Raw genomic sequence first — 142,966 nt, forward strand, 5'->3', positions numbered from 1 at the left:
AGTTCCAGGTGCTTTCTGCAGCCCTTGCTCGTCCTCTTGCTTTGGGAGGCTGAGGCAGGAAGATTATTCAAGACTAATCTGTTTCCAAAACACAAAACAACAAAAAGTCTGGACTTATATGGGAAATGGCCTCTGGGCATGCCCATGGTGGGGGGTGGGGGTGGGGGGTATCTTATGCTCACTGAGGTGAGTAGTGTGGGGAAAAAAAAAAACCCTCAAGTGGGGAGGCATCCCCAGGCAGGCTTTCCACGCAGCCGGCGGAGAGTCCCACATTCCCGAACAGCCGTGGGCTGGCAGCTGCAGTTCAAGGTTCCAAAGGCTAGGAACCTGGTGGCGGCACAGGAAGGCCCAGGCTACACGTGGAGTCCGGTTTTCCAAAGCTTTTATTGTTCATGACATGGTAAGTGGGTGTAGATGGTGTGTGCTCCCCCCCAAAAGCCAGGCTCCCCTGGCTTTTATAGGGAGGGGAAAAGGGGGAGGGAATAACTTAATTAGCTACGTCCCCCGGCCTTTAGATAACTCATTAATATTTTAATCTCTGGAGGTGGAGACCTGCTAATCATGCCCTCTACCTGTGTGACTGAAGGGCGCAGGTTGAATGGAGTTACCTCTTCCAAGGCCTGAAAGAGTGGTTCCATTCCATAGCTATAATCTCCTGGATTATACAAACGGAGAAAGGAAATTGAGCTTCCTTCCAAATCCATTTCTAAATTTTTTCATTTATAGGAGGAAAGACCTCTAGTTTCCTTGATAATATATGGTAACCAATATGGGGCTCCCCACATTTCTAGTAACATATGGTCATGAAGAGACCCTAAAGATGTTCCTGAGAACAGAACAAGTGACCACAGCCAACCGTAGATCATTCTCTATACAAAACATAACACATGAAGACAGACTGTATCGTGGTTTGTCTGAGAACTAACAAAAACATACTAACTTAGCTGCCCGTATACAGACCCCACCGGGAAGGGACCTCACGCTATGATTCTAGCCACTCCGACTAGCTATCAAAGTGCCTCATGGTGAACTCTGCTTTCATTACTTTGAGTCCAGCTTTTGGAGGCCTGAGAAAAAAATCCTGACAAGGAGCCCACTAAGGCAGCTGTCGGAAAATGCTCTTGTGAGCATATAGAGGAATTTTAATGGCTTTGATTTAAATTTTTAAAAATGTTCTTTGTTCTGGCTTTTCCTGGTTCTCTTTCTACCTAATACATAACACTAAGCTTTTGTTAAACTCCAACCACCAAAGAGCTGAAGGTCATCCTCTGCTGTATGCTGTTTATAGGACCAGACCAGACTAGGATACATGAGACTTGTCTTTCAGTACACACACACACACACACACACACACACACACACACACACACGAAATTATAATAACTATATTAGTAGAGGTATACATAACAAACATTTTAAAAGTATGGGAGGGTCTTGGAAAGATGGCTGTCTGAAAAGCACTCACCATGCACATCAGTCTGGTGCTGCCACACAAATCTGTGACTCCCTCACTGAGGTATGGGTGGACAGGCAGATTCCTAGAGTTCTCTGTCCAGCCAGGCTACCTGATCAGTAAACTTCAGGTTCAAGAAGAGAACTTGTATCAAAAACTAGAGTGATCAGGGAGCCTGCAGGGGTCTGACCTAGGTCTTCTGCATATATACTATGGTTGTGTAGCTTGGTGTTCTTATGGGACTCCTAGCACTGGGAGCAGGGATTGTCTCTGACTCTTTTATCTGCTTTTGGACCCTTTTCTTCCTATTGGGTTACCTCATCCAGCTGTGATATGAGGGTCTGTGCCTACTCTTATTGTAACTCCTTATGCTATGTTCGGTTGATATCCTGGGAGGCCTGCTCTTTTCTGAAGGGAAGTGGAGAAGGAGTGGATCTAGGGGAGAGGGGAAGTGGAAGGAGGGACTGAGAGGAGAGCAGGGAGGGGACACTGTGGTCAGGATGCAATATATGAGAGAAGAATAAGTACAAAGTGACAGAGGAAGGTATCTCTGTCAAGCTTTGATGTCAACCTTTGGCCTACACAGATACACACACCACACACCCCATGCAAAAGACTTGGGATGACACTAAGTTAGGGATGTGGTCACCGTTGGTGAGGAGAGTAAGAAAGTGGGGGTGAGGAAGCAGATAGCTAGATCTAGAAACTGATATAGAAACTGTTTAAGAGAAAGATCTGCAGCAAGGCCCATGCATTAGCACATTGAGTCTGCGTGGTGGCCCATGATCTCCAGGTATATTATTTTATGTATATGCAAAATAGTTCATAATTTAAAATACAACTTATAACAGTGCCCTCCACCTTGCTTCTTCTATGTGTTCTCTCTGGGCACCTGTGGGTCACCTTTTCTTCCTGTCTCACTGCCTCCCCTCCCTTCTCTTCAGCTGTCCATTGTCAATGTGTCTGTGCTGGCTAAGTGTCACAGATTCTTGCCTCTGGGAGGAGCCTCTATGAGAGGCAGTGGTGTGCAGCTTGGGATACACAGCAAGATCGGACGCCTGTCTCCTCATCTGTAGGCTTGTGGTAAGTATTAAACAAGGCAAGTTATTCACTGTTAATTCCTTGATATTCACAGTTTCAGTGTGTTTACCTTGATTCAAGTGAGTCCCCACAGTAGTGCAGCCTTGGTGACTATTTGCTCATCTGCTGTTGTTTGCTGGGTTATTTCTATCTACAGCCTTAGAGGCCATTTAATAGTCCCATGAAGTTAACTTAGTTTTGTTTCCTTACCACGCTGTATTAATCCACCCCACTGGCAGTGCATGCTCATCATCCTTCTTCCTGGACACCCTGTGCTCCTTTCCTGAGACTCTGTGGAGCCTCTTCAAATATCCCTCATTGGTGTATAGCCTCTTCCTCTGTAGAAGCCTCACCACATGCTATCTCTTTCTCGGGGAACTTTTCTTAAACTACTGAAGGAAACAACACTTTATGTTTTGTTTTGTTTTGTTTTGTTTTGTTTTACTTATTCACTTTACATTCCACTCACCTCCCGAATCCAAGCCACTCCCTCCCAAAATCCTTCCCCCAATCTCCCCTACCCTCTCCTCTGAGTGGGTGGGAACTCCCCTGGGTATCCCCCCACTGTGGCACATCAAGTCTTCCAGGCTAGGTGCATCCCCTCCCACTGAGATCAGACAAGGCAACCCAACTAGAACATATCCCACATACAGGCAGCAGCTTTTGAGATAGCCTCCTTCCCCCAATCAGCTCCAGTTGTTCAAGACCCAAATGAAGACCAAGCTGCACATCTGCTACATATGATCGGGAGGCCTAGGTCCAGCCCACGTATGCTCTTTGGTTGGTGGTTCAGTCTCTGAGAGTTCCAAGGGTCCAGGTTAGTTGATTCTGTTGGTCTTCCTGTGGAGTTCCTATCCCCTTTGGGGCATGCAATCTTCCTATTCTTCCATAAGAAGCCCCAGGTTCCATCTACTGTTTGGCTGTGGGTATCTGCATCTGTCTGTGTCAGCTGCTGGTTGAAGCCTCACAGAGGACAGCCATGCTAGACTCCTGTCTGCAAGCATAACAGAAAGTCATTAATAGTGTCAGTGATTGGTGCTTGCCCATGGGATGGGTCTCAAGTTGGGCCAGTTATTGCTTGGCCATCCCTTGTCCCTGCATTTCTTGCAGACAGGATAAATTTGGGGTTGCAAGTTTTGTGGGTAGTTTGGTGTTCCTATCACTCCACTGGGGTTCCTGCCTGGCTACAGGAGGTGGCCTCTTCCAGTCCCATATCCTTAATGCTGTGAGTCACATCTAAGGTCACCTCCATTGATTCTTGGATGCCTCCCTTATCCCAGGTGATATCCCTCTGTGATATCCTGGAGATGCCCCCTACTTCCCTACCCCTGGCAATTGCAGATTTCTAGTCAATAGCCAAAACAATCCTGAAAATAAAAGAATCACCATCCCTGACCTCAAGCTGTACTACAGAACAATAGTGGAAAAAAAAACTGTGTGGTATTAGTACAGAAACAGACATGTTGATCCATCAAATCAAATCAAAGACTCAGAAATAATCCCACACACCTATGATTTTTGATAAAGAAGCCAAAACCGCACAATGGAAAAGAGAAAGCATCTTCAACAAACAGTGCTGGTTTAATTGAATATCTGCATGGAGAAAATTGCAAATTGGTCCATATTTATCACCCTGCACAAAACTCAAGTCCAAGTGGATCAAGGACCTCAACATAAACCAGATACACTGAAACTAATAGAAGAGAAAGTGGGAAAGAGCCTTGAACACACTGGTACAAGAGACAATTCCTGAACAGAAAGAACACCAATGGCTCAGGCACTTTTTTTTTTTTTTTTTTTTTTTTTTTAATCACTCCACTCTGAGCCCCTGAACTCACTCACCTCTTCTTCATGAGCTGTAAACTTTTGAAGTCTTTTGAGTTTTAGCCCCCAGCACAAAGTCTGGCTCTTGTCAGATGCTTGCAGCTGCTTTACAGGTCTGATACAAGGCCCGTGCCACTGCAGTCTGTCCAGTGGCTCAGAGGAGCAAACAGTACTATTGATCATTGTTTCAATGAGTGGCTGGGGCCAGAGGTGAGTGTCTTGCAGAAGCTGTGGCTCAAGGCAAAGATGAATTCACAGGTGAATTCAGAATGTCAGGGATGTAAATATGGGAAAAAAGACCAGAAACCAAAAAACAAACAACCAAAATAAAAAACACCATGCAACAGCAACTGGGCTCTACTCCTGCTGGTTTCTGCTTCCTGGCTGCTGCCCACTGGCAGGCTTCTATGTTCTTGGAGAATCAACTGCTTCTGGAAGAACATAAACCCAGAGAAAGACATGATGCCAGGAGTTCATCTCCCACACTCATACAGCATTCCCAGAAAAAAAAAAAAAAAAAGAAAAGACAGTCCTGGGGAGCCAAAGACTCATCTCCCTTCCTCTGTGCCCCCCAGGCTTTTTCTGTCCTATTTCATTCAGTCACCAGTGAGCCAGACCACTGGGCACTAAGGCTGAAAGCAATGCTATTATCTCAGACTGCATAAGAATGCTTCCCCACAGAAAGGGACAAAGTCGAGTCCAGCCAGGAGAGTTGTATCTGTAAACAACAGTGGTGCATGAGGAAGCAAGAAGCATGTTAGAAGCTCTTGAAGCATGTTAGAAGCTCTTGAAAGGTCAACCTGGAGTTTAGCCCAGCTCAGAACAGTGGCGTGAGCACAGTCTTCATGGGGCTCTTTAGCCTGGGCTAAGGGACTTCCAGAAGTGATCCATTCCTTCACCCTGGCAAAGCAGGAGTAAGACACTGTCTCTCCACACAACATCTGTCATACTTTGTAACTACTGTCCCAATAGCATGTCACTTGGGGTATAAACACAAGTCAATGTTTGGGTTGTTTTCTTCTTTTGAGACACATTTTTTTTCTATGTTGCCCAGGCTGACCACAAACTCAGGCTCAAGCAGTCCTCCGGAGAGGAAAACTCAGCTTGATCTTTTCCAGACTGTAAATTGGTAAAGAGTGTTTTTCTGCCTCGCTTGCCCTCATTAAAAACCCTCAGAACATAAATCACAACTTAGGACCAATAATTTGCCTGTAATTTACAGGCTTTCAAGTGAGTAGTGAAGTTTGGTTTAAATGAGATTATTCCTATCTCAATTTAAAATCCACTGACACAATTAGTATTTCCCCCATGTCTCCCCTAACTACTTAATTATCTCAAGTGTTTCCAGTTTACATCTTTTAAGCTTGCCGTCAGATGTCTAACAAACATGCAACAGTAAAAACATTTCACTTCAATTAAGACTAAAGAGGGCTGGAAAGGATAGAGCAGAAAAGAAAAGCAGAATTGCTATGTCATAATTAGAAAGTAGTGGGGGATTCACATGTGTGCGCATTTACTTCCCCTGTGCTGAGAGGGAATGATGCTCACAAATCCAGGTTACGATTCCAGGGGCTGGAAACTATTGCGCCCTCAGCCACTACCATTGTAAAACACACAGCTTGCCTCATAAGACAAAAGAAAATGAATACCGCACACAGAAGGAACCAGACAAAGTGTGTGAGCTAGGATACACTCCCATGACTTGAAGGGACAGGGTCGTCCAGGTGACTTTAAGGTTTTTCTTCCAGCTTAAAACAGGTGGCGTTTTTGTCTCTGGAAAACTCTGCCATCCTTCTTGTGATCAATAAAGGTACCTGGCATGCATGTCAACTTTAAATCTTTCAAATCCTTCTCACTCCAGTTTTGCCCTAGAGTAGAGTGGACAGCTGGTATTAAACACACACACACACACACACACACACAGAGAGAGAGAGAGAGAGAGAGAGAGAGAGAGAGAGAGAGAGAGAGAGACCTCTAAATCCAGCTCCTGATTACAGGGAGGGCTGACAGGTGACAATGAGAGAGGCAAGAGGGAACTCTAGGCTGAGATGCAGAAGCACACGAAGCTATATTGTGCATGGTGTACTTAGCTCTGATGGTGTCTCAGTGTGGTGGCATGGGGACTACAATGGAACTTGGCAATAACTGAGTCATCGAGGGAAGTTTAATTGTGGCTATGTCACTGGGATCTGGCCACCAACTCATTTACAAAACACCATTCATACATGGAATGCACCTGATTCTGTCTGAAGAAAGATGGATGAAGCACGGTCCCTGCCCTCAAAGGGTTCTGTGGACTTCAGTTTCAACAACAAAAGAATGAGGGAGTCAAAGCAGATGATCCCTAAGAGCCCTCCCCAAAACTTCAGGATGTTTCATGCATTAGGACTTGAAGCATAAAATAGTTACTCTTATAGCACTGTGACCAAAATACTTGACAGAAATGCCTTAAGGGAGGAAGGACTTCTGTGGGCTCACTGTTCCAGTGAGCTCGGCTCATGTTCATGTGTCTACAGAGTAGTAAGCAGAGAGTGGTCCAATCTAGGGGGCAGGCTATTAACCTTCCATGGCCCACCTCTGGTGATGTACTTCTACCACGTAGGCCTCACCCACTAAAGGCTTAACAAGTCCCCCCCCCCCAAAATAGTATTACCAGCTGATGAACATGAACGTGTGAGGACATTCCACTTCAAAGCACAACAACCAACAATCCTGAGAGATACTAGTCCTGGTGATAACACCTGTGTTGCAAGTGAACAAAGTGAGACACAGAAGAGTCAGCATCTTGTTCAAGATCACAGAGCTAATGAGGAATACAGCCATTGATCCAGTCACCTAGAAAGGCTATATGAAGGCCTGTAGAGATGGCTCAATGGTTAAAAGCAACTGACACACAAGCCTGAGTTTGATCTCTGGATGTGGTGGTGCCATCTGTAATCCTTAACACTCCTGTGTTAAATGGGAAAACAGGAGAATCAGTGGGAGCTTGCAGAAACAAAGGTGGTCTTGTATCAGATGGAAGGAGAGAACCAGCCCCTCTGGCCTCCATAAGTGTACACACACACACCCCATACACACATCTCACACATACAACAACAACAATAGTAAATTAAAATTATTTTCAAAAAGAAAGACCACCTTATTCCCACCATATGTTCTTTCTCTACTAATTCCCTGTCTCCAAAAAAGTAGTCAGTAGAGATAGAAAACAGTTTATTTGATAACTGCAGGTCTGAAACACAAAAATTCAACAGTCGTAAAACAAAACTCATGTGCAACTGGTCCATAGCAATCATCTGTAAGATGAAAGACATTAAAAGATCTGTCAAAACCAACAGCAGGATTAAGTCAGAAAAATCAACAGTGATGACCACAGGGACACAGGCTGAACAACTGAAATATCTTAGAAAATGATGTGTGCAAAAAAAGCCATGTTTGGAAAACTTTTATAAAATTATACCATATACACTTGTGTACATGTTCTCTCTCTCTCTCTCTCTCTCTCTCTCTCTCTCTCTCTACTCTCTCTACTCTCTCTTCTCTCTCTTCTCTCTTTATCTCTTTCCCTCTCTCTCTCTTTCACCTCTAGCAGATTTGGTGCAGGCACAGAGATGTCACACTCTGACCCACCTTGCTTTTTACCCTGACTGGTGCAGAGGCCATCATGTCCACTCTTACAGAGATCTACAATGGAATCAAGGTACCTACCCTGCCTTTGGACAGAACAATGTGAGGGCAGCATGGAAACCACTGATTCAATGCAGATGGTTTCTAATGCCCCACAGAAATGGCTACCAGCACACAGCCCAACATCAAAACAGCAAGTGGCATGAGCCTAGGGACAAACATTTATTGAGCACCCACTGGATGCTCTGATGGATAACTAATCAGTACTAGCTCATCCACTCCTCACAACTGACCTGTCAGACAGGAAATACCCAGTGATGCACACAGAAGTGATCTGTACAGGAGCACATGGCTAGCTCATGGCAGAGCAAGGGCAGGAATTCAACCTAAGCTCATGTCTCTAGCTGTGTACAATCCAGCATGCCGCCTTCAAGACATATTCCAGCCCCGGTGGTTATCATCCATATAATCTTAAATGATTTTAATTCCTCTGGTCCTTAGCTTCTTAGGACCTGCTTGTCTCCTGAGATTAGGTGAGGATCAAAGAAGAAAACCATGAACACTTTGCTTTGTTTCAAGGCCCTGCACAAGACAATTATAACAAGATGTGTGTGTGTGTGGGGGGGGGGGGGTGTCCTGGACCTACTGCTCTGGATTTCTTCACTTAATTCTCACAACAGTCTGTCAGGTTGGAATGACGTCTCCCTGTGGAGAGGAAGAAGTGAGACTCAGATGGAATAACTTCCAGCGAGTGGAAGGAAGGTCATGTGAAGCCTGGCTTACGTATGCCCGAGCCCATTGCTTCCCACTGCCTTCTGTTGTGTCATTGTTTTCCTCCCTCAGAGCCAAAGGGCATAGACAGAGTAGTGCCACCTGAGGTGTCACCACCATGGGCAGGCAGGCATGCCCTGCAGTTGAGCTGGGATCACTTTGATTGTGTATCTATTGTTTGCCTTTGTCCACTGAGAGCATTTACTGCTTGTCCACAGTGGGCCACTCCTGAGACAGGTTTTCAATTCCAGGGACAGCATGCTCCTCTGGGAACTCAAAGGCTCACAGTATCTTGAAAGCTAAGTCTGTATGCATGAACATTTACTCGTGCTGTAAGGACTTACTGATCCCATTCTCTTGGTTTTGCAGTAGACTCTGAGGACACAAAGATGGCCAAATGACGGTGATGTCAGGCTCCAGAGTGAATAGGTACTCACAGCAGAGGCACCTGACCCTGTATGGCTGAGAGTGTAAATGATCAGAAAAACCACCCAGAGGAGGGATAACTGAGAACCACCACACCATCTGCACCATCTGAGTTTGCATATGTTGTCTCTACCCCACAGTAAGAATCCTACTGAGTGGATATTATTTTACTGATTTAAATAACTTGTATCAGAAGGCAGATTCTGACCTGAAACTCTCGCCAAGGTTCTCTGACTTCAAAGACTTTATAATATGTATGTTGCCTCTGAATACAATAAACTCCAGCTACATTGGGATGAAAAGAAACAGTCATTATATTAGGTTTTGTCACTTTGACCAGATACCTGAGGCTTCAGTCCAGGGTAAGCTAGTCTGGCTGCACTAGGCATCACGTGGGGCATGTGACAGAGCAAAGGTGCTCTCTACAATGGCAGAGAAGGCGGAGGAGGGGACTAGGAGCCAGATTCTCTCTCTACAGGCTAACACCAGACTCACCTCCTTGAACTAGGAAGGTCTCAAAGCCTTCCTAGTAACATCATCTGGGGACCAAACCTTCACTATTTTGCAGGGCCATTCAAGATGCAAACTAGAGAGATGGCTGGTGTCTACTTCCCAGCACCCACATGGTGGCTCACAACCTTCTGTAACTTTAATTCCAGGGGATACAACACCCTCTTCTGGTGTCAAAAGGACAGCAGGTGTACAAGTGGTGCACAGTCAAACACGCAATCTAAACACCCATACACACAAAACAAAACAAAATTTAAAGATCTAAGCTGTAACTGCCATGAATGAATACAGCAGGAGAAGGTGTGTCTTGGCCACGCACCATGGAGGAGGCACAGCTTGAGTGAGGCTCCACAGGGAGAGCCACATGCCTACCACAGGCTTTTCTTACTCTAGTAAGTTTCCTGGGTTGTGCTCAAGGAAGACTATCGTCTAGGGACGCAGCTCTTTCCTGGTGGCTCAGGCATGAAACAACGGTTTGGTTGGGAGGTAGGGTGAAGATAAGTCACTGGGTTGTAGGAACGAGAAACCTGGTCATACTGGTTTAAGCAAAGCCAGCAAACCTGGTAAGCATGGAGGTATGTAACAGTTTGTGGGACCTATGAGGTAGAATGTGCTGTGCACCCCCACCCCCAGGAGAGATGGCTATAGGTGAGGTGTGAACAGTGACCAGGGCCAGCCCCTCTTCCCTAACTGCTTCTCTACAAATACCCACGTTGGCCTGCAGTCTGGCTTTCACTGTCTCTCTGCAGCAGACAAAAGCATCTCCAAAAAGAAGACTTTTTTTTTTTTTTTTAAACTGGGGAGAGAGAGTGCCCAAATACTTCCTTAGATCCCAGTTCTCTGATCCGTCATTTCTAAAATGCCTGGAAAGGAGAATCTGACTTGTTCATCCCTGAGGACCACGCTGTGTTCGGAGAGTCTATTCTCAGTGAGGCAAATACTCAAGGGTGCAGACTTCAGAGGCCCCATGAACTGTTCTGCAAAGGTGGGTGGCCATTGGTTGTTCTGGTGAGCCGGGGCTGGGAGTGCTCCCTTGTTCCTTTCTCCCTCTGCTGCCCTTTAGATGATACACACTGGCATCTACATTTCATTCTTCTGTGGGGTTATTCAATCCATAAATAAAGACTTCATCTCTGAAGCTCTGCCTTGTGACTCTAGACCTTAAAGAGGGGGAGGAGAGATGCTGCAGCAGTTAGAACATTGACTGCTCTTTGAGAGGACCTGGATTCAATTCCCAGCACCCACATGATGTTTACAACCATCTGTAGCTACAGTTCCTGGGGTCCAACACCCTCCTCTGGACTCTGTGGGCACCAGGCCTCCACAGACAAAACCACCCATACACATAAAACACATTAAAGAGAAAAGTGAATGTGTGTGTGGGAGAGAGCTTACCAGCCTTGGTGGCAGAAGCGGCAGAGGACGTGGCATCCTCTCCAGAGGCTGCTGGCACCAAGAAGACTCCACCCAGATAAACAGGTCTTGCCCTCCAGCTGAAGAAATGGCAGGCTTACAGAGAGCATGCTGTAAAGCAGCCAGACAGGCTGAATAGTAAGCCCTAGAGACCCAATGGAAAGGCCAGGAGGAACACTAGGGTAGTCTCAGCAGCTCTCAGAAGGATCTATTCTGACCTAAGCCAGCTAGACAAATAGGGAGCTGTGGAAAGGGACACTCCCAGGAGCCTCAGAACTGCGCCTGAACAGCAGCAGGAAGAAAGGGGCCTGGAAAATCTGAGACTGAAGGAGAAATCGAGGGACAGGGCTCTGGTTCCTGATTAGCTCAGGGGCATCACAGAGGAAACAGTGACAGCTGATTTGATGTCACTCTCTCTGTCTCTGCCCCACCCTCCCCACTACCCGGGGTTCATGGGCCTCCATTAACTGGAAGGAACAACCACCAGGAGGCAAGCACATTAAGATGAAAAGGAGAGCTTTAAACCGGGAGGCAGAGCGCTGGGGGCCTGGAGTGGGATGAGAAGGTCCTCCCCACCCCACTCCCGATGGCAGAGCACAGCTGGGCCAATCGTCGAAAGGACAGTGTCTCCAGAGCCATGACCCTTCTTAGTTTTTAATGGTGGGTGTCCTCTGGCCTGGGATTGGGGAAAATGTGGAACTTCTCTGTGGGCTTTCAACCTCACTCTTCTCCAGTAGGGTCTTGGTCTCCCATGTTCTTTTAGCCAACTAGAGGTCACAGCCTGTTTCAGCTAAGGGGAGGCCCAGTAAATGTGGGGGTGGGGCTGGTGGTAGGAAAGGCTGTCGTTTGATGGGATTCAGCTGCCAAGACTGTCGTCTCCTTAAGCAGCAGATAATTTCATTTAATGAATTTGGACAGTTCATGGGATCTACCCACACAGTACCTCTCAGCTTCTGAAATACTTCCAAAATAGCCCCCAGCCACTGTGCAAGAGCCAAAATGGGGAAAAAAAAAAAAAAAAAGACTTAGTCTTTGCCCTTTCACATAAGTCTATGTAAGCCTTTCCAAGGAAATTTTCAAACAAATCAACAACAACAACCAAAAAAAGCCAGTTGCTTTTTTTCCTTTCCCATTAAGGATTCTGGCAAACAAAGATGTCACAAGCACACACCAGTTTGAAAGACCCAGGCTGTAGAAAAATGCACCCATTTATTAAAGATACAATCCACACACTTCTTCCTACACTGATGTATACACTGATATTCCTACACTGTTTATATACACCACCTGAGCTAGCCTCCTTAGGGGCACCAAAAAGCTACTCCTACATCTACAAAACTCCACAGACCCAGTCCCACCCTCTTGGCAGACAGCCACACTGGGAAGGAGACAAGTGCTACCGCCATGTGATCATATACATGCGGTTGCATACAGTCATACAACACACACAGAGTTCCAGACAGTGCCCTTCTCGGTCTTTCTCATACACATAATCCCATACGGTGGCATGCACACAGCCTAATAGAGCCACTCATTTGTATACATGCAGTCTCACAGGGTAGCCCAGTCTCACAGCCATGCAGAGATGTGCACATGCACACTACGAGTGCACACAGTGCCACAGCGCCACACTGCACCTTTTCATCCCCTGGACCTGCTCTCAAGGCCTCCACAGAGAACTCCCTCCTCCACAGGCCTCCGATATGCCCTGCGTTGCAGCCAGATGTTCCGTGGGCAGACCCCTCTATGGGCTGACAGGCGGTGATTACTGTTGCCAGCCCCACATTAGGAGAGAATTGAATGGGAGAGGCCCCCACCCGCCTCAGACTCCCTACAATAGCGCCTTTGTGAGGTACTTTGCTGCCTTTCTTTCCTCTTCCTCACCAACCTACGTCAGGAGCAGCTCTGCCTGTGGAGAGAAGAAAGACAGACAAAAGGAGGAGTGCTGACTGATCCACCCCATCCTGGGGTGGAAGGAGGGAGGACTCTACTTGGGAGAGAAGGCTGTGTTCCTGTCCCCCTTCCTCCCTGGATAATCATCCAGAGGGCTGCCTGAGGTAAACTCCCCCACTGAAGCCAAGGCTTTTATCCATCAGCCAGCCTTATGTGCCTGTGAGTTGAACATGGAGATGAGCCCTGGGAAGGGACATCATGCAGAGACCAGCAGGTTCCCAGAGATGGAATCCAAAGCCTATTGTTCCTCCAGTCCTTCTTGGTTTGCCCCCTGCAGTCTGCTGCACAAGGTTAGGATATTAGACCAGCAGGGGTTAAGTTTCCAGGACTCCAGCTTCCAGGACTGGGGTAGGAGGGTGGGCAGCTGAGGGTGGAGAGAAGGAAAGTAGGGATGTGTTGGGGAGCTGGTGAGACCAACATCTGGGATGGTCACTGCCCCTCCTCCCTGCCCAAACCGCAGACGCTGTGGCAGCAGGAAAATCGGAGCGGCTCAGACCAAGGATTGTGCAATCCAGACCCAGGAAGAACCAGTGCTGGAGGTGGGAATGGGGACTTGGGCTCAGAGACAGAGGTGAGACTAGACACACATGTATACTGCTCACTGGGTTTCTACACAAGACTTCAAAGCCAGTAAGATCCACTTTCTGGTTCAAAGTCCACCAAGAGCTGGAATGAGAAGCCCTGGCTCTCGGCTCCAGTGTCCAGCAGTCAGAGGCTGTGCCGCTGCATGTTCTTGGCGGCTGCTGTAGAGCACAGTGGGGGTGGAGGGGGAGGCCTTTTGTCCAACCTCCTACAGTGCCCCACAGTAAAATGTGTAACTGGAGAAGTTCCCAAGGGAGCTAAGGGAGGCCAGCCAAGCCCTAACGTGGCTAAGGAGCAGAGACTGAGGCAGGAGGGAGAAAGCAGAGCCATGAGAACTCTGATCTGAGGGCTACCCCAAACACACGAGAGAGGAATGGTGGGTTTTCCGTTTAATGCAAAACGTTGCCATACAAAGTGGTGTGGGGAAAGTCCCATTCTCCCCTACATTGGAGGGAGGGTGGCGTTGTCTCTGAGTTCTCTCCCTTGGGTCATACTGAGGGCAAGAATACTGTTGCCCATTGTCTGGGGTTGGTTGACCCTATCCAAAGGATAGGGCTCTGAGTTTGGAAGGAAACTTTGTGGACACAGGGCAGGAGAGAAGATTTAGGGTGTTTGCTGTTTAGTTCTGAAAATCTACTCAAGATCTGCATAAAGCAGAGGGGCTATGAGAATTTGGTTATTGTTTAAAAATCAGGGTATGTGAGCCACTGTCACTGGCTCCATTTTGAAGAACGAACTGCAGGAGATCTCATAGGAATATCAATGTCTAGACATAAGAATCAAAAGCACAAGACTAGCTGCTTAAACTTCCTCCTCCTTCTTCTTCATCTCCAGTTTGTAGACAATCTGGTAGCCATCATCCCAGGCATACAGCTGGCGCTCACGGGGGTTATATCGAAGGCTGGCATGGGCACCATATCGGCGCGGAAAATAGGAGAGTGCCGCCCTTTCAGGGGCGAGAGTACCACTGGCATCAAATGAACACTGGATGCGTGCCCTGCTGGCAGGGCGGGTGTTATAGACAACGTACAGGGTCCCACAGATGACAAACGCAGCCTCTGCATTCTCTCTGGGACATGGTGTGTCCCACTGCTGCTCTGTGTCAAGTGTCTGCGGGTCTAACTTGGCTAGACACAAATGCCTGTCATCTTCCCGAGTGGCATAGACAGCCCAGAGGCCCTCCTCATCAGCTGCCAGGTCAATATATGTGTCTACTGTCAGCCCGTAGGGGGGTATCAGTCTTTCTGCAGGGAACACTGAGCTGTCCACCACTGTTCGGTTTGCCAAGTGAAATTTGATCAGCTGCAGAGTATCCTCCAATTCACCGCCCCCTCCAGGTCCTCCAGGAGGCCTGCGAGCATAATAAAGGAAGCCACCATACACCAGCTGCCCTGTGCCTACCCAGGGGAAGGGCACCCGAATTCGGGAAGCTTTCCGGGCAGCCATGGCAAGGGTGAAGTCACGCAGCCTTGGGAAGACAAAAGCTGTGTCGTTCTGTGTGCCATCTAACACATAGATCTTCTCTGCCGGCCCCAGCGGATCCTTGGTCCATAGGCCAGCTGAGCCACCAAATCGCTTCAGGATCTTCATTGACCTCACCTGAGAGACTGTGTAGCTACAGTCTGGTGGGGAAGAGAAGCACGGGGAAAGGGAATAGAGGTCAAGAGTTAGATATGTATATCAGGAGCTTCCCCCAGGGTGGGCCATCTGGAGAACAGAGAGACATTTTTCTGTGCTGTGTCCACTCACGGAGAATTGAAAGATGGAGTACCAATAAGGGATGGGTCTCTAGAAACTCTCAGTGGATTTGTCATTAGGGATTTCCTCAAAACATATTCTGCAAGATAGAGCTATGGTGGCTTGGGACAAGAAGGAAGGCAGGAAAAGGGGGTTCTGACATGCTTTGGACCCTGTGAGATCACTTACCTGTCACCATATCGTATTTCTCATTTCTTCGGCCCTTGCCTTTGGCTCCAGTTCCTCCAGTCACCTCATCCTGCTCTACACAGGGCAAAGCTGGGTTCTGCGTCTCCAGATAGTCTACCTCCCGTTCAAGACGGTCCACTCTCCCTGAGATGATGTCTGCCTCAGTTCTGAGTGTTTCCCGCTCCTTCTCTGCCACCTCCAGGAGAGGCAGCATCTTGTTTTTGAAGTCCCGAAGCTCAGCAGCATGCCGACTACTCTGATCCTGGCATTGGGCCAGCCGCTCCTGAAGGGATGGGGAGTCAGGGGGAGGGCAGGCTGCAGGGTTATAGCTCCTAGGCAAGCAGAGGCCCAACTGGGGAGTTGGGACCACTAAAGGGACAAGCTCAGCTATGCTCCCACAGCAAAGGAGACTAGTCAATGGTACCATCCCATCCAAAGAAGCTGGCTTAATTCACCTGAATAAGAGTCCTTCAGCCTGTGTTCTCAGTGATCTGAGCCTCCGGGAAATTGGGATGCTATAGACTTCAAACTGTTCAAAAGGGAGCAGACGTGGGGTGCGGGGAAGAAATGGACAGGAAGTTGCAGGCAAATTGCCTGGGAAACTTGAACAGTATAGCCTGATAATTCTTAAATGCAGCTCGATTCTGACTCCCATTCCCCCTGTCCCCTTATTCCATCTAATCCTGAGGGAAATGTGTTGCATTTATTTGCTGGGCAATTGTTTTATGTTGGGGAAATAAGAGTCTGTAATTAGAACTTCTTACACAGCCCGATCTTGTCACTCCCAAACCCCTTACAGCTAGTTGCACCCATAGATGTGGAATCACCCCAAAGAGAAACAAGTCCCTCACCTCTAAGGCAGCTAGTCGGCGTTCCATGTACTCCACAAGGTGGTGCTGCTGTCCCTGAAGGGGTCCCGTCCATGACAAGAAGAAGAAGAGGAGCAGAGGAGCACTGGGCCCCATGGCAGCTTTAAGTGGAGCCAGAGTATGAGTGTGCATTCGGCCTCTTTCCCTCCAGCCCGTTAGCTTTGGGGGCGGGGAGGGGGCGGTGCCTCCTCTTTCCCATCTCTGGTGTCTCTCACTACTCTGGAATGCTTTCAGTCTCTTTACAACCCCCACCCCCTCCTTCCCGCCTGGATTGATCAAACACAGATGGCCCCTTTGTACAGTCGCCAGAAGCCTTAACTACCAGCAGCTTAGACTTGTGAGCTCCTCAGGAAGGGGAAGAGATGGCAATCTGAAGGCAGAGACCTTCTGGAAAAGGAGCAAGATGCAGGAAGCTGAGACCCCAGGAAAACTCTACAAACTCCATTAGTTTTAGGAGAGGGCTCCCAGTGCTGACTTAGTAAGAAAGCGACACCCTTCATTAACCCATCCCTTCTCCAGCCATAACAAAATGGATTTTCTGCCTTGTTCAGTGAAGCTAGAAACACAGGAGATGAGGTTTGAGAGGATGGGGGTTGGGGGCAAAGGGAAGTCTAATTTCTATAGCTCATTGGCGCCACCTTGTGCTAAGTATCTGGCGCCATCTTCCATGGCAAAGAAATCAGGCTAGGACTTCACCATGTGGAAAAGCTCTACCCAAGCAAGTCAAATAGGTTGAATTTGCAGGCTTTTATTTAAAATACAGGGTTCCCTATAGAGTACCAAATCTCTGATCTAACCCAAGGAAAGGAATATAAAACTCAACAAAACCAGAGGTTGTTGAGAAGTGGAGGTGGTTTTTAAGCTAGCTGACTTAAATTAGGACCTGAGAGCTCCTTAACATGACTTTCCAGGTATTCCCTTGTCAACACAGGAGGGTGCAGCAAGGACATACTAATTTACATTCATGGATTTAGGGGAGAAACCTAAAAAATATATGTAAGACATAGTCTAAACCAAAACAAATATATTCTGACCTTCCTATCACTAGGAGAGAACAGACTATGCATCATCTTTCTTGGTTATTGTTCAGGAGGGTATTTCTAAATATCTCTCATTTCTTTAAAATTTTATGATTTCTTTTTTATTTTTTATACTTTTATATGTTTGAATACAGGTTATCTGCATGTGATACAGGTACCCATGGAGACCAGAAGAGTGCATCAGACCTTCCAGAGCTGAGCTAAAGGGGATTGTGAGCTGCCTGGTTGGTTGTTGAGCACTGAGCTCCTCTGCTCTCTCCAGCCCGTGTTTCTCTTTTCTACCCAGCTAAAGCTACAGGAGCGCTAGGCAGGAACATGTATCAAGAGAAGTCAAATAAACAGCATTTACGCAGGGACCTGCGTAAATCTAGACAGATTCCTGTTTCTTTTCAGGAGAAAATTTTGTTCACTTTGGAATCAAGAGAAATTTGATCAGAGGTTATCCTTGTTTTTAAAGATTTCATTATGTGTCTCTGTGTAGGTATGCATACACATACCCTCATAGGCCAGAACCCTGCAGCTGGAGTTATAAACCACTTGTGAGACTGGGTGCCGGGAATGGAACCCAGAGCCTCCATAAAAGCAACAAGTGCCTTACCACAGAGCCATCTCTAAAGAGGTGATAGCTCTAACAGGGCCAAAGGAGACAAATAAAAACATTTTTCTGTAAGTTTCATTTTCACTGTGCTCATTTGAATGTTTGGTGTCACATGCTAGGAAATGAAGTTAATTAGTTTGTCTCAAAAGCCATCTGCCTTTTCAAGGGGCCAGAGTGAGGAGTCCAGCACCCTCAGAAATACTTCACTCTTGGGAAATACTTCCCACAAAGCTGTATTCATTTCCATTATGGAGACATGTACAAAGAGGTTCTAATGCAACAGTGTTCTACTCATGTTTAAACAGAATGTTTAATCACTTCAAAGAGGCCATTTATTGGTCCCCTTTATGCCCTAACACAGAATTAAAAACAGCCATAGTCAGAAAATTTACCCATTTTATTGATGCATTGCAATTGCTCTACTTTTTACCATATTATGTAGAAAATACTGAAAATACAAGCTACTTTGTAAAACCAAAGACAACAACGAATCCAAAGATAAACTATGTATTACACAATGGACCCTTTTCCCATAGTTAGTATTAAACTTTAAATAGCTATTTCTTTTGTTAAAATGATTATTTTACATACTTCCTAAGTACACCTGCATTACAAACAGATCAGTAATTCTCAGAACTACTTGTTTCTAGAAGCTTGTTTTAAAAGGAAGCACACAACCAGAAAAGGGAGAAAAAAAAGTTTAAACCACACACAGTAACTAGCATATCAAATACATTTAATAAAGTAGGAATTCCATTGCAATATCAAGGATTCAAAGCAGAAATACTAACATTACATATAATGTACATAGAATGTACTGCTACATATAGTGAGATTATTTTTCAAGCTGAATTGAAACCACACATTATATAAAGTTTAGCAACAAACAACCATGGAAACATGGAGACATGCTGCACCATCCATCAGTTTAAAAAAAAAAAAAAAAAGTCAAAATACAAAGCAGGCTTGGCCATTCCTGTCACCGAGAAGCGATATCATTTCCTATCCTAAAACAAACCATCAACTAGTGGATTTCTGCATAACCATGCAGAATAAAACACACACTACTGTGCTGGCCTGGCTAAGCCCCTTTAGTGGAGAATGATGGATGAGCAACCACAAAAGCAGGCTCTGAATGGCCAGAATTGTTTAAAATGGGGTTCATATTCCTGGGGTTGGCATTTCAGCGGGACATGACAAGGATAACCATCTCCTAGTTGCAACTGGGAACTCTGGAGTGACTAGGTGTCCTGGTGTGCCTATGCAACCCTTCCCACTTCCTCTCTCAACTGGAAGGGAGAAACTGGAAATGCAAGTTCTAAGAGAGGGTTTAAAGCCTTCAGCTGTGCCAAGGTCAGGCAATGCGGACCTAGGTCAGCCGCTTACTAGGTACACAGGGCTTCCCTCCATGCCATCAGGGCAAGCAGTCAATGTTAAGCCCCGGGATGGAATAAATGTAAAACCACGTCTGGCACATACACATTCAGCAGACACAGGTGGGTTATTTAGGAACATCTGAAATGTCAGTTTGCAGAGTGACAGCCTCAAAGTCTGTAAAGTCACACTGCTAGCCACGTCTCAGGTAACCATGCGAGCTCCTAGGCATCCTCTTTTTCCCATAAATTTGAGACTCCCACCTTCAATAACTGCTCATTGGATGAGGTTATGGGGCAGGGGCAGGGTTGGTTTGTTTCTTCCCTGCATCTCATTCCTACAAAAACAATAAATCTTGTCCCTTGTAGAGAAAAGGTAAGGTAAAAAAAAAAAAAGAAGAAGAAGAAGAAGAAGTTTGACTAGAAGCTAGAACTGTATTTAAATACGAAAAAAACAGAATGCTTGAAGGAAAGGAGACATAAAAATCACACAGATTGACTTAAACTGTATAACACTAGTGACAAATTACACGGATGCATGGTTATCTTAACCAAGACTGCTGAACGCACAGCTTAATATAATGATTAAAGAAAAGACAACATACACCATGTTCCTGGCAGGCTACACTGACTACCTGCCCCGCCCTGGAAACCCTTACTCCCCATGATGAAGAAACTCCAAGTCCGTTGACAGCTCCTCGGGTGTTTCGCCTGGTTCAGAGCTTACTTGACCAGGCTCCATGAAATCTCCCACTCCATCCTGCACCTCCCTAACACCATCTCTATACAGAACCAATCCTAGAATTACCGCTCAAATATAATTTTCAATTCAGGTGGGCCACATCTGTAGCTTAGGGTTAACCTTCTCCCCACAAATGTTTCATGGGCAAGAATGTCCCCATTCCTAGTACCTTCAACTTGACCCAAATCCATGGAGGAGTTGAATACTAGGACAATTTCACAGCTTGAAGGGCCCCAAGAACAACATGTTGTTACAAAGAAACCTCGGGAATCTTGGTGATTCAAGAGGCTTTGCTTTCACTGATTAAGAAACCTTTCTCTGAGCTTCTTGTCACCAGTAGTTCTATAAAACCCTTCTCATAGTATGGGGACATTTAATTAAGCAATACAACAGGCTCTTTGGTATAAACACATCTGTTACATGCTAAAAAAAAAAAAAAAAAAAAAAAAGCAAAGTTTACCAGTAAGGACAATGCACAGAAAGGACTGTCACGTGGAAAAGAGGAAGAGGAACTCCCACCCTAAGTGACTGCACACACCTTCAAATATGTGTATGTAGCACTGCTTCCTGAACTCTCACAGAAGCCAGGCAGCAAGGCACAGTGAGAGCCACACTGGGGAGCGCTTCTGTGAGAACTGAGTTGAAGATCCAAAATGGAACCAGACAGAGGCGGCAGTAGAGGGGGAAAGCTGCAGCTTTGAGTTTCCACTGTCGGAAGGGAGACTGAGAACGATGCATTTACACAACACAGCTACTAAACCTGTTCTGTTAAATCCCAGCGAACAGCTTGGGTCCACTGGGGCTTGCTGGTCATCCTAAGGCAAGCTCACTGTAAACTCTATTAACCACTACATTATCATATAAGGCACTACAATAAGGGGAGAGAGGAGAGGAAGGAAAAGACACACACTGGACAACTCCTCACCAGACACACCTGTGCAAAACAATCCCAAGGGTCTCCTCTCTTTGCAGGCAATGCCCCTGCTCACTCAGCACTACAGTAATATGCTCTAATAGAATTGCAATTAGTTCACATACATTCCAACAAGTATCAGTTCATTTTGGTTTAAATACAATGGAGACATAGTCTATCTCCGGGGTAACACTGGAGGATCAGATACACACTAAATACACAATTCAAGTGTAATCACTACACATTTGATTACAAATAACATTTGGGGTTAGAGGAAAAATTGTTATATTTCTTCTAATCAATATGTACATATTTAATTATGCAAAATATTAAAACACCACCATTACAAAACTTCTAAAATATTTTTAAATTCAGTAATAAACTTTTAAAATATTTTCTGCAGTTCCTACATGCACTTATTATATAAGTCTTAGTAAGAGAGCATTCAATCTGCTGTTGGCATACAAAGGAAGCTACTTTAAAGTATAAAAGCTACACACAACTTATCTGGTTTTAGTTTCTTTAGCTTTCCCCTCAAAGAAGTCACATGAAACAGAAGGGAGAGATGAGGAAAACACAGAAGTGTAGTATTGAAAATTCATAGAAATTTTAGGCAATGTTCATCAGTGCCAGTATCTCATCCTAGAGAGAGATTTTACATACTATTGTATGCAAAAAACCACCATACACTTACACTGGCTTTTCTAGTAGAATTTAAGTTAACCCAGAGAGAGAAGGAGGACTTGAAAACAATGATCTAGGAAAGACTCCATGGTGCTTCATTTAGAATGAGCCCTGGGCAGTCCTCACAGGCGACCAGCGGCGGCGGCGTCTTTTTAGTGCTGCTCATTAGGAACACAGCAGCAACTGCACAGGTCTCGGTGCTCAGCTAGTTTTACATAACGTAAAATCATAACGACTGCCCAATAAGGATAGCACGACACGAACAATAAAGCACTGTAAGTTTCCATGTGCCATAAGCAAAGATCAGCTCTCGAGGAAAAGATGCCTGATAGCAGAGTACAGCCTGTGTAAGCTGCTTTCACAATAAAAGAAAGGCAAGGAAGTCTTGCTTTTTAGTTTTTTAAACAAACAAAAAGTAATGACTCTTTCTCATCTGTTACAAGACTTCAAATCCTTTATCAGCATTTTCCCTCGAAAAGAGCTTTACTTGTTTTTTTAAAAACATTTATAGAAACAAGTCAAAGAGACCAAATGTATGACAGAGGGTAACTTCAGAACGATCTTTCTTCCTTGGTAACTGCAGAAGATGGGCTTCTGAGCTCTTTCAATGTCCAAAAATGCTGTCACAAGAATAAAGAATTTAAAAATAGGGCAGACTTGGGAGACTACAACAATGCAGTCAACACTGTGAGCTGTTCCCCAGAGAAAAGCCTTCTGCTTCAGTGGGCCCCTGCAGAACGAGCTGCTGGCTAGGAACTTTCAAGAGGAGATAATGGAGCCGCTCTCCAGAGCCCATCAAGAACTCAGGGCTAGTAGCAGGCAGCCATAGAGCCTCCCCCGTGCTCATCAACTACAAGTAAGAATACTGACTGATCTTGGTAGGACTCAGTGGGTATCCAGTGTAAATTGTTGAGCCTCGGGAAGACCCAATGTAGGACTGAGTGGCAAACTGGTGTTGGTACTGAGCAGGGGCCACACTGGCAGAAGTGAGGAGGCTAGGCCCAACACTGACAGGAACCTGATGCACCAGAGTGCTAGGGTGGGTGGTATAAGCTGCAGCATGCCTTGAGGAGCCCTGGGGGGAGAAAAGATGAGCAATGGAACTGGTGGAACCCAATGCAGCAGCAGAAGTGGGGGCAGCGTACGTATACAGGTGAGGCTGGCCTGGCAGGTGAGCAGGGGCTGGGGCCAAGTGTGGGTGACCCGTCGAGTGCAGTGGGCTGCCATGCTGGAAGGCGTAGGGGGCTTGGGAGAGCGGGGCCACAAATGCCTGCTGTCTGCGGGGAGCAGGGTTGCTGCTTCTTTCCTGCGAGGTTGAAGCTGACGATGACTGCTGGTTCTGGAAGGAGGAAGAAGGGAATGAGGAATCTTGAGGTCATTCTGGTTCATGGCGCCAAAGGCCTTGAGTTTCTCACATGTACTGTTTTTGGACTGCCTTGGCACAGAATCTCCCAGTCAGGCAATGGAAGCTAATTGAGCCAACTACGCCTCTGTCTCTTGGAAGAACAGGTCCTAACTTAGCTCAAGAAAGCAACAGTTTGCTCATAAGTATAAAAGTATACGGGAGGAGTGGAGCATCTTCCACACCTACAGGTTAGTAACTTAACTCAGCCTGCCCTGGAATCAGTGGTTTTTTGCTGACTGACTTTTCTTCTGTTTTCTTTTGCTCTCCTCTAAGCATGCCTCAGCTCTCTTAAGTGTGAAACCTCAAGGATGTGCATTAACTCAGCTTCCATTTGCACCTGCATGTGTTCTCCACTCTCTCCCATACAGCTAAACCCTCACTCTAACACTCACTTCTGACAGACAGCACACAAGCCCCAGAGTTTTAGCTGAGAAAGTAGGGAACAGAAATGGAATAAAGTACCCCTCACTATCCCATCAGAGGATCACATGGCAGGGCAGGGTATGTCCCAAACTCTAGGCGCCATCAGGATTAGAACCAGCCAATTTAAGTAAGTGGCTTTCTCTGCCTTGACTCGGGTAAACAGGGTAAGGTTTAAGTTACTTATGACCTGAGGATAAAGGAAGAAAATCTGGTTCAATGCATGTATGGTGGTGCAGTACACCCCCTATACACTCACTGATAGAATGAAGAGACATAGCACATGCATGAACGACGTCGGCCACAGAACACCAGATGTTTGACACAAAAGGAGCTTCATTTGGCTTTATTCAGCAGTCCAGCCAGAAGCGGGGTTCTCCAAAGAGTAACAACAGGGAAGAACTCAAACAGAAGGTAGCAGCCCATAGCGCTTACCTGGCTAAGGTTGAGTGGCTGCACTGCGCTGGCTCCCCCTCGTTGAGCTCGATACCCTGTGGGAGTGATACAGCATCCTGATGACTGCCCACTCACTGAGGCCACTGGCTTGGTCTTACTGCTAAGGAGACCTAAAAAGGAGCCAAGGTTTAGAAGCACTGACTTAACCTTAGAGCATCACATTAGTCCACACTGTCTGTCATTTGCAAGAGTTGGTCTCAGTATATTTTACTTCCTCAGTGACATTTGTCCAGAACAACAAAAACTGCTTTATCCATCTCTTTTCTGTGTTGCCACAAACCCCACAGAGATCCTTAAATAGCAACCTAAAACTATCTGATGTCTTGTTACATATAAGGAAACACTAGCAGTACAGAGGACACACTCCGTGCCCCCAGTGAGCCTGTAGTTTTATGCTAGATGAGATTAAATAATCTCATGACAATGAGAAGCTGAGATATTGGTGATTCTCAGAATATTTAAAGGTCCAAAGGGTTTAAAATGAAGGCAAACTTCTATCCTTTGGGGTATGTACTATCTTCACATTCTAAGAAATTAAAGGATGGTAGAATATAAAAGCTGTTTCTCAGTAGGAAAACTGGAATGTGGGATATTTTAAGGATAAATATTATTAAGGCATAAATCTTAATAATTATATTCAGAAACCTGGCATCAGGATGTTCTACCTTGTCTTCAAGGCAGCGAACTATTTCTATGGAGGAGAAGCACACTGACTTAACACAAGTGTTCTTAAATTAGAACCCTTTTATGGCCTATATGCAGTAAGTAGCACAACCTATAATAAAACCCTACTTAAGTGTAAGACACAGATGGCTATTCTAACACCAAAAGCCATCCCTCTCTCCCTTTGCAATAAAGTTGCCGATGGGAAGGCAGCTGCCAACAAGACTGCCTTTCCTGGGTCTCTCTACATCTGGAGGTTAAGAAAGATTTTATCTCCTCCAAACTTCTGACAGGATGCTAAGAATTCCAAGGTTCTGGTCCTTAACTCCATGCAAGCCTAACAACCAGAGTACTTGCAATGGGAGTGATCTAAGTAAAAGTAAGCTTCTGCTATGAGATTTGGACTTGTTACTGTGCTAGTACTGCTCAACTAATAACATACAACTACACGAAGGACCCTGAGCTCACTCCAACAACAAAGTGGATAACAGTAACTAGGTGAAAAACAAAACAGCATTACTGCTATGACTGAAAGTCTAAAGAGCATGTTAAAGTCATTTTTTTAAAAAAGATTTGATTTTTATCTATGTGTGTACACGTGTCTATGTTTGAGGATGCCCAGAGTCCAGAGGCCTTACTTCCCCTAGAGCTGCAGTTATAAGGTAGTGGTAAGGTGTGCTGCCTGATGTGGGTAACAGGAACCAAATGCAGGTCTTCTGGAAGAACAGCAAGCACTTTTAACCACTACCTCATTATCTTCAGCTCCCAGTCATCTTTAGTGTTACCAAGTCCTTTCTACTCTAGATAATTAAGTCCAAATTAGGTGTAGCAAGCCTAACTAACTGCTTACTAGATTTTTCCTGCTACTCAAGTATGTCTTATCAATTTTTCTTACCAGAGGCAAATATATTGAAAACACTATGCTGACACCAAACACAACTTCATTCCCATATTAATCCAAGCAAATAAATGTAGGAAGATAAATTGATCAAACAAAATTTCCTATTACAGAAAACTGACTTCTGAATTAATTAAAATTATCTATGTTTAGTTTTAACCACTGACATAGTATAACTAAATATTAAATATATGCACATCCAAGGGAAATTCAATTCTAAATGGGAAGATCTTCCTTACCTGAGGCCTGTGTTGCTACAGTGCAGTCGCCAAGCTGTGTTTTTAAAGGAGGCACAATGATAGTACGGGTGCCAATGCCATCTGCTGCAGTTCTGCCAGGTCCCTCCAGAAGTGTCCCACTGTTGCCCCGCAGAGCATTCAGAGTGTCTGTGGGATATGGGCTGCTCAGGGAAGAATCGGAGTCCGGAGAATCATTGACGGTAACATAACTGATGACATTAGACCTTGCCTTCAGGTTCGAGCTGAGGAAAAGAGAATGCAGACAGTTATAACTGCCCTTTTAAGCGATGTGTCCTACTTGGTCTGTAGTTCTCTCCTGACAACGATGACAGCAGCCACAGCAGCTAATGTCTTAAGTATTAATCTGCATCAGGCACGGCTTTAACACACTGTAACTAGCCATGGAATCTTTTCAATCCTGCCCAATAGGCACCATCACCCCATTTTGTAGATAAGGAAATTAAAACATAGTCAAGAGATCTATACAAGGTCATGCAAAGAATAAATGGTAAAAACAGCACTCAGACCCAGGACAGAATGATCTTGGAGTCCGAGATTACCCATGCTGCCTCTTAGCTATTCTCACATGTAGTTCTGACTGTAATAGTCTTCAAGCACTGCTTTTTCTCCTTTATCATCTCCTTATACTCAATGTTCCTGTCTTTAATCAAACTTCTCACTATAGGTTTGGTTTTGTTTTTCATTTGTTTGAGGCAAAGTCTTGCCATGCAACCCAGTATGGCCTAAAACTCAAAATCTTCCTGCCTCTGTTTCCCAAATACTAACATAACAAGTGTGTACTATACCACCGTGCCCAGCTTCACTGTTTTGAAAAAAAAAAAAAAAAAAAAAAAGATTCCTTCATGACTCACTTTACCATCCTCAACTTTCCTTATTTTTAATAGGCTTGGCTTCAGTCAGAGAAATCATGGGGGCTACACTTTACATATAATTTTTGCTAATAGTCTATCACTTTCTTTCACCAAAAGGTTTATTTTTTTCTTTCTCTTCCCCAAATCAGTTCAATGAGCACTTTCAAAACCCGAGTTGCAAGTTCACCTAATAGGCCTGAAATGTTTTTCTAACTTTTTCTAAGCTCATTTTCTAAGTTCATTCAAACTTCACTTAGCAACTGGGGACAGTTCACTAAGAGTGCTTGTTGCCCTTTCAGAAGTCCAGAGTTCAGTTCCCAGCACCCAAGTCAGGCAGGTCACACTCGCTCTAACCCCAGCTTCCATAGGCACCCAAGCATAAAAAATAAATCTTTATCTTATTTTTTACTTGTTTATTCATAATTTTTTTTTAAAAGACAGGATCTCACTGTATAGCCCCCTTGGCTGGCCTAATATTTGTAATGTAGATCAGGCTGGCTTTGAACTCATTATAGATTTGCCTGCCTCTGCCTTTTGAGTACTGGAATTAAAGGCATGTGCCACCACACCTGGAAATTAATAAATCTTTAAAGCTCACTCAGTTATAATTTGGTAAAGTCTCTTAATTCACTTTCATATGTGACATCTACCTTTGTACCTTCCAAAAGCTTAATAAAGACCGTCACACAGATCCATCGAGGCCCCGCTGCATATTCTTAGACTTACCAGTCCCCCTCAGGAAACTGGCTAGTTAAGTAAGGACGGTACTGTGGCTCGAAGACAAGAGTCCCCAGAAGCCGACTGGGTTCCCAGTTAGTGGTGTCAATGCTTGGGAAGGTTATGGAACCTTCTGGAGGTGGAACTTTGCTAGAGAAAGCATACCACTGGAGCAGGTTTTGAGATTTTATAGCCTGGCTTCACTTCCTGTTCTTTGTCTGCTTCCTCAATGTGCATCAAGTATGCTCAGCCAGCTTCCTGTCAGTGCAGACCCAAACTCCTGCTTCCATGTCTTCCCCATCATAAGACTGACCATATTTATGTTCTCTCAACCTCTAAGCCAAAATGTACCATTTCGCTTCTAAGTTGCTTTTTTGTCAAGATGTTCTACACAGAAAAATAACTAATATACTTGGCAAAAATGCTAGATAAAAGGAAATAAGCTGATATTCAAATTCTTCAGCTTTCAAACCATATAAGGGGAAGTGTCCTATCTCTCCCAAGGATGCTTTCTCAGAATAAGATATAAGTTTCAAATACTCTATCTACCTAATTCATTACAATGAACTGTTCTTCATAAACTCCTGCTATGTCTGTTTTCAGGATAAGCTCCTTGAAGGCAAGAATCATTCCTGCAGTTTAACATGTACTTCAAGGCAGAGCAGCCATACAAACTTAATTTAATTGATGAATAACATTAAAGAAAACCTGACAAGGCTCAGTTATGAGAACTTCTGTATTTGACTAACTAGCCAAGGCTATACTTACAAATTACTTTTCCTCTATCTGTTCTTTGTTGTTATTTTCAGTCAAAATTATCCTTGAATAGAGCTATCAGTCAAAGACTAAAGGTGTGCTGACGTTAACAAAGGCAGACAATGCCTGGCAACCATTTGCCTCGCTTACCTATTGGGCTTGTATTTGTTGTCCTCTTCTTCATCAGTGTCACTGCGAATAGTGATGACACTTACAGGAGGGCTGGGGGTGTCTGGAATGATGATTGGCTGGTGCTGCTCTTGGACAGGGACTAGGGAATTATAAGATGTGGTACGGAGAGGACTACTCCCAACCAGAGAGTACACTTGAGAAGGCAGAACTTCCAGAGAGGATCTGTGAGAAAGTTCACAAGGTAAGACTAGCTGCCCTTGCCCCACCCTTTTGACTGCATATCCCTTCCTCTGACTTTCTAATTGCTTTCCAGCTCTTCTTTACCTAATCACTAATGCATTTAACTATAAAAGTTCTAATAAAAAAACAAATGATTCTGGCTACTGTTCCAATAAGAACATATTTCCAAAGATTAAAAATTTGTATTTTTATGCACCTCTGTCCCCAGGTTAAGTTTTACTCTATAAAAAAGTAGGAAGAAAAATGAACATGTCTGGCCAGAAGGCTCAGTGCTTGCTGCCCCAACCTGATAGCCTGAGTTCAATCCCAGGGACTAAAATGGTAGGAGATAATTGACTCTTGGACACTGTCCTCTGACCTACATATATCTGCCAAGGCATCTTCACCACACACACACACACACACACACACACACACACACACACACGCTTCACCTCAAATCACATCACACAAATAGTAAATACAACAAAAAGTTAAAACATTATAAAAGTGGCCTGGATCCAAAGTGACAGCAGATACAAAAGATGATCATATCAAGGACATACTGCCCAGATGAAAAGCTCATACTCAATTTGACAGGTACTTGCTACTTCAAACCTAAAATACCTATACTATGATAATCAACGCCGACAACACAAGTCTCCAGGTTTTAAGCACAGGTCCTAACATAGACTTACTTGGATGAGACTGGAGCAGACTGCTTATTCTTCTTTGAAGGGAGGGAACTAGACTGTTGTTGTCTGACAACATGGGCAACACCAACATTCAGAGGCTGAGCAGTGGCCAAGGTCACATGGTTAGTCAGCAAAGATGGCTGTTGCATGATAGTGCTGTACTGGTTGCCATGAGAGTGGGCATTCCTATACCAACAAAGAAACAAAAGAGTGACTCCCCAAACACTACAATACTGGACCAAATGGGTATTAGAGCGATTTATGTACAGCTATGTTTTACTTATTACAGTCAGTTGCTGGGACTGTAAGGCTTTAAGATCTCTTTAAGATCTCTTTCCAATCACTTAAGGCTCTGTTTAAATATGAAGTATGAAGTATTTCATTAAATATGAAATATATTTCAAAAATATTTTCTACTTTTCTTACAACTCTTTTTCTAGACTGATGACTCCTTTTCTCAAAGGATTTCAAATATAAGATTTCCTTTCTTTCTAGTCTCTTGATATCAAGTATTCCTACTCTGTAGGCTCCCAGAGGGAAGGGGGCAGGAGGTTTCTTGTGCTTACCTCCAGTCAGCTAGCTGCTGGCTGCTCCCCATGGCCTCTGGAATCACTGCAGTAGGCTGGACAGAGTTGTGGAGAGCTACCCCAGGCAGCTGCTGCCAAGCTGAAGGCAGGAGAATTTGTTGGGTTCCTCCAGGCCAGGCTTGCTGCAAGAAAACACATAAAAGATCCAGACTTGACTCATTCTTAGCTTTTTATCTTGTCTTTCAGATGAAAGAAAAAGTTGTATCTTAAAAAAAAATGTTTGTAGATTGTTAACTTGCAGAGATTAAAAGAGAGAGAGAACGTGCAGAGGGCTTACTCCTGACTTAAGAGCTATGAAGGGGAAAGTGGCATGCTGATGTGCCTCTGGCCATCAGCACAACCTGACCAGCAGGGTACTAAGAAACAAAGGTCCCTGCAGCTATGGGGTTCTGTTCTGTCAAAAAAGGGAACCTGGAGGTTCAAGTAAACCCTAGTGAAATAATATATTTTTCACAAAAGCCTGTAGGAGGACTCACTTAGAAAATAGAAATTCTAAGATTTGAATGCCAATCAGATAAGACAACAGATCAATTCAACCCTAAAATATATGGCAGAACTGCTCCATTTATTAGAAGGGTAGAAAATATAACAGACATGGATGACCAAATACCAATGCTTTGGTAAATAAGCTGATACCAGCAAAAGAGAGCTAAAAACATTACTTTTAGCTATCTGATAGAATTAAAAATTAAGTCAATGAATAAAGATTTTTCTAAATAATTTTAAAAACACCACATTGTTTATAAAGGTTGCCAAAAATGAATGTTTTATGTATCATTTGTAGAAATGCATTTTAGCACAAAATTGATCACTACAGGAAAATAGAGTACTTCTAGTTTTTAAGAAACAATGATGGTGCTTGATAGACTAACAAAATGCATTTTCTGAACTTCTTACAGAAACTGGCACTTTCTGAAAAAATATGTAACAGCAAGTTTCCTTTTTAAACCTGAGTTCGGTAGTGCAATTAACCTACTAAGGTACATATGGTTCTGTTTCACGAATTTCAAATTGCAAGCCCATCAAAACAGTTTCAAAAATATTTCTGCAAGTAACAGACCCACTTGTTACAAATACTGGTTCCAAACAAGAAGCCTTCTGAGCAGAGAAACTGCAAACATGTCTGCTACCATAGGCAGAATTTAAAACAGAACAGAACAGAACAGAGCAGAGAATAAGAGCGGATGTTAAGTTACACCATGCGTCTTTCCATAAGCCAAGACCTGCGCAAGACAAAGCGTGTAGTTTAATACAGAGCAAGATGTAACATTCCAACGTGAGGCAGAAATCTGGCGTTCCAAGCGACGAACTGTTTTGACAGAGGAAGAACAAAAATATGCAAAGCTTAACAAATGGCTAGAGCAAACTTAAGAAGAGCAGCGAAGGTGAAAGGTCAACTGACATTTCTAATCTCAAAACTGTAAGTGAGCAAATTAAAAGGTGGGCCAACCAAGTTGGAAATATCTGACTCCCTAGCACTCAGGTTTTATGCTTATGAGAAACAATCCACAGGTGGCAAAAACACTTTTAAACTAAAAACCAAACAAGTTCCATGCAAGTATGTTTCTGAAAGTGTTTTCATTCATGAATAATTGAGAGATAACAGAAATTTAAATCCACTGTGAAAGATAAACACCAGGAGATTCAAAAGTATCATTTTCGTCTGCAGAGGCTTACCTAATTTTAAATTTCAAATAATGAAATGTTGGATTTGAAATAGATAATTCTAACTCACCAAAATAAGCCAAAACAAAACACAGCCTCAGTCACTCTGAAGGTTACAAATCCTAGAATACACTTCAAAGCCAGCTGCCTCGTTGTTTCCATCTCTGAGTTGGACACAGCCACCACTGCAGCTAGCTCCACTGATTTCCCCTCAGGACTTCTAATAACAAAGATACTGTATTTGCAAGTTTGTCAGTCATATTTCCATCTTTGTATTGCAATTTATTTATAGCATAATTTGCCATAACAATCCCTACAGATAGGTTCACCTTTAATTCTGATGCTCAGAATGATCGAAGTGTATTTTAAAGGGAACCTCCTTACATGGAAGATGAACAGTGCACTGACCATGTGCAAAAGCACTATCTCAGACAGTCACAGAAGGAAGTGCATGTGACAAGAAAGCCACACGTTAAGACCATTGTAAACATTTCTGGACACACAATGTTTTAGGAGATTAAAATAACAAAAGGGAGCAGCTAGCTTGACAGGGAGTTCAAATGTTGGCATCTGGATACCTGTGGCAGGGCCAAAGGGAAGGCCATTTCCTTCCATCTCAAAAGACAAGGGTGAGTAAGAGAGGGCAGAAACAGGTAGGAGTGTTGACGCTCGACTGTGGCTACACAGAGAGCTTTAACCACACTAGGCTTGCAAAGAAGAACCACATTGATCCTCAGAGTCAAACAGTGTTTCAGCAAATGTGGGAGGAAACAATGAGACATTAAAGATGTAGCAAGGACACAGCCACAAGATGGCACATGCTTCCATGCCCTCTGCAAAGACTAAGCTAATTTTTTGTTTTTTGTTTTTTTTTTAATGAGAAAACCAGAAGAACAGAACAAAAACAAACAAAAATAAATAAATAAATAAACAAAACCAAAGAAACTCCGTTAGTAACACAATCAAGTGAGGGAATTACCAGTACAGCAGCAGTCTGTTCAACCAGCGCCGGCCGGCCTGCTGCGCAGCTCAGGGTAAAGGGCACCGCATACTGCGGTGTGATGGTGGCTACTTGAGGGTGGAGAGTTGCTACCATTAGTGGTGTACAGCTTCCCTGAAATGTAGATTAGGCAGGTGAGTGAATAAACACCAAGGCAGGTTATCTGGGTTCAGAAGGGCTCGCATTCCCCCCAAGTCATTACTGACAATGAACTAACTTCCTATCACCTAAACGCACAAGGCAAACACAACTTTTACTTTTCAGCTGTGAGTGGCTTTAGCCCACTAAGCCAAAAGTCAATGATATCAGGTAAAAAGAGGTATAGGAATCATTCTTGGACCATATTCAGAACATCCTATAAAACACAGGCATTTCATTTATGAAGAAATCTTCCTTCTACTCACAAAATAAGTTTTTAGATTTCAGAATTGCTTGTATGTCGTGGACCACAAACATTTTTTTAAAGTGTAATGTAGACATACATATCCTTCATGATTTTGTCTATGACCTTAGTTTCTCAATCATCTGGAAAATATAACATTTCAAAGTTTTCTACTAAACACACGGAATGAAAAATTATAATATTTGAGGAGGTAGACTGATATGAATGAAACCTTACATTTTACAATAAAAAATTCTGTGTACTATTATGACCACTTCTCAATGTACAGAATGTCATCTCTACAAGTCTAAGGAGGTAATGAGAGAGTTGTACAAGACAGGAATAAGTATTCTGTTTTGTTAGGGATATTTCATTTTTAAGACATCTGAATCATGAGCAAGAAAGATCTTTTTTAAATTATTTATTTATTTATTTTTATTTATTTCATTTATGTGAATACACTGTAGCTGTCTTCAGACACACCAGAAGATGGCATCTGATCCCATTGCAGATGGTTGTGAGCCACCATGTGGTTGCTGGGAATTAAACTCAGGACCTCTGGAAGAGCAAGCAGCCTTAACCTCTGAGCCATCTCTCCAGCCCCAAGAAAGATCTTATAGTCAAAGAAAATATTACTTTTTTTTCTGGACAAAATATCTGATTCTCAATAATGCTTCAGCAATACTGTGTACACTATTCTGGCTTTTACCTGTGTGAGTACTCCTGACTGTATCTGTAGTGGCTGAGCAGCGGGCGCCTGGGGTACAATTGGCACAGCATTATCCATCCTCACAGGGAATCCAGAATGTTTTGTTGTTGCTTGTAGCCCAGCTGGTGGAGAAAACATCAAAGTTAAATCACTTTGCTGGGTCTAAATATACTGTGGGTTGTTACTGTGTGGGAGGGGTCTGTTAGCTTTTATTCACTGCTCAGGTTTTAGTTCTAGACGCTTAAGACAAAGCCTTTCCACTCACAAAGATACCAGAGGTAAGAAAAGGAGGCTATTCCCTTCAAGGTAAATTAGTGGAAGGGATTTAATACAGGGAATATAAACCCTTCCTGTTACAATGCTTATTCCATCCCATTATCAGTACAGGTGAAAGCCACACCACCTTCACTCCAAAGTCACATTTACCTTTCAGTCACTAGGGGAATGGGAAGGAAGAAAGTGCTTTCAGACTGTAATCTATCAAAAACAGAAAACTGAACATCACTCAATACTTTTATACTGTTATCTTCTTGTGTTGAATGCCTTAAAAAACATTTTTCTCCTCAAAAAAATATATAACCTAGCTCAAAAATTAGTTACATGTCATAGCTAAAGATGAAAGTAAAGTCAATAGCAAAGAAGAAGAATGCCTAGAATAAAAAGTAGGCATGCTGGCTTCTAGAAGCCTACTTCTTACTCCAGAAAGTGGCTCTTTGTTAGCTTCTCCTCTCACTCTCCTAGTCACAGGGCAGCTGGGAAAATGAACTGCTGCTTGTGAACAGTGCCTGTATCTTACTTATCTCAACTAACTATGCTTTTGGCATAAGCGACATTTCCTGTAAATATCATTGTCTTGTTCTGGGGGAAAGGGCCCCACACAGTTCTTCCTGTCAAGTCTACAGAGCCCGGGGAGATTTCTACATACATACCTACCCTCCTGTCAGCACTTTCACCAGAGTTTATGTTTTTGTCCTGTCTCCCTCCTGCCTATTAATGCCTGCAATTCTGCTAAGTGAAGGCACTATGGACAATCTTTTTTTTTTTTTTTTTTTTTTTTTTTTTTTTTTTTTTTTTGGTTTTTCGAGACAGGGTTTCTCTGTGTAGTCCTGGCTGTCCTGGAACTCACTCTGTAGACCAGGCTGGCCTTGAACTCAGAAATCTGCCTGCCTCTGCCTCCCAAGTACTGGGATTAAAGGCATGCACCACTGCCCGGCCACTAAGGACAATCTTAATCCCTCTCTGCCTCTTCCCTGACTCCAGCCCAGCAGTGTCTTTGCATGGAGCCACAACTAGTACAACTCTGTGATCTTCCTGCTTCAGTCTCTCAAATGCTGAGACTACAGGTGTGAGCCACTCTTCCTGGCCTACTCTGAACATTACTATAGAGTGCCATGTGCACATAATACTGTTATTTCAGTCAGTCTTTCGATTTTCTGTTAGTAATTTATGAGGAATTTAAGAAAAAGCTGCGATTAAGAAAAATGTATTCTAGAAAAGTTCAAAGAGGGAATAGCAAAATCAGATTTAAAACTTTTGAAGATATTAAAATTTAAAGATTAAATTTGAAGATATTAAAATTTAAAAGTTGTCAGCTATGCAGTCTGGCATAGGAAAGCTAATCCACACCAACCTCTTGTCTATGGTCTCTGGACAATGACTAACTCTGGGACAGTGTTGTATATTAGCTTCCCCAAACCTGTAGGGACTTAGAAAGCACACTTTGGGAGGAATGCTCACTGCAGAGTGATAAAACAAAAGGGGACAAGATCACAGACTAGCCACCACTGGGCACATATGCACTCCAGCTGTCAACTGAAATAGTGTGGGGAGGAATGTGCAGTACCGACCTATCAACGCTGAAGGCTGAAGCACAGCAGTGTGGCTAAGTCACAGCTAGGTGCTTCTTTCTACCACAGATAAAAACAAAGACGCCCAAGGGCGTTCATCTGTCCTGGAATCCTCAGCTAAGAGAATGGGAGTCATTTGTGTCATCTTTATTTTTCTGAATAAAGTACTAACTTTAAATACAGAGAACTAGAGAAATAGGGAAAGAAGGTAAAACTGCAGATACTCTTAAGTGTCAGGCCATTTTGTAAAAGAAGACAGACAAATGAGCAACCTGAAGTAGAGGACTGTTGGATAAAATCAGCACATGGCTGAGGTTGGTAAGTAACCAACAACTTTATACAACTAATCCCGAAAGGCACTATGGAATATCTCAATACATAAGTGATGATAAACCCCACTGCTTAGGTTCTAATTGTTCTACAACAAATTACTATACTATACTTTTGGCATAAGCAGGTTTTATCATTTATAAAATGGGTAGATATGACCCACCTCTTAGAGAATAAACTGTTAAAAGGACTGTCTGGCATATATGCTAACGGATTTCAGGTGTCACCACCATTACCTTATTATAAACCCCATCTCCTGCAAACATTTTTAAATCTGTTCCATTAGCCCCTCAGGTTATCTAGACTTCTTAAACTGGAAGATTTCCACCCCCACCCCAAAGCTTATATTTATCAAATTATACCAAAAGGAGTTCTCCCACACTCCCCATACTGCCTAGTTTACATTTTGTTCTGTTAAGGAACTCAAAGTTCTTTTATTATTTTATCTCAGTATCATCTGAGAAGCAGCAGAGAATCTCAGAATCTTATATTTGAAAATTGTTCCCATAGAATTTACTTTAGAAAGGGTGGGAAGAGGGATAGCTAATTTGCTACAGTCTATAGACGAATCAGTTTATATAGCATCTACTCCTATGAGGCATATATAGAATATAATTGGTAAGTTAGGCTAGATTTGCATTTACGGATTGTGAATCTGCTCCTCCGCTCTCCCTGTGGTCTCTCCCTGGTTTACACCGCTATCGCTCTCCTGGCCTCCCGGTAAGCTCTCAGTTTCCCCCAGCCCCTCATTTCCTTCCGCTTGCTCCGACTCTGTCAGAAACCAAACAAACAAAAGTCACAATCAATAACTTAAGTAAAGAGATAAAAATGCTATCTGCTTCTATATAAGATGCTATGAGAAGCCTGGATCCTGGTTGATTCCCACAGTGATACCAAGCTTCTCTTTCTCTTTTTCAAAATTAAGGGTTTTAAGTTTGTCTACAGAGTAGTGGGTTTCATCATAGCACCCCCCTCCCCAGACATGCCACAACACTTGGTCTCATTCATTCCCTTTCCTAGTGTCCTGCTCCAACCCCACTCCCTGCAGGCGGTTCTCCTCCCTCTCCCAGTTAGTCCCTGTGATGGTTTATATATGTTCAGCTCAGGGAGTGGCACTATTAGAAGGTGTGGCCCTGTTAGAATAGTGTGTCACTGTGGGTGTGGGCTATCAGACCAACTTCCTAGCTGCCTGGAAGTCTTCTCAGAGAGGACAGCAGATGAAGTTGTAGAACTCTTAGCTCCTCCTGCACCATGCCTGCCTAGACACTGCCATGTTCCCACCTTGATGATAATGGACTCAACCTCTGAGCCTCTAAGCCAGCCCAAATAAATGTTGTCCTTATAAGGATTGCCTTGGTCATGGTGTCTGTTCACAGTGGTAAAACCCTGATTAAGACAGTCCCTCCTCTGCTTTCCAATTATATATTTTCCATTAGCCCATTTCCACCTCCCTTAAGATCTCTTCCTCCCCTGCCACAATCCCTTTCTATTTTACACATACACACACACACACACACTCAGGTACATGCACGATCATAGAATGCACATTTAAATCTAGGGTCCATATGTAAGAGAAAATTACATATTACATATAAGAAAAACTACATATAAATGGTATTTGTTATCTGAGTCTGGCTTATTTATTGTTTTTACTTTCATTTGTTTTTGGAGGCAGTGTCTTACTCTAAAACCTGACAAGCTTCACAATCCTTCTGCTGGGAGTACAAGTATGAGCCACTTCAACCAGCTTGACACTGACTGCCCAGGGCTAAGCTAAGTGTGTTGTCAGAAAAGATTCAAAATAATTTTACCTTCCAAATAGCTTACCAGAAGAACCAACACACATCTCCCAAGTTTTAGGGGGGAAAAAAATTGAACAGACTGGATTACAAAACAATAATGAGAAATAAGGAAACATGGAAATATGAAAATTAATATTATTAGAAGATGGAGTTTGAAGACTATGAATCACAGGCTTCTGAAGATGTCTTAATGCCTTCCCTACAAGTACTTCAGCCTGTAGAAATTTTCAGTTCAAAAAACAATAATCTGTATGACTGAAAATTTTAGTTTCTATATTCTTAACTATATCCTATAATAAAATAACATTTTACTTTAAAATGAAATGAGATTAGAGTCAATACAAAACAATTCTAAATACAGCAATTTAAAGATGCATATATTCTATATACTGAGATGTGTATGCTTATACAAGATAAATATTTTCCTTCAATGGAAACAAACACATTATAAAGCAACTCAGTCAAGAAAATCAATGAAAAGGGGAAAATCTCCTTTGTGACAGCTCCCAATTTCAGTCATCTACATCAGAGTTTAAACCTGTCAAAGATCAGAACTGAACTACTAGATCTAGAGCAATGTAATACTACAGACAGGAGGGTTTCTGTACTTACTCTGAAAAGCAGGTGGACATACTATAAATGTTTGCTGGAATGGATCTGTCTGAGTGCAGATCTGGGTGGTTCCAGGTTGTAAGGGAACACCCTGCTGGGCAACTCCAGGAACTGGCGCTGCAGATGATGGGTACAGAGCTGATTGGTAGTTTAGCAGCGAGACATCTGAATTAGCCAGAGAAAGAGTAGCAGCTGCTGCAGTAGAACTAGAAGCTAGAACACTGGCCTAAAACAGAGAGATCACATACAGATAGTATTATAAGATGGAAATAAACAATATGCACATATTCTTAATTGTTCTGTTTTCCAGACAGGGTTTGTCTGTGTACCCAAGGCTATTCTAGAACTCACTTTGTAGACCAGGCTGGCCTTGAACTTATAGAGATCCTCCTCTCTTTTCCTTTCCAAGTACAAAAAAATAGTCCAAAGCGCTGGGACTAAAGGCATGCACTAGGTCTACACCACACCCCACCTTCCTGGCTCTCAAAATTTTTTTTAAAGAAAAACTTTTGAGGCTAAGTCTCATGTAGTCCAAGCTGGGCCCAAACTCCTTATATATCCAAGAGTGACATTTGACCTCTTGATCCTCTTGTCTTCACCTTCTGAGTGTGGGACTTAAAGGTATACCATCATACTTTCTTATGCAATGCTGAGGATATAAGGTAGCCATTATGCATGCTAGCAAGCACTCTGTCAACTGAGCTATGTCCCTAAACTTAAAAAATAAAAATTAGGGCTGGAGACTGAGAACACTAGTGTCTCTTCTAGAGGTCCTGAGTTCAATTCCCAGCAACCACATGCTGGCTCACAACCTTCTCTAATGGGATCTGATGCCCTCTTCAGAGCAATGGTGTACTCATATATATAAAATAAATAAATCTTTTAAAAATAAAAAAAAAATTAAAACAGGAAAAAAAAAAAGGTTTGTTTACTTTGTTTTGTTTTTTAAACCAAGGTCTTCCTGTGTAGTTCTGTAGACCAGGCTGACCTAGAACTCAGAGATCTGTCTGTCTCTGCCTGGAATTAAAGGCATGCAGCACTACATCCAGCTATACATCTGGCTTTTTTTTTTTTTTTAAAGCATTTATGTATGTATGTATGTATGTATGTATGTATGTATTGCACCATGTGCAAGTGATGTCAAAAGACAATTTAAGGGAGGTCAGAGCTCCCCTCCTCCCATATGAGTTCTGAAAGTCAAACTCAGAGAGCCCCTTACTCATGATGGGGCCATCTTGTCAGTCCAGAACAAAACGTTAAAAATATAATGTTAGCTATCTTCGAAATAACTCTCTACCTAAGAAGTTTTCCAGGGCTAGGGACACACACAGCTCAGTAATACAGTGTTTGCTTAGCAAACCAGAGGTCTGGGATTCAATCTCCAGAACCAGAAATAAGCAGGAAGAAAGCAGTACTATGAAGGTGAGTAAGCACATGAAGAGTGATAAATGGTTACTCTGGTGCTGTCTGGGATGTGACTATACAAAACTCAGCTACTTCTCAACAACATGCTTCATAGGCGATTCCACTGAAACTCATAAGCACTTATATTTTTTTAAGAAAGTAGACCAAACTAAGAAACTGAGCTTACAATTTTAGAAACAACAAAAAGATTTTTCTTATTAGCAAGCAAATATAATACTACCTTTTTCTTTTAAAGGTTTATTTATTTTATGTATATGAGCACACTGTAGCTGTCTTCAGACACACCATAAGAGGGCGTCAGATCCCATTACAGATGGCTGTGAGCCACCATGTGGTTGCTAGGAACTGAACTCAGGACCTCTGGAAGAGCAGTCAGTGCTCTTAACATCTTTCCAGCCCCAACAATACCTTATTAAGATCATTAGTCAAAGAACCCTTGAATGAAATAAAATCCTATTGAAAAACAGTAAGTTACTTGATTAAGCTTAGCAAAACTAGCAGCAACAAGTAACTCAATACTCAGAGCCCAGGTACACTAAGTCTTATAAGGACATGAAGCTGGCCCTGTATTTAAATGCTGTCAGCATATGACTGGCAGGTATGTCTAGTTGGTCTTTTATTATGTTTGCCAAGGAGAAAATTCTTTTTATCCCAACAGAGAAGACTGAATCCGAAGCCGACCTTCATTACTATGGCACATGCATAGCACTTGTGAGTGTGGGCATGTGTGTTCCAGGCTCAGGACAACTTTTGGAAATTAGTTTTCTACCATGACTTTTCATGATCAAACTGAGGTCACCAGGCTTGCACGGCAAATACTGTTACCTCATGGACCATCTTGCCCAGGCCCTCACACAGAAAATGCTTAAGAAGGAACAGAGATACCAACTCAGGACTGGTCTCTCTTACTGCCTCTGCCCCACTTAGACTACAGTTCCCAGTCACTCACTGAGTACCTGATTGTGCACTGTGTTGAGCTGGTTGCTGAAGCTCATGGTTAAATTTGTGCTTGTATTTGGAGCAACATGTGTGGTGAAGGGACTCTTGATCTGACTCACTGTGTCATACATGTGAACCCTCCGCTTGCAGATCTCCATGTTCTGGAAACAAGACTTAACACTGAAAAAGATTAAAAATTCACCAAATGTGTGCAGAAGTTTAAATAAGAAAACACTCAAGACAAACCCGAACAAAGTATTTGTTTCCAAATATTTTCAGAAGAACCAAGGATTTTCATAATAAGAAAAAAAACAAACAACTCTCTTTAAGTCCCACAACTTTTCAGAAAGAAAAGCATCAGTGAGTCAATACACAGGCACCAAAATTACTGCTAACTTAATAGATAGGACCCTTTTAAAATAGGATGGCAACTCAACCAAGAGCCACAAGATGGCACAAGCCTCAGATTATCCCATACTCACTGGTTACTGTGTGGAAAGTCCAGAAGGTGAGACATTGTCACAAACTGGTGGTTAAGAGTTTTCAGAGGCGTGATTCTCTTATCTGCATCAATTGTCAGCATTTTCTTTAGGAGATCAATGTATTCTCTTCGATCTGCTTTCTCTGCCAACATGTCTGTTCCTTCTAAGTCTGTAGACATATTTACCTTTGGACGCAAAGAAGAAAATTAGAAATATTGTATTTCTTGACTTAAATTAAATAGTAGATTAAGAGCATAATGTATCTGCTTTTCTCTCCAAACAAGAGAAAGTAGATATTTAACACTAGCATTTTAGAAAAAACTGGGGAAATTAAGTTTAATTACAGAATAATACTTTCCACAAAAGGAAACGCTCTGCCTATGTGGTACAATAGAACCAAATTAATTCTTGGCATTAAAATTTTGAAAGAAGTTCAGCAAAAAAGATATTTGTTGTTATTGAAATATGTTTCTATCATTGAAAACACTAAATGTCATAGTACAAAGTGCGTAAATGTGGGATACAGTAAGTAAGCATTCTCATCAGCAAGCATTCTCATCAGCAAGCATTCTCATCAGCAAGCATTCTCATCAGTAAGCATTCTCATGTGAATTGTGGGAGTCAAACTCAGGGTGTCACACATGGCAGCAAGCACCCTCTGACTCATGATGAAACCATCTTGTCAGCCCAGAATAAAACTTTAAAAATCTAATGTTAGCTATCTTAATTAGCTAGCACAATAATCAGTAAATGTGAGCTCTTATACAATTACTTATTTAGTAGAGAAAGAAAGAAGATAAATATTACTCTAAGTATCAAGATCAATAAGCAAAAGCAAAGGAGAAGCAGACACCGGCTGATTATTGTTTAAAGTGCCTGGGATCAGAAGTGTTTCAGATTTTAGAGCCTGAAGCTCTGGAATATTTATAGCCAGGCATGGTAGCTTTAATTCTAGCACCCAAAGGCAGACGCAGGTGGATTTCTACGAGTTTGAGGTCAGTCTAGTCTACAGAGTGAGTTCCAGGATGCTAGAGCTACACAGAGAAACCCTGTCTTGAAACAAAACAAAGCAAAACAAAAACAACAATAAAAAAGAATTTAAATATTTGCATAGTCTTCATCAGTTGAACAACCTTAGCCCAAACATCCCAACTCTGAAACCTTCAAAATCTGAAAGTTTTTTAGTACCTCTTGGTGCTTAAAGAGCTACAGATTTGAGAATATCTTTCAGTTTTTTGATGTTTGGGTTAGGAAAACTCAAATCAAGTATCTTCAAAGTATCCTGTTGAGGTGTGGTCTACTGCTATGCATTGTAATGCTAAATTCTATTCCCTAAATTCTAGGCCTAGGAGTGACTTCTCAACTTATAAGCTTTTGCTGTGCAAACTTTGTTCCTTGATCTAAAACTATAGGTTAAATAAAAGTGGCTACAGCCAATTACTGGAGGGATTAAAGGTAGGTGGGTTTGGAGAGACCTGATTGGAGGAGGAAGCCAATGTGAGGGGAGAGGAACCATGAGCACATGACCAGGAGAAACAGCAAGTTTCTGGGGTACACTGCTGGGGAGGGAGACAAGCCAGCAGTTAGCAGAGTAGATTAGGGTGACCCCCAGTAATTGTCAAAGCCAAATAAAATAACTATGGTCTGAGTCTCATTTGCCAGATACTCAGGGATAAACCTAGATTGCTAGTACCACAGTATCCACTATTAGGATTCAGATATCCTTTTGAGACAGGCTGACGGACGCCATGACAGGTTTCAAATTGGCAGTCTAGGAGGCTAGGCCTAAAGAACTGTGCAAGTCCAGGTAAGTCAGTTAAAAAACCTCAGGCTTCAGGAAGCTAGTCAGAAACTAGAAAGTGTAACCACCAAGCCTGAAGCAAGGACAATGGGTCAGCAAGTTTCCAGACCTCCCCAGTAACAGGTTCTAGCTCCCACACGTTGGTAATGGAATGTCCTGAAAGATGGAGTAAGAAAAAGGCCACCTATCCCGGACTTCCTCAGTAACAATTTCCAGCCCCAACACCCCTGGTAATGAAATGCCCTTAGAAATGGAATAAGATAGATCACCTACCCCAGAATTCCCTAATGTGCTTTAAATCTAGCCCCTGAGCTCGTTTGGCCATCTCTCCATTTTGGAATGAGGCTGGACCCCTGCTTTTGCATACTATCTAAGCTGAGGTATCATTCTTTGGTGAACAACAGATCCTTACACTTTTAACCCATGGCAAAATATAGCACATATAATTATCAAAAATGTCTCTGACTGAAGTATCATATAAAACTGTCTCTCTGAAGCATGTCACACTTACCTGAGCCATGTCATCTAAACAGTTAAAAATGTACTTCCGAGCTTCTTTTGACTTTATTCCAGTCTCCAGTTCATGTTCTTCAGGTGTCTATAAAACATGTATTTTTTAAAAACTCTAGATTATTTTCACATTTTTAATGTAATCTGAAGCCAGAATACTGAGATTATATTATACAGTGTCAACTACAGAGGACAAAGAAAGCAACCTGAAGTCTTGAAGTAGAGAAGTGACTATTGTATTGGGCCATCCTTTCAGCAATTCTAAAATAAGGGTGATGCAGCACAGCACTGAGGGTCAGGTGAATAGGATGCTACCATTTTTCTCTTAAAGTTTATTGGACAGGGACACCATACCCCAATAACGTTTACTAGGCTCAGAGGCAGAGTATCATGAGGTTACTTGATTTCTCACACTCAAGGAGTAGGCTCAGAATTAAAGACTTTCTTTCAGAAAGGCTCTAAGGCCTGAAGTGAAGGGTTAGAAGTGAAACTCCTCCATGACAGTGTCACTACACCTCCCTAGCTCCCACGCTCACGGAGCACCACTCTTCAATTCCCCTCAACTACTCATCCTGATTATGTAGCACAACCTCAGCCAGCTGAACGGGCTTTGTTATCTTGATTTTTATCCATGCATAAGGCTAACCGAATATAATAAAATAATTTTTCAAGGGGTTCTCTCCTACAAACATCCCTCCCTCACCTGCCCTCCTCTAAGTTAAGAAATCATTCCCTAAAATCTAAATTCCAAGTTAGGGTAGGGAGTACAGAAACAGGCTAGGAAGACATACCTTAAGCCTCCACAATGGGTACCCCAAATTAGGATCTCTGTTGAAAAACCTGGTTGTTTTTGTTCCGGCACTGAGGAGATATTCTGCTGGCAGGCCTTGTGTTTGTGAAATATAACGAATCTGAAACATCAAAACCATCAAACATCAATTTCAAGTGGAGAAAAATTATCAAAAACTTTTACACTGAAATATTAACTCTGGCCAGAAAGGGGGTATCAAGAAGAAATTAACTCTCTGTCCAAAATAAAATTGAAATGCACCTGTAAACAATCTATACACAGAATGCACAGCCATAGGAAAACCCAAATATTTACTTAGTAATTACCATGAACTTCACTATTTTAAACAAAACTCAGTTTTGAAATATTTTTAGTGCAATCTTTTTTCTCTTATGTCAGACTTTTAATAAAAAAGTTGTAAACAAACAAACAAACAACCCCTAGATTTCTGGGATGGAGCAGAATAGTTTCCAGTTCAGAATACAATGAAGAGACTAGAGCAGTGCAAGAGCAGTGGAAAGCCAGAATGTAGTCAGAAGGTGCAGTCTGATGTGTGCGTGTCACACACATATGCAAACTATGTGGGAACTGTGGGCACTCCTAGAGCAATGGTTCCAGTTAAGAACACTTGCTGCTCTTGCAGAGGATCTGGGTTCAGTTCCCAGCACCCACATGGCATTTTACAACTGTTAAGCCCAGTTCTAAAGGACCTGATGCCTCCACTGGCGCATGTGACTTACTGACATACATATAGGCCAAACACTCAAACTATATAAATTTAAAAAGAATTTGAATTATATTGTGCAGTTACCAACATGTAATTTTTCTTAATGTCTTTAACCTACAGTCTGCTCAAAAACAAACATTTTTAACTCAATGAGTTCCTACACAAATCCAAATAGAATAGCTGTCCTCTGGATGGATTAAAGATCTTAAATGTAAGAACTTAGAATTATAATGCTAAGTTAGTTTTCAGGAGAAAACTAATAGGGAAGCTGAATGATACTAGATTTTTCAATTATTTCTTGGATATAATACCAAAAAGTACAAAAAAAGAAAGAAACACAGGCAAACTATGTTTCAAAGTAAGAATTATTTGTGTACCAAACACTACCATCAATCTGAAAAGGAGCCCACAGAGTGGAAGAAGGTATGGGAAAATCCCATTTGGCAATGATTAATACTTACAAGAGTTACAACTTAGCAACTAAAAACCAACAACCACAGTAAAAAATAGGCAATGAACATAAACAGATATAAAATATCCAAATGTTCAAGAAGTACACAGAGAATGATGTCCAGCATCACTAACTATTAGGAAAATGCAAATCTAAATTACAACAAATTAACACACTCATAAAGATAGCCAATCTTAGAAAAGGCAAAAATACATAATGTCTACCTGGGAAGAATTAAAACACAGGTACTGCTGGTGAAATGTTGAGGCCTCTGTCCAAAATATTTAGTGAACACCCCACCCCCACCCCAGAAACATAAAACTGTTGCTATATGACCTAGCAATTCCACTCCAAGCTTTATATGCAAATGTAGGGATTCTGTTCATTTGGCAGAATAATTACCTAGCATGTATATAAGGCTGTATGCAGCACTATTAAACCAAAGGGAGAAGGAAGGAAGGAAAGATGAACACAGTGTTCACAGAAGCATCATTCACGAGAGACGAACAGTGTCGATCATTTGTGTTGCTACTAACATATGGATAATAAAACATGGTGTGTGTATACAGTAGAACATCATTTAGCCATAAAAAGTGATGCTCTGATACAAGTAAAAAAAGTTTGTCACAGAACAGCACACTTTCTATGTGATGAATATTTATGATCTGCCAGAGTAGGCAGATTTATATAGGTTAGCACTTGCATAGATAGAGCTAAGAGGAACTGAAAAATTTGGAGGGTAAAATTAACAGCTAACGGATTCTAGATGTCATAGAATGACAGAATGTTCTAAAACTGATAATGGTTGTGCATTCCTGTAAACACACTAAAAAAAAAAAAAACCAACAATCTGTACACTTCAAACGGTTGGTAGTATGTAAATTCTAACTCTATAACATTACTTTTATAAAAAGCAAATAAAATCTCTTAGTTGGACCCTGCTATATGAATCCTTTTGTATTTCTCAGATGGACCAAAATAATCTATTCCCAATCCCGCTTACAAGCAGCATTTATTTGGCCTAGGCAAACTACTTCCTCCTGCCTCCCATCAACATAGTACATAGAAATTTAGACACGGACCATATCCCCTGTCTTTACAAGAAGAGCTCTGATTACTATCTCTGCTTCTAAATCCAACTGTACTTGTTTCCACTTCCTAGGAATGTTACGCCACTTGAACTGGTGCCACACAACAGTGAGACTAGGAAATACATTTCTGGAGGCTCTAATTGCTTGGAGCAGGATCCACAGATCCCCTCAAGATGTACAAAAACAAAGAGTGTATATTTGGTGGGGAGACTCTATAGCTTCCATTAGATCCTCAAAAGAGTTTAAAAAGGACTAAGAATGTTCTGATTCAATTGAGATTTTGAATGTGCATCATTTCCTATCCCTCGTACTTTTTTTCTTGTAAATTAGAAAGCCAGTTTGTTTCTTGCAAGGTAGAAAAGATTAAAACCTTACAAGCACAACATAACTATTTTATAATTCATCCCAAACTGGTTCGAAAAGGAGACAGAGTTCTATGGTAAGAGAAAACATAGTTTTGTCTTTTTTACCTTCTAATTACAAATAACTGTTTCTCAAACACAAACAAACAAATACATATTTATCTGGTATGTATGTATCAAGGGTGATTTGATGTCAGCTGAGGAGAGTCTTTACTGTTAAAGAGCTGTCAATAGTGTGAGGCATTTGTTTGTTTTCTTAAGAGCAAGAAATGGAAATTCAAATTATTTCCACAGCCAAACTTCCTTAAATGGACCAATTTCTTTAGGAATGGTAGCCCATCTTACATAGTAGCATTATTTTTTCAGTTCAGTCAGTGGCACACATCCTGTAATCCCATCCAGTACTTGGGAGAGGCCAGAGGATAAGGAGTTCAAGGCCAGTCTCCCACAACATAGTAAATTCAAAAGCTATTTTTTTAACTCAGATGATGGCTCTCATAAAACCTGTGTCAGAAGAAAGCTAATCTCAGCACAGCCTTTGAGACCTACCCTGTAATAAAGTAAAGTAATGAGAGCTCTGAGTGAGCCAAAGTTTACCCCAAACTCCAGGTAAGCCTTACTCTACTTTCATCTCTGAACTCAAAAGACACAGCTGACTAAATCAGAGTTAATCAGTATACAGCCAGAAGAATGTCAATCATATGAAATATAAAATAAAATGCTTGTTTATCACAAAGATGAAAACATAACTCTAGACCAAATGGGTGGTAGAGGAAAAAAACTGTTTTTGTTTTGTTTTGTTTTGATGACAGGGTTTCTCTGTGTAGCCCTGGCTATCCTAGAACTCACTCTGTAGATCAGGCTAGCCTAGAATTCAGAGATCCACTTGCCTCTGCCTCCCAAATGCTGGGAATAAAGGTTTGAGGCACCACTGCCTGGCCAAAAACAAAAAAAGTTTTAATCTTCAGTAACAATTAGACTCCTTTTCCTCTATCTAAAAACCGTTAACACATTTCTTTCTCTAGAATCTATTGCACTGGCAACTACAGTTGACCAACAATTTGAACAACCTTGAACAACACAAGTGTTAAGGCTCCATCCTGTATTATAGTCAAAGTCTTGGATATACCTCCTCCAAACCAATGTTGGGTATCAAATTCAGCTCTCACATGTTAGACACGCACTGTTACTGAAGCTTCATCTCCACCCTGTTTTGGATCCACCAAACTTAATTGCTAATAGCCTAGTGTTAGGCAGAAACCTTACCACAACTATAAACAGGTGATTAATACATATTTATAAAAAAATGCACAAGCACAGGAGATCAAGTTGTTCTAGCTATCAACAGTGCTTAAACAGAAGTTACCAGCACACAGCATTTTAAGTGGATGCTCACCACCCTCTGAGTTCAGTCTATCAACACCAAGAGGTGGCCGCCAAATGGCTACAAAAGCACAGTATACACCAAGTTAGGGTTTAGCACTACATTGTAATACATGAGTTTCTGTTTAAGAATGGCACAGGCCTTTAATCCTATCACTCGGCCTACTCTATAGTCTACACAGTAGTTTTACGGCTATGCAGACAGACCCAGTTTCCCGGGTCTCCTAGGTCTCCAAAAAAAGAATGGCATTTGCAGCTGTCATATGTATAAGTTTTTGGAAAGCTTTAACCTTTAAGACTAGATTTGTAAAGGGGAATGATGATTTTGATGCATAATCTCAAAAATAAAAGAAATATTTTTAAAAGAATATGTTTGTACATATTTTTGGTAGGTAATAATATAATAGACAATTGTTCACATCTATTTTATGCACTTAGTTCACCCTTAATTTTTTCAGTATTCCTTGTGCTGTGTGGTCTGTTTTTCCAACTGTTGTGAAAGCACTGTCTGTACATGGACCTGAGCAGTCTGAAGGGGTGTTGTCTTCCACATCCATACAAATAAGCACTCTTACCTGATCGTATTCTGAAGCACCAGGATAAAGAGGCCACCCCAGGAACAGCTCAGCTATTACACAGCCTAGGGACCACATGTCAATAGCTTCACAGAATGGTAATCCAAGAATAATTTCAGGAGCTCTAGCAAAACACAAAGATATGGGATGAAATAACAAACATTACTTGGAGAAATTAACAATGGTGACTAAATTCTGCTGCAGTGTCAGAGACAGGTATATTTGTTTAAGGGAACTGAAAACCAAAGCACACAACTACAGAGTCGAAACTCTGGGGCCTGATGTGTTTCTGAAATCACAAGTTTTGAACTGCAGAAAAGAAAGATAATATACAATATAATCTATGTATCCCATAATCCCACTGGAGTTCATGACAGTGCCACATAATTGAACACATTAACATCTGTTTTTTAAAATATTAGAATTATAAATAAAAGATTGTAATTTTTTCTTCTATACCATGCTAACTTTCAATAAATAAAAGTGACCTACAGTCATATCTTCATAAATGTATCTGGAATGGTGGCATGCATAAATGGGCTTTCTCAAATGATGATTAAAATGACGCCCATACAATGTAAGATGGATCAAAAGAAAAGCTAGGCCTGTAGACCTGCGATCTACCCAGAGTCCACATGATAGAAGGAGAAACAGACCTCCACAAGCTATCCTCTGACCTCCATAAACATGTTCGCCATGTATAAATTAAAAAACACACAAACAAAACCACTGAAATCTCTACTCCCAATGGGCAGTGGTGACACACATCTTTAAATGTGTGTGGATTTCTGAGTTTGAGGCCAGCCTGGTCTACAGAGGAAATGGGTAGATTGGGAGACTCAGGAGAGTCTAAGCCATTTTCTGATCCTTATCTTGAAATAGAAAATCTAGGCCTTTCGAACTCATTTTGCTAGACAGCTAGAGTAGAACAGCTAATATCTGTCTTTGTAGCATTTGATATGAACTACAGTTTTGTTCACTAAAAAACAAAACAAAACACACACAAAAAAAACAACCTCCATAGTTATACCCCTACTGGCCATGCTTGCCATGCTTGCACATTCCTGTAATTCCAGCAGGAAGGGTCACTGCAAATTTGAGGTCCACCTGGTTTACACTGTAGCTCTGAGACTGGTCTATTTAAAAAAAAAAAACAAAAAAACAAAAAAACAAAGAAAGGAGAAAAGTGGTGTGTGATGTTGCAAGTAATTGCAGCCATTTATGACTAATGGAATTTCACAATTCAATTAAATTCCAACCATATAGTATGTTTTTGTGATCATACAAGCCTAATAGAAGTATTAATAAAGCTGAGAATGAGAGTACCCAGAAAAAAAAAAATATAAAAGCTTTTCTAAAACTGAAAAGGAAAAAATGTCTTACTTTCAGTGTGCAGCAACATTAATTTCCAAGTTCATGACAGCACCAGAAATAGCTGGCAGGGCAAGTGGACATGGCTTGGTGCCAAAATTAAAAACTGGGCTGAGAACATTCCACAGCATCAACTGAGCAGGGAAGGTGTGAGCAGTCCCATCGTATAAGAAGGCAGTTTTAAAAAGGTAGATCAGAAGGGAAAAACCAAAAACCACAGCTTAACTGTAATTCCAGCTTTTCAAACAACAAAACAAAGGAAGACTAGGTGGAATCTGGAATCATCCAGTCTCCAGGTTCTGGCTAGATCTAGAATGACAAAAGCTGCTAAGGATTCTGGGAGAACTCATGCAAAACAGCAGCTTCCCTTACACAAAGGCCAGTACTAAAGAAAACGTCTGGATTTAAGCTAATGAAAAGGTATACAGATAAAAAGAGGAAAAGAAGGAAGGGAGGGAGGGAGGGAGGGAGGGAGGGAGGGAAGGAAGGAAGGAAGGAAGGAAGGAAGGAAGGAAGGAAGGAAGGAAGGAAGAAGAATAAAAAAGAAAAGTGGGGGTTTTTCATCACTTGGACCTAAAAATAAAAATGTTCACCTTAACTTCTAGCAAGTGAGAATGGAACATTTTCCTCTTTACTGAAAAAACAAAACAAACAAACAAAACCCAGCACCATTAACCTCTGACTTAAGATTACAATTGTTGAAGATGTTTTCATTCTGTTTTCCTCTTGGCTTCCTTTAATTTCTCCTCTCTCAATAGAAAGTCTGTGGAGGGTAGCTCAGTGGTAGGGAGCATTTTTAACAAGCACAAGGCCCTGAATTTGATTCTTAGTGCTGGAAAAAAAAGTCTATGGATATGAAAACTCTGGTTCTACTCTCTGTGTAAGAAGGGTGAGCCAAGCACACACCTGTGGTCCCAGCACTTAGGACAGAAGCAGGAGGGATGAGTGTTTAAGTCCAGCCCAGCTACAACTGAGACTGTTTCAAAAAGAAAAGAAGATTTAAAAAATGAAGAGTTAGGTACTCATCTGTTTCAGCTCTAAACTGTAATAAACATAAGGCAATAAAAGACTACTCAAGGGTAGGAGAAAGCTAGAGGTGGAACAAACATGGCAGGAAAATGCCATCAATTGTGCTTTAAGTAATGGGTCACACCCCCTAGAGCAGTGGTTCTCAATCTGTGGGTCCTGACCTCCTCGGGGTCTCATATCAGATCTTATATGTGATGTTTTCATTACAATTCATAATAGTAACAAATTACAGTTATGAAGTAGCAGCAAAAATACTTTTATGGTTAGTGGTCACCACAACAGAGTAAATGTATTAAAGGGTCGCAGCGTTAGGAAGGTTGAGAACTTAGAGGGTACAACCCCCTGGCTTAAAGTACAAACACTGGGGCATAATTACAAGAGCCACGTGTCAGAAACAGCAGCCCCTGCGCATTCATCTCACTTTCAACTTCTTTAGACTGAAAAGCTCCTCCAAGGTCAGAAAGCGCTAGTTCATTGGCATCCACAGCAAGCTGAGAACAAATCATTCTCTGGTTGTTTTCATGAACACTCAGTTTCTTTCTTCCCATCTGAGGCATCAAACCTACTTATTTACCAGATTAGAGATGTTACATAAAAGTCCGACTTCCTGCATCTGTGGCTTAAATTGAAACTGTAGTTTCACTGTTACAGGAAATTAGATTGTTTGTATAGGATAAATTAAACTATACTTTTTCTCTTCTAGGCAGTGTCCGCCCATAAACAACAAAATGATCTGAGCTTGAAATAAATGCTAGCTAGTTTGTTTAAAAGAGTAAAACACTGAGATTGTTAAGCGTGGCAAACTTCTTTCCCTAAAACGCAAGCCCCAAGGACAGCAGCTTTGCTTGGAGTAGTCAGTGTACATTTAGCAGGCTAGAGAGACATTTCCAGGGCCTAGATCATTCTGCCATACCTATGGCTAACTGTGGCAAATTCTGCCAAATACGCAGTAGGTGTGTATACTTATCAGGACAAAGCAACATAAACTTAAAAGAAGGGTAAGAAGGCTGGATTTGAAGGCAGCTTCACCATCCCAAAGGGTTTCAGAGATTTGCAAAGGACAAGAATAGAAGGTATTAGTGAACTCTGACAACAAAGACATATGAGGACATTTTCAGCTCACTGAGGAGAAGCTGGTGCTGAGGGAGGGCTCCCTGCACAGCTAGCTCTTCCACCTGCCTCAGCCTTGGTATCAAGTCCCATGGTGAGACAACAGAGCACGCAGGTAAATTCTAGCCCCAGTCACAAACCCTGGACGCTGAGCTGCATGTACAGTGATGGTGTGAGAGCAGATGAACTTTTAAGAAGTAAACTTACTTCCTCTTGAAATTACTCTTAAAGCCAACAACCAAATTTGTAAGAAGCTTTGAAGAACACTTTAAAACTTAGGAAACCTTATTTTTTCTAAAATCAAAACTAAAATTAAAAGGATACAAAAAAGGCCCAAAGACTAACAACCTAATACAGAAAATTAGTCCCATGGATTAGCCAGTCAGAGCCGACTAAGCAGGAAAATCTGTCCCACAACTCATTTTGAGTCTTTATGTAAATGATTTCGTAAAATAATTTGCATCTCCTTTTGTTCTGTCTTTTTCAGTTTTAAAGCTGTTTGGTTATCTCTGAAAGGACACAGTTACTGAACACCTGCACACACAAAGAAAAGACTCAGCTGATGAGCTCCTGCCAGAGCTGATCCCTCTCACCTCCCTAGTCAAGTCAGTGGGGCAGCACCAGCTCTGCAACACACCTGTAAGCATGTGGTGCATCTGTACTATGGGAAGGGAGGGGTATTTAAAGTGGATCAAAGCAAATGTAGCTGGAGCCTAAATATCCCAAGTCATAAATAAACCGAAGTGAAATTTTCAAAATTAGCCTAGGTTGCCAAGAGCAGCATGAAACCAGAAACCACAGGCCCTCCAAGTTCCTTTCAAGTAAAACAGGTCATAGTTTTATAAAGCTAAAGATTTTTTAAGTGAGAATGAATTAAAAGACTACCATTAAAATGTCAGTACTGCACTACCCAAGGAAATTTGCAATGTCAATGTTATTCTTATTAAATTATATGATTTTTTTTTTTTTGAAGAAAAGGTACTAAGACCATTCAATGGGGAAACAAACAGCTCTTAGAGCAAAGGTCACTGTGTGAACTAAACAATCACATGGAATAGAAATAAACAATAAAAACTGAACAAGGCACAGTAGCCCATGCCTGCAATTCAAGCACTCAGGAGGCCGAGGGAGGGAAAAGTGCTGAGTTCAAAGCCATCCTGAGTTACCGAGTGCCAGGTCAACAAGAGTTATATAGCAAAACCTTGTCCCAAAATGAAATAGCTAAATGAAATGCACTAGCTAAAAGTCCAAGACTGTAGACTCAAACAGGAGTTAAACTATACAACGATGAATTTGTAACAATGACACCTGAAGAAGAAACAACAGGAAAAAAGCAAGCCAAACTTTACCAAGGTTCAGAATACCTGTGTATTAAACACTAGCCACAGATTTAAAAACTATAAAAGGAGACAAAATATTTGAAAATCACAACTATTAATGACTAGAATGTATTTTTTTAATTTCTAAAATGTAACAAAACCAGCTGAAAATTTGGTCAGAGGAATTGAATAAATATCTCTCTAAACAAAGTATAAGGTAGCAATAAAAACATGAAAAACTGTCAGTAAGTATTACTAGTTAGGAAAATGTAAATCAAAACTACCTGAGATACCACTTTAGACCCATAAAGAGAGCTACTTTAAAATACATAGAAAATAACAAGTGTGGGAAGAAACATGGAGAAAATAGGACTCTCATGTGCTGCTGGTAAGAATGGAAAAGTCTAGTAGATTCTCAAAGCTACTATAATTCCCTAGGACCTAGCAAGTCCACCCCAAGCTCTACAGGCCTGAAAATAAGAACTGAGATACATGGACAGCAATGTTCACAGCAGCATCATTCACAGAAGCCCAAAGGTGGTGACAACCCAAGTGCCTGCCTATCAAAAGATGGATAAACAAAATGTGGTAAATTCATACAATAAAACATTACTCAACCTAAGAAGGAATGGCATCCTGACAGAATAGGTTAATCTCAAAAACATAAGATCTAGGGATGGAGCTGGTGAGATAGCTCAGCGCTTAGGAGCACTGGCTGCTCTTCCAGAGGACCCAGGTTCAATTCCTAGCATCCACATGGCAGCTCATAACCATCTGTAACTCCAGTGCCAGAGGACTGGATCTTGCCTCTGCAGGCACAGGTACAACTTGGTACACAGATACACATACTGACAAAATACCCATAAACATAAAATAAAAATTAAAAAAAGAAAACTCAAAATGAAACAGATAGTAAATCTACTAATCCAAACACTTAGGCAGGTCCCTGAGAGTTCAAGCCCAGCCTGGTCTACACAGAAGCTTCCACGCTAGACAAGGCTACAGAGTAAGAACTTATCTCCAACAAAGACATCTGCCTAAAAAAAAAAAAAAAAAAACAAAAAAAGAAAAAAAAAAAAAGAAAAAAAGAAAACATATTTTGTGGTTAACTACTTATTTTTGGTGGAAGCTTTTATTTTGGGGTAGGGGCCATCAGACTCAGCCTCACACAGGCTAGGCAAGCCCTGTCTGTATCTATGAGCTACATACCCCAACCCATGCTCATTTCTTGAGTAGACACCAGTATTATCAATATTCAATTTATATATATATATATATATATATATATATATATATATATAAATAAAATATCAGATTCTTTAAGATTAATAACTAAATAAAATAAAGATCTGAAAAATAAAAGTATATTTTAAAGCCTTGGTTATAGTACACACAAAATTGTATATACAACATTTAAGTACTGTTTCAAGAATTTTAATGTAATAAAAGGACCTTATATTAGAAGAATTCATCTAGAAATAAAAATCATTAATATTCTTAGGTCAAGCTATCCTAGGATAACTAAGTTCAAAATCTTGTAGTGACTGTTCAAATGGAAGACTACAGCAATCATCTAATACAGTTTTTGCTATCAGAAAAACAGAAAAGAAAAAATGGCTTCTAAGGTTAAACTTTACATTTACATGCAAAGGTAAGAGCTGAGGAAAAAAACATCTGTGGAGACTGATCATCTCTGCATAGTCCTTCAAGTAGGGAAAGTTAGGTATAATGGTGGCCAAGAATGAATCAGATACTAGCACAATTCAGCCAGCAACTTTCAGAATTAAATGTGAGTTATTTGCTAGTAATAGGATTCCAGCAAGAAAAGTGTGTTACTTAAGGAACTCCACACACACACACATGTAAGCTGAAACAAACCCTGCGGCCATCTTGGATTCTAGAAATAAGTAGACTCCTGGGTAGAACAATTACAGTTCTATGCTAAGCATGGTAAACACAAGGACAGCTCTCCAGTATTTGGCACTTGCCTGTAGTAGCGTGATTGCAGGTAGGTAGAACACACAGCCTTGGAAACATGACTAGCAGAACCAAAGTCAATGACCTTCACGCGGTAGGGCTGGCGGACTGGATCAACCAGCATGATGTTTTCAGGTTTAAGGTCAGCATGAATCAGACCAAGACTCTTCAGCTTCATCAGGGCTGTGGCCACCTGCTGCAAGATTGGTCTTATGTACTTGAGTGGCAGTGGGCTAAACTTGTTCTGCTTTAGAAAATCATACAAGTTCTGCTCCAACATCTCAAACACAAGGCAGGTATGATTCTTGTGCTGAAAGCACTCATAAGAACGGACAAAATTATACTCATCAGCATTCTCACTGCTTAGGCGAGAAAGGATGCTCACTTCAATCTGTCCTTGTCTGGCATAGGAGGGGTGGTTCTTCAGGATCTTAATGGCCACAATTTCCTTGGTGCTCCGCTTCCAGCACTTTGCCACCTGCCCAAATGTCCCTCGGCCTAGGAACTCTAAGACTTCATAGCTGTTGGTCATAGAGCAAAGGATCTCATGTTGGACCAGCTGGTAATCCCCTTCTCCGCTAGAACTGCTACTCTTGGTGGTCACAGTGGTGGTCGTGGCAGCAGCACCCACCACGGTTCTGTTCTGCAGCATGAGAGGGGGATGTTCTTCTATGATCTGCACGCTGCCGTTGCTGTCTACTTCCTCACTCTTTCTCTTCAATCCACATTTTTGATATGGCTCAAGCAAAGAAACGTTGCTCCTGTGAGTCAGGGTCTGGCTGCTTTGGAAGGTTGCCGTGGCGGCACCGCCGGAGCTGTCAGCAGCTGTCACCACAATATGCTCCACGGCAGGAGCTGGGAGGAGGAGGCCCTGATCGTAAGCAGGAATATTGAAATTTGCTACCTGGTGAGAGGAGTTGGCTTGCCCTTGTGTAGCTGGGAGGGTTTTGCTGTGGGTATAATATTTGTCGTTGCTGCTCTGTCCTGAAACATCCCAGCCAGAGGGCTCTATTTTCAGTTTCTTCGCACTGCAGAAGGCACTCGACGACACTGATGGGGGGGAGAACACCTGCAGCTGTGATGCCATACCTACATGGAAGGAGAGGAAGAATGAGACCACAGGGCTCAAGATGCAAAGCTCACCAACAGTGTATGTGACAGCACGTGTAGCTGACAAGACCCATACTGCACTATTTCCCTCCTCTTAAAGGCAAATTCAGTCTCAACTGACATTTACACATATAGTGTCCATACTGTGCCAAAGCAAAGGCTAACTACTCTGTACAAGTCAAACATAAAATAGTGTTGTGTTCTCCAACACTGGCAAGATAGCCACTGACCAAAAGAAATCAACCAGGTTGATGACAAGGGTAGAGAGTATCTTCTGAAGAAACTTTCTACAGAAAGGTACTCTTAGAACAAGATGGGATCAGGTGGTACAATAGCTCGCTCAGTGCTTTGCTGACGACCCCAACAACCAGAGTTTTCTTCCCAGGTACTCATGGTGGAAGGAGACAGGTGACTCCCACAAGTTGTCCTACGGCCTTCACAGTTTTACCATGACATACCAATCACATATGTGAAATCATGCTGGCCTACACAGTGAGTCAAAGACTGGGGGCAGGGGGTAAGGGAGGGTCAAGAGAAAGAGAGAGAGAGAGAGAGAGAGAGAGAGAGAGAGAGAGAGAGAAAGAGAGAGAAAGAAAGAAAGAAAAGAGGAGAAAGAAGAAAAGAGAATATGGGGAGAGGAAGTGAGAACAGTCCAACTGCCCTGAATATCCCACAGATCCTCAACTTCAGTAAGACAAAGGACTACACTTAAAGTTGTTTTTTTTTTTTTAAGAAAAAAAAAAAGCACAAACATCCAGCACAAAACACACACTCATCTGCTCTCTTCTTGCCATTAGGACCTTCATAGGCCTGGAGGCTTGACAGTAAACCCCTTTCTTAGCCCTACACACTCCCTCTTTTCAGTAATTATAACCTAGAATGTCATTTGCAAAAAAAAAAAAAAAGAAAAGAAAAATCTAAAAAAATTCTATCTCAAATCCAGACTCCTCTTTTCATCTCTTCTTTCTACTCTTCCCACCAAATCTATCTTACCCAAATCTTATCTTATGCTCACTTGATGATAAGACAGATACCTCAAATTCAGTATGTCCAAAATTAAATTTACAAGCCTCCACTCCACTCTCAATTTTCTGTCATGTATAGAATACACCAAACGCCCACTCACGCAAGCCAAAACCCATCGAGCAATGGGCTTCAGCTTCCTCATCTGTACAGGGCAACAGCAATAGCCATCTCTAGGAGCTATTCTGACTGCAGAGTGGCAGCTCCAGGCACATACTCACTATGTGGACTCACTCTTCTCCCTTTCTTCACAAACTACTACTTGGCTGAACTACAGCCTAAGTATAGTTCAAGTCAGCCATTTTTTTCACCATGCTAGTTCACAATGCAAACAAGCCTCTTAAGAATTGCCTTAAACACTCAAAGGATTCTTTGCTTTTATTTGTTGATAGGGTTGGTTTTTGTTGGGTTTTTTTGTTTTGTTTTGTTTTGTTTTTGAGACAGGACCTTTAGCATCCAAGACACCCTCAAGCTTGCTATGTAGCTGAGGAGGTTGTTGAACTTTTGACATCTTTGCTTTTAAAAAGCAGGCTAGATAACTGTCTTTTCTTAATCTCTTCCCATTTCCCCCAGAAGTTTTCCACTACTTTGGGCATTAAAGCTAAAGATCTTCAAAATAGATCTAGTGGTGCAGACCTTTTAGTCCCAACTACTCAAGAGGCTGAGAGACAGGAGAAGCACAAGATGAAGGTAAGCTATAGACTGAATGTAAAGCCAGTCTGGGTAACTTAGTGAGAGAGAGACCCTGTTTCAAAATAAAGTTGAAAATAGCAACAAAGAGTGGATGTGGCAGTAGCTGGGAATATAGCTCAATGGTAGAATGTTAGCTTAGCTTGTATTGTTTAACATGTGCAAAGCATTGATTCAATCCACAGTACATGGGGATGGAGATAAAATGTTCACCAAGAGGCTAGGAAGATGGCTTGATTAGTAGGGTGATGAGCACCTGAGTTAAAATCCCTTGCACCCACATAAAAAGCCAGGCACAGCAAGATGCACCTGTAATCCCAACACTGGGGAGATGGAGACAGGATGCCTGAGGCTTGGTGGCCATCCAGTCTAGCTCAATCAGTAAACTCTGAGTTCAGTGAAATCCTGTCTCAAAAAATAAGATGGAGAGCAACTGAGCAAGACACATGACAGCCATCTCTTGTCTACATATGCACACCTGTACCTGCAAGCACACAAACGTACACAGACCTAAAACCCTCTCCAAAAATCTCTCAAAATGTTCTTGCTGACCAGTATTCCCACTTTACTGTCTCCTCCTGTCTCAGCTGAGATCTCCTGAGGGCTGAGAAGATAGGCATATGCCACCACACCCAGCTGTTTAGTTCCTGCAAAGCAACTCCGTTTCCTCTCTCCATCAGGCTCCTAACACAAAACTCTTGTCTCCCTCTCTCACCCACACCCGTCACAGCCATCTCCTCCACTACTGATTTACTGTTCTCTTATGACTTTACATTTAGTGCCACAATATAAATTCCATGAGGACAGATACCTTTTCTTCTTCACGTCTATCACCTGGGCCCTTCCAGATCTATTAGTGTAATATAAACACAATACTTGCTGGAAGAAAGACTTGACTCCTGCCTACCAATTTCATTATCTACAAGTCACTATCATTCATATATAAACTGTAGTATTTTCAAATGTTTGGCTTTGGTTTTATTTTTCTTTACATGTCCTTCCGTTTTGTTCGAATAGTTCTTAAGATATGGTTGAAGTCTCCACTCCAACCCACATAGTACAATTTGACAAATCATAAGAAAATAAACATACCGCCGGGTGGTGGTGGCACACGCCTTTAATCCCAGCACTTGGGAGGCAGAGGCAGGCGGATTTCTGAGTTAGAGGCCAGCCTGGTCTACAGAGTGAGTTCCAGGACAGCCAAGGGCTACACAGAGAAACCCTGTCTCAAAAAACAAAACAAAACAAAACAAAACAAAAAAAAAAAAAAAAAAAAAAAAAAAAAAAACCTTAAAAAAAAAAAAGAAAATAAACATACAACTAGAAAGGAAGGAAACATGACAAAGGATGTTACAGAACATCAAAAGCACTGTGTAGGGCTGAAGCTGAGGTCTGAAATAGTGTTTGCCCAGAATGCACAGGACCTTGGATTTGATTCCTGGCGCTGCATATAAAGGGGGGTGGGAGTGGGCCAAAGGTGTGCACTTCATTGTGTTTGATTACAACTTAAAGCTTATCTGCAGTGGAGTCAGCTGCAAAGAAAAAAATACATCCTCAACCTTCAACTTCTAAATTGGTGGTTGGATTTACTTTAAGCAACAGTTTCCATAATTGATATGAACCTCAAAGAGAAAAAAAAGCACAAATTAAAAGCTAAAACCAGTGCACTTCAACTTACAAGGTCATGAATATGCAAAGCCTCTTGGCCTACTTACATCACCTATGTAAAACCAAATATAAAAAGAAAACCTGAAACCAAGTAGTTCCTTTACTAAATTTACCTATTAAAATATATGCAAAGTATCACTTGCCATCATAAAATTGAGCCAAACTTAAAAAAAAAAAGTAAGTAAATCATCCAATTTGTTTTCCCTACTGAAATAGAAATTCAACAATTCAACCAAAAACATGGAACACAATATTCATCAATATAAAATTTACAGTTTGCAGCAACTACAAAAGGGCAGAGGTCACGGTAGCACATAGCTGTAGTCCTTGAACTTGAAAAACAGGACAGGAGAATCAGGGGTTCAAGGCCAACCTTGGTCATTGTGAGGCCAGCATAGGCTTTATGACCCTTCCTCAAAACGAAAATGACAAGGTCATAAAGTCATACTGGAAAGAACTCAAAAAATAATCCTCTTATTTATTGTTTCTATTGTTTCTATTTTTTAAGACAGTTTCTACAGCCGGGCAGTGGTGGCACACGCCTTTAATCCCAGCACTTGGGAGGCAGAGGCAGGTGGATTTCTGAGTTCGAGGCCAGCCTGGTCTACAGAGTGAGTTCCAGGACAGCCAGGGCTACACAGAGAAACCCTGTCTCAAAAAAAACAAAACAAAACAAAAAAAAGACAGTTTCTACAGAGCGCTAGCTAGCCTCAAACTTACAATGTACCTGAGGATGACCTTGAACTCCTGTTCCTCATCCCTCTACCTTCTGAATGCAGGATTCACATGCATCACGACTTTTGGCCAATTTTTTTTGTAATGTTCATAACTAGATAGTCCTTAAAAATATTACATCTTTAGAACGATGTTATCACCAACTTTTGACCCCATAACAAAATTGCAAATACTAATGACTTTCACCAGAGAGAGAGAAAGACAGAGAGAGAGAGAGAGAGAGAGAGAGAGAGAGAGAGAGAGAGAGAGAAAATATGCTTGAAAAACATACGTAATCCATAAAAGGCAAAAAAACAAAAAACAGAATTTCACTAGCCTTTCTCACAGGTACATATTTTACCATCACTCCTCAAGTAGTTGACACTCAGACCTCAGTAACAAGGTGAGAAGAAAACACAGAATCACAATGACCTAGAAAAACCAACACTGTTATTTATACTCTACTCTGAAGTGAGGCTTTAAAAAGCCATTTCTAGGCATAGATACTGTCCCACAAATCTGCCTTTGCAAATGAGGATCACTTCTGAGGTAAGATTTTTCCAAAAAAATATGGGACAGAATTAACGACTGTGGGTATTTTTCTGTATAGAATGCTCTGTTAAACCACAAACTAATGCATATGAAGATAGCTCCCAATAAATCAAATGCTATTTCTGACTTCCTGAAATGTTGCACCTCTTGGATCTAGCAATAAACAAAGTTTCATTTCAAAATTCACTTTCCAATGACAACTAATGTAATATACTAACAAATTTGCTCCCTGCAATAATCCCAAACTATAATTAACAGACAAAGACTTTTAGTACTTGTGTTTACTACTCAAAGGAGAGCTGGACCTTGCTGGAGTGAACGGCTTTAAACATGGTTATTTCAGAGCTTCTCTACTCTGTGGCAAATACTCCACACTGCAATTGATATAGGTATTTAATTAATTCCTGCCACAAGGAATTAAATTATAACACTGAATGGAATGGTTTGGTATCACAGCAAAGATAGGCATTTTTTCAAAGCTTGTGTCCTCTTTTATCGAGACAGGGTTTACTCTGTGTTAACCCTGGTTGTCCTAAAGCTTACTCTGTAGACCAAACTAGCCTCAAACTCAAAGATTCCCCCTGCCTCTGCCTCCCAAGTGCTAGGATTAAAGGCATGTGTAACTTCCATCCCCTCCCCCAACACCCCCCATACACTCATGTACCTATAATAAATTCATGCTGCTTTTGTTCAATGTCATCTTCATCTTTCCTCTCTGGCATAATTTAACAACCAATGACCTAAATAGCCTAAAACCAATACTTTATATTGAGTTCTCCCAGTCATCTGTCCTGGCTTATATGTATATATAAGGAAGTGTATATACTCCAGTATATACTCTGATACACATTCTTAACATTAGACAGGTAAGTAAAAGAACATGCTTTAATTAAAATATTATTAGTGAGTTTATGTATTACAGGATATTTGATCAAACTTGTGAAGCTCAAGATTGTGTTATTTACTGGAAAAACCTGTTTCTAGTTGTGGTGTGGCTCCACCCTTAGCACACAACTTTAATCCCCCTGGCTGTAATATAGACAAGCCCTTAGTAAACACCTATAAACAGTGAAGGTCAAGTTAGTTTGTAGAAGAAAGCAGCCATGTTTGAAAGTGATGTCTAATTAAGTTGTAGATCAGAAAGATTTGTCAGAATAGGATATGGCCAATTTAGGAGAGAGTGCAGTGCAGAGATATAGGCTGTTTTATGGGGAGAGTTTTACAAAGACAGGCTGAAGAGAGAACAAGCTAGACAACACAGGTAAAGACAAAATATTAGGTAAAGCCAGAGAATGAGAAGGAACAAGAAGATAGAACAGATTGCTAGAGTTAGTTTAAGGTCAAGCAGAAGTCAGGAGATGGAGAGAGGAAGAGGGAGAGAGAGGGAGAGAAAGGGGGAGGGAGGGAAGGAAAGAGAGAGAGAGATAGAGAGGGGGGGCAGATTGAATCAACCAGCTTGGAGAGGAGTTTGGGTCAGAACAGCTGAGTTGAACCAGCCAGCCAGAGATCAGAAAAAACAAAGGGTGAGCTTATTCAGCCATAAGTCTCAGAAGCTGAAAATATTCTAGACATAAATAAGATTGTTTGGAAGCTAGAAGCTTCCAGGACTAGAACTAGGTTAGCAGACAGAGGCAGTAAACCTCAGAGACAATTACTTCAGGAGAATACAAGTTACATTTACATGTATGTGCATGCCACGGTGGTGGTCGTATATGGCACAGTGTGCATCTAGAGTTCAGAAAACAACTCTGTGGAGTCAGTTCTCCCTTCTACCTTTACATAGGTTCCAAGGATCAACCTCAGGTGGCCATACCAGGCCAGGCATGCACGACAAGCACCTCTACTCACTAAGCCATTTTTCCAGCCCAAGAATACATTTTTTATAAATGTAAAACAAGAGCCAAGCAGTGGTGGTACATGCCTTTAATCCTAGTACTCAGGAGGCAGAGGCAGGCAGATTTCTGAGTTCAAGGTCAGCTTGGTCTACAGAGGGAGTTCCAGGGCAGCTAAAGCTACACAGAAAAATCCTGTCTCAAAAAAACATAAATAAGTAAATAAAATAAAATAAAATAACAAAAGGAAGAAAGGAGAAAGACAGAAAATACAGACAAGAAGGTGCTAGGGAGATGGCTCAGTAAATGAGGTGCACATAGGACCTGAATTCAATCTTAGTACCCATGTAAAAGTTAGGTGTTGAGGTGCAAAAGGGTGCTGGGGCAGAAAGAGGTGGATCCCTGGAGCTCTCTGGAAAACTAGCAAGCTCCAGGCTCAGTAAAAGACCCTGTCTCAGAACATAAGGCAGCTACCAATGAGGACACACAACATCAGCCCGGTCTCCACAGCAGCATGCACAGGTACATTCACCTACATACATAAAAGTAAAATAAAAATTTAAGAAAATTCTTTTGCCAGAAACCTAACTACCTTTTACTCCACTCAGTTTCCTCCAGCCCACCTGCCCTACTTACTTAAAACTTGAATTGTGAACTACTTAAACAGCCTAAGTGGTATTCCCTAAATTATACTCTTAAGCACCTTGTTAGTGCTCACTTTTTCAATTCATTCTTCACTTCCTAGCCTGCTTTAAAAATGCACATCTGGAAAAATAATAAACATCTGTTCCACCATTTAAGCCTTCATGATAAAGTCCAAAAACATGATAAAGTCTGACCTGTGGTTACTTTCATTTCAGTGGATTTGTTAGATCCACTCTTTTTTCCCTGGGCACTCACTCTTAAGTTTCAGTGCTTGGAAGAATGTGTGGACCTTGGCTTCTCCAGTCCACGTTCCTGCATATATATAATGTGCTTGCTTTTCCTGAAATGAACTTCATTTCCCTTCTTAGCCTTTGTTTTTCCTGTTTGTTTGTTTGCTTGCTTGTTTTTCTTTTTCTTTTTTTTTTTTCTTTTTTTTTTTCCGAGACAGGGTTTCTCTGTGTCCTGGCTGTCCTGTAACTCTGTAGACCAGGCTGGCCTCAGACTCAGAAATCCGCCTGCCTCTGATTCCCAAGTGCTGGGATTAAAGGAGTGCACCACCACTGCCTGGCACCTTTGCATTGTTTTCCTAATGTCTACCTTTCCGCACATAAATCTCACTTCGGTGTTAGGGCTTGTTGTTTTGTATAAAGATCTACTTTCTCCTTTATTAGGCACATGGCTAGGCTACGTTGATCAGTCTTCCTCACCAGTTGAGAACAATGCATAAAAAGGCTTTCAAAGATCCAAGCTTCTACCCTGAGACAACGCCCAAGTAATGGTAGAGTAATAAGCTGGAAGCAGCACAGGTCTATGAGTGGCCAGCAGCAGAGAGCAGATTAGTAAGCTGGGATAGCACTGACATAGAACATTTACATAACAAGTTTGCCACCCCTTTGCAGTACTTCCTTCCTTCATATGGGCCTTCATATTACAAGCAAGTTTCCCAACTAGTATTGCAAAACAGGGTGTGGAAAGGTGGTTTTAGCTGCCAGGAGAGCATCTACAGCTCTGTGTACCTTCAGCCATTTAAAACATGCTCTGATGTTTTGATAAACTGGCTAAAGGATACTTTCCTTCTGGGTAAGGTATTTTCCCAAGTTTCAATACTTGCTTAGACTGGTTTTGCATAACAAATGTATAGCAATAAAACAAAAGAAGAGTATTGGGAAAAGACACTATTTTACTATGTATACAAGATATAGTCAACAAGGTTTATAAAGTTTGAAATAAAATGACAGCACTAAGAGTTTCCAATATAAGAGCAAAGTCAAATTAACGAGAGAGATCACTATAAAACACAAATAATACCTTGTGAGGGAGGGCCCTGTTCAGATCTAAAGGAAGCACAGGTTAAATAAGGGAACAATGGCTGGGCAGATGGGAGGTACACTGAGGCTCTTCCAAAAACAATGACTGCAAGGGAGATGGAAAATGAGTAACTGTGTAGAGGAAGGAAATGTGTTTGACTGGAGAAAGAGTAGGGAAAAAAAAAAAAAAAACAGTACTGAACTTTCACAGCTACTTTAAAAGTCTTTTCTTAAATTTCTAATTCTAAAATGGAAAAAAAAAGAAAAAAAGAAAAAGAAACTCAAAAAGGCCAAATAAGTTTTACCCAGAGCTAATGAGCAAAGTGCTGGTTCCTTTCATTAAGTAACAAAGAAAATACGGTACCAGGTGCCTTTAAAGAATCCAAAGGGGATTTGATACCCTTAGAAGGCTGCTGAAGTGATATAGCACCAAAAAGGAAAAAATAAAATGAAAGTATAAAAGGCACTAGAGGGCCAGCAAAATGGCTCACTGGGTAAAGGCACTTGCTGCTAAGCCTAAAAAGAGTTTATCCCCCAGACCCACATTAGAGAAAACCAATTCCTGCAATTTGTTTTTTCTTGAATGCGTGCACACATGTACAGACATACACACACAATGTAACAAATATATACTACTGAGAAATACATTATGCTGCATACACTGGCTGAATTTCTACAACTAAAAAAAGACAAAAGACAAAATCAAAACCATACCAGACACTATGAAGTTTCAGTAAAGCTGAGACAGGACTTCAGCTCAGGAGTGTGAGGTCAAGCCTAGTCAACAGAGCCTTAGCCTATGTTCTTTACAACAAACAAGAAAAAGAAAATCAAATTAAGTGTTAGTTCAGGGAAATGATTTTTAATAACTTGGCCAAAATGGCATGAATTGTAAGGGAAGAAACTGGCTAGGAAGTAGGAGGGGAGAGGCCTGTAACAAAAACAGACTGTTGTCACAGTCAAAAAAAGGACAGCTGACAGGTCAGGCTGCTCAGGCTTACAGAATTATTCCAATTACAAAAGAACCAATTAAAATACAAAACTAACAAGCGGCACAAGCTCCAAGTATAAGAAGTTCACAGGCAGGTTTGGCTCACTGATCTCCACCAACAAACCACTGATAGTTCTGTGCTTATAAAAACAAAAACAGAGGCAAGAATTCTGTTTTCCAGAGGAATGTGAACTCTGACTTTTTTTTTTTTTTCAGAAGGAAGATCTGGTTTGATTTTAAATCTCTTTACCAATCAACTTGCTCTAAAATCTGTAAAATACAATGTCCAGAGATCAACTTGTTCACGAGACTATCAGAAACGACCTGCCAACAAGAGCCAACATTTTTGTCAGCTGCCTTACCGGTTTGGCAGCCTCTAGCTTCAATCTCAAAAACTACCAAATTACCCTTCAAGCCAAAAAGAGTATTGTTTTTTTGTTTGTTTGTTTGGTGAGACAGGGTTTCTCTGTGTAGCCCTAGCTGTTCTGGAACTCGCTCTGTAGACCCAGGCTGGCCAGATAGATGCTCCTGCCTCTGCCTCCTGAGTGCTGGGATTAAAGGCTTGTGCTGCCAAGAAAAGTATCTAAAAGCCTCTATCATATTGCAACACCGAATCCTGAGAAAATTGCATGCAAAAGAGACTCAAAATACCAGCTGAATAACAGTGATTAGGTAAAATGAGTTGTTGGGTTTTTTAATGTTTTACAGGAAGCTTTAGGCTTTAAGTGACTCTCCCCATCCCTCACCAAAAAAATGGCAATGGTTTGCATTCTCTATAATCTTAACCAAAAAAAAAAAAAAAAAAAAAAAAAAAACTACAGACCATGAATCAAAAATAGCTTTACACAAACAAGAGCAAAATTGTAGGTTTTGCTGAGGGCATCCGCCACTTAATTTAACCCCACTCCATCTAGAGCAGGAAGCCATGCTGCTGTTTTCATCAGTTACTAGGAAACAAGATAAAGGGCGGACTGGGGCAACCGAGTCTACGCTTGAAACTAGTATGTGGCTGCACTACACTACTGAGAATTCTCAAAGTGTCACTAAAGAGAGAAGAATGAGCATCTTCTGAGTACCCACAACTAAGTCACTGGATATGTAGAGAAAAGATTTACTTACTGGAGCTTGCCCCCACCCCCTTTCCCGCTTCCCGTTCCAGTACCCATCCCCAAACAGGAAAGAAAACGCGCCCAGCATAAACACACAGGCCACTGCTCACGGTTCGTCACCACAACAAACTGGGGATTAGACCAATACTTCTGGAGACCAAGTTTTAGGTCTCGGTTGCCAAGCACAAACGGGGGACGCTGCCCTACAGCGCTGTTTATAGTGTGGGTCCTACCCAAAGGCTTTTGGTTATTTCCATCTTTTCCTTTAATGTTTTGGATTTTGTTGTTCTTGGCTTTGAAAGTAACGACGGGCTGCAAGTTTCCCTTTGAAAAAGACCTCTAGCTTTGCCTTGCAGAGATAAACATAGGTGGGCTGGTCCCCACACATAGCCTTATCACCATCACAAATTACACACTCAAAGATTACAGAACATGAACCAAGAGAATAGAAAAGCTTCCATATCAATCCGACCAACACGATTTTCTCTAGATGCGGTTTCCCAGTCCCCAAAGGCACAAATACGCCCGACCTACAGCTACAGGGAGTGGGGTGACATGCACACGCACAAGTACAAGCAAGCTTTACACAGAGAACTGCCACCGCAGCCCGCGGTTGGGGTGGGGACCCGTACGGTGGGGAGATGCCAGACCGACCCCTGTCACCTGAGGACAACAACACGATTGGGAGGGAAAGACAGCAGGCAGGGGGAGTTGCCCATTTTCTCCGGCACGCAGTGGCGTCCGGCCGCTCGCAGCCAGGCAGCAGGACGGGGCCCCCAGGGCCTCGCGGGGCCTGGCCAGAGAGGCGCCCCGCGCAAGTCGGCTACCGACGGGAGTCCGCCGCTCGCTCCGTCCCACCTCGGGGCGCCGAGCCCCGCAGTCCACGGCCCCATCCCCTCGCCGAGCTTGACTCACTCACCGCCGGTGTGTGTAGTTCTCAGCCTCGAGTCGGGGCCGCCGCGGGGAGGCGGCGGAGGAGACGCGATCCGGGGCTCCGCCGCCGGGTCATCATACCCCCCGCACGAGCCAGCCCGGGCCCCGGCCCCCGCCCCCCGGAGCCGTCCCCGCGCCCGTCCTGCGGCCGGAGCCTCGCCAGCCTCCCGCCTGCCCTGCCACCCGGCCCCTTCCCGCCGCCGCCGCCGCCGCCTCAGCGCCAAGCGCTCCCGCCTCGGCCTCCCCTGCGGTCCGGGGCCACGGCCCGGCCCTTCGCTCCGCAGCTGCCGTTGTCACCAGACCCGACAAATGGAGCCCCGAGCGACCGCCTGCATCCCGCCGGCCCCGCCTCGCCGGAACCATTCAGCCACCTAGCGCCATGACACCTACTGAGGCGGAAGTGCGGAGGAGCGGGAGGGCTGAGATCACTGCATCTTGCCGCGGACCGCGGGTGTGGGTGGGCCTCCGTGGGGAGCCAGCGTGGACAGTGTGTGGGGACCGGTTTCCCAGTCCTCTCCGCACAGCAGTCTCCGAGGTGGTTTAACCGGCGTTCAGTGGCAGTCGGGTTTCTCGCAGTTAGATGTCATCTCAGCTAGTGTGACATCACCCCAAACCAGTGTGATTTCCCCCCCAACACCCCAATCACATCCCAGCGATTGGGTAGCACAAGGAGACAGTGACTACCTGGGGATGACCCTAAGGGTTTAGAATTATCTCAGTTTATACCTTGTTTGCTGTCATGTCGATTTTATGGCAGCATAAGGGATTTAGATGCCTCCCTATGCTGAAGCATAGGTGGAATCTGTTAGGCAATAAAATACTCATCTGAACTCAGCTCCTCGATGCATGCAGTAAACAAAAATTTTCTTACCTCCACGGAGGGTAGAAAGGCGGTGGATTCTGGAAATCGCTCTGGGCATGATGTTCTAAGAAAACTGACACTGAAAACTAGGTTATCTTAGTAGACAGTTGCCAACTCAGCCTCAAGAGATTCAGCGGGACTTGATATGCCTTCCGCTGTGCAAAATGTTGGTTCTTAAAATGAGGAACATTCTCAGAATCGAGTATTTATAAGAGTAAAGGTGTGGTGGTACATGCCTTTAATCCCAGGATTCAGGAGACAGAAGCAGATGGATCTCTGTGAGCTAAAGGCCAGCTTAGTCTACTATACTGGGCCTGCCTAAAAGAAAAAAGGAGATAGAGAATGAAAGAATCCATGTGTTCCATCTTACAGGAGCAGTCTGAACCCCTCAAAATGACTATCCACCCCCATGGAGTGATCCCATCACCTGTGTCCTGTGAGCAGGGAGCAGATCTAGGAGAGGTCTTTCTATCAGATTTTTCAGACCTCAGCATATATCCTTGATTTCTTTGGATCTTCACTTAACAAAATGTTTTCTAGACTATCCTATAAAACCTTTTAAGGAAAGTCGTTTGTGTTTCTCCTCTTAACATTGGGAATGAGGAAGTTCATTTCCCTGGAGAGCCAGGGTTAGCAAAATGTTCAATCCCACAGGACAGATTCGTTGGGATATTTTCACAGAAACTTTCTTCTTGACTGTTTAGAGAACATAAAGTCCCCATGTTGGCTTGGCCCTGGAAATATCAAGACACAGAATGAATGAACATGCCTGCTTAGTTAGCCAATAAAAAGGCAGAACCCTGAGGCCTGCTGTTGAACAGATCCTACTTAACAAGCAAGCTTTAGTTATGAATTGCTCGTTTTGCCCTACTTCGCCAGAACTCTATGGCTGGCTTTTCATTTATGCTCAAGTTATGTCCCTTTTATGTTTAAAAACATCTCAGATTTTACGTCAAGAGCCTTCCCTGACTGACTCCTGCATTCTCATTTGGCATTATCACCTGCCTGTTTATTTGTACCCATTCTTTTCTTCACATAATTAGTCTCTGTTTTTATTGTTCTTAACTCGTTTTTTTTCAGTCTGTCTCAGTCTTCAGGGAACTTTTAAAAGTCTAGTATTTTTTCTTCACTAATGTCATTCACTTATTCATCCAACAAACTGCTTTATGTCAGACACTCCCTAGATACCAGTTCAGATGAAAGATGAGTAAGATACAGTCTTTTCCCCTCCCAGAGTGTTCAGTCTAGTGAGGAAAAATGCCACACAAATATACATGACTTGAATAATGGAGTCAGGGAAGACCATCAGAGAAGAAAATATCTAAGCATGTTTTAGTCAACAAACCTTCAAAGTTTAGTGTAGCTACAGTCTGTTTTCCATTCAACAAACCTATACAATATCTCCTGTGTGGGGGACATTGCTGGAAATTAAAGAGGAAACAGCACAGCCTACACACTAAAGAAACTAACTGGATACAGGGTTAGTAAAGCAGGTAGACTCAGATTTTGAAAAGCAGAGGTTTGATCGGAGGAGCAGTATGTGGAAGTGAGGAGGCCAGCTAGCTGGAGTGGAGAAAGCCTGGAGAAAGGGGCAGAATAAGTGTTTCCTCCCAGACAGGAGTGGAGCAGCTGGAGAAGGAGATGGGCTCTTAGATGTTGGAAGGGTAAAGCCTGTAGTCAGTGCCCACTGCAGGTAAGAAGCTATTTTCAGTCAGACCTGGTAGCACAGCCTGTAATCCCAGCACTTGGGAGATAGAGACAGGAAGATCTGAAGTTCAAGGCCAGCCTCAGCTACTTGACACCTAGTCTTAAGAACAAAACAATTTTTTGTTTTGTTTTTTTAAGGTTACTTCTCAGGAAGCAGAGACAAGATAATCTCTGTGGATTTGAGCCAAGCCTATTCTACATAGAAAGTTCCAAGCCAGCTAGAGCTTAAAGTAAGATCCAGTCTCAAAAGAGCAGTCAGAGAACTTTGACTTCTATTCTGAGCAAATGCCTTCAGAGAATTTCAATAGAGAACTAGTGTGGTCTGAAAAAAGTCGTGCCTGGTGCAGAGACTGAACTGTTTGGGGAGCAGACAGGAAGAAGGGTAGAAGCAGAGTGAGTGCTTAGGAACCGCCTGCTGTGATTCAGAGATGACACAAAGGTTTCTTGGACAAGGGTAGTAGAGGTGAAATGGTAAGAGCAGGAAGATTTTAAGATTGTCTCCTTGTCTCCAAGTAGAGCTCATAGAATTTGCTGGCTGTATGGGTGAGAAGGGAAATGAAAGAGAAAGGACTAAATTCTTGCCCGATGGCTGGCACACACCTTTAATGCTGGCACTCAGGATGCAGAGGTGGGAGATCTCTGTTGAGCTGGAGGCAAGCCTGAATTATATCACACATTTGAGGTTAACCGGGTTATACAGAGACCAATATAAAATAATATGAAATCAACCCAGCAACTATTCAATGAATTCTGGGGTAGAGAGATGGCTTTGTGGTTAAGAGCACTTGCTGCTTTTGCAGAGGACACAGTCAGTTCCCAGAACCACATGGGAACTCACAATCATTTGTAACTCCAGTTTCAGGGGCTCTAATGGCCTCTACTGCTTCCCATCTGGCACCAAGTACATATGTAATACATATAAATGCATGTTGCAAAAAACATACATACAATTTTTTATTTATTCTATTTTATGTATTTATTTACTTTTTTGAAAAAAATCTCACTAGATATGTACTCCAGACTGGCTTAGAATTCAGAGAGATCCTCATATCTCTGCTTCCTGAATTCAGGGATTAAAGGCATACACCACCTTGCCTGGACTAAAAACAAAAAATAAACCAACAAAGTAAAAGAATGAGAAATGGACCTCATTAGAGAAACATGACGGGATTTGTCAGAAGTGTGGAAGGCCATTTTAATGTGTGAGATTATGACATTAACTGACCTTGATAGCACCAACCTGTAATCCCAGCACTGGTGAGATCCTGTATCAAGACAGACACAGGGCTGGAGAGAGGGCTCAGCAGAGGACTGGGGCTGAGTCCCAGAATTCACATGGTGGCTCACAACCACATGAGACTCTAGTTCAGGGAGAGCCAAAGCTACCTTCTGGCCTCTGAGGGCACCAGGCACATATGTGGGACAAAATACCCACACATATAAATATGATAACAATTTTTAAAAATTAAGAAAGGACTAAAGAAAGGAAGGAAAGTGAAAGACAGGAAGGAGAGAGGAAGAAAAAGAAGGAAAGAAAAAGGAGGGAAAAGAAGGAAGGAAGGGAGGAAAGAAGAAAGGAAGGAAGGAAGGAAGGAAGGAAGGAAGGAAGGAAGGAAGGAATTTTTGAGGCTAGCTATGGTGGTACCCACCTGTAATCTAAGCACTCAGTTGTCTGAGGCAAAGACAGCAAGTTCAGACCCAGCCTGGGCTACATGGCAAAATTTGTTGTGTGTCCCTGTATACAAATATTTGTGGAGGCCAGAGTTGAATATCAGGTGTTTTCCTCAATTTCTTGTCATCTTCTTTTTGAGACAGGGTTTTTCATGAAGCCTGGAACTAGACTGGATGGCCAGCAAGCCTTGGGGATCTGCCTGTCTCCATCTTCCCAGTACTGGCATTACAAGCACACATTACCACATTCTATCTTGCTTGGGTAGTGGAGTTCTAAAACTCAGGTTTCATGTCTGGGACTTCACTGACTGAGCCCTTTTCTAAGACCTTGTTTTAAAATAAAAATAACTTGGATGAGTTATTTCTCCAAAAACATCCAGCCATTCCAGTAGAGGCAGAGTAGATAGTATGATTTACCCAGATGCAGGGTCCTTTTCAAGGGAAGGCTATTTTTATAAGAGGAACCGAGGGAGTGGCATACTCCTGATATATCGTGGGATACCGTCAAGTAAAGACAGGAATTGAGGCTTACGGAAGTTAGGAGAGTAAAACATTGACCATGCAGGTACTTGAACAAATCAACTGGGAAAAAAAAAAAAAAGATTTCAAGTTGAAATTCCAGGTATAGAACGATTTAAGTTGATGACAGGGTAGTGAAGAGAGAGATTAAAGCTTCAGAGGAGCCAAGGAGCCTGAGCATCCACAGCACTAGCAGCGTCCAGAATGATGAGAGTTACAAAGAAGAAAGTTCTGAGTCAGTGACTCAGGTCGTAATAAACTAGGAGACAAGGATGGCCAAGCCAGATGGCAGCTACTGGGGGAAAAAAAGATAGGTACAAGGGTAGAAGACAGGAAGCAGCAAGGGGAGCTCTGGGGAGAGAAAAGTGGTTCCTTCATCTTGTGGGAGACAGTTAAGGGTAGGATAGAACTTTGTATAGGTCAGGCTGGCCTCAAAGGTAGTGTGTATCTGAGGATGACCTTAAACTCTTGATCCTCTCACTTCTACCTCCCAAGTGCTGGAATTACAGGAATGTTCCATCACATCTGGAAAAATGACTTGTCTTTGAAAGGCTGGACTGAAAGCAGTGTGCTCAGAGAATAGTCCTTCAATGTAGGCACAGGAGGTAAAGAAGGTTATAAGATACTGAAGACAGAGAAATCTGCTCTTCAGAGTTAGACCCGAGAGCCTGGTGAAGGAAGGGATGGGTGAGGATAAGACCTTAAAGACTTGGGTTTCTGGATGACTGGCTGTAAGTTGAACTGTAAAGTACAGAAGTATTTATTTAATTCTGCCATCCTTGGGGTGAGGGTGAGAAACCAGACTTATTTTTGTATTTCAAGGATATTGCTTCAGAGTGGCATGGCTTGGTACTCTTGATTTCTTCCTAAGGCTTCATATGTTGTAACAGTTTGAGTCATAAACGTTTGGAATAACCACTGAGGTACACAGAAGAGGGATCAAGGACATATGGAAATGAAAAGCAGCTTTGATGATACCACAGGCTAGAATTTGTGATGATATTAGTTGTGTGTCCTCTTCCAGTTAGTGGTTCCACCATCCTCATGTAGGAGTTGAAAAAAGAAAACCAGAACTGATTCAAAGCTAATGATTTACAAAGATGATAAGGACCCTATCATAAAATTATAAAGACCCTAGAGCCAGATTAAGCATTCCTGTTCTAAAATGCTCATCCCAGCCTGTTCTGCTCTGTGTTACTCTAGATTTGGGGTCTCTGATCTATCACTGTTCTATTGGCTCCTGGCTTTGTCTGAGGATTTACTTATTCACCATAATAACATAGAAATTTATCAACATTTTGTTCCAATCCTTTTCCACTTGGACAAATGAATCCTTGACTTCAGGTAACAGCCCTACTGGTTATATGACTAACCTAAATCCAGTCAGAAATGTTCTATTATTGCAAGAGATTAAACAAACTGTCTAGAAAAAGAAGCAAGGCTGAGATTTGGGGAAATTCTTGTGATCTAGTGGACCATGGATATATTTAAAGACAAGAAAGCAGGAGCTGGAGACATGGGTCAGTTGTTATAAGCATTTCTCTTCCAGGAGACCCCAGTTCACTTCCAGAGCCTTTGTTCTGCAACTCACAACTTCCTATAACCCCAGTTCTAGAGAGTTCAATGCCTCTGGCCTCAGGGTACTCATCAACATACTGAAAAATAAACATAATGTAAAATAATAAAGAAAACACAGTTAAACACAAATGAAATAGTGAAGGTAGAAGGGGATTACTAATATGGTCAAGAGACAAACCATTCTGAGAACTCCTCATGAGCAGTGTAGACTCTGATGATAAGATAAACACAATCAATGTAGGTATAGGTGGAATGTCCTAGGGAAGAAAGAGGGAAAGCACCAGAAACTCCTGATTAAAAAAAAGTTTCTGTGGCATTCTCTGAGAGGCAAGCAATGAACAGACAACTCCTCATTAGTGGTAGCAGCAAAACATGCATGTGGATCTTCACCTGGGAACTACAAGAGCCAGGTGTGATGGTGCACACCTTTAATCCTAGTGCTAATGGAGGTTAACTGAGGCAGGTGGACTGTCTGGTGTCCCAGGACAGTCAAGGCTACATGGAGAAACCCTGACTTGAAAAACCAAACCAAACAACCAACAAACCCACAAACCTCATCAAGAGTGTAAAAACTGGGGCTGGAGAGTTGGCTCAATGGTTAAGCACACTTGCATTTCTCACAAAGGACCCAGATTCAATTCCAAGCACCCAAATGGAGGTTCACCACTTCTTCACTGTGATAGTTTGTATATGCTTGGCCCAGGAAGTAGCACTATTAGGAGGTGTGGCTTTGTTGGGACAGGTGTGTCACTGTGGGTGTGGACTTAAGACCATCACCCTAACTGCCTGGAAGTCAATCTTTCACTAGCAGCCTTCAGATGAAGATGTAGAACTTTCATCTCTGCCCAGATATTGCCATGCTCCCACCTTGATAATGGACTGAACCTCTGAACCTGTAAGCCAGCCCCAATTAAATGTTGTCCTTTTAAGAGTTGCCTTTGTCATGGTGCCTGTTCACAGCAGTAAAACCCTAAGACATTCAGGTACCAGGTACACGTGATGGATGGACATACACACAGGCAAAACACTATATGCAGAATAAGATAAATTTTAAAAAAGAATGCAGAAAGAACTATCTCTCTGGGAGTTACCTTGGAAAACCTAAGTCAGAACCACTTTCCTAAAAAACAAAAGAGAGCAACAAGCCAACTGGCATGTCTATTTCCTACTATGAAGGGCAATCTAGGTCAGTAGTGAGAGATGGTCCTTCAAAGCCTACCAGGAAGATTTCTTATTTCCCTGTAAAGGGACTTGAGCCTGTGGAAACAATACAAGTTCTCCCACTGATCATGAAACAAGACACTAATGAATCTCTAGGGAATTGTTTTGTGATGCACCTCCTACCCCCCCCATCTACTGCCACCACAGGCAACTTCCAATATAACTAAGTTTGTCAGGTATCTGGGGGTGGGGAGGACGTGTCATTCTTAGTTCTAAAAATAATAATAAAAAAAATTTAATTGGTGACTTGCAGATAGATGGGACACAGTGTTGTTATATGTGAGAGTTCTGAAAAATCAAACCAACTGCCCATTTCTATTATGTCAGAGATTTTTATTTTAGTAAATGGTATGGCATTTTCTCATTATTAAAGCATAAAAATACTACCCCAAACTAAATTCCTCAAAGCCTTTCCTTCTGCTCCCATCTGTATTCACATAAATGCTTTTTCAAGAAACATGTATGACACAGCATGTACTAAAAACGGGTAGGACCACTTGCTGCTACAAGATAACATTATGGTGGCCCTGATGCTAGGACCTACTTTATCTCTTCCAGCCACCTGTGGGTCAACTAGAAGTGAGAGAGCTAAGGAAATTTTAGAGAAATATGAGCACGAGATTAAACTATTATTACTAAACATCAATGGACAATACAGGATCAATTGACTCATTAATGTGTTAATGTGTTATTCTAGTGATTTCATCTGAACTTGCTATCATCTTCTGCAGAAAAAAAATGGAAACTTTTCTGGGTGGTATTTTGTCACAATCTGCAAGAACAGAAAACAGTAATTCTTTAATTCTAATAATTTACTCCAAGGATATAAATTAAAATGCAAGGTAGATGCATAAATATGTTCATATAGTAGGGCTGGAAACGTAGCTCACTGGCAGGGTATCTGCCTGTCATGCTCAATGCCCCAGAGTTTGATCCCCAGCACTGCCAAAAGATCATTGTAATATATATAATCAAGAACAGAAGAGGGGGGCTGGAGATGGCTCAGCAGTTAAAAACATTTGTTGCTCTCGGAGAGGATCCCCATGCTCATGTTCAGTTTCCAGTACACATATGCTGGCTCATAACCATCCATGATGCTAATTTCAGGGGATCAATACTCCATGCTGACTTTCGTGGGCACCAGTCACACATGTGCTGCACACAATGTACACAGAGGGAAAGCTGTTACTCAGAGAATGATTTATTAATAAGTAGTTACATCCTATTAAGAAAGCATTTTTTTGATAATGGCATTTTGCGTTCCAATTAAGAAATTAAGTAAAATGCAGAATTTAAAATCATATACAGTATTACTCTTTTTTTTTTTTTTTTTGGTTTTTTCAAGACAGGGTTTCTCTGTTAGCCTTGGCTGTCCTGGAACTCACTCTGTAGACCAGGCTGGCCTCAAACTCAGAAATCCGCCTGCCTCTGCCTCCCAAGTGCTAGGATTAAAGGCGTCCGCCACCACTGCCCGGCTATACAGTATTACTCTTGTTTATAGGCAAGCATGGCAGCCAGTCAGAGGACTTGATGGACTCAGTCCTCCTTTTCCACTTTCATGTGGGTTCTGGGGATTGAATCCAGTTCACCAGTTTGTGTGGCAAGTGCTTTTACCCACAGAGTCATCTCACTGGCCCCTTTAAAACATTATTTAAAAATTATTTTTATTTATGTATATTGTGTGAAACTGTACAAGTTTGTGTGCAGTTAGTTGTTCACAGAAACAACTGCATCACAGCCCCTGGAACTTGAGTTATGATCAACCAGTAGGTGCTGGGAACCAAACCCAGGTCTTCAAGAGCACATTAAGAGCTCTTAACCATACGGCCATCTGTTCAACACCCTTTATGTGTGTATATACATGTGAATTATCCTAACTTTGAAAACGTACAGAGTTAACACATTTATATTCTCAGAAAGGCTAGAAAAGGCCAGGCAGTGGTGGCGCACGCCTTTAATCCCAGCACTTGGGAGGCAGAGGCAGGTGGATCTCTGAGTTTGAGACCAGCTTGGTCTACAGAGTGAGTTCCAGGACAGCCAGGGCTATACAGAGAAACCCTGTCTTGAAAATGAAAAACAAAAAAAAAAAAAAAAACAAAAAAGAAAAAAAAAAAAAAAGAAAAGAAAAAAAAAAAGACTAGAAAAATGTCCATCAACTAATCTACATGGAAGACTTTTTAGTTTGTATTTTCACAGAGAATTGTTTAAGATTAAAGCCTTTTTTTTTTTTTTTTTTTTTTTTTTTTTTGCGCTCAGGATAAAACCCAGGATTTCTGCTTGCTAAGCACAGAGCTATACCTTTAGCTACAAAAACCAATATTTGAAATACTGTCATGTGCCAGGCAATGAGCTAAGGAATTTTATCAGTAATCTGCATAGCAATTATGGGAGGTAGGCATCTCAGCCCCCACATTACAGCTGAGTAAGGCTCCTCTATTTAAACAATTTGCCATGTGCCCTGGATTCCAGCCAATGTCCAGGTTTCCTGTTGAACCACATGCCTCACCTGCTACAGTTCCTACGAAGCCCTTAGAGGTTTATAGGAAGGTCACTGACAACAGAACTGAGTTCAGTGTGTCCAAGAGCAGTTTTATTTTGCTCACTAAACATCACTTCTCCCTCCCAAAGTAGCAAAGCTCCTGCCTCCTTCCCAAGGCTTTTCGCCTGCACCCTCCCAGAGCACACTTCCTCATGGCTGTGCTATCAGCTGTCCTGCTTATTGGCTTGGCATTTCATCAGGTTATGAGCAGGGCAGGGTAGAACTGCACACTCTGACCCGTTCCAGCCAGCTGGCTCCTTGGTCTCTCCCTTGGATCCTAAAACAAACAAGCTCTGTGCTCTGGCTCCCTAAATTCAAACTTGTGGGGGAGGGGGGAAAATCCCAGCTATGTGAACAATCAGAGAATATCTGGCAGCACATTTGATCTTCTGTAGCTTTAACAAAGTAGTGTCTCCAAGCATCCAGTAGTTCTCCCATATTCTAAACCTTTATGTTTGGCTTATTCCACGCACCACCTTGGTGTGTGGTGCCTAACCTCCAGATGGCTACGTTCCAGATGGATGTCTCATGACAGTTACTAAACCCCTTCATGAAAGAGGAAGGTGTTATTTTCCTAACACTGTTTCAATGCTTCTTCATGGTTTCCTGTTCTCTCCAAGAGGCAGAGACAGGAAGTTACTTGGTTAGGGTCATGTCACAGCAAGTCGGTGACAGTCAAGGTTAGAACATGCTGCTCCAGACTCCCACTTTATCCTCCAACACCTGAAAACAAATAACCTACAGACTTTTATCTGGGAAGAGAATGATGGGGACTTGAGGATGGGGACATGACAAATGAAATAATGGGACAAGCCTGGTTCTTTTTGATCCGGACTCTATTTTTTCCACTCAAACAAACAAAACAAAACACAAAACAAATGAACTTCATGTTGATAAAAGCTTAAGAAAAACTGGGCTAAACCAACTGGAACAAATTAAACTGCTAAGGAACTTCTTAGAACTTTTAATGCGCTTATGAACACTGAATAGTTTATATTGAAAACTGTTTCTTAAATATAATAAAATTAAAATAAACAATATAATGTACTATAAAACTAAGTGTTTCATAGGCACCAGGACTTCATAAAAAAGCTTCAGAAGAGCTACTTGGGGTGAGCCACAGGATTCTGTAAAGTTAGACACCAAGCCAATTCTTCCCACTAGTGATCATCCACTGTGTTCAAAACTGCAGGATGGTTACACTGCACTCTCTGCATCATCCACTGTGTTCAGAACTGCAGGATGGTTACACTGTATTTTCTGGTGTTTTTCCACTTGCTTGTCGAAGTTCCTGGAAGAGAACCCTGCTTGGAGGAAATCCACTGGAGTAAGAAGGTATTTTAGCGCCAGGCCCCTGGACTCAGGAGTTAGATGAGTAGCTCTGCTAACATGAGATGGGGGAGAATCATCGCCTATGGGGTCGCTTTGGTTTCCTCTTGCTGGTGAGCCACTGCCTCCCCTAGACAGCAATGGGGACCCTAAACCAATTTCCTCCCTGGTTTCTTGAAAGATAAACTCATCTACAGGCTGTAATTGCACTGAAAATTCCAACGGGGCAGTCAACACAGTCACCATCTTGTTGGAGTCACAAAAGAGGACTGGCTCATCACATTCTTTCCTGCAGAAGTCTGGGAACAACTGCTTCCTGGCCTGCAGAGGATGGGAGCAAAGCCTCTCAAGGTCCCCAGCACAGGGAGAGAGGTTTTCTTTTTTTTGCTTCTTTGAGTCTCTGTCAATTTTGACCTGATTAGCTCTCTCCTCAGGGGACTCAAACACAACACCCTGGGTTCTTGGTCTCTTTAGCCTCCTTTCTAACTGCCAAAGCACATTTGTTTTCCTAGAGGAGGAACTCATGTACTGCTGCACAGAGTATGGAATCAGAGGCACAGAGAGCCTAGGACTCAAACTGTCCTGAAAAAACTCTCCACAAGGCTGTTGATGGACTATAGGTACCACCTGACAAGGCCTCAGAGCTGCAACAAAAGCACGAAGCTCAGAGTAGGATGAATGGTCAGAGTAAGGGATGGTGTAGATGCTGGGGTGGGGGCTGCGTATTTTCCGGCTTGTGGGGAAAATAGCAATGGTAGGGTGAATCTGGTTCCACTGAAGCATGGCAGAATGGCAGATCTCCACATGGTCCACAGCATGGATGCGCCCCGCTTTTTCCTCAACTGTAAACACGTCTGCCAGGCCCAGCAACTGTACCAACTCCAGGCGTTGAGGACTCAATACCACCCAGGTCCGAAACTCAAGGGCTAGTTGCTCCAGCAGTGATTCTTTTCCTAGACTATAGAGTCCTAAATTATATCCAAGGGGTTGGGAGAAGTAAGAGAAAGAAGAGAATAAAGCTAAATAAAGACTCTTGATCAACCAAATATTTAGCAAAAATACATAAAATCTATGTGACAATCCAAGAAGTTTCTCAAGGAGATGCATTTAAGATATACAGCAGATGCTTGTATGGCGCACACCAAATCCACTTTTTTCCCCCCCAGTTCAACAAGAAAAGGCATCTATCAAGCATCAGGCACTGTGGAAACAGACTAAGAAGGTTTCAGCTCTCCAGGGTACCATCCAACTGCAGACTCAGAAAAAATGCAGTGAAGGGTAATTTTACACACAGGCACACAGTGTCATCAAAGGCACAGAAGAACAACAGCTGCCAGGTGATGAAATTAGGAAAAGCTTCTGTAAAATAACAGATGACAACTGAGTCAGGTACACTTTGGGGGATGGGTGGGGAAAAGTTTAAGTATTTCTCTGGGGAAAGAACACATTTCCATCTAATTAAAGAAACTCACTATATAATCTAGAGGCTATTTATCTATATCTTATCTAAATTAAGCCATGAAGTCATAGATCAGCTAAGGCTCCTTTCTATCAGTTGTTCCCACAAAGTGTGCTTCTCTGGGCAGCACAGGTAGGCAGTTCATTGAACAAGCTCTCTCCCTCTTTGGCTTTTATTTTTCTGATCATTTTCCTTCACCTGTTCTGCATGTTGTCTCACTCCATACAGTGCTTTATATACTCAATGTGTATCAGTTCTCTTAGCAAGAATCTCATCTTTACCTTGGTGTTTACAACAATGCCAATGTATTGGCATGCTGTGTTTTAGTTCTGCCACTGTAACACTTCTCCCTGCCTGGACATTCACAAAGACATGCCGAAGGAAAAACTCCATGTTTTCCAGAAGGCTTAGAGATTATGCATCAGGTGTGTTTCCTCTTTCCCTTTGTGCTTGTCATTTCTTCGAATTAATGGAAGATGATTTTGGCTGAAAGGAAGCTGAGCTCTATCTTACAAGATGGATCAGGGTTAATCAGCAAAGACAGGGTATAGTGGAAAGCATTTTAAGAGGAACCACCTGAGTGTTACTACAGTAATGATGGTTAGTGAGATATATCACTAGGAAGGCAAACCAAGGTCTTTTGTTAGTGGGCCTTCCAAGTACTGAAAATTCTATAGACAAAGTGGAGGTTGATGAACAGTGTGACATAGGAAAGTGACAAATTTTAATCATCAAAATACTATGACTTTATAAAAAATAATATAGTAGGACTGTCAAACGCCTGAATGAGAAGTTGGAAGCAGAAGTTCCATCAAAAGGTACTCACATAGAAAGAAATGCAGACCTGAGCTTTAGCAATGGCTATGGTGACAGATATGGGAGTTGCTACTTAATAGTTGTTCTCAGACTTCACTGTTTCACAACTAAATTGTAACTCCTTACAAAAATGTTTGTTTTATATTCACTCCTTTTGATTATGATTGAAATTTCACTTTTGAGGCAAAATATAGTTGGTTTTCTGTTTTCTATACATCTTTTTCCTTCTCTGGATCCTTCCTTAAAAGACAAGAAGCCCTCAAAGTCAGACACCATATGTTATTCAGATTTATATCCCCATTGCCTACTAGATATGTGGTACATTACAGGGCTTATTATATAGTTGCAAAATTAATCGAGCCCTACCACAGGCAGTCTCCTAACCAGCTGTGCTGCTCTTGAGAAAATTCTGTATGTTAAACTTCAAGAATGGTCAGCAATAGTATTTCTTCATGAATAGTTGATTAATCCTGAGGGTAGGGAATATTTCTCAATCAGTTTGGCAGTTGCCCTTGAAGGTATATAGCTTTTTCATTATTTTTATTTAAGGCCAAATTTGAAACTCCTTTCAGAGTTGGGACATACGCTTTAAGATGTTCATTTTTCTCTTTTAAGGACCCTTAATTTTAGGAACAAGCAAAGAAATTATTAAGAACAAAATCTGTTATTTTGTTTTAATAAGAAAAGCTGATTTTCATAAACCATCTCTTTAAAAGCAACTTCAAAAGAATCCCAAAAATATTGTATACTACTGTGGAGTCACCAGAACAAGCAAACAGCTGGTTTTATAATGCACCTATTTAAAGCATAGCAATCACAAATTCATTTAGCAAATATTTATTGGCTCCCTCTTTTCCAGGCATTATGTAGGCACTTGAGATAGAGCCCTAAGAAATAAAGAGTCTCGTTATGGTAGAACCTACATTCTAGCAGAAAAACAGTAAAAGTTAAAAGGAATAAACATGGAAACTGTGAAATCTCTATCAGGAGACGATTTAGTGGAATACTGCTCCTCTTCCACTTAAACACTCAACAGCTCTTTACTAAGATGAGAATCAAGGGCTGGAGAGATGGCTCAGAGGTTAAGAGCACTGGCTGCTTTTCCAGAGGTTCTGAGTTCAATTCCCAGCAACCACATGGTGATTCACAACTATCTGTAATGGGATCCAATGCCCTCTTCTGTCTTGTCTAAAAGAGTGACAGTGTACTCATATACATAAAATAAATAAATCTTAAAAAAAAAAAAAAAGATTAGAATCAAATTCAAAATAGCTCACTACTACTCCAATCCCTCTGCCTTTCCAGACTCCTTGCATACTATGTATCTGTCACACTGGCTGCTGCTTCTCTGATAAACAAAGCTTCTTCCTACTTCTTTTCTTTTTAAAAATATTTATTTGATATATATATGCCTGCGAACCTAAGTGTATATATGCGTACCATATGTGTGCAGGAGCCCTCAGATCTGAGAAGAGGCACTGAATCCCCTGGAACTGGAGTTAGAGATGGTTGTGAACCACCATGTGGGTGCTGGGAATTGAACCCCGGTCCTATTGAAGAGAAGCCTGTGCTCTTACCCACTGAGCAGTCCCTCCAGCCCTCTTAAGAGTTTCTTTTTATTGTTTGTTTTGTTTTCAAGACAGGGTTTCTGTGTAGCCTTGGCTGTCCTGGAATTCACTCTGTAGACCAGGCTGACCTCAAACTCAGAGATCTGCCTGCCTCTGCCTCCCTAGTGCTGGGATCAAAGGAATGCCCCTTCACTGCCCAATCCTTAAGGTTTCTTTAGGAGTTCACATTTGTGTGTGTGTGTGTGTGTGTGTACATTATGGGATATAAGCAATGGAATATTTTAAAATGTACAGAATACACTAGGAGGTGATAGATTTAATTAATGACAAAGCTGGGGAAAAGGGTTGAGAATTCAAGAGTGAGGATGGTGGACAAGTTCACAGTTTTTTTCTTTTTTTTTCTTTTTTGTCTTCGGAGACAGGGTCTTTCTACAGAGCTGTGGCTGTTTTGGAACTCACTATGTAGACCAGGCTGCTTCTGCCTCCTGCATGCTGGGATAGAAGGTGTAGGCCACCAAGCCAGCTGGGAGGTTCAATTTTCTTTTTTCTTTTGTTCTTTCTTTCTTTTCTTTTGTTCTTTCTTTCTTTTCTTTTGTTCTTTCTTTCTTTTTTTGGTTTTTTGAGACAGGGTTTCTCTGTGTAGCCCTGGCTGTCCTGGAACTCACTCTGTAGACCAAGCTGGCTTCAAACTCAGAAATCTGCCTGCCTCTGCCTCTGCCTCCCAAGTGCTGGGCTTAAAGGTGTGTGCCACCACCGCCCGGCAGGTTCAATTTTAAATAAGATAATCATAGTAGGTTTTACAAGAAAGGTGAGACCTGCACAAAGACTTGAAAACAATGAGAACCTTCAAAGAACTTAGATTCACTAAGCATGAATGGAAGAAAAAGGGGATAGCTCACCAATCTTTATGTTGTGCTGTGGGAACTGTCGAATTAGCTGGACAATCTGCTGAGTAGCTTCTTGTCGGGAAGGAAGAACCAGGGCTGGATTGCAATTAGTGTTGTCTAGATATAAAATATGAATCTGTTTCCCCAGGATCAGAGCAGGCTCCTTCAGCATGGATGGTGTATATCGAAAATCTCCTGGAAGAATAATATATGGAGTGTGAGAAGTAGGGAAAGAAAAAAAAACAAAACAAAACAAAACAAAAAAAACCCCAAAGGCTAGAAGACAAACCTCTCCTACCTTCAGTAGCAGATGGGGGTTGGTTACTAGTTTATGCAAAAACTGTGTCCTGGCACTGAACTGTACAGTTTAGCTTCTTTGTGAAAATGTCTCTATCCTATTCTTGGAAATTCTTTGTTTGATGTTTTTCTTACAAGACAGGGTTTCTCTACATAGGATGGGTGTCCTAGAACTCACAAAGTAGACCAGGCTGGCCTTGAACTCAGAGATAAGCCTGCCTCTGCCTTCCCAGTGCTGGGATTAAAGGCATGCACCACCATGCCTCTCTTGCTCTTGTACTTTTACTTAATAAAATTAAAAGTAAAGGATGGATGGTCAACGAGTAGGAAATCAGTTGGAAAGAGGCACTATGCCTGTATGGGATAAAGCTATCTTTCTGGGTAAACGCAGCTACAAAGTGTGAGGGATGCCCTGGGAGGCTCACCTGTGTAGAGAATTGTTCCAAAGTATCCTTCAAAGAGAAACATGACAGAACCAGGACAGTGATTGGCATCTATGAGGGTCACCGTCATGGTTTCTTGCCCAATTTCATCTAGAGGTAATACATGGCTCTCACCAATCTCCAAGGCTCGGATCCACTGCTTAGACACCTGAAGAAAACAGTTGGTTACCCTAGTAACCATAGAGTCCTCTCCTGGAGCAGGGACTAACATTCATCAAGGAAAGTTGACCATGTTTTGAACCACTCTCATGTAAGCTGTTATAAGAATTCCCAAGGAATCTTTCCTTCCTCTTCTGTCTCCTACCCTTTGTACAGATTCTGAAAACAGTCTAAATAGAGATTCTCAAACTTTCTCCTATCATAATAATCCCAGTTATGGATGGAAAACAATTGTCAGAAAAAATTTCAGTCTTATACCAGCCACTTTGGACTCGAACAAAGAGGTGTTAGACAATATGTTTTTATTTAGCACATTTGATGAATTATCGGGGGTTCGTGATGAGTGTTAGAGATCTAACTTAGGGTTCTTGCACACATTAAACAAGTGCTCTATCACTTAACAATCTGATAGATTCTTAGATAGGAATAATTTCTTCGTCTAAACTTACATATAAAAATCTCCAGTCAGTTAGCTAGAGGCTAGTCTTATTCTGGGATCAATTCCCACATCTGTAAAAATTCAGTCCTATGTCTCCCACTCGGTGATCCGCTCCCAGATTCCTGGACTAGGTCTCAGAGACCAAATTCAGCCCCAATACCTGCAGGCGACGATGCAAGAGGTGGGCAGTGATGGGAGAGCAGTAGAGGGGCCGTGCCCAAGTGCTAGACAGGCCCACCGTGTGGTCACTGTGCATATGGGATAAGAAGAAGAGCCGCGCGGTACCAGCACGGCGCAGGCTCCAAAAGTCCACAGCAATGGGCGTTTGGGGGATTACGACCCCGTTCATGATGGCAGAGTTGAGGAATCACCCAGTGGTGTCTTGGCGGGAACCGCGCTCCTGAGTGAAGCTTCCACCACAGTGTCCCGACGACATGTGGACTCAAGAACAAGTCCAGAAGCCCTAAAGGAAAACCATCCCAGAAATGGAAGTAGACAGAGTGAGGAAAAAGAAGGTGGCTGCGCTCGGGACGGCCAGGGTGAAAGCGCCCAACGCGGAAGAAGCCCGGAAGACATCATTCACACCCGCGCGCGGGACCTCAGGCCCAGTCCGCACTTTGTCAAAGCGCGCGCGGCGGCGGGGAGACAGACCCTAGTAGCTGATTTCCGATGGCCGGCCGCGGCTGCCTCACAACGACCTGTGCGCCTGCGCCGAGAAGAGAATGGGTGGGGGAAGGGCGTCCTAAGGTTGGTCCCGCCTGCGCTCGGCGCTCGGCGCGACCGAGGAAGCAGCTCAGTCTGTTTCAGAGCGACGGGGCGGGATTTCCGCAGGAAGCTGCCTGGGGTGTTGTGTGATGGCCTCGGCTGCTAGAACTGGATCCTAGGGAGGAGGCTGTGCTAGGTTTTTGGCCTTTCGCTGGTCGAGTATAGCATACGTAACTGGGCCCAGAGAAAGTTGAGATCTGCTGGGCAGAGCGAACGGCCTGCAGGTCTCGGGGCCGAGGGGTGAAGTACGTGCTCCGCCTTGGGGGTGGGCACGGCAAAGTGACAGTTCGCCTTTAGTGTTTTCACTGACTACATTTCCTTTATTTAGGCTCTCACATCGAAATTAGAAGGAGCCCACGAGTTCCCTCCGGATCTGTAGAAACTGTCCCGTGACTGTTGGCGAAGATGCCATACCTTGGCTCTGAGGACGTGGTGAAGGAACTGAAGAAGGCTCTGTGTAACCCTCATATTCAGGCTGATAGGCTGCGCTACCGGAATGTCATCCAGCGAGTTATTAGGTATCACCACCAACCTACCATAGAATTCTAACTCCTACCCCCATCTCCCCCCTTCCCTGCCCACTGTTAATCCTCTTCGGGGCTCTCTACCTGCAATCACTCTGAAAAAGTTAATGACACTTCATACAGGGCAGTCTTTTCTTTTGGCCTTGAGGCTGCATTTTTGGATTGTCATCTTAGTCTCCCGTGTGGAACATCGCACCCAGTTGAGAGGTTTCCTTCATGCCACGGGCTTTAGCAACTGCTGCTGACTACTGGTTCAGTGACTTACATAGTACATTTTTTTTTTTTCTAGATTCAGACCTGTATACTATCTCTGCTTGCTTGGCATTTCTACTTGGATAGTTCATCAAAGATATAACCAAAATAATACCATCATTTTTCTCCTCTTAAACCTTCTATTGCTTGTATTTGTGTTTCAAATGTCACCAGGCACCCTACTAAACATGCTAGTCAACCTTGAAGACATTGTAAACTGTCAGGTGGTAGGAAAAAATCAAAATATCGATTCCTTGTTATTAAAGCTGTAGTGTTGACTCAAGCTGTCATTACCAAAGCCTGTTGTGGTAGTTTACTAATAAGTAGCCTCATCTCCTCCCTTCAGTTAGGATTTTTTTTTCTGTTATATATGTTTGAACACGTAACTAATCTATAGTTGTAGCTCAAAAATGTAGGTAGAACACAAAAGTCCCTTGGGGTGCCTTTTTTAAAAAGTGTGATCCAGGGATCAATTCTGGTTTTGTTTGATTGTTTGTTTTGTTTTTCGAGACAGGGTTTCTCTGTGTAGCCCTGGCTGTCCTGGAACTCACTCTGTAGACCAGGCTGGCCTGGAACTCAGAAATCCGCCTGCCTCTGCCTCCCAAGTGCCACCACTGCCTGGCCAGGGATCAATTCTGATTTCCTTAGGATAGGATAGAATCCAGGAACTGTATTTTAAACAAACATCTCAGCTGATTGTAGTAGTTTGGTTCTACAACATTGAAAACAATAATCAGTGGAATGAAATCTAAACTTTTTATCGTGTCACCCAAGGAACAAAAAGAATGTTCATTTCTTGCTCATGCCTCATATCATTAACTGGGTTACATTTGCCTAGTGAAGTGATCATACAGCTAAAGTATTCTGTGAAGAAGCATTTTCTGACTTCCATAGTGGCACGTGGATGTGGGTCTTCTTGGTCTGTGTTTTGTGCATTACTTAAGTACTTACACTGGATTTTTTTTTTTTTTTAAGTCAGTGATGTTCTTAGCTGGCTTCTTATCTGATCTTGAGCTCCTAAATGTCTGAATCTGTACCTACTCTGTTTTTATGGGTTTTTATTTTGTTTTGTTTTGTTTTGTTTTGAGACAGTCCTAGCTATCCTTGGAACTCACTGTGTAGACCAGGATGGCTTTGAACTAAGAGATCTATGTGCCTATGTCTCCTAAGTGCTAGAATTAAAGGTGTGGGTCACCATGCCCAGCTTTTTTTTTTTTTTTTTTTATGTTTATGAGCATTTTGCCTGTGTATATAAATGTACCACAAGTATGCCTTGTACCTGGTGTCTGTGTATGTTAGAAGGTAGCATCAGATCTCCTGGAGCTATAGTTACCAATGGTTGTGAACTACCATGTGGGTGCTGGGAATAGAACCGAGAAGAGCAACAAAACACTTCTTAACCATTGAACTGTCTCTCTAGCATCATCTTATAGATGATGTCCCCATATCATATCTCTGGAATGTTAAAGTTGAGTGTGCCATTGCCATATCATCTCATTGGAATGTACCAAGGATTTACCAGTGTGAATATAGAGCAACATATAGAGCAACAGTTGCAGGACCATATTAGGATGTTTTGTGTAATGTAATAGACAAAGTATACCCAACTGTATTTCTCTAAAAGCTCATAGTTTAGTTAGATAGCCAGAACATATGTAAATAAAACTCTTCTTACAGATCGGGAATTGTGTATTTTACTTCTCTCTGCTTTGTATATTTGTTACAGGCACATGACTCAGGGCTTGGACATGTCTGATGTTTTCATGGAAATGGTGAAGGCCAGTGCCACTGTAGATATTGTTCAAAAAAAGTTGGTTTATCTCTATATGGGCACATATGCACCTTTAAAACCAGATCTAGCGCTCTTGGCCATCAATACACTCTGCAAAGACTGCTCAGACCCCAACCCAATGGTGAGAGGACTGGCACTACGGAGCATGTGTAGCCTCAGGTGAGGGCTTTGCTACCCTGGTCTTCAGTGGCTGATGAATATAAAAGGCTGTAGAGCAGATTTGTAGTGGGGACAGCTTAAATTCCTGAATACTAAAGAAAGTATTGTTCTACTTTGAACTCGGATTTTCAGCCATTACTTTGGCTTTCCAAATTCTGTTTCATGGTTTTCTTAAAGGTGATTTTCCTTTATCTTGGTTAAAGATGTTTAATGAGTCATTACTGTAACAATTTGTGCTGGGCGTGATGCATTATTCCAAATGAAAAGTCAAATTGTACCTTATTAAATTTGATAGAGGCTTTCTTCAATTTCTTGTAATCTAGTAGATATACATTCAATCATGAACTATTAAATCATATTTAAACTAAACCTCTGATGATTGAAGAAGAACTTAATTTTGTCAAACCCAGTATCTCTAGATCTGGCTGACTCCAGAATGTGTTTCTTAGGATGCCTGGTGTGCAGGAGTATATCCAACAGCCTGTTGTTAACGGTCTGCGGGATAAAGCTTCATATGTCAGAAGAGTGGCAGTCCTTGGCTGTGCCAAGATGCATAATCTTCACGGAGACTCTGAAGTGGGTAAGATCATCTACCATGCTCAATATTTATTTGTATCTCTATTATGTATATAATTTTGGAAAAAAACTACATTGCTTAGTAGAAAATAATAATAATGTATCTGCACTACTTTGCATGTTTCTAAATAGGATGCATGCATGTTTGTTTTATTTTGGGATCCTATTTTCAGTTTTTGAAAGAAGTTTACTTCTTGATTTTTACATTCCCTCTCATATCCAAAATGATGTTAGTTGGTACTGCCTTTGTTGTTTCTTTTAGCAGAGATGTAGCTTTGTCTGGCCAGAGCTGTTACTCTGGTCTATCACTATGACTCAAGGTTTTCTTTATCTGTAATCTTTGATCTTTGTTTTAGATGGTGCTGTAGTCAATGAGTTATACAGTCTTCTGCGTGACCAGGATCCAATTGTGGTTGTGAACTGTCTGAGGTCTCTAGAGGAAATTTTAAAACAGGAAGGAGGTGTTGTCATTAATAAGCCCATTGCCCACCATCTCTTAAATAGGTTTGGATGCTCTTTTTTTTTTTTTTTTAATGAGATATGAATCATGGTAGGATTTTTGTTGATGTATTAAACCAAGCCTTCCTTTATTATTGTGTATGATGGAGTGGTGGTGATGTGGATTTGGGTTTACATGTGCTTAAGTGTAAAGGTCAGTAGACAACTTAGAGGAGTTGGTTCTCTCCTTCCACTTTTAAGTGGGTTCTTGAAATAGAAATCAAATTGTTAAGCTTACACAGCAAGCAGTTTTACTCACTGAACCATCAGAAGTAACTTCAAATTTACCACAATTATCAATTGCCTTATATTTCACTGAATTTTTTTCATCTGCTTTACCTTTTCTTGATATGTAAACATAGTAGAAACGTGCTGAGAAGATACATTTGTTCTGCAGTACCTATTGTGTCCCCCAAGCTAAGCCAGTTATCTTAAAATTTAGAAAATCTGGGGTCTTGGGGAGGTGGCTCAGAGGTTAAGAGTACTTGCTGCTCTTCAGAGGAGGAACCGATTTCAGTTCTCACCATCCATGTGATGACACACAACTGCCTGTGACTCCAGTTTTGGGAGATCTAATACTTCTCTTCTGGCCTCCTAGGTTACTGGATATGCACATAGTACACTTAAATGTAGGTAAAATAAACACATAAAATAAAAATAAGTAAATCTTGGAGAAAATATATTAAGCCTACAGCTAAAGGTAAAATATAGTTTAGCAGTAAGTACTTGATAGCATGTATGAGACCTGGGTTCATTCTCCAGTACTAGAAATAACTAATGTAGAGACGTTATATCTGATTTATATTAATCATATCTTTAGTTTTAAATAGGTACCCACTTGTGCCTTGTCTTGGAATTTCTTTTTAATATTAATTTTCTATTTTTAATTTGTGTGTGTGTGTGTGTGTGTGTTTGTAGATATGTGCACATAGCACGTGCTCCCAAAGGCCAGAGGGGTTGCATCCTCCTGGAGTGGAAGTTATAGGTGGTTGCCAACCCCCTGATATGGTTAGTTGCTAGGGATGAAACTCAGATTCTGTGGAAGAGTAGTACATGCTCTTTCTTGCTTCATAGAATTATTTTGTGTACACGAGTGCACATGTGTGCATGCATGTGTTCATGCGTGTTCCGTGTAACATGGGCCATGGCATATGTGTGGAAGTCTTTTGCTAATCATTTCTGTAAGCTCTGGAGATTGAACTCAGGTCAACAGACTTAATGGCAAATGCTCTTGTCACCAAGTCATCTCTAGAGTTTTTGTTGTGGAATGTAAAGCCCATTTTTTAAATTTTTAAAATTTTTAAAATTTTACGTTTTTTAAATGTAAAAAAATTGTGATCATGGCATAATCTATTCTTAAGAATTGCCTCCCTCTTTGGTTATGATTTGTTTCATAGCAGTTGTTTGTAGAATGTTTCATTTGGTATTAAAATAGTGCTTTTGTCTTGATTTTGGACAGAATGTCAAAACTGGACCAATGGGGCCAGGCTGAAGTCCTGAACTTTCTGCTTCGTTACCAACCCCGAAGTGAGGAGGAACTGTTTGACATTCTCAATCTGCTGGACAGCTATCTCAAGAGCAGTAGCACTGGTGTGGTGATGGGAGCCACCAAACTCTTTCTCGTTTTGGCAAAAAAGTTCCCCCACGTACAAACTGATGTGCTTGTACGAGTCAAGGGACCCTTACTGGCTGCCTGTTCTTCAGAGAGCCGTGAGCTGTGTTTTGCTGCTCTCTGCCATGTCCGCCAGGTCTTACGTAGTTTGCCAGGTCACTTTAGCAGTCACTACAAAAAGTTTTTTTGCTCTTACTCGGAACCCCACTATATCAAGCTACAGAAGGTGGAGGTGCTGTGTGAGCTGGTGAACGATGAGAACGTGCAGCAGGTGCTGGAAGAGCTGCGTGGATACTGCACTGATGTGTCTGCTGACTTTGCACAGACTGCCATCTTTGCCATAGGTACGTACCTGATTCTTTTGTTCCTTAGGACATCAGGTCAGCCAGCCACAGAGCGTAGCCAGGGAATCCATAGAAGACAGTAGTAAATGAATCTTGCTCAAAGATGAAGCATCATGCTCGGGCTGATTCATGTCCTGAGTCAGTGATTGTATGCATAGGAAAATAGTGGCTCTGTTTTAACCAAGGTAGACAGTATAGATAATTTGAACAGCAAACAGCAATACTTAAGACTTATGCTGTGTTTGTGTTACCTTCTCTCCAGAGTGTTTTCATATATATCATCTTAGGTCCTGTAAGGCAGTAATAGTGACTATTTTAAAGATGAAGAAACTTAGCTACAGAAAGATTTATTAAGTGGCCAAAAGAACATATAGTTTCCAAACTGAGTGGGACTCAGCTGTCTTGACTAAAAGTTCTTTGCTTCTACTACAGGCTGTGTATAGTGCTAAGTATAGACCAACATAGAGTAATCCCTTCATTTTAGAGACGTCTGACTGCTCATTTTGGAACTTAAAAGGCTAGAAATATTCAAAATGTGAAAATGGCTGGCACACTGAGATTGAGAGGGCTAAGACTAACTGACAAGGATGAGGAATCCTCATAAATTACTATGGACAAAGACAGGAAAAGTTCTTAAACTTGGAAGATTGTTATCAGGTATCTGCAGCAGGAGATTCCTGTTCTGGTGTGTTGCCTCCAGAAGAGTGTCTCAGTGCATTCAAAAGGGTGCATTAGTCAAACATGCTCTGTGCCTGTGATTGCAGCACCCAAGAGACTGAAGCAGGAAAATCCCAAGTCCAAGGCCACTCTAGGTGATGCAACAAGACCCTGTCTCAAACAAACAGACCAAAAACCTGCATCCCATACTTTTCTCAAAACTGAGAAATACTTTCAGCCTTCTGCTATGAGAATTGTTTTTCCCCCAGGAAGTTTCTTTTGGTCAGTTGAAAAAAAATTGGATTTATTTTAAACATTATTCCCTGTGCAGCAGATTTAGATTCTTTCTTAATTGTAATTTGTGATTTTTTAAAAAAGATATCTATGGTCAATGTATTAGTTATTTTTCTTGTTCCTGTGACCACAATACTTGATTAGAAGCTACTTAAGGAGAGAAGAGTTTATGTTGGCTTACAGTGGGACGGGATACAGTCTGTCATGGCAGGAGTGTGAAACAGCTGTCACATTGCATCTTCAGTCAGGAGAAGGGAAGGATGAATGCCTGTGCTAAGCTCACTTTTTCCTTTTTTTTTCATTCTGAGATTCCAAAACCACATGATAGTGCCTTCCACATTCAGGATGGGTCCCCTCTTTTCAGATAAAGCTTTGTGGAAACACTCTTACAGACATACCTAGAATTGTGTTTCCATGATGGTAGTAAATTCAGTCAAGTAAAATAGATATCTTTGTCTTTTTAATTTGTTATTCTTCCCCAGTCCCCATACCCACAAAATAGGGTTTCTTTGTGTAGCTCTGGCTGTCCTGGAACTAACTACCTCTGTAGACCAGGCTGGCCTTGAACTCACAGATATCTGTCTGTCTCTGCATCACAACTGCTAGGATTTAAAGTGTACATCACCACCACTCAGCTGTTACTCATTTATTTTATTAATTTAAAAAAAATTATTTATTTTATGTATATAAGCACACTGTCGTTGACACACCAGAAAAGAGCATGGGATCCCATTACAGATGGTTGTGAGCCACCATGTGGTTGCTGGGAATTGAACTCAGAACCTCTGGAAGAGCAGTCAGTGCTCTTAACCTCTGAGGCACCTCTCCAGCCCATTATTCATTTTTAAAACATAGTTTTGCTATTTTAGTCCAGACTAGCCTCTAACTTGCGATCCTCCTGCTGCAGTCAATGCTGGAATTACAGGTATGCAACTTTGTATTTGACTAATGGGGAATGATTTTAGAGTGACATGCTAGAATTTTACCTTTCCTTCCTCTGTAGGTAGCATTGCCAAGACTTACACAGACCAATGTGTGCAGATTCTAACAGAGTTGCTGGGGCTTCGACAGGAACATATCACTACAGGTACTGCTGCCTGCCTAGGATTTTTTTTCTTTCTTTCCTTCCTTCTTTTCTTCCTTCCTTTGTTCCTTCTTCCTTCCTTTTTCTTTTCTTTTTTTTTCTGTTTTTTAAAAAAATATTATTTATTTATTTTTTTTTATATGAGTACACTGTAGCTGTCTTCAGACACACCAGAAAAGGGCATCAGATCCCATTACAGATATTTGTGAGCCACCATGTGGTTGCTGGGAATTGAACTCAGGACCTCTGGAAGAGCAGTCATCTCTCCAGCCCTTTTTTCTGTTTTTTTGTTTTGTTTTGTTTTGTTTTGTTTTTTGTAGTACCTAGCTAACAGTAGTTGTTTAAAGAAATCTTTTTGTAAAATGAATTTCACATATATAGGCTTAAATATGTCCTTGCATCATCATCTCAGAGAAGCGTGGGCTCTATAGATTTAAAGGGAAGACTTCTGGCTGCTAGGAGTGATGAGAGGCTGTGCTGTAGGTAATGAAGTCGCTAGGAAGCTCAGCTGGCTTATCTTCCCCTTTGCTTCATCCAGCTTCCAAGGCTGGGCTTATGTGAGGCAAGGAAGGCTAGTACAGTGCAAAATGTAGGAATGCCCTAAACTCAGGCTTATGTGGATGCCAGTACTGTGTTCAGTGTCTGTCGGCAACTCCACCCACAGTTGTCCACAGCATTATATTTACAAAATGCTTCTGTGTTTATTTACCTTCATGTCAATTTGGTATGTGTAAAATTAAGTATATTGTTCTTTTTTCAATTAATTAATAAATAACCCCCTCCAAAACCTGTTTTACAGAAATTTAGTCAGAAATCTAACTGAATACATGACTCTTCCTAAGATTCTTTTCTGCACGGAGTCTCTAATCTTGTTCTCTTGTGTCCTGGGCTGTGTTATAGTGGTGGTGCAGACTTTCCGAGACCTGGTCTGGTTATGCCCTCAGTGTACTGAAGCTGTGTGTCAGGCCCTGCCCGGCTGTGAGGAGAACATTCAAGACAGTGAGGTAGAATCTAACTCTTTTTACTTCTAATCATAGAAGGGATTACAGGACCCTGCTTCTGAAATGGAGTCTGTCTTTGGATTTGTGGTGCTAAGGATCAGACTTTTGCTAGGTAAACACTTACACAACCGAGCTCTTCTCTAGCCTGAAATGGAACCGAATTGCTCTGTTTAAAATCCTGACTCAGAGTAGGAACTCAGGCTTGCTTATGTCTCAAGTTTTTTGGGACATACATAGCACATAAGTTATAGAAAGAAGACTTATCTATAGTTTCAATTCCAGATTCTTTGATACCACTATCCTCTTGAATAATTATGAGTCAGATTCACACCATAGAATTTTTTGTTGGTGATAGTTCTTTTGTTAATTTTTGAGATAGGTGAAGTGGGTTTGGCCTAAGGCTGCTTGTGTTATAAAGTTAATTTTGGTCCCCAAAACTGCTTACACAGTGTCTGTACTGAAGACCCTGCCCCCAGTTGGTTCTGATTGGCAAATAAAGATTGTAGCAGCCAATGGCTGGGCAGGACAAACAGAGCTGAGACTTTTAGGATTCCGGGCTTGGGAGAGAGAAGAGAGGAAGAAGCAGAATCACCATGAGAGGGGTGTAGAGCGGACCAATCATGTAAAAATTCGGGAAGTGGCTTTAGTGTCCACTTCCACATTGGGTCTGGGGTAGCAGAGATGAAATACAGATTTTAAGGATGTTAACTCCGGCACACACCTTTTTTCACAGAGACCATGTCCTCTTTTTGGGCAGCCACATACTAAGTAAACATCTATTATTTTCTTATTCCTAGGGGAAACAGGCACTTATTTGGTTACTTGGGGTCCATGGGGAAAAAATCCCCAATGCTCCTTATGTGTTGGAGGACTTTGTAGAAAATGTGAAGTCAGAGACATTTCCTGCTGTTAAGATGGAGCTGCTGACTGCACTGATGCGCCTTTTCCTCTCACGCCCTGCTGAGTGCCAGGACATGCTGGGACGGCTGCTGCATTACTGCATAGGTGGGTTTAGAGGATAATGCTTGCTGAGATCCATGCTGACAGCTCTCACAGCTCTCATTGTTTGCTGAGTTCTGTTTGGGACTTAAGAAGAAAATGATACTTTCTTTTTTTTTTTTTTTTTTTTTTTTTTGTCCTCTTATGGTTGGCACAGAGGTTGGAAGAGACTAGGGTGTTTTACTCAATAAAACTCAATGAGGTTTAACTCAATCCATTGTTTTCTCTCAGAGGAAGAAAAGGATATGGCTGTTCGAGACCGGGGTCTCTTCTATTATCGCCTCCTGTTAGTTGGCATTGATAAAGTTAAGCAGATCCTATGTAGTCCTAAGTCTGACCCATCTCTTGGACTTTTGGAGGATCAGCCAGAACGACCGGTGAATAGCTGGGCTTCAGACTTCAATACACTGGCGCCAGTGTATGGCAAAGCCCACTGGGCAACTATTTCTAAATGCCAGAAGGTAGAGCGTCATCGCCTTGAGCTTCCCCACAATGCATCCTTTGCAACATCAGGTAAAAATAATGTTTACCTTACATCTTGTCATGGTAAAGCTTTCCACTGCTCCTTGCTGTGACTGGTGGAAAGTAAAATTTTGTAGTTAAATTTCAGACTGTTGCCTAAATTTGAATCCTTTGTTGGCATGAAGGGAGTTCATCATTGTTTATATAAGCCATTTATCTGAAGACAGAAGTCACAGTATAAATGTGTTTCATTTTTGATGTTTATAAGATAGCCAATATGGCATTGAGCTGGCTATGTGCCCAAGAATTCTCTTACTTGAGTCTCTTGCTTTCAATACCCTCCACCCTGAGTGCTGGGAGTATTTTGAAATGTGAAATTAAAATGCTGATAAAGAGCATCTCTTGTAAAATCTTTCTCACTCTTTTAGGACACTTGATTTCTGAAGAGAACAAAGAAGGAACACAAGAACCTCCTGATTCTGAAGCTCTCATGCTAGTCCCCAATCTCCAGCTTACTGCTGAGTATTTTGAGAAAACATGGCTTAGCCTCAAAGTTACTTACCAGCAGGTGTTTCCTTGGCAGGGAGAAGTCCAGCCCGACACTCTACAAATGGCTCTAAAAGTAGTGAACATTCAGACCATCGCAATGAGCAGGGCTGGGGCACAGCCCTGGAAAGCCTACCTCAGTGCCCAGGATGATACTGGTGCTCTCTTCTTAACTGAATTGCTACTGAAGCCTGAGAACTCAGAGATGCAAATCTCTGTGAAGCAGAATGAGGCGAGGACTGAAACCCTGCATGGTTTTGTATCTGTCCTGGAAACTGTGATTGGAACAGTTGGAGACATAAAATCTTAACAGAGTGTTGCTGCTTGCCTTGGGTGAGATGAAAAGCTGTCAGAGTTCCTTTATTGTCTTAAAAAGCTGCTTGAAGCCCTTGTATCAACGCTCTTATGTTTACCCAAAGTCGCCTACCTTGTTCCTTTCAAGCCTGTCAGGCATTGATCCCATTTTAACAGGAGAATGTATACTGTAGTATTGGGTAGTATTGGTAGGAGATAAGGATGGGGTGAGGATAGGCTGGGGACATTTCTCTGATCACTTTAGGGGTTGTAATATTTATTAAATATGCCTGGCATTTGTAGAAGTTGGTAGCTGTTGTCATTTTTGAGTCTTTTTCTTGAGCAAACTGTTCTTGCATTTCAAGGCATGATTTTTAGGTTAGGCTCCAAAAGCCCCTTGTGGCATCTAAAGTACCTTTTCAGTGTCATGACTCACACTCCTGAAGCACTGTATGCTGACAAAGTGGTGTACCAAAGAAGAAAACAGATAACTGGTCTGTCTGCGGTTCTCTGAGTGCTCTTTCACACCCAGGCCCTAACATCTGTCTCTTGACTAGAACAGTTCCTCACTCTCATGCCTTAACACATAGTGTGTTTTTCTTAGTTGTGAGCTCTTTTAGGATGTTTTCTTGTGACACTCACTTCCTTCATTCGGATCTTTATTCAAGCTGTCAAAGCTGCCATGCAGAGGCTGAGGCCCCAGGTTCGATCTACTCCATAACATACAATGGTGTATAGTGGGACATACCTGTAATCCTAGTGCTCAGGAGGAAGTGGAAGCAGGGTGATTAGAAGTTCAAGGTCAGTATCAGCTACAATAAGGTGTTTGAGACCAGGTTGGGATACATAGGATGCTGTCGAGAAAAAAAGGGGCCTGATAAGATGATTTAGCAGGTAAGGTGCTCGCTGCCAAGCTTGTGTCCCTGAGTTGGATACCACTGACTCACACTGAAGGAGAGAACCAACTTCTACATGTTATTCTCATATCCTTCCACATGTGTGCCATGGATGTTCACAAAGTATGTTCTACTCCATGCAATAAATAAATTTTAAAAAGTTGTTTTTAAATGGTCTGGCATGATGGCTTAGTGGGTAAAGCAGCTAAAACCAAGCCTGATGACCTGAAATCAATTCCCAGGAGAGAATTGGCTCCCAAAGGTGGTTGTCTGACCTCCACTCACCTGCCATGTCAAGTGTGTGTGCACCCTTTCCCAAATAAATACTAACTGTAAGAAAACAAATTAAAGTTGCTAGGCATACTTCTGGCGGTTCTACTGCCATCGTTTCTCAGTTCTTATTTATGCTTGACTGTATTTTATACAGTGATATTTTAATGCCATAATACAGCAGAAAGACAGCAAGCTAGAAGACCAAACTATCCAGAAAGGGGACCATGAAACATCAGTTAATTGCACACAGACAGATGTCCAGAGTATAAGGGCTGACACATTAGCATCAGAGTTGCTTTTAATTTCTTACTACATTAGGTGTGTGTGTGTGTGTGCACGCCCCCCACCCCGAGCACACCATGGCACTGTGTGAAGGTCAGAGGACAATTTGCCTATGGGTTCTGGGTATCTTCAGTAATCTGGGTATCTTTAGTAATCTGGGTATCTTCAATAATCTGGGTATCTTTAGTAATCGCCTTTGACCATTCAGTCATCTCTCCAGCCTTGCCATCAGAGTTTAATTTGTAAAAGAAATGTACATGTAGTTCCATGGATGACCTGAAGTGATATGTACAGGGTCTTACAGGAGGTTAGTCAAGAATTTCATATGGCAGATTTTCCATGTGAAAGCAGAGAACATAAAATTGAGTTTAAGGCATATCTTTAAAGGCTTTTGATAGCATTTCACATTTAATTAATTAGTAGTACTTATACTACTGTTTTGAGTTTTTTGAGATAAGGCCTTATTGTATAGCCCTGGCTGTCCTGAAACTTGTTATGTAGACCATTCTGGTCTCAAACTCAAAAAGATCCTCCTGCCTCTGCCTCATACATGCTGGGATTAAAGGCTTATGCCATCCATCATGTCTGGTTAAATTATCTTCATAGATAATTTCTCACTCAAGATTTCTCTCAACTAGGTTCTTCATAGAGTGAAGAGTAAGTAGCATTGAGTTGTTTAATAAGAAAGAGCCTATGTTTTGGGAATTGTTCATTCAGGAGTCTTCCCAGCTGAATAAATTTAAGGGCATTGAAGGAATGAAGGTCTTGTTTTCCTTATGTCTTTACAATACATTCACCATAATATTTCTTAGTGAATATTGTTGAATGAATAGCTATAAGTAGACTGAATTAGAATTAATAGTAATTAGTACTAGTAATTAATTATTAATTAAAAAGTAATTAGAAGAATTAGGTCTTCTTTAAGATATTTATTTTGTGCATATATGGATGTGTGTGTGAGTGCCAGAGTATGCATTTAAAAGTTAAGACAACTCATTTCTTTTTCTTTTTTTTTTTTTTTTTTTTGGTTTTTCGAGACAGGGTTTCTCTGTGTAGCCCTGGCTGTCCTGGAACTCACTCTGTAGACCAGGCTGGCCTCGAACTCAGAAATCCACCTGCCTCTGCCTCCAAAGTGCTGGGATTAAAGGCGTGCGCCACCACCGCCCGGCGACAACTCATTTCTTGCTTTCTGCTATGTGGGTAACAAGAATTGAATTCAGAACATCACAACCCCTTTGGTAGTCAAATGACCTCTTCACAGGGGTCACCTAAGACCATTGGAAAACCCAGATATTTACATTATGACTCATAACAGTAGCAAAATTAGAGTTATGAAGCAATGAAATAATTTTATGGTTGGGAGTCACCACAACATGATGAACTGTATTAAAGGTTTGCAACATTAGGAAGGTTGAGAACCACCACTGTCATGAGACGGGCTTTGAGGAGACTGATCTTGGTTGTTATGGTTAGAGAGTGGCAAAATAAAGGAAAAACCAAATGTCAGTGAAAGCATTATAGCCTCCTTGTTTTCCAGTACAAAATGGGAGGATGAAATTAGGACTGCAAGGATGAAGGGAAGTGGGCTTCAGGGAAGGGCTTCAGCGGGGCTTCAGCGGGTTTGCATTGAGTGGCCAATGGAGTAAATAAGGCATTAAATATAGTCCACAATATCCCTGAGACTCTATACTCTGTTTCTATGGCCTTAGAATATTGATTATACAAGATGATGCAAAGAAGTTGAGATTACATTCCAAAGATAGCATTTACCCATAAGTATATCAGCAGTGAAATGGAAAGGAGGTTGGCTTACTATTGTGAGAAAAGCTTGAGCCTGAGGTAAGACAGACTTTAATTTTTATTAATTAGTGTGTGTGTGTGTAAGTGCATATGCATATTTGTGCATATCTGTGTAGGTCAGTAGTCAATATTAGATGTCTTCCTCCCTTGTTCTCCACCTTAGTGTTTTAAAACAAGTCTCATAGAACCTAGAGCTTACTGATTCATCTAAACTGATTGGCCAGCAAGCCATAGTGAAAACCTTTGTCTCTGCCTCTCCGGTGCTAGAATGACAGGTGCATGCCATGCCCAGCATGTTATATCTGTGCTAGGGATTCAGACTCAGGTTCTCATGGTTGTGTAGCAGGTAATTTATAGTCTGAGTTGGCTCTCCAGACTGAGACCTAATTTCAATTTTTTTTTAACCTACGGTTTTATTTTTATTTTATATACATTAGTGTTTTGCCTGCATATCTGTCTGTGTGAGGGTATTGGTTCCCCTGGAATTGGAGTTACAGACAGTTGTGAGCGGCCATGTGGTGCTGGGAATTGAACCCACGCCCTGTAGAATAGTAGCCAGTGCTCTTATCTGCTGAGCCATTTCTGTGACATCTCAAATTTCTATTCTGCTATTTTTATTTGGAGGATTTATTAATTTATGAACTCCAGTTCCAGAAGATCTGACATCCTCATCCTCTAGCCTCCTCAGGCACTGGACATGTACATGGTACAGACATATGTGCAGGCAAAATACTCATGTACATAAAAATAATAAAAAGATTAACATTTATATATGTCTGTGCATCATGTTTATACAGGACCTGTGGAAATCAGAAGAGAGTGTCTGATCCTCTGGAGCTGGAATTATAGATGACTGTTGGCTAGGAGTTCTGGGAACTGGCACTGAGTCCTCTGAATTTTTTATTTTTATTTTTATTTTTTTCGAGTCAGGGTTTCTCTGTGTAGCCCTGGCTGTCCTGGAACTCACTCTGTAGACCAGGCTGGCCTTGAACTCAGAAATCTGCCTGCCTCTGCCTCCCAAGTGCTGGGATTAAAGGAGTGCGCCACCACTGCTGAGTCCTCTATAAGAGTAAAAAGTACTCTTAACTGCTGAGCCATCTGTTCAAACACAGACCTGATTTAAAATTTATATTCTAGCCCAGCTATGGTAGCGCTTGACTTTAACCCAGCACTAAAGAGTTCTGTCTGCAGAGGGAGTTCTAGGACAGCCAGGGCTACACAGAAAAATTTAGTCTCAAAAAATAAAAAAACAAAACCAAAAGAACTCTGCCATTTCTAATGTGTGAACTTGTTTTGGGGGTTTGTTTGTTTGTTTGTTTTAATACTAGCTGTGTTACTGTACATTTTCAATTTTATTTATTTATTTTATGTATATGATGAATACACTGTAGCTATCTTCAGACAGACCAGAAAAGGGCATCAGATTCTATTACAGATGGTTGTGAGTCACCATGTGGTTGCTGGGAATTGAACTCAGGACCTTTGGAAGAGCAGTCAGTGCTCTTAACTGCTGAGCCATCTCTCCAGCCCCATTTTTTTCTTTTAAAAACAGATTTATTTTTATTTACTGACTATGAATGTTCTGCCTGGATTTATGTATGTGCAATGCATGTGTGCTTGGTGCCTGTGGAAACAAGAAGAGGGTGCCAGAACACCTAGAACTGGATTGTAAACCACCAAGTGGGTGATGGGACCTGAATGTGTATCCTCAAGAGCAACAAGTGCTTCTAACTGCTGAGCTACCTCTCCAGCCTCCAGATTTGTACTTAGCACTTTTCAGGGAATATGTCATAAATGTATTCAATAGAATTCTCACATTTTTAGTGGCTGGCTCTATGTGAAGAGAATTCTGTCCTAGAATTCGCCCTGAAGGTATACCTGTGCTCATGCTATTGCTCTTCCTTCCCTTTCCCATTTCCTCTCCCTCTCTGTTAAGTAGAGGAGTCAGAACAAAGTTCCTTTAGTACAGTCAACTTTGTATTCTAATTTATTAATACATTTAACATACGAAAAAGTTCAAACAGTAAGTTAGTTTTTCCTTAGGTGGAAACATTAGACCCACAATGCACTTGTAACTTCATTTCATATCCATACTCCACATATCAAAGCCAACATGATTCACTGATTCAGATACTGAAGCCAAACCAAGAGGGATTATCTGATGTTAAAGGTATGGAAACAACTTAATGGTAACTGACTGTCCTGGGTACTTTTTGTCAACCTGACACAAACTCGTCATCTGGGATGAGGTAGCTTCAACAGAGGAATGACTCCATCATTGGCCTGTGGGCATGTCTGTGGGTTGTTTCCTTGATTAATGATTGGCGTGGGAGGGCCTAACCCAGTGTGGGACGTTGAGAATACCAGGTGCATTCCTAACATCCCCAATCCAGAGTGGAACATTTGTTACAATTGCTGAATTTAGCAAAAGTCCAGTTACTTAAATTCCTCCTTTCTTTTCATGACTAATTAGCTCATCGTTTTAAGGCTGTATAATATCTTTAGATGTATTGAGGCCGATCTATCCATTCTTCCACTGAAACGTCCATAAACAGGGCTGGGGGTTTAACTCAGTTGGTAGTGTGCTTGTTTAGTGTGCATGAAATTCTGGTTGGCTTTCTACCAATAAACCAGAGATGGTAGACACAATTCTGGCATTTGGGGCTGTGGAGTCAGTAGGATAAAAGTAAGGTAATTGTTGGTTACATAGTATCTTAGAGGCCAGCCAGGCTACATGAGAACCTACCTCAAAAATAAGCAAAGCTTTCATAAACATCCACAAGCAGGTTTTTGTATGTAAATTTTCAATTCTTTAGATTAAAGCTAAGGAGTGCAATTTCTGTATTACATAATAACACAAATGCTATAGCTTTCTTTTTTCTTCTTAAAGAAACTGCCAAACTCTTCCAAAGTGTCTGTACTATATCCCATTCACACAAGGAGTAAATGAGAGTCTGTCACTTTACATCGTCTCCAGCATTTGCTGGTGCTCCATTCTGGATTTTGGCCATTCTAATAGGTGTGTGTTTGTGTATGTTTGTTTTTATTGTTGTATTTGTTTATTCATTTATTCCTTTAGAATGGGCAGAAAATAGAATATTGCCTCTGGTTATATTGCAGGATAGAAATCCCATTTTGAATAACTGGCCTACTGTTTATGCTTGAATTTCTTATTGTTACAGTTGAAACTGTTTATTTTACTGGATAAGAGAAATTTAGGTGTTAGGTTTGCTGGTAGGTTAAAATGATGCATCTGAGACCCAGACCTCAACACCTTCTCTCCAGCTGAAGGCTGCCTTCTTAAGCTAAACCCAGATTTGAGAATAGGGTACTGCTGTGCTCGAAGGAATGGGAATCTGGGCAAAAGAGAAATATTTTCAAATCTTATTTTTCTGTTTTTTTTGAGGCAGGGTTTCTCTGTGTAGCCCTTGCTGTTCTGGAGCTCACTCTTTAGACCAGGCAGCCACTGCAGGTAAGTGGTCAATCCTGAGGTCTCCTAAAACAACAATGAAGTTTAATACTTTAGGACAAACTTCTTGTTAAAGAATGAATCACTGTCTCCTGATCACCAAGTTTTAGGCTAAACAGAGGACATTTGCCATTTACCACATAACAGACAGTGTCACATCATTTCAGATAGTGTTATCTTAATTTGTATAATTTCCCTTTGAAATATCTTGTTACTCTAATTATTCAATCCCCTTAGCAGGTTTTTCCTCCACTGTTCTAGCCTTTATCTTTGCTATTCTTCCACAACAGTCTTATTTCTTTATTTGTTTTATCTTAGTTTTGCCTAATAAATCCCTACTTGTCTTTTAAAACCTACTCTAAGGAAGCTTTCCCAGACTACAAGGTTTTATACGCTCCTAATCCGCTGTATCTGTATGCTTCACAAGGAACCATGCCAGTGTCATTTTTTATGTTGTCTGTAGTGCCACGTATATAGTCTTCTACATACAAATGATCAGGGAATAATCCTTGTCTAATTGTGCCAAATGAATGCCCAAGTCAGAAGTTGAATGCTGGTCTCTCACCTCCCTTTAAATTACATTAGTTACAGAACCTAACAGGAAGTATTTCTTAATTAAATTACTCAAGAGAATCTTCCTCAATTCTATTTCAGCTATAGATTGTTTATCTATAAGAGCTGTTCATTACATACTGGCAAGGGTGTGGTTCTGAGATAAGGAAATGAAAAGTCTTTGTCTTGTGAGAAGTCACACCCCTTTGAACAGTTACGTTCAGAAAATTAGTGGGAACTATTCTAGGACACATCCAGTTAGGAAGCAATAAGTGGTAGGCAGGTACAACTGGTTTGCCAGGTTCTCTTAACTTTCTGCTGAGCTGAAGACCACTTGCTTTGTGGAGAATGTCTAAAATGAAAAATCCTGGGACATTTGAGGAGCAAACAGAATACATCATGAATGCTCTACTCAAAGACTTGTTGACCCCAACATCCCAGGCTGCTTTCAGGAACCTACCCGATGCAGACGAACCATGTTCAGGTAAGGCTCCTAGGCTGAGATGGTGATTACAGGTGGGTAATAGAATCAGAGTCTGCTTCCTCTCTTTTAAGTTTTAAAAAGCAAGTCCTAAACTTGTAGCAACATTTGAAATAAAAGATCTTTTCAATAGAGAGGATTGTCTGACTGCTACTACTGACAATAAACAATGTCAAAACTGTTAAAAAAGAATTGAAAATGTAGCCGGGCAGTGGTGGCCCACGCCTTTAATCCCAGCACTTGGGAGGCAGAGGCAGGTGGATTTCTGAGTTCGAGGCCAGCCTGGTCTACAGAGTGAGTTCCAGGACAGCCAGGACTACACAGAGAAACCCTGTCTCAAAAAACCAAAAAAAAAAAAAAAAAAAAAAGAATTGAAAATGTAACCGAGGCTAGCCTGGTCTACAGAGTAAGTTCTAGGACAGCCAGGGGTACCTGGAAAAACCCTCTCTATCAACAAACAAAAACAAAAAATAAAACTAGAGAACATTTCTCTTTTGCCCAGATTCAGGAGACTTTCTATTCCTTCAAGCATGGTGAAAGTATTTTCTCTGTCTTAGGAGAGGATTGCTCTTTTGATGTGGCTATCATTGCTGGCCGCCTTCGAATGCTTGGTGACCAGTTCAATGGAGAGCTGGAAGCTCCTGCCAATAGAATCATTGCGGAAACCATTCGAGGACAGGTCTGATTTTTGCTTTTTTAGTGTTGTTTGCTGTTCTGATCCATTTCAAACTCTAATTTTCTCCTTCCTTCCTTCCTTCCTTCCTTCCTTCCTTCCTTCCTTCCTTCCTTCCTTCCTTATTTTACTTTCTTTCATTTCTACTTCTGTATACTAGGAATAGAAATAGTCTGTGAGGATTTGGAGGTATATGTTTGTTCAAAAAGCTATAGAAAGAAATGTGACTGCTAATTCTTCAGACATTATTAAAAACCGAGTACTATAGAAGGAACTCACAGGCTTTATCAGAGCTGCCCTTTGTGTGCATAGATCGTGCTCATAGTTCATTGTCCTTTGAAAATAATCTTTTATGTATATTTATTATTATTAATTATTACTATTATTGTATATGTGTGTATGATGTGGGGAGGGGGACATATGTGCCACTGCATGTCTGTGGAGGCCAGAGGACAATTTCGTGGAATTGTCCCCTTCCACCTTTGCGTAGGTTTCAGGGATAGAACTTGGGTTACCAGGCTAGTGTGGCAAGTATCTTTAATTGCTGAGCTATCTCAACAACCCCATTATTTATATTTTTAATGCTTAATTTTGTTGGGAGTGGGCTTTTCCCCTTATCCTAGAGTCTAGTAGTAAGATTCAGAAATATTGGATAGTTCAGAAATCTGATACAATTAAAGTTAACCTCTTAAAGGAGCCTACTGGTTTCTCATCAGAACTCTGATTTCTGGCATTAGCACTTGGACTTTGTATTAGCTATGAAGATCACAAGACCATGTCCCAGTAAATGTTGCTGATTATATCAACAACAGCAAGTACTTATTACTTTGCATGATCGCATTTCATTGTTTAATCATTATACTTGTGTGTAAATCATTAAAGAAACTGCTACTCTTAGAATCTCTGAATCAGCAGTTGATACCATGAACAAATATCAAGCTTGCTTTCTTCTCTGCAGTATTCATATAATTTTGAACCATGCCTTATTCACAGTAGGCCTGCAGTGTATTCTTCCTGACTCCATACCATTTAAGCACATAAAAGAAATAGAGGCATAAGGGAATAAGTAAGAAACATACTCTATAATGGTGAAGATAGGTTTTGAACCCAGACTTATTTCACAAGCACACTTTATTCTTCCTAATGAACAGCTTAGGGGTGTGTCTGCATTACATTCAGATATAATCTACTTCCAGCTACTGCCCTGAGGTGTCATAAATGGCCAATAGCTGGGTCTACTTTTTTCTTCTATATTTTGGACAATAACAAACAAAACAACACAACAACAAACCAACGACCCTGGGTCGGGGGAAGACATTTGAAACAATTTCAAACTTTAGTTGGAAATATGGTATAGAGAACTTCTCCAGACATTTGAGAATAGTTAACAGGACAGTTCCTTACTCTGTAATGCTTTTATACTTCCCAAGAAAGATTTTTTTTTTTTTTTTATAAAACCACAATGTAACCGTCAAGCCCAGGAAATGAACAGTGACACAGTAGTACTGAATCCTTACCATTCATGAAATTCTTGTCACTTGTCCCAACAATATAATTTATATTATACCCAAAGCCAAAAAATACCCACACCAGATTCATGGGTGGCATTTAGTTATGTTTCCTAGTCTCCCTCGGTCTGTATTGGTCCCTTAGTCTTTTCTTATATTTTATGACCTTGACATTAGAAGATTATGGGAAATGTTGAATACCCCTGAACAAACCTGAGTTTGTCCTATTCTGTTGAGAGAACTGTGTCTCTTTGTCACGTTTCAAATTTCCTTGCTTTCTAGCACAGGTCTTACACTAGCTGGGACTCAGTTATTCTCCAGGGAGCTCTGGTTTCTCTCAGTGAAAAGTAATGCTGAAAAACTAAGATACAGGGCCAGTGAGATGGCTTCATGGGTAAAGTTGCTAACTGCTGTGACAACTTGAGATCAGTCCTCAGGATACACATGTGGAAGGAAAAAATTATGTCCTGTAAGTTGTCCTCTGACACATATGCACTATGGCATGCATGCACACACACAGACATACACAGACACATACAGACACACACAGACACAGACACACACACACACATTAAGTAAGGAGATACATAAATGTAAAAACAAACAAAACCCCTCAGAAATAGGTATCTTCCTTTTATTTTTTGTTTGTTTGTTTGTTTTGTTTTTTGAGACAGGGTTTCTCTGTGTAGCCCTGGCTATCCTGGAACTCACTCTGTAGACCAGGCTGGCCTTGAACTCAGAAATCCACCTGCCTCTGCCTCCCAAGTGCTGGGACTAAAGGCGTGCACCACCACTGCCCGGCTATAGGTATCTTCCAAAGCTTACCATTGTTGTTATTATTTTAGGACTTTTCACTCTGCTCTGACAGTACTGGGTCCCTTTGTGCCTCAAAGATCTGCCTTGACCCCATCTAACAGTTTTTGTACCAATTTATTTGAGAGGAGAAAAGAAGATGTTTTTGTTGTTATTTATTTTAACATCAGACTTTGCTACACATTCCCTGATTATGGAAATAATCCCTTCTCACAGTCTGACTTGCTCACTGTCATGTGCTTAATAGTTTTCTTTCAAAATAAGTTGTTCATCCTACCCAATAACATCTGAAATTCTGAGCTCGGTAGGTTAGTTAACATTTTTAATATCAAACTAATAGAATATTAAGATGAAATTTGCCCACCTGCCCTCTAATATTACCCCATGCTGCCAGTGGTACATTTGCCACCCCTGAGCACATCTGAGACTTGCAGCCTCTGATACTGTCGGAGTCACAACTAACAGAGCCTGTTTTCTCCTTAGGCAGGAACTATACTCAAGGACACAGTACAGTCTCTCAGCACAACCTGGTGTACTCAGGATCCTACCTTAGCTTTTGAAAGAGCCTTTTTGGCAGTGTCAGTAAAACTTCTTGGATATGTGGTCCGTAAGGCTCCAAAAATAGCAACACAAGTGGCTACCTGCATAACGGGCCTGATCAACGGGAACCCAGCCATCCGAGGGTTTATCCAGGACCAGGGAGGATGGGTAAGTACCTGTAAAGTCCCATGCTTTGCCAGGCATTTGTGCCATTTTGGTTTTAATAACTAGGACTCTTAATTAATTATGAACCTTTTGAGAAATTGTCATGGAAAAGAGAAATAGAAGCTCAGCCTTCGAGGATTGGACAGTGCTGCCTGAGATGCTGACTGCTGGCCGTAAAGCTAATCCCTACCATGTCTGTACAATCAGCTACAAAGTGTGGTGTGGTGCAGTTCTAATCTCAGCCTGCCTTCATCTGCTTCCTGGTGAATTTCTGAATCTTTATTCTTTTTTGTTTGTTTGTTTGTTTGTTTGGGTTTTTTTGTTTTGTTTTTATTTTGGTTTTTTCGAGACAGGGTTTCTCTGTGTAGCCCTGGCTGTCCTGGAACTCACTCTGTAGACCAGGCTGGCCTTGAACTCAGAAATTTACCTGCCTCTGCCTCCCAAGTGCTGGGATTAAAGACGTGCGCCACCACCACCCGGCCTGAATCTTTGACACCTTTAATATGTGTTAAGGAAAGTGTGTGTGTGTGTGTGTGTGTGTGTGTGTGTGTGTGTATGTGTGTGTGGTATGTGTTATATACTTTCATATGCTTCTGAGTTCAGGCATGTGCATGCTACAGCTCATATGTGGAGGCCAGAGAACAGCCTTGGACATCAGTCCTAGCTTCTCACTGTGTTTGATACAGAGTCTCTTTGTAGTTCCACTGCATATGTGAAGCTAGCTGGCCCATGAGCTTCTGGGAATTGTCTCTGCCTCCCATCCTGATGTAGGAGCACCGGGATTAGAGATGTACACTACCACATCCATCTTTATATGCTTTGGGGATTTGAACTCCTATCTTCATGCTTGTGCTTAGCACTTTACCTACCAAGCCGTTTCCTAGCCCCCAGAATAATCTTATTATTACCCAACCAAAAAAAAAAAAAAAAAAGCAGTTTGTGAAACAGAGTCTTTCAGACACAACAGGACTGATGCACATATGAATTCAGAGACTGTGACCATATGTACTGGTTCAAAGCAAGTGTAATTGCAGCACTGAGACAGGAAGTAGACACAGGCTCAAATCCCTCACCAAAAAGCTAATTGGAATTGGTACCTGCTGGCAAAGTAAAAATTATTTTTTTCCAATGGAGTCTCACTGGGTGTAGTCCCCACACCCAGGAGCAGATAGCCAATACAAAACAAACTCAATAGTATTTTTATACAGTTTAAGTCTCATTTTGCTTTGTTTAGGCATTTTTTTTCTCTGATTTGTCTTTTACTCCTATATTTTGGTTTCTATTGTTGTGGTTTTGTGGGGGGAGTGTGCATGTGTGTGTGTACACGAGAGCATGTACTTCTTGGGTTTTGTTTGTTTTTTAATTTTTTTTTAATTTTTTTTTTAAAGATTTATTTTGTGTACATGAATATACTGTAGCTGTCTTCAGACACACCAGAAGAGGGTGCCAGATCTCATTACAGATGGATGTGAGCCACCATGTGGTTGTTGGGAATTGAACTCAGGACCTCTGAAAGAGCAGTCAGTGCCCTTAACTGCTGAACCATCTCTTCAGCCCTTGTTTGTTTTTTAAAGAGAGAGACAGAGACAGAGACAGAGAGACAGAGAGAAGATAAAGTTGGGTAGGTAGGGATGGGAAGGATCTGGGAAGAAGTGGGGAAGGAGGAAACATGTTCAAAATACAGTGAAAAAAATGTTTTTCAATAGAAAAAAAAACTAGTTTGTCTCATCTATTGTAGAGTTGACTGTAGGCAGCATACTAAGCCTTTGTCTTTTTTGTTTCTGTTTTGTTGTTGTTGTTGTTTGAGGCAAGGTTTCTCTGTGTATCCCTGGCTGTCCTAGAACTTACTCTGTAGATCAGGCTAGCCTCAAACTCACAGAGATCTGCGAAATCTCAAATGCGTGTTGGTATTAAAGGCATGTGCCATCACTACATAGCACCTTTATCTTTTATAAATATTTAATCTTTTTATTGAAAATAGTTTTTTTTTCATACATTATATTCTGATTTCAGATTCTGGTTTCTCTTTCCTAACTCTTATAAGATCTCTACACTTTCCCATGCACCAAAATTCATTCCTTTCTTGTTCTCTCTCATTAAAAGGTAAACACTAAGCCTATATCTTAATAATTTGTAATGCTTCCGCTATCTTAGGCTACTCCTTTTCATTCCTGGGGTCAATAAAAGTTGTAGTAAGAGATATGGTAGTCCCTGAAGGAATCTCTCTGGATTCTCAGACAGTTCCTAAGGATCATCCTTTTGACTAGGATTCTCACTGTTCTTCCTAGGAAAACCTGGAGAGCTGAAGAAGAGAGGTTATCCCTGACTGAACATCACTTCCTCTGACAGATTGGGTGGGTGACTGATTTCTGACAATTAAAACATGCTCTTTTCAATTTAGCCAGTGTTGTTTTTACTGATTATTGACTCTGGAAGCAGCTTCTAGAAGCCTACAGTGATATTATACTTTCTCTTCTTATGTGAGTTTTAATAAGAGTTTGTTGAAACAAAGACCTCCTGACAAAGTAATTTAGACACATTGGAGAGGTTAGACATGGCTGCTGATCCAGTGTGCAGGATCCGTGAATGTCATGGCGGCCACCCCTGGTGGATTTTATTTTTACTGTGTGTCTTCCTATGTGTTTCTGTCACTCCTGTTTTCCTTTATTAACCAGTATGAGAAACTGCTCCAGATTAAGACCTGTGCCCCATCTTGTTGGGGATCTGATTCCCTTTGCCTCTGCCAGGTCACAGACCCCACCTCATCCCCTCCACCCCCCTGCCTGTCCCACTCTGAATGCTCATGTGTTTTGTCACTTGATCCCCACTCGCATTTGAGCTCTCTAATTATACTGAATGCTGATGATAACTTCTAAAAGGTCCTAAAAACTTTCTTGCTCTTTCTGAGGGTTAAAAGCTCCTGGCTTAGGTGATTAACACCTGTAGCCTAACAGCGGGCGGGGGAGGGGGGGCATTGGGGTGGGGGGATAGGGGAGGAGAGGGGATTAAATAAGTAGCCTTTGTTCTATCTCTGCCAGAACTGTGAAGCTCTAACTTTTCAGCTTGCTAGAAGAAACAGGAACACTTTGAAAAGTGATTTTAGCGTTTGTTTCTAAGTTGTAAAAAGTTTCTCCTATGAAAGCTCTCTAAGGAAAAAGGGGGAAAGGGCTTGTAAGAAAAAGGGGATAAAGGGAGAGATTGTCCCAACACTTGTACATCTTTTTGAATACATAATCACATGGCAAAAAGCTCATCACAAGTTTACACATAAATTCAAGTCATAAATCAAATAAGAGAATGTTTACATGAATATCCATTAGGAGTAATTATCTGACTAAACATTCATTATCTGTCCTAAGCTTAACAGGTTCATGGAGACTTCAAAACCATAACTAAGTTTTTAGTGAAGTTTTGCATAGATAAACCCAGTCAATATTTTATCTTCTGTCCTAGCACCTATAATAAATCATTAGTCCCCTTTTTATGACTTTTGGTTAATGGCTTTAGAACCTTTTGGAATGTGCTCTGAGTAGTAGAATGCCTGCTTACTATCTCAGAAGCAATTGACTGGTGACACTAAAGACTTGCAGAGTTCTCATTGCAGTTTTGATTATCAGAGAGAACTGAATAGCAGTCCCACTATAAAAGAGCTTAATAAATACTGATATAATTTTAGGAATTCTTATAGGATTATCATTAAGAATTAAGACATAATCTATTTGTCTATATAGCATCACTACAAGATAGTATATCTTCATTGTTCTCCAAAGATCTGCTCAAAAGGTTGGGCTAATACCTAGTGATTGTTATATATATTTAATAATAATACCAAGAAAAGCATATTAATAGCAGGAATCTTTCCTAAAATAAAGTTCTCCTGGGCCTTGTCTATTGGAGAAAATCTGTTGTGGATTTTTAATCCAAGGCAGACTCATCTCAGGAAGATCACCTGCTAGTTATTAGCTTGTTGGCCCCTGACAGATGACATATTCCAACCTTGTGCTGCCTGAGACTCCATGGCATAACCAAGAGGAAGGAATGGACATCTCAAACCCACAGGTTTGTGGAGGAAGCCAGAGGGAAAGATCATTCTCCTAGAAACAACTGCAGGACTCTGGTTTCATGGTAACTGACCTTCATCAAGCTACTCATTGGGAATCCATAAAATTTTCTGAGTTGCTCAGACCAAGGTATATTATACCTAGCCTACAAATGCATATTAGTTATACCTGTGTTATATAGACTAGAATGAGATGTCTCAGCCAGGTGCCAGGTTGGTGCTCAAGTAAATCCAAAGCAGAGAGCCTTTACCCGAGAAGGGGTCCAAATGAGAGACCAACACTCGAGCAAACATTGGGAAAGCTGACTTCACCAAGATCTGGCCTGCAAGGGGAGAATAAAAATACTTGCTAGTTTTTATAGATGCCTTTTCCTGCCTAAACTGAAACTTCTCAAATTGTAGCTTAATAAGCTCCTACAGAAGCTGGTCCCCTAATTTGGCCTTCCCCTAGCAATGGGGTCCAACTTTCATAGCCAAAACCTCTCAATTAATAGCTTTCGATATAGATTGAAAACTTCATTGTGCATATAGACCTCAGAATTCTGGACAGGTTAAAAACAAAACAACACAACAGCAACAACAAAATTAGGACATTAAAAAACCCTGACAAAATTCTCACTAGAGTCTGGTGAAGTGTGAAAAGATGTCTTTCCTTGGTTGTGCTCAGGCCTGCTGTACCCCATATAGGAAGGGATTTACTCACAGTGAGATCATGTTTGAAAGACTTCCCAGGCTCAGACCAGCAATTAGTAGAATTCTCTAAACATTCCTTTCTCAAGTCACAACAGGCCCTCCAGTTCTCCATACAGGCTATTCATTGGACTCTCTGAGAGACTCAGCCAACCTTCAAGTCTACCCCCAGTTTCCCCTTGTTCAAGTCCAGTGTACCATCTGAGTTAAGTGGGTAGCCAAAGGGGAGCTGGAAACAACTTGGAAAGGAGACCACATGGTGATTCTCTTCACTCCTACAGCTATGAAGGTAGATGGAGACATAGATCCATCACACCCAGGTCAAGAAAGCAGAAGCTGCAGAAGCCACAGTCACTGCTACCAAATGGCCTGTCTGCCAGACTATGGACTCATTAAAATTAAGGTTTCATCAGGTACCAGGCCCTTCCATTCACTGCCCCTTTCCCTCTTCCTAAGGTTCTTGTTTAATATGAATACAGAGTTACAGTCTACTCACTGCTACTCTCAGGCCTGGACCTGAGAACTAAGGAAGACAGATGCAGGGAAGGTATTAGCTAGCGTGACTACAGACCAGAAACTCATACTCACCTTGACCTCTGCTCACTGATGACTATTTTAAATGTATAGTTGTATTGGAGAAAGGAAAGATTTGGAAGTTCATATTTTGGGATAGGGATACGGAATTTATAATTGTATGCATGCCCTGTGGCTGGGCCTCCTGGTTGCTAGGAACGAAGGAGTTTCTATTACAAAAATTGGGGTTGTAAAACTGAGGCTTCCTGGAAATTTTCTTTATAATTTTTCTGACATTTGAGAAACAGAAAAAACCTGGAGAATCAGACTCTATGTCATAGAAAGGGACCATAAGGATAGATTTACTAGAAACTGCTTCCCTGCCAGGTCCTCAGATCTTTGTTTTGGGTCCTAAACACACCCAGGGTCGGAGTCCCACCTCTTGATGTCCAGGAAGCTGAGAGATCCCAACTCTATTTTCCACTTTTGACAAGGTCCACCACTTGGTTAATTATTCCCAGTTATAAATTGGGCAGGATTGCTGGTTTTGCTTAGATCCCTGGCCTCCTGACTATATAGGGGTTGGAACTAACCAAACTGTTAGCCCATCGACTGACAAAACTCAGAGTAACTGGGGGTAGCCCAAATTAATGTTGGAGGACCTACAGTGGGCTGAAACTTTTCTAATATCCAAAGCTTTTAACTATACACTTGCCCTTATTCTGACTTCTGCTCTTCTGCCTTATGGGTTAATTCATCTGGATTACAGCAATATTACTGAGGTCCTGAGACTACTTGTTGGACATGTACTAATAGTTTGACTAAATGTGCCTCTTCTGATGCTTTTCAAACTAAATAGGCTGATCAGGACCTAGAGGCATTAAAAATTTCCATTTCTAAATTAAAGCAACAGGTATATTCCTTTACAGAAATAGTCCTACAAAACTGGAGAAGCTTAGACTTTTCATAAGACAAAATGGACTATGTCTGGCTTTAGGAGAAATTTGTTTCTGAGTTAACTGATCAGTAGTACCTTAAGGAAATCTTGCTATGGTTGGAAAAACTTCAAAAAGAGAACAAGACAAAGACACAAATCAAACAATTGATACCAATCTGTATTTTCTTGGTTCTTCTGGCTAGCAACTCTTCTATTAGCATTGGCAGGGCCTTTAATTCTAATTCTGGCTGAATTAGTATCAGGACCCTGGATCTTAAACTATATGGCCAATTATGTATCAGTTCAGTAAAAGTAATGGTCCTTAGGATGAACTATACCTCTTTACAGCAGGATGAGTCAATTTGATTCATTAACCAGTGGGGAATCGTACCCCAGACCGTACTAGGCCCCAGATCTTAGCACAACTGGCTCCATGGTAAAAGTACCATTCAGCCATAAAACTCAGCACGTAGACAATATCATCTGCCAAAATGAAAACAAACACCTACAATGGGCTGGGCCCTTCCCCATTGATCACTAATTAAGAAAATGCCTTATAGCCAGATCTTATGCAGGCATGTTCTCATTGAGGCTCTCTCCTCTCTGATGACTTTAACTTGTGTCAAGTTGACATAAAACTAGCCAGTACATTTGTCAGCTCAGAATATGTTTTGTGCTTAAAAGCTCATCCTGAGAAAGGCTTGGAGCTACAGTGGGATCCTGAATGTAAGTTCCAGCACTTGCTTACCAAGCCAGTGTCTCCTGATAGGGTGGGTGAGAAATAAAAACCAGTTTGGGATGGAGGGGTCTTAGCAAGACTGAAGCTGAATTTCATTGCAAGCAATCAGATTTTGTATACCTTATCAGTAACAGAAAACAATGGAGGTTGCCAGGACCAATACAACTGTAGTTGCCAAGATACTATGACGTTTACAAGCTATACAGGGTATACAAGACTAATGTCTAAGACTAATTGTCTTGTCAAGCCTCCACATGCTTTGCTGACTCCTAGAGAACACAGAGAATCATGGGTGGCCTGAATACTTCACTGCCTAAAGGAGTGCCTCAGTTTTTCAGGCTTCAACTGAAAGGCTCACAGTGCCCCAAGAACCATAAGCTCTAATCAGAAAAATCTATGACACATGCCTCTCAAGGCAGCTAGAGCAAGGACTCCTTGTACCTGAACACCCAGTGTAGTCACTGGCCAGCTGACTTAGACTTTCTATGAAGGTTCAACTCATAGGAAGGCAGTCTTCTTTGGTGGATTCCCCACAATAATACTATAAAACTTTCTGAAGTATGGTTTGCATACCACTCGTGGATCTCAGTAAACTGCTCATTGCCAGAACCTGTCCTTAGAGACTGGTTTTCTAAGGCTAGCTAGAGCCTAGGAACCTACCTTTTAAACTGCACAGGTAAGTCTGATACATACAATGTGAGAACATCTCTTTAGAGCAGGATTTGATGCATTACACACAGCAGACTACATCTGGCTTTGTTGTCTGATGTGTGTGTGGTAGATGCACTGAGTGTGTACCCTGAAAACACAGTGGGGGATGGAATCTTTTATCATTCGCCTTGGTTTTTATCACACCTTGTTTTCTGAGACAGAATCTCTCACTCAAGCTTCTAGGCATCTACCTTCCTCGGTGCCCCAATCCTGGGTTTACAGGCAGGCACTTATGTCTATTTCCTGCCTTTTAGTGTTTTCTTGGGATTTGAACACAGGTCCTATCTTTCACATCAAGCACTTTTACCCACTTAGCTGTCTCCTACTTTCTGGTTTTGTAAATAAAATTTACTGGAATGCAGCAATACTCAGTTATTCATTGTTGGGCTGTAGTGTGTGTGGGCATGGGTCCTGGGTCTGGCACCCCCAGGGAGCTAGGGCTGAGGCTCAGAGAGGCAGAGGCAAGGGAATTTGACTGTGTTCACTCCACGCCTGCACCAGACAGGCTGAGAGAAGCTAGGGGACTCCACTCTGGGGGTGAGAGAACACAGTCTGGGGTCCCATGGGGGTCAGAGCTCTTGAATTAGGGGTCCCCGGGCCAGGAGGCATCTGAGAACCAACTGGTTCTCCGGCCCTTGGGCTCTCAGGTGCTGCTGAGAGGCCAGGGAAGGGTCAAGATGGGTGGGAGTGGGGGTGGGGGTGGGGTAGGAGTGGGGAGTGTACAGGCTGGATGGACCAGCAGCTGAAGTGGGGACGGGGAGAAGCTCTGGCTGCATCCGTGAGAATAGATGGTGGCTCAGTAGTTGAAGACCTTTTCCATGGTTCTCCATGGTGGGCCCCAAAGAAGAGAGATAGTCCAAGGTCATAGGCTATGGTCCTAAGATATTTATGGTCATGGTGGAAAGTGGATGAAGCTATACCCTGGTATTCTCAGGGTGGGCCTGAGGTTAAATACCTTTTGTAAGGAGGAGGGTCTTGGAAGGAATGCTTAATTGGCTACACCCTCTGGCCTTTAGGTATCTCATTGATATGGAGATCTGTCTAGAGGCTCTGTGGACTATAGTCATGCCCTCTACCTGTGGAGGGGCTAGTAGGAGTGTTGTCTTACTGGACTGATGGTCACAGACCTCTCTGTGAGGGGCTGGCTGTAGCTATGTGAAAGGAGCCAGGGATCCAGGAGCAAGGCCAAATTCCTACTGTCCCTGAGGGTCTCCAGGGTTCAAAGCCTGCTCGACCAGGCACCCAGCTGTCTCTCATAGCCCACCGCCCCACAATTCATAGCTGTCTTCACACTGCAAAGGCAGAGTTGAATATCATTATAGCACACAGCATATGACCCATCAGGTCTAAAATATTTGCCTGTTGGCCTTCTGTGGACACAGCTTGCTGATCCCTGATCTAAAGCAAAGTTTAACATTTAAAACTCTATTATAATTCTGAGAATTTCTGTAAAATAGTAATAGATAGGGCTTAGGTTTAAAGATACTAAAGTTTCAAAAAATTATATTTATTTATGGGGAGTGGGCATATACCATGGTACACATGTGGAAGTCAGAGGACAACTTGTGCAGATGTGAGTTCTCGCCTACTGTGTGAGTTCCAGGGATTGAACTCAGGTGGTCATGCTTGGAGATGAGGCCAGCACCTCTACCCACTGAGCCACCTCACACTTAACTCCTTTATCAAAGCTTAGTTTTGGAGAGTTGTTTCTTATACATTCCATACTTTCTCAGGAGTCTATAGCCAGGCAGAAATCTCTGACTCCTGAGCAGTTGATAGACAATATATATTTTACCACTCTTATAAGAAGGAGCAACAGGAAGCAAAGCTTACAGTTATTGTGATCTGTGTATCTCACTGTGTCCTTAATAATCTAGCAAATTAGAAGGCAGTAATCAAGTTTCCAAAAAGCACACTCCCCTGAATGTTAAAAAGTAAAGCACTGGTGACTTTTAGCTGAAGCTGAGCAAGGCTGACCACTTCCCCTCACTTGGTCAGCCATCTGCAGAGAAACAAGTGCATACCTGCTGCTGCTGGAACAGTCTTACTTTATAAGCCTATGCTGATTTCCTGTACCCCAGACAAATCACAATAGGCTAGTAATGCAAAAATGAGATTCTTGTTGCTATGTAGAAGTTAGCATGTTTGCTAGTATTTAAGACAGTTAATATGCTTCTTTGTCCCTTGCACTACTACAAATTCAAGATGGCGAGCTTTATGGTATTTTTACCCCTTAGGCAGAAATCATTCCGACTGCCTGATTTTAACAATTTGGTTTTACCATATGTTAATGACATGATATTGGATAAATGGCCTAATTCCTCTGTGCTTTTGTTTCCACTACTTTAAAAGAGGTTATTTAGTAGCCACAAGGCTGGAATAAATGGAACAGTATACTTTTGGTGGAACTTAGGTTGTTAGGCATGGCAGAAGCTCCTGCCTCCCTCCACCCCTGCTCATTTCTGTGTGCTGTTTTTCCTCCTTATCTCCCAGGCTGCTACCCAGACCACAAACCACAGCCTTTTAGTTTGTTTAGCTTTAGCCTTCTCTAAACATATTCATCTAATTAACCACTGCCATTCATTTCTTCCTTTTTGTCTCAATGCTTGCTAGATATTTCAATTGTTTTTTTTTTTGTTTGTTTGTTTGTTTGTTTTTTTCCAGACAGGGTTTTTCTGTGTAGCTCTGGATGTTCTGGAGCTCACTCTGTAGATCAGGCTGGCTTTGAACTCACAGAGATCTGCCTGCCTCTGCCTCCAGAGTGCTGGGATTAAAAGTGTGCGCTGCCACCATCATCATCTCCATTACCACCACCACCCAGCTTCCTAGAGGTGTTATTGACACATGTCTGGATTCCTGGTAAAGTCTCCCTGTCCCTGGCTGATTTCTCTTCTCCAACACTGTCCCATCCTATTCCAGCTTGTCATATCTATTGCCACCAGATTGAAAAAAAGTTTCTTTATCTATTGTTTCATTTCTATACACACATTTCTCTCTTTTTTCTTGATAGAGAATCTTTGTGGACAAGGCTAGCTTCAAACTAAATCCTTCTACCTCAGTCTTCTAAGTATTAGGATTATAATTTATTTAAAAAGATTACTTGTATTTCTGTGTATTACATCTATGTGTAGTGTGAGTGCCCACAGAAGCCAGAAGAGAGCACTGGATTTCCTGGAGCTGTGGTTACAGGTGGTTGTGAGCCACCTAAGAGGATGCTGGGAACTGAACTCTGGCTCTTCCCTGGAAGAGAACAGCAAGTACTCTTAACTGCCCAGTCATCTCTCCAACATAATATAACCAATTACTTTAAAGTTTAGCACTGATGTTTATGACACATTTGAGAAAAGTTATCAAAAAGAAGGACATTTACTGTTAGTTGTTAGAAGAAGTCAGACCACTGTTCAGAAGCTCAGAACAGACCACTCCAGACCACAGGGTTCCAAGGGGGAGGAGGTTTATTCAGGAGATAGGGCAAAGGTGGGGAGAAGAAGGTGGAAGGGTAAGAGAGAAGAGAAGTAGAGGCCGGGCATGACCACGTGGAGAGAGAGGAAGGGGAGAAGGGGACAGAGAGGCAAGAGGGTAAGAGAGTAAGAGATTAAGAGAGTGAGGAGGGGGCAAGCAGCCCCTTTTATAGTGGATCAGGCCTACCTGGCTGTTGCCAGGTAACTGTGGGGAGGAGCATACCTAGCTGTTGCCAGGTAACTGTGGAGGTGGAGTTTAGACAGAATACTAACATTTACTCCTTTTAAAATATATTTATATATATGTGTGTGTCCACAAGTATACCATGACCCACCTACGGAAGTCAGAGAGGAACTTGCCAGAACACGTTCTCTCCTTCTACCCTGTGGGTCCCAGGAATTGAATGCAGGTCATCAGACTTGGCTGCAAACATCTTTCCCCACTGAGCCACCACCCTCAAGCCAACATTTACTCTTTGTAAAAGAAATTGGAAAACACTTCGTAAAATCAATGTTTTGATTGCCATGCTTTTAAAATCATCAAGTGAGACTTTGGAGCCATCATAGCTACCTTCTAAGTGTGCCCTTCCCACAGCCTGCCAGCCTGCCAGCCTGAGCAGGCCCTAACGCTGTTTACCACAAGAGACCAAACAATACGACATGGGATGCATTGCATTTCGGCCTTGGGGCCCTGCAGTCTGTTCCAGAGCTAAGAAGAATGAACCACCTGCTGAGCCTGCCTGGACACCTTCGGGCTGCTGTCTCCTTGCCCAGCCCCTGGGCTGAACCGAGAAGAGACTCTGGGGGGTGGGGCTTACCCTTTATATGTGAAAGCAAAATATTAAACTTGGGGCCTTGATCAGAGAACTTTGTCTTGGCCTCATCTCTTCTCGCCCTCCATTCCCCTTTCATTCCCAGCCTTCCTCTCAGGTGAACCTGGTACCCGTAACCACTGGCAGCTACATCTAAGCTTTTTCCCTAGAATTGTTTCTTTTTATTTCTTCTGTGGTTCTTACTTCAGTTCTCTTAAGTCCTAGCTATCCATGTGCTTATCATCCCTGGCTGAGAGAATTCTTAACTTCCCTAGTTGTTGTTCAGTCCCTGGCCTCCCTCTGAATTCCTTTGCATGTCTAAGGAAAGTGTGAATATTTATTGAGTGAATAAGTGGTCCAGACAAGACTTCTGGTTCCAATTTCCTTTGACCCAAGCTTCACGAAGAATGCTTTCTCTTAAGAAAAGGGTAAATTGCTTCAACTTATCAGCTGACCTTTGCCTATTAGTATTCTGAAACCAAAGGCAAAGTGTGACTGTCTGCAGAGTAAGTGGGGGAGGGTGGCCAACTGAAAGTCTGCTGTAGTAACTGGTGAGGTCTCAGAAAGTTGTAGAAACAAGAAACAGATGAAGGGGTTTTCCCACTATGGATGATGTGAAAATATGACAAGCCACACAAGCTTCATCTACAGGATTTTAGAAGCCTCTTCTGCATCTGTTTGTAAAAGGAGACAGTAGTCTGTTCTGGAGGTATAAAGACTTTGTGTCTACTATGGCCGTTTTGAGCTGGACTTTGACCATTAGCAGGGACACAGTTCCCTCTACAACAGTAACACTCCTGCTGCTTGGGGCTCTCAGGGAGGAAGTGACTGTTTGCCTGGTTCCCAGGGCCTCCCTACAGGGAAGGTCCATCTGCTCCTGGCACAGTGGAAATGCCTACCCAGAAGGTACAAATATAGACTGTGCCAAGCAACAGAGCCGGAACACTGGTGCAGTATATTCATGTCAGAGTGGATTTCTCTCCACTTAACAGAACACACTTCATCACTCAGACTTGTAGGTATACTCGAAACCATTGTTAAATACCGTGTCTCACACATGCATAGAAGACAGTGTCCTTGCCTTTGATAAGCTAGAAGTACAGGATATGTTTTATATGTTCTCTTTGGAATAAACTCTCAAACTTAGGAATAAGAAAGATAAAGAAACTCGGAAAATGTATGTAGCTGGAATGTAATTATATTACAGGGCTTCAGACTCAGAAGACGGTGGCGAGACGGTGCAGGAAAGAGTTTTGAAAAAAAAAAAAGTAAGTAGGTGTAATGGCTTTATTTTTTTATTGGTGAAAACTGGGGGTATGGGTAAAACCAGCAAAAGAAGTGGCAGTGGAATGGAACAGCCTGTGGTGATGTGGGTGGGTAATTTGGCTGAGGCCGGCTGACGAGGCCGGCAGCTGATACTGACAAGCTAAGCAAATTTATTTCCACTTGTTCCTATAGTTTATTAATTATTTTCATTCCTTAAAACAGGTGTGTGTGTGTGTGTGTGTGTGTATAAAATGTACCCTCTAATCTCCATGACACTGAAGTTTCCCTGTAAACTGGCAGATTTCTCTCTTAGAACAGGTGACTGTGAGGTAAGTAATTGTGTTGTCTTCTTCCTTTGAACATGAGGGACAGGGGGCAGTGGTGAGCTGGGACTTTTTTCTTTCTTAGGTGCTCCTGACTTTTTTCCCATGGTGCTTGTGAGTCTTTTGTTGCTTGGAATTGCTTTAATCACTTAGGGTTTATGCCACACTGGTCTAAGTATTCCGTGGCAAATTCATAAACTCTTTTAAATACTTGCTGACCTTTTCTCTTCTGTGTGACCTTTGCTGCCTTCTCTTAATTTTCCTACAAAATAGAAGGGAATCGACACTGCACATCCAGTAGCACTGTGCCCTGTTGTGGCTCAGTAGCTATAAAAGTGTGGAAATTGGGTAGTTTTGTTATAAACAAGTTTTCTGTTTTCTCCTTCCGTTTGATTTCTGCTTGCTCAAGTGGTCTTCTCAGGAAACGGCTTGCAGCTAAGCAGGGGTTTGAGGTTTCATTTTCTCACAATATTTCTATGTCTTAGATTTTACAGGAGAGCAAACTTTTTGAGAATTGATGTTTATTTTTTAAAAAATTCTGTACTTCTACAACTGGTCATAGGATGTCCTGCCCCAATGGATATATCTACAACACAACTGTTGCACCTAAGGCTTGGGGAACGCTATTGGAAGAGGAGACAGAAAGACTGCAAGAGCCAGAGGACCAGGAAGTCCACTGTGAGACGACAGGGAAGCTGCACCCATGATTCTTCAACAATATGGCTGCCCAGACAAGACCTGAACAATGGCAACACCAACAAACACACTAACATAGAAAAGTGACATCACATGGGCCCTATCCTAAACAAGAACTACAGGCAACTAAGGAGTGAAGAGAGCGGAGGCAGTAGTCTTCCCCTGAGAACAAGCCTCCTAATTGGTTATTCTGTACTAAGCGTGCAGCTCTGAAATCACATGCATATAAGCAACACTAAATGGATTCAGTCAGTTGTATTTATATCTTTGTGTATACGTATATGTTTGTGTGTGTGTGTAACAATAACAAAGAGGACAGGAATTTGAGAGTGAGTGATGAGGTTAGAGTAAGGAAAGAGAATGAGGGGGTGATATAATTATATTTTAACTTAAAAATTATGCAGTTCTAATTACTTACAAATATTTAGGTTTTAGGTAAAAAATATAACACCATCTAAGAAAGTTTTTCTTTCTTGAAAAAACTTCTTTTTAATTATATGTCTGCATCTGTCTGTGTCTGTGTCTATGTGTTCGTGTCCGTGTCTGTGTCTATGTTTGTACAAGTGAGTGAAGGTACCTATAGAGGCCAGAGGCTTCAGATCCCCCTGGAGCTGGAGTTACATGCAGTTGTGAGCCAATTAATGTGAGTGCTGGGAACTGAACTCTGCCAACTGCTAAGCCATCTTTCTAGTCCAGTTTTATCTTATGTATTTATAGCTCCTTCTCTGGGAAGACTTGAAAAAGTTAGTAAAATAAATTCTGTGTTTGAGGAAAGACCTTTATATCCCAAGCATTCCTGAGCAAAAAGAATCATTCTGGAGGGATCAGCAGAGCCATACTAAACTAAACAAAGCAAGACAGCGTGATACTGGCACACAAACAGACACACAGACTAATGGAGTCAAATAGAGGTTCTAGGATAATCCCAAAGAGCAGTAGCCACCTGAGTGTTTATAGAGATACCAATACATGCACATTCACAATTAGTGCTAGGAAAATTGAATGCCTACTTGTAGACAAATGAAACCAGATCCTTATCTTTCGCCTGATACAAAAATCAGCTTCAAATGAGTCAAAGACCTTGTATTATATGAGGTGTTCCAAACTCAGAAAGACAAATAGCATGTGTTCTCTCTCATATGTGGGTTTTAGCTTTTAACTCTAAGAATTATTTATTTATTTATTTATTTATTTATTTATATGTATATAAGTACACTGTAGCTCCTTCAGACACACGAGAAGAGGGTATTGGATGGATCAGGGAGAAGGGAGAAAAGATATAATATGTAAGACTTGAAACTCTGATATGATCAGATTTAAAAAAATAGGAAAAACACTTTGAGATATAGGCATTGGAGGCTAGTGAGACAGCATGGTGGTAAAGGTGCTTTCCCACACAAACTTGGTGACCTGAGTTTGATCCCAAGAGAAGACTGAGTCCATAAAAGGTGTTCTCTAATCTTCACATACCTAATGTGGTGTTCATATGCACACACACACAAACACACATATACAATAATAATAATATATACAAAGTTTTAGAAAGATATATGCATAGGTAAAGTATTTTTGAATAGGACTCTAGCTTTCCAGGGAATAAAGTTAACAATGAATAAACAAGACATCCTTTCTGTACAGCAAAGGAAATAGTTAATTGAGTGAAGAGACAGACTACAGAATGGGACGAAATCTTATCAACCATATATCTGACAGAAAATATAAAATCTACAAGAAACAACAATGAAACAATAACCCAGTCAAAAATGGACTAAGGAACTGAATAGAGTGTTTTCAAAAGACATACAAGTGGACAATAAACATTTTAAAATATGTTCAACATCCTTACGCATCAAGAAACGTGTAAAGTAAAACCATTTTGCAGTTCTGTCTCACCCTAGTTCCAATGTCTGTTGTCCAGAGAACAGGTGTTGGCAAGGATGTGGGGAAGAGAAAGGTGCCCACTGTTGGTTGATGTGTGAACTGGTACAGCTGTTGTGAAAAATCAGTGAAGAAGTTTTTCAAAATCTTAAAAAATAGAACTGGTTTGTGACCCAGCTATGCTGCTCCCGGTCATATGCCTAGAAGACTGCATATCCCTCCACACAGACATTTGCACATTTGTGTTTAATGTCGATGTATCCACAATAGCAAGGAAATGAGACCACCCTAGATGCTATCAGCTGATGGATGGGTAATGAAAATGTAGCACATCTACATTTTATTCAGTGTTTTATTCAGCTGCAAAGAAAAAATGAAATGGTGTCATTTGTAGAAAAATGGAACTGGGAAGTACTGTATCTACTGAGGTAACTCAGACTCAGAAAGACAAACATCACATGTTCTTATATGTGGATGCCAGCTTTTAATTATTACTTATGTGGGACTGAGTGTTTAGAGTTCAGGAGTCTAGACAGAGACCATGAGAGGGTGAGAAGATTCTCTGAGATGTAGGAAGGAGAAGAATGCATGACGTGGGCATGGGACCACTTAAGCAGGGAGGTGGGAGAAGGAAGAGGAGAAGAGAACCAACAGAAAGTGACAGAATATGTACTAGGGAGGTGGCTCAGCTGCAGGAGACTCAGGTTCAATTCCTTCCACCCATCTGTAATTCTTGTTTGTTTGTTTGTTTTAGGGACAGGGTTTCACTATGTGTCCCTTGTTGTCCTAGAATTCACTATGTAGACCAGGCTGGCCTTGAACTCACAGAGATCTCTTTGCCTCTACCTAGGATTAAAGGCATGTATTACCACTGCCCAGGCCATCTGTAATTCCTGTTTCAGGAAATCCAAAGCCATCTCTGGTTTCTCTGTGTACCAGGTATGCATATGGTTTACATACAGACATATACATGTAGGCAAAACATCCATTTACACAAGATTAAATAAAATATCTTTATCACCAACAAAATAATAATAATAATATAATAATAATAATTATTATTATATAATAATTATATTATTATTATTATTATTATTATTATTATTATTATTATTATTATTATTATTATTTTGTGGTTTTTCGAGACAGGGTTTCTCTGAATAGCCCTGGCTGTCCTGGAACTCACTCTGTAGACCAGGCTGGCCTCGAACTCAGAAATCCGCCTGCCTCTGCCTCCCAAGTGCTGGGATTAAAGGTGTGTGCCACCACCACCTGGCTGGGTTTTTTTTGTTTGTTTTTTTGTTTTTTTTTTGTTTTTTGTTTTTTTTTGTTTTTTTTTTTTGACAGAATTTTACTATGTAGACCAGGCTGGCCTTAAAACTACAGAAATCTGCCTGCCTCTGTCTCCTGAGTGCCAGTATTTAAAGGTATCTATTACCATATTTCAAAAATAAGTATTTTTGAAAACCTACAATGTATGAGAAAGCCATGAGGAAAACAAATAATAAAATAAGATAAAATCATTTGAACAGATATGACTACCTAGGTGATTAAACCTATACCCCCAAACCATAGTATCAGAGATAGGAGTAGCCTACCTCTGTTGTTAGATAGGGAGGCCTCTGACCCTCACCTTACACACACACACACACACACACACACACACACACACACACACACACACACACACACACTACAAGCAATTGTCAATGTTCCTGGATTTCCATCAGAACTAAGACCTTGCTGCCAAAGGTGACATATGCTTTGGTTACAAGACATACTGAAATCAGGCTGGTGTTAAGCTTCCTTCCTGGTGGCTAACTGGCGCTCTGCAGGCTGCTGGGGGAGGTTTGTGACCAACATTATTATTTAGCTGTGGACATTGTATGCAATAATACCTACTGACCTGGCAATATGAGCCCTGGTGCAATGGCAGCAGGTCTCTTAAGCGGGTAACCAGCAGCGTTCTCACTGGATTTGATCCCCTTGCTATATACATGGTACTATAAATCTGGTTAAATGCTCTGGCTGGGGGAAAAGAAAAAACAAAACAAAACAAAACAACCAACACCCCTGGCTGGGAGGTCATAGGCCTTGTAGGGCACTTATTGTTGTCGTTTTGCTAAATGGACATGATGTGCCTGTCTAACTGCCTTCTAGATAACCTGCCTATCGAGTAGTGGTGCTTTCCATTTTGGTCAGAGACAGTTCTTTCTGCAGTGGTGCGCAGTGACTGTAGAAACAACTGGTCAGCCGGGCGGTGGTGGCACACGCCTTTAATCCCAGTACTTGGGAGGCAGAGGCAGGCGGATTTCTGAGTTCGAGGGCAGCCTGGTCTACAGAGTGAGTTCCAGGACAGCCAGGGCTATACAGAGAAACCCTGTCTTGAAAAAACAAAAAAACAAAAAAAAAAAAAAAAAAAAAAAAAAAACCAAACAAACAAAAAGAAAGAAACAACTGGTCAGAGTTCTGAGAATAAATGACCAGTGAGTGCTCAGGAATAAACGGGACATCTACACCACCTCTTACCACCCCGAAACATGGAGAGCACCCCCAGAGAAAAGACAGAGAGAGTGTAAAGCCAGGCAAAGGTGGCTGAAGAGGTGAGAATGCTAATCTGAGTGGGACATGAGTGTTGCATTCTTGAGCTCATGGGAGCTGTTTCGCTTGCACAGGATCCACACAAACTTGAGTATGCCAACACTCTTTCACGAAGGGGAAGGAATTCATGCGGCCCCCACCTCAGCCTGAAGATTACTATGCAGTTAATGGTCAGTGAGGAAGGGAGAGACATTGTCTTCAGTGTGCAGACACTGGTGAGCTATGCAACCTCCTGTAAACAACCCTAATGAAGCTCACTGGGATTGGAAACTAGAAAAGACATGAAAGTGGGAGGCAGGAGATAGTTGGGGAGAGGAGGTGGGTTAGGTGTGAGGAGAGACAAGAAAGGGTAAGGCTGAATGTGTAGAGAGTGTGATCAGAATGCATTAACTACAATACGAAAATGTCATGTAATCCATTATGTGTGACTAATATATGATAATAATGTTCCTCTTTCTATTTTTATGAAAAAAATCATGTAATACTTGCCTTTCTGAGTCTGGCTTAAATTTCATATTTTTACATAATTTTATTTAGAATTTTTAAAGTATTTTATTTTTGAGACAGTGTTTTGGTGTGTAGTTCAGATAGGCCTGGAATTTGTAGCAATCCTCCTATCTGACCCTCCTGAGTGCTAGTGTTACAAGTATATACCACTGTGCCCTGAAGAATGTTGTATTCTTTTTAAAAATAAAGTTTCCCCATACTTTGTATGTTTTAAAATAGTCAAATATTGCATTATTTATAGTAGCAAGAAATTTCCTTTTAATGCTAGACAAGGATAGTCTCAAAGATACAGTTTTATTCTCGAGAAATATTGCTGGAAAATCATGGTTAATTTTAAGTTGTGTGAATTACAGTTGAAATTCTTTTTTTTTTTTTTTTTTTTTTTTGGTTTTTTTGGTTTTTTCGAGACAGGGTTTCTCTGTGTAGCCCTGGCTGTCCTGGAGCTCACTCTGTAGACCAGGCTGGCCTCAAACTCAGAAATCCTCCTGCCTCTGCCTCCCAAGTGCTGGTATTAAAGGCGTGTGCCACCACCGCCTGGCTACAGTTGAAATTCTTTATGTGAAATATTAACTTCAAATTGGCTACCAAGGGCTCAATGCAGCATGTTTTGTGTTCAAAATCATGATTTTCTGTAGAGAGTACGAATAGTGCAAAACCATGATAGCTAATATCTTAAGTAGAGGAAGTCCAAACTACAACTTTCCCAGTTTTTTTTTTTTTTTTTTTTAACTTAAAACTAATTTTGTAACATACTGTTTGTTGAACTTCCTCATTTGCGGGTGTTTTCACACTGAATTAGATTTTGGGTGGATTTGTACCCATTGAAGAGAGGATTTATGCAAACGGAGATGAGGAAGCATTCTCTGAAACAACCTGCCTTGTCAAGGCACAGATGCCACAAATATGGATGGTTCCCTGAAATGGAATCTTTTCTGAGCCAGGGGCTGTAGGATCAAAATGTCAATACGTCTTCATCAGTTCTTCAGGCTTTCTCTCTTTCTTTCATTCTTCCTCCCCTCCCCTCTTCAGTTTCTGAGAGAGAAAGAAATCTCACTTTGTTTCTCAGGTGTCTCAAACTCCTTGACTCAAGTGATCCTGCAGCTGGGGGGACAGTCCTGAGTAGCTGGGCCTCCAGACTGAACACTCCTCAATACTCTCCAGACAGGTTAACCTAGAATCTGTATGATCCTTGGCAAGCTAGATTTTAACTTTCGTTCCTTTTTGTTCCTTCACTGTTTACTAGCAGTGCATTCTGGGGATATTGTGCTAACTGCCTCCCCGGTGCTTCCCATCCTATGTAGAGCAGTGCCCTCCATGTTTGCAAAGCTACTGGAGGTCTGAAGAGGTACAGAGACCAACACTTCCCTTAATGGGGGCCAGTACTTCCCCAGTCCTGAGTGAGATGGCCTCTCAGAAGCAGTGGACTTTGCTTCCTCTAAAAGAAAATGTGAGGTTTATAATGGAGGCTTGACAAGTTCTGAAATAAAATACTCACTTGATGAGCAGAGGTCTGCCATGATCATGCCTACAGGAGACTTTGGAGATAACAGTCCAGGTAGAAGATAGATACTCCAGTGTCTGTCTCCTTTCCTGCAGCAAAGCACAGGTGTCACCCAGGCCTCTCTGCTCACTGAACTCCCAGTGAAAAGCTGAACTCCCAGGTTAAAGCTGTACCTTCTGCCTTTCGTCTGGAAATGGAAGGAAAGCTGAGTCGTATCCGAGACTGACACAGTGGAACAGACTCGGAGCTAAGCAGGCCACAGTTTGTGTTCTGGTTAGCCTCTTGTTTGTTACATTTGAACAGTAGCCAAGTTTCTTTGTTGAGAAAGGAAGGCACTAGGGCCCTGCAGGGAGATGATGGCTTTGTTGTGTGACCACAGAAGCTAGTTTTGTACTAATTTCCTCTAAGGCTTGTGATGAAGTCAGTAAACCACAGCCTCCAGCATGCTGTGCTCATGCAGCAGCAGTGGCTTCTTGGTGGTGTCTTGGCCATGACACATATTTGACATGCCCTCCCTTAACCCACTCACAGACTCTTGCTCTCTGCGGCATGGACCAAAGAGAAATTCTGCAGCAGCTACTGAAAGAGGCCCAGAAAAAGAAACTTAACAATGAGGAGTTTGCCAACGAATTTCTGGTGAGTCTTGTAATGCTCTTAAGAGTAGTTAAATGAACTGTGTAGCAGGCTGTTGTGGTCTGGCTTGCCTAGACTCAGTTGCTGTAGGGACACCATGAACATAGCTTTGAGTGGAAGGGAGGAAGACGACCTAAAAACATAACCTCTCTGGGGTTTGTTGTATCTGTGTGCTTAGGGTTTTCTCCAGGTACGCTGGTTTTAATGCTGGGTTTACTTGTTCTTTTGAGATTAACAATCCTATTGAAGGTATAGACAGATGTATGAATATTAGTGCTTTCTGAGCACCTGGAGCAAGCATTTGCATTGTGACTTATGCTTCAGATTACTAGTTTTAATTGATACCAAAAAGAAAGAGTAACTTTTCATGTTGAGTGTTATTTTTGGCTTCCCTATATGATATTATTAGGATAACAGGCTTTTGAAAAACACCAAAACTATCATTTGCCACTTTTTTTTTTTTAAACAATAACTGAGTTTCTTTAACTTATATTGTCTGGGGAAGTGGGGCTACAGAGAGTGGGGAGTAGAGATGAGAGAGGGACGTGGAGAGCAAGGCAGCCTGGGAGCAGGTGGACTTGATTATCCAGAACAATGAATCCACACTGAGGGAGTCATAGTTGCCAGTGTAACGAAAGCTGGGCAGGCCGTATTTGATCCATGTCAGACACATGGATCTGACATACCTGTCATGCTTTTAGTTTTTGGTTTTACTTGTTTTGTTTGTTTGTTTGTTTGTATCAGTATGTAGCTCTGTCTGGCTTAGAACTCACTATGTAGATCAGGTTTGGCCCTGAACTCAAAGATCCTCCTGTATCTGCCTCCGTAATGCTGGGATCAAAGGCATGTACCACACCAGCCTGTTGTGTTTTAAAATGATTCTAGTTGGTATGTCAGAACTGTAAGAATGTTAAGCCTTAGCCCTTCAGCTATGAATTAAGAAAAATGAAGAAAATTGATTTTGTCACCATCCAAATTATTGAGTATTTAACATGTTCCCAAATCACCCTAAATCTTTGTTTTCTAGCTTTAAAAAACAAGGATAATAATTTATGTTCTATCTTCCCTCATTTTGGATTATTGTGATGATTATATATCAACAATTATAATAATTAAATGAGAACAAGATGCTATGGAGGTGCCTAGAGACCCAGTTACTTGGAAAGCTGAGGTGGGTTAAATCTTAAGTTCAAGGCTAGCCCTGGCAACTTAGAGGGACCATGTCTCAAAAAGGGGATCGTTCAGTAATATTTACTGAGCACTTACTGTGTACCAACTTTGTTTCTTCACGATAAGATATAATAGTAAACAAAATGTCTGCTTTTCAGAGCTAGCATTCTAGCACCAGATATTAGATGTTTTCACTGTCTAGATATCATGACTAGACAGCACAGCAGTCTAGCATATAGTGGTGCATCTTTGATGCAATTATGCCAGCTCAACTTGCATAAGGTCATGGTGTCATTAAAATGTTTTCTTTCTGCCATAAGTCCTCAGGGTAGCTTAGCCACAGGGTAGAGTTACCCATGTGTCTGATTAGACACAAGCAGGCCTTTGACTGTATTATTGAGACATTCTTCAGACCATTTATTAAGATATAGAGGGGACCGTAAGCTGATAGGCAGTGACAGCTTTGTCTTATTTTGGGTGTATTTTTCAAAACAGAGCAGACTATATCTCTTAAATTTTAACCACTCATAGAGGTCATTATAGTCTCTTACCAAACTGTGGCAGCCACCACATCCTGACTGCTTTCTCTGTTTCTAGCCTTGTCCCACCTTAGCTAATTTACTTAGACAAGGTCTCACTATGTAGCCATAGCTGGGCTGGAACTCACTATGTGGACCAGACTAGCCTTGAACTCAGAGATCCACCTACTGTTGCCTCCTGAGTAATGAGATTAAAAGAGTACACCACCATGCCAGGCTCCAAAGTGGTCTTTTAATAACATAAATCTGGTTATATTTTTGTCAGCTTAAGAACTTTTTATAGCTTGTATTCTTTTAGCTGCTTGTAATTGTGAACTATCATATATATTTGGAAAACTACACAAAATATGTGAATGTGGTTATAAAGGAACCTTTGCCAATGCAGTCAACTGCCCAGATTAAAAAATTCAGTACTGTCCGAGAGATTCCCAACTGCCCTCCCACAGCTGGCTTCTCCACCCACCCCACCCACCCCACTCAAGGGTAAATCACTGTCCTGGTTTTATATTAATCATTTCCTTGCCCTTCTACCTCCTTATGTTTAAGAACCTTCTTTTGGGGTGGTGATTAAGTGGAACCTCACTGTTCACTGACTCATGTCCTCCAGTGGAAAAACAAGAGTTTCACCCTCAGCCCCACCTAAAGGTTCAACTGAGACACCAGAAAAATAGCTTTGGGAGAGAAGCTGTTGGCCCAGGGAAATACTGCCATCCAACTGGAAGGTTTCCACTTGACTTCTGCCCACAGTCCACCTGAAGTTCTTGATGTTTATGAGATTTCAGAATGAAATCTATGACATAAAGGCACTACTAACCGCCTTAGTGGCCATTAGCATATAGCATTTATACTTAAATGTAGATTTCCTATGTAACAACCTACACCAAACAAACCAAAAACCAAAACCAAAAAGTTCCTTAGCTCAGATTTCAGTCCTGACTTCTTTGTTGTCAAGTTTTTATTGTTGTTTCCTTATATAGCTCAGGCTTCCCTGGAATTCACTATGTAGACCAGGGTGGCCTCAAATTCTCAGGGATCTGCTCCCTCTGCCTCCAATAAGACAAATTAAAGGCATGTACCACCAAGCACACCCTGATCCTTTAAAGAAAGATTTGTGTTTTGTGTGTGTATAAGTATTGTTTTGCCTGCATGTTATACATTTAGTGCCTGCCCAGTGCTTGTGGAGGCCAGAAGATGGAGTTGGATCCCTTGGAACTGGTGTTTACAGCGGGTGGTGAGTCACTGGGTGGATGCTGAGAACTAAGTCTGGGACCTCAGCAAAAGCAGCAAGTGAGCCATCTACAGAGCCATCTTTCCAGACCCTTCTTTCTTTTTATATTTTTTTAAAACCTGTGTGTGTGTCCATGTGTGTGTTCACACACATGAATGTACCATAGAGGGAGCATGAAAGTCAGAGAACAACCTGGGAGACTGAGTTCTCTTTAGAATGTTCTAAATTACATTTATGTGTTTGTTTAGTCAGTAGGGGATAAGGTATATATGCCATGGCACATGCATGGAGATCAGAGGACATATATCAGTACCTGCCTAGCACACTTGAGGGCATGAATTTAACTCCCCAGCACCACACACTCACAAAAAAGAAAGCCACACAGCTCACAGTTGTAGAACTAAAAGTTCAAACACCATACTACCTAGTATCACAACCTTTGCCCTTGTTACTTGTCAACTCCTGCCTCCATTTGAGTGGCTGGCCTTAATGCTTTCAACTTTTGAAAAATTTAAAATATAACATATATACAATAAATGCTTTAAACATAGGCATTGGCTCCATAATTAGTAATAAAGCAGGCACTGATATATGTAACCCCTAGATCAAGAATTAGGATTGTTGGGCTATAGATGTGGGCTCAGATGGTCCAGTGACTACATCTCATGCTGGAAACTATGGATTAATCCCCAGGACTCCACAAAACAGGCTTGGTGGTATATACTTGTATTCCCAGCACTTGACAGGATCAGGAGTTCAAGCTTATTCTCAGCCTGGTGTACATGAGATGCCTGGATACACACACACACACACACACACACACACACACACACACACTGCAGAGAGACCCTGGGTGTTCTTTCTAATAATAATGCCCTGACCCAATACCCTACCCCCCAAAAAGGGGTCACTCTGAATACATTTTGGTTTTTCTGCATTGCTTTATTTATTATACTAAACAATAGTTTTTTGTTTTTTTTTGTTTTTTTTGTTTTTTTTTGTTTTCTTTTGGTTTTTCGAGACAGGGTTTCTCTGTATAGCCTTGGCTGTCCTGGAACTCACTCTGTAGACCAGGCTGGCCTCGAACTCAGAAATCTGCCTGCCTCTGCCTCCCAAGTGCTGGGACTAAAGGCGTGCGCCACCACCGCCCGGCTAAACAATAGTTTTAAAGTCTGTTTTTTTTAACTATATGCAGATAAAATTGTGTCAAGTGTCTTGTGTCTTATTTGAAACGTTAATCAATTTTGTTGGATGCAGCTGGATCTCGTTTTTTCTAGTCATTGTTGTGAATTTTGTCAAAATTTCATAGATGTGATTCTTGTTGTGACCATGGAGAGAGTATTGAAAGAAGTCAAGTAGTCACTGGCTGTTCTAATTAGGCTGTCCTGCCTCTATTATAAAATATGTCAAATTTTTATTTTTATTTTAAAGTCTATACATTTTTTTAGTTAAAAAACAATCCCTAAAACTGTTGAATATCATTTGTTTCTTGGAGGTATTTTATAGAAAATATTCAGTTATTAAATATGAAGGCATGTTTATTAAATATGAAGATTCATTGAGCTCTAATAGTAGAAACCCATTTCTAATGGCTGGATTCAAGTGCTAATGTAACTAGAACATGCTGACATTGTCATAGCTTCTGTAGATTTCATCTATCATAGACACCAAGAAACATCTTGGTTCTATATGTATTTATAAGAACAATACTAAGCAAATGGTTATGAGATCAGCAGCCCCTGCATAGCAAAAACTCAAACATTTGTTGAATTGAAACAGCTCATGAGAATGAGCCTGTCACTTGAGCATACCAAAAAGCCTTGATTGAAGTAAATGTATTTATTAAGGTGTTTTATTACTACCACCACCAGAATAAGCATGTTTACCTCTGAAGCTGATTCTTCCTGACTCCACCCCCAGCCTTTTGCTTGGGACCATCTATTCCCGTATCCTCAGTTACTCTCAGGATAGTTTTGACATATGCTTGCCATTTCCTCATCTTTTCATATCTGATTTCCATACCTAAATTTCTTGATTTAATTACTGCAGTTTGGCTGTTGCCTATGCAGCTTCTCCCTTAACCAGTGCTATGGAACACCCTTGACAGTTGTTAAAGATGACTGTGTGTCTACTCAGGGCCAGCCTCTGTTAATTCCTACTGTTCATAGTCCTGTCCACTAGTTGTTGAGGCCTAAACTCCTGACTCAATTCCTTTGCACTCATGCTTTCTTAGTCTTGTTGGAAGCTTGGTAAACCATCCGCATTCACCAGGCAACAAAGAAGCAACCTTGTAGAGCCCCAGAGAAAGTCAAACTGTGGTACATTCTCCCCTTAGTGGTATATCTTCTATATACTAGCTTCTCAAATTGGGGCTCATGTAACTGAACCAAGTCATGAAGACTTTGACAAGCATAGGATTCTGAATGACAAACAGCCAAAATTTGATTCAAATTAAGTACATACTAGTGTTGCTTGATGCCACTTTTCCTGCAGCCTTGATTCGGAACACATACACACTCAGTCTGTACTCAGCCTGCTAGTGAGGCATAAACACCAACAAACACTGCCTGAAACTCCTCTGTTTGGATTTAACTATTAACAAATGAACTGCATCTCATTTGCACATACATTTCTTTTTTTGTTTGTTTGTTTTGTTTTTTGAGACAGGGTTTCTCTGTGTAGCCCTGGCTGTCCTGGAACTTAATCTGTAGACCAGGCTGGCCTCGAACTCAGAACTCTGCCTGCCTCTGCCTCCCAAGTGCTGGGACTAAAGGCGTGTGCCACCACTGCCCAGCTGCACATACATTTCATTTGGATGTACATATATTTTTTTTGTTTTTTGTTTTTCAAGCAGGGTATCTGTAGTCCTGGCTGTCTTGGATCTTACTCTGTAGACCAGGCTGTTCTTAATCTCAGAGATCCGCCTGCCTCTGCCTCTGTAGTGCTGAGATTAAAGGCATGTGCCACCACCCCAGGCTATTTTTTTTTATTGTACACACATAGTTTTGTGTTCTTAGAAACATGATGGTTTAATTATAGAAAACAATGACCTAGTATTTTCTACCATTATTTCTTTGGATTGTATATCATGTTAGAATGTTTGATATTAAAAACTGAGGTTTGAGTTGCTGATTGAAATTCATTAAAACTATTCATGAAATTTTGATTTGACATTAGGATAGAATTTCCCATTTTTTTATATAACCTTGAACATACTTCTGCCATTTTTATACTACATATTTATGTGAAGTGGCTTTCTAAGATCTGCTAATTATAAAATCAAAATATTGTTCAATTCTGAAAACACTGAAGTTGCTTTATGTCTTGCAGTATCAAATATTTAGCCAAGCTTTAAAGTGTGTGAGTGTGTGTGTGTGTGTGTGTATTTGTGTACAGGGTGTTATGAGCATGTGGAGATCAAAGGAAACTTTTCAGTAGTTCCCTCCTTTTGCCATGTAGGCTCCAGGAATCAAACTCAGGTTGTCAAAGTTGGTAGTAGGTGCTTTTACCCACTAAGCTACCTTGCTGACCCCAAGATTTAATTCTTAAAGTAAAAATAAACCAGTACATCCATTCCATTAGAATGACAGTGCTTGCTTTCACTCTTAATGTTAAGATTCATTTTTCTTTCTGAGGAACACCACAGTGGTTGGCAAGAACAGATGCCTCACAAAAGGCATTAAAAGGGAGAGTCAAGAAGAAAGTGGTCTGTTTTCTAAGAATTATTGCTATGATGTGACAGCATTGACTATATTCAACAATGGAAAACACTAATAACAAGGACCCAAGGACCCAAATTTATATCTGATGGCCTCAAGGGTCCTATGTTTGAAGTGAGTCTTGCTGCCGGGCAGTGGTGGCAAACACCTTTAGTCCCAGCACTTGGGAGGCAGAGGCAGGCGGATTTCTGAGTTCGAGGCCAGCCTGGTCTACAGAGTGAGTTCCAGGACATCCAGGGCTACACAGAGAAACCCCGTCTCAAAAAACAAAAACAAAAACAAAAACAAACAAACAAAAAAAGTAAGTCTTGCTGATCTGCAAAATGCAGAATCTGCATTTAGAAAATTCAGGCTAAGGATTTTCATGGAAAAACTATCAAGCTTCTATATCATGGATCTTACACAGGACAGAATGTGACTTATGGTATGGCCAAAAAATGGCAGACCATGCCAAAGACTCATGCCAATCAATAGCAAGACAACCAATGGTCATTAGCTTCATCTGTTCTGTGTTGTTATTTTTGTTTGGTTTTGTCTTTGTTTGTTTGTTTTTTTCAGACAGGGTTTCTCTCTGTTGCCTTGGCTCTCCCTCTGTAGACCTGGCTGACCTTGAACTCAGAGACTCTGCCTCCCAAGTGCTGGGATTAAACACATGCTCCAACACACCCTGGCTCTGTGTTAGTTTTATTAAAAATTTCAAACAATATGCAAGACCTACTATATTCTGCACCAACAGGTCTAACTGACACAAAAGGAGATGGCGGAAATCATGACCTGAAAGTATAGACAAATTACTTGAAAGAAGTGGCTAATACAGTGATTTCAGACAGTAAGAAACCTGGCCAGTAGATCTTTTTCATGATGTTCTCGGTAGAAAAGTGAAATTGCAGGAGCCTGAGTCTGAACACTCTTGGAGCTTGTAGTTACGATAGCAGCTCAGAAAGGCTCCTGGGAACAAGATGAGGGCTAAAAGCTGAGCAAGCTTATGGATATGAATCACCAGTCCAGGAATCTGCTCAAAATTCAGATTTCCTTCTTTACAAAATATGCTATATGCTTTATTACTCTCATACTTTTCAACTATTAAAGGACAAAAACTGAAAGTATATAAATATTTTAAAGGAACTATTTATTTTTATATATACATATAAGCAACATTTAGTTAAAAAAAATACTTCATAAGTCAGCCTTTTATGTCCTACCAGAAAATATTCTTTCCCCTTAAACTAGAGGTGATCTATATCCTGAATTTTATGGTTATCATGTTTTAAATTTCTTTATAGTTTTACCACTAGTGAAGACTTCTCTAAAAAATGCCTAAGTGAATGAACGGTAGTACACGGACGGCTTCGGCACTGGCTTCCAAAGGGCGACCTGTGCCCTCACTCTCCTGGTTCAAATCCCATGTCCCCCGTGTGACTCTGCCAGAGTCTCATGGGAAAAAAAAATGCCTAACTATAAGATTCAGATTTTTAATAGTGATAAATAAAAGGGACTACTTATGAAAATGTAAATAGCATGAATATATATATATATATATATATATATATATATATATATATATATATATATCAATGGTTCTCAACTAGTGGGTCATGACCCCTTTTGGGGATTGAATGGTCTTTTCACAGGGGTCACTTAAGACCATTGGAAAACACAGATATTTATGTCACAATTCATAACAGTAGCAATATTACAATTATAATGAAAATAATTTTATGGTTGGGAAGTCACCACAACATGAGGTATTAAACTACATTAAAGGGCCACAGCATCAGAGATGTTGAGAACTACTGCTATATATCAATGAATTTTAAAAAATAAATTTGCAGTTGATTGTCAGTATTTGGTTATATGTCGTTTCTTTATGCCTGTATCTCTCAAGCGTAAAGGAGTTGTGGGTGGGAAGAGTTCAGCATGTTCTGTCTTGCCCTGTAGCATCCTGTTTTATGCCACAGATACTACAGTCTTGTGATTTCTATTTTACTTTCTTTGTTCCCTTTAGGAAGGAACTTGATTTATTTACTAGCATTTGAGAAAAACACGTATAGGACTTAGTCTTCACTCGTTGACTGTGAGCAAGATCTCCATTTTGTTCTCATTTCTTGAAAGAAAATGGACTGGAGTCCAAAAACAAAAGGAGCTCACCGGTAGCTGATCAGCATAGTCTAGGGTATCACATTTCCTACCCTGTGCCAGGGGCTGTAGACTGATGGCTTCCTCACCTTATTCTCCTAGATGCTCCTTTATCAGTTTCTCTTGATGCCTCTTCAAGGGACTAACACCCCTGCCTTGTGGCTGGCAGAGAAATGCTTTGACTCTCTGACCTATTCTTCCATCCCAAACCTCAACCCAGCCCTTAGCAGTCCTGCTTTTACCCTTTGCTTCTTTCTTCAGAGTTCCCTTGTTTCTGTTGTAGTCTATCAGGTTGTTTGCCTTGCTATGTTTTCTGCTAGGGCCTGGGAGCTTCAGTGTTAGCAGGAAGAGAAGAAGACTTAAAAGGAGGATTTAAAGGTGGTCTGACCACAGGTAGACGTCAGGGGAAAAAATTAAAGTCTTTCACACTTCCTAAGTTAACAGTTCTGTAGGTACTTCCTGTGTCATGTTGAGGCGGGTAGCCTCCTCTGTCATCAGTCAGATAACTCCAGGAGCTGCAAAAGAAAAAGCCATTCTGAAGGTCACAATGAAGACCAAACAAGCATCTATTACCCGAATACATAATCTTTATCTGTGGCATCTTGTCCAGATAGTGCCTTTCACAAAACAAAACCAATAAACCCCAAGGCTTTGCCTACAACATTCTCCTCCTTCCACAAGCAGAACAAAGTGCAAGAAAGCAAATAAAGTTAGTATACCAAGAGGAGGACTCTGGAAACTTCTAGAAAGAATAGCTTGGGGACACTTTTCAGCAGCCATAAAACTTATAGCAACATAAAAGCTGATTATTCTGAAGAAAGATAAGAGGGAAGAGATGAGAAATGGGGGAGGTTCTAGGGGGAGTTTAATTAAATTGTATATATTTAATAGTGGTGTTCTGAATTTTTAGCTATGTTCTCCATTTTCTCTTCATTTCATTGAAGACTGACATAGTCACCAAATTCCCTGAGCCAGCCTGCCCCTCTCTCTCTTTCTTTCTTTCTTTCTTTCTTTCTTTCTTTCTTTCTTTCTTTCTTTCTTTCTTTCTTTTTCCTTCCTTCCTTCCTTCCTTCCTTCCTTCCTTCCTTCCTTCCTTCCTTCCTTCTTTCCTCTCTCTCTCTCTCTTTCTCTCTCTCTTTTTCTGAAAAACAAACAAACAAACAAACAAACAAACAAAACCAGGGTTACATAGAGAGACCAAACTGGCCTCCAACTCAGGGAGACACACCTGTTCTTCCTCCCGAGTTCTTCAATTAAACGTATGAGTCCCTGTACCTGTCCCTCTGGGCCAATTTTGAAGCCTCATGATGAATTTGGATAATTTGTTAGACCAAAATTTTCTATTACCAGCACCTTTTTTTCTGCCTCTCTCCTTTCTGTGCCATTGATTTTGTTGCCGTAGGTAGAGTCTCTGTGTAGCAGTGGCTGACCTGAAACTTTCTATGTAGACTAGTCTGGCCTTGAACTCACAGAGATCTCCTGCTACTGCCTCCTCCTGAGGGCTGGGATACACCTATCATATCTTTTGAGTTCTCCTTTCTTCATTCATTTTAAAACCACTTATGTCTCCTCAAGCAAACTCCTGCACAAAACTGTATGTCCTTATTACTGATGTATAAGTATTGCATGAAGTATATAAGCTGTTAAGTAACAGTAGTAACAGCCTTCTTAATTTTTGGTTGTTATTGCTCTCACTTGAGATAAAGTTCTTCTTATTTATTCACTCTATGGGTCAAAAAAAATAGCGCATAGCCATGGCTGTGAAATGTAAAAGCAGTGCCCAGGGTGCATAACACTCATGAATAGCCAGAGGCACACCCTAGTATTGAAGATCTCATGTTACGATGATGACACCAGTTTGTGAGATCTTGAAAGAATATAGAAGCCATCTTTAGAGACTTAATTGGAAAGCGCTGGGAAATTCGGGAAAGTGAACTTGACTCTAGCTCAGGAGACCCTTCCCTTCAGAGTTTGGAACTTATTTTCCAAGTGGTAAAAATGATTTATTGAAGTCACTTTTAGCAGCATTGGAAAGATTAACAAAGCATAAATTGAATTAATTGACATAACTCTACCCAATAAATTTGAATAAAGGAAGAACGGTGTAAAGATGAGGAGAAATCATAGGAGTTGAAGCTCGAAGGCGAAGAGTCTAAACTAAGTGTGTCTAGAGGATTTTCTATCACTGTGATGACGCATCATAGATTTGAAGGAGGAAGAACTGTTTTGACTCACAGTTACATTCTGTAGCTACTTGGACCCATTGCTGTAGGCCTGTGGAGAGGCAGAACATCATAACAGTGGGGGCGTAGTGGCACAAAGCTGCTTACTTCATGGATTCCCCAGAGACAAAGAGACGTAGACCATCAGAGAGGGGATAGGAACAAGATATATATTTCCAGGGTATGTCACTGTTGCTTACTTCCTTAAGTTAGGACCCTCCTATTAACACAATCACATTCTGAATCCATCATGGGCTTAAATCTCCTGGTTAGACCAGAGCCTTCAGAATCTAACCACTTCCTCAAAGCCCATCAGCTGGCAAGCAAGACTTTTAACACAGGAGCCTTTTAGAGGGGTACGCACTATATTCCAACCATAGCAGGAAGGAAAGCTGATGCAAGACCTTGCACAGGAAGAAACAACTGAACTTGCTAAATGTATCTGAGGTGGGAATTATGGGAAGGGAGGAACCTAAACTGCCTGTTTGCCAGAGTGGGATTGCTCAGAATAAAGATAGCTCCACTGGTATTTACAAATGGGATAATGATGCTTTTAGTTTCAGAGATGCTGAGTGTGAGGCTGCAATAAGATATTGAAATGAAAATATCTAAGACCTGGTTGGTAATTTGGAACTGAAATCTTGGTATAGAAACTTGAGATGACAGGGGCTGGAGAGATGGCTCAACAGTTAAGAGCACTGGCTGCTCTTCCAAAAGTCATGAGTTCAATTCCTAGCAACCACATGGTGGCTCACAACCATCTGTAATTGGATCTGATGCCCTCTTCTGGTGTTTCAAGGACAGTGTGCTTATATACAATAAGTAAGTAAATAAATAAATAAATCTTAAAAAAGCTTTCAGTTTAAAAAAAAAAAACTTGAGATGTATCCAATTGATGCTGAAAATATAATAAAATTTTGGCAAATTAATCTGCAAATACTTATACACCCTCTATAAGGGTTTATGGCTAACTCTGAGGTGGGGGATATGTATCAAGAGAAGAGTAGCGTGTCAAAGATTTAACATTTGAGTGTTGGGTATTTCTTTGTTAGACAACAAAGAACCAATAAGAAATAAGAGTGAGTGGGAATGATGAATGTCCTACTTAGGATCATTATGGCTGTGCTGAAACACCATGACCAAAAACAAGTGGGGAGGAAGGGTTTACTCAGTTTACACTTCCACATCATAGTCCATCACTGAGGGAAATCAGGATGGGAACTCAAACAGGGCCGGAACCTGGAGGCAGGAGCTGATGCAGAGGCCATGGAGGGGTGCTGCTTACTGGTTTGCTCCTTATGGCTTGCTCAGCCTGTTTTCTTATAGAACCCACGATGGCTAGCCCAGGGACAGCCCCACCCACCATGGGCTGGGCTCTCTCCCATCAATTACTAATTAATAAAATGCCCTACAGCGGATCTTAAGGAAGCATTTTCTCAATCAAGGCTTCCTCCTTTCAGTTGACTCTAGCTTGTGTGCCTAGTTGACATAAAACCAGCCAGTGTAATGACTCAAAGAAAGTGTAGAAAGAAGAAAATGTGCATGATTAGGGGCCAAGGAAAGAAGAGATTTCAAAACAGAAGTTAAAGAGAATGAAGACTGGTGATGCTGAGGGATCTAGCCCCAGAAGGCAACTAATACTTCTTATGGAATAATTCTTCATTAAATAGTGGGGACATAATGCAGATCATCTCAATTTAGTAAACATTTTCA

The 142,966-nt window shown here is 41.6% G+C and overlaps 6 protein-coding genes and 3 long non-coding RNA genes across 13 annotated transcripts in view; 5 read left to right on the forward strand and 4 right to left on the reverse strand.

The window, feature by feature from the left end:
* The first annotated feature begins 13,002 nt into the window (after window positions 1-13,002).
* On the forward strand, window positions 13,003-15,006 carry LOC143442082 (uncharacterized). Its single transcript, XR_013109996.1, has 2 exons — window positions 13,003-13,161; window positions 13,518-15,006. It is a non-coding gene; the product is annotated as an uncharacterized LOC143442082 (long non-coding RNA).
* Window positions 14,014-16,625, reverse strand: Olfml3 (olfactomedin like 3). The gene is made up of 3 exons (XM_034501207.2): window positions 16,417-16,625; window positions 15,566-15,848; window positions 14,014-15,261 (listed from the first exon to the last, which is right to left on the reverse strand). The coding sequence occupies exons 1-3, from the start codon at window positions 16,564-16,566 to the stop codon at window positions 14,441-14,443; spliced, it is 1,254 nt and encodes a 417-aa protein (XP_034357098.1). The 5' UTR covers window positions 16,567-16,625; the 3' UTR covers window positions 14,014-14,440.
* A 1,825-nt stretch (window positions 16,626-18,450) lies between these two features.
* Window positions 18,451-68,664, reverse strand: Hipk1 (homeodomain interacting protein kinase 1). 3 transcript variants are annotated; one of them, XM_076933047.1, is made up of 16 exons: window positions 68,497-68,664; window positions 55,544-56,621; window positions 48,727-48,850; window positions 44,139-44,258; window positions 43,349-43,435; window positions 41,037-41,221; window positions 40,572-40,734; window positions 38,191-38,416; window positions 33,600-33,721; window positions 32,488-32,622; window positions 29,823-29,965; window positions 29,260-29,442; window positions 28,361-28,564; window positions 25,866-26,107; window positions 24,045-24,175; window positions 18,451-23,123 (listed from the first exon to the last, which is right to left on the reverse strand). In XM_076933047.1, exons 2-16 carry the CDS (start codon window positions 56,617-56,619, stop codon window positions 22,635-22,637), a joined length of 3,630 nt encoding a protein of 1,209 aa, XP_076789162.1. In that variant the 5' UTR covers window positions 56,620-56,621; window positions 68,497-68,664; the 3' UTR covers window positions 18,451-22,634. The 3 variants fall into 3 exon arrangements, with proteins under 3 accessions (XP_076789162.1, XP_034355441.1, XP_034355442.1); XM_034499550.2 differs by lacking the exon at window positions 68,497-68,664 and adding an exon at window positions 68,093-68,224; XM_034499551.2 differs by lacking the exon at window positions 68,497-68,664 and having other exon boundaries at window positions 40,674-40,734.
* A 10,357-nt stretch (window positions 68,665-79,021) lies between these two features.
* Dclre1b (DNA cross-link repair 1B) lies at window positions 79,022-86,239 on the reverse strand. Its single transcript, XM_034500416.2, has 4 exons — window positions 85,761-86,239; window positions 84,985-85,150; window positions 84,275-84,457; window positions 79,022-80,500 (listed from the first exon to the last, which is right to left on the reverse strand). Exons 1-4 carry the CDS (start codon window positions 85,947-85,949, stop codon window positions 79,401-79,403), a joined length of 1,638 nt encoding a protein of 545 aa, XP_034356307.1. The 5' UTR covers window positions 85,950-86,239; the 3' UTR covers window positions 79,022-79,400.
* Window positions 86,240-86,350: 111 nt separating this feature from the next.
* Ap4b1 (adaptor related protein complex 4 subunit beta 1) lies at window positions 86,351-97,768 on the forward strand. Of its 2 annotated transcripts, XM_034500417.2 has the most exons (11): window positions 86,351-86,610; window positions 86,694-86,883; window positions 88,868-89,092; window positions 89,542-89,672; window positions 90,025-90,172; window positions 91,626-92,122; window positions 94,077-94,160; window positions 95,058-95,161; window positions 95,956-96,163; window positions 96,389-96,670; window positions 97,048-97,768. In XM_034500417.2, exons 2-11 carry the CDS (start codon window positions 86,771-86,773, stop codon window positions 97,473-97,475), a joined length of 2,220 nt encoding a protein of 739 aa, XP_034356308.1. In that variant the 5' UTR covers window positions 86,351-86,610; window positions 86,694-86,770; the 3' UTR covers window positions 97,476-97,768. The 2 variants fall into 2 exon arrangements, with proteins under 2 accessions (XP_034356308.1, XP_076789163.1); XM_076933048.1 differs by lacking the exon at window positions 90,025-90,172 and having other exon boundaries at window positions 86,383-86,610.
* Window positions 97,769-104,929: 7,161 nt separating this feature from the next.
* Bcl2l15 (BCL2 like 15) lies at window positions 104,930-111,311 on the forward strand. Its single transcript, XM_034501148.2, has 4 exons — window positions 104,930-105,215; window positions 105,770-105,891; window positions 108,690-108,914; window positions 111,200-111,311. Exons 1-4 carry the CDS (start codon window positions 105,080-105,082, stop codon window positions 111,215-111,217), a joined length of 501 nt encoding a protein of 166 aa, XP_034357039.1. The 5' UTR covers window positions 104,930-105,079; the 3' UTR covers window positions 111,218-111,311.
* Window positions 111,312-121,654: 10,343 nt separating this feature from the next.
* On the forward strand, window positions 121,655-125,011 carry LOC143442084 (uncharacterized). The gene is made up of 3 exons (XR_013109999.1): window positions 121,655-121,849; window positions 122,042-122,102; window positions 122,986-125,011. It is a non-coding gene; the product is annotated as an uncharacterized LOC143442084 (long non-coding RNA).
* A 5-nt stretch (window positions 125,012-125,016) lies between these two features.
* On the reverse strand, window positions 125,017-130,131 carry LOC143442083 (uncharacterized). Its single transcript, XR_013109998.1, has 3 exons — window positions 129,780-130,131; window positions 129,601-129,695; window positions 125,017-125,108 (listed from the first exon to the last, which is right to left on the reverse strand). It is a non-coding gene; the product is annotated as an uncharacterized LOC143442083 (long non-coding RNA).
* Ptpn22 (protein tyrosine phosphatase non-receptor type 22) overlaps window positions 127,497-142,966 on the forward strand; it is a 58,974-nt gene continuing 43,504 nt past the window's right edge. The window contains exons 1-2 of one of the 2 annotated variants that reach the window (XR_013109997.1): window positions 127,497-127,813; window positions 130,138-130,242. Coding sequence is in view for 1 of the 2 variants with exons in the window: in XM_034500633.2 (XP_034356524.2) it covers window positions 127,649-127,813; window positions 130,138-130,242 (270 nt within the window). In the remaining variant the exon portion in view is untranslated. The remainder of the gene's footprint in view (window positions 127,814-130,137; window positions 130,243-142,966) is intronic. The other variant, XM_034500633.2, reaches the window with a different exon arrangement.

Source organism: Arvicanthis niloticus, chromosome 4 (assembly GCF_011762505.2).
Source record: "Arvicanthis niloticus isolate mArvNil1 chromosome 4, mArvNil1.pat.X, whole genome shotgun sequence".
Classification (NCBI taxonomy): domain Eukaryota; kingdom Metazoa; phylum Chordata; class Mammalia; order Rodentia; family Muridae; genus Arvicanthis; species Arvicanthis niloticus.

Coding starts and splice junctions, on each gene's coding strand:
- Dclre1b (XM_034500416.2), bottom strand. CDS start 85,949: ATGAACGGGGTCGTAATCCCCCAAACGCCCATTGCTGTGGACTTTTGG. Junction 85,151..85,760: donor TCTTGCATCGTCGCCTGCAG/GTATTGGGGCTG, acceptor TGTTTTCTTCAG/GTGTCTAAGCAGTGGATCCG. Junction 80,501..84,274: donor ACAGCACAACATAAAGATTG/GTGAGCTATCCC, acceptor GATATAATTTAG/GACTCTATAGTCTAGGAAAA.
- Ap4b1 (XM_034500417.2), top strand. CDS start 86,771: ATGCCATACCTTGGCTCTGAGGACGTGGTGAAGGAACTGAAGAAGGCT. Junction 90,173..91,625: donor GCCCACCATCTCTTAAATAG/GTTTGGATGCTC, acceptor GATTTTGGACAG/AATGTCAAAACTGGACCAAT. Junction 96,164..96,388: donor GCTGCTGCATTACTGCATAG/GTGGGTTTAGAG, acceptor GTTTTCTCTCAG/AGGAAGAAAAGGATATGGCT.
- Olfml3 (XM_034501207.2), bottom strand. CDS start 16,566: ATGCACACTCATACTCTGGCTCCACTTAAAGCTGCCATGGGGCCCAGT. Junction 15,849..16,416: donor GCCGACTAGCTGCCTTAGAG/GTGAGGGACTTG, acceptor CCATCCCTTCAG/GAGCGGCTGGCCCAATGCCA. Junction 15,262..15,565: donor GAAATACGATATGGTGACAG/GTAAGTGATCTC, acceptor CTTCCCCACCAG/ACTGTAGCTACACAGTCTCT.
- Hipk1 (XM_076933047.1), bottom strand. CDS start 56,619: ATGGCATCACAGCTGCAGGTGTTCTCCCCCCCATCAGTGTCGTCGAGT. Junction 40,735..41,036: donor GACTTTCCACACAGTAACCA/GTGAGTATGGGA, acceptor AATCTTTTTCAG/TGTTAAGTCTTGTTTCCAGA. Junction 28,565..29,259: donor TCTGCTCCAGTCTCATCCAA/GTAAGTCTATGT, acceptor ACTTTCTCACAG/ATCCTCTCTGGAAGTTCTGC.
- Bcl2l15 (XM_034501148.2), top strand. CDS start 105,080: ATGTCTAAAATGAAAAATCCTGGGACATTTGAGGAGCAAACAGAATAC. Junction 105,216..105,769: donor TGCAGACGAACCATGTTCAG/GTAAGGCTCCTA, acceptor TCTCTGTCTTAG/GAGAGGATTGCTCTTTTGAT. Junction 105,892..108,689: donor CGGAAACCATTCGAGGACAG/GTCTGATTTTTG, acceptor TTTTCTCCTTAG/GCAGGAACTATACTCAAGGA.